Raw genomic sequence first — 144,179 nt, 5'->3', positions numbered from 1 at the left:
TCCTTTAGTGCCACTTTCACCTAACCTCCTTCCAGGCCACGGTTTGGTTCAGGTACTCCTTGTATGAAGGGGCTGTGCAAAATCCTTTCATCTTCTGCCTATGCATGCAGGATGCAAGGACATTCATACCTCATGTACCAATACCAAACGCCACCAAAGTAAATTAAAACAATAAATATGGTATGATGAAAGGGCTAATTTCCAGGCTTCTATTAGAGTGCATGATGATAGCCATGAGTCTTTTTTTTTTTTTAAACCTTTTTACCTCTACCCTACTTCGAGTGCATGGTGTGCCTTACACAGACACAGGAGACATTATTTGACTTCTGCAGACTGCATTGCTAATGAGAAAATTGTTTGGTTTTACTGCAACTCGATGCATGTAAATATTCGAGGAAGGATACAAATCTTCAAAACAAGTCTTGTTTTCAAAGAGTCATGAGACATAGTAGAGAGTAACAAACAAATTAATTAAGAAAAAAACTTGACATTTAGGAAACGTTTTTACAAGAAGGCATCTCTAATAACAATTCCAATCTAACAAAAAAAAAAAAAAATCCCACCAAAATCCTAGATCATGCAGGCATTCCCATTTTAAAGCTGAGGGTGTTAAGGTACAGAAAAAAATACAAGAATATGTGAAGCTCCTTCCAAACACAGAAGGATGGTTCCTGTCGTCAGAATGTTGTATTTTAAGACCAGAGGTTAGGGAAGGGAAAGCGGAAAGAGGAAATGTTTCAAGCAACCAGTACCCTGATGAAATAAGTATGTCCAGAGGTATGACAGATGGGTCCAGGGAGACTGAATCAGGTTTAGGACTTTTCATGGGAAAAGACACAGAGGTGTTGCTTTGGTGAACTGACAAAACAGACCGAGGAATCAAAGCACAGTGAAATGGACAATGGTAGGAAGTGGAGTAGAGGATAAAGAAGAAAAGGCAGAGATATAGACAGCTTTAGTTCTGTATAACAGCAAAGATAAGACTGAATACACTCAGACCATGAGGGTTTTAACAACTGCAAACTATAAGGATCTACCTTATCCAGTTTCAATACACTCTAAATCTGAGAAGTATTTCCCGAGTTAGAATCTTCCATGGGTTTGGTAACTTTAAGAAAGTAGAAATCATGCCATGCACAAATTAGCAGTTTTCCCTCTGAGATTTAGATGCACAGCAGTATGGCTGTGCTCACAGTCTGCGCCACTGCAGTCCCTAAAAGCTTCAGAGGAATTTTGATACTCTTTCACTGGATGTAGCGAAGTGGTGGATTTGGCAAAGGAAATACGCACTAAGTTTAGCTAGTCTAAAAACATACAACAATGCACTTGAACAAAAAATAGTTCAAACTTTCATATAAGTTGATGGATTGCAAGTGAACTTTTATGTTCCATCAAGCGAAAGCCCTCTGAGTCACTACATGTAACTCAACACAGTCAGATGCCCTGAAGCAGGTGAAGTAGCTACAATGTGCACGCATGCTGCAAACCATGCCATCAAAATGATGCTAGGCAACTACGTATTTTCTTCTATGCATATGAAGAACAGTCTGGGGGCAAAGCTCAGAGGCAATCCCCCAGACATTTCCTCCCTTCACAGAGCAATGTAGAGCTTTTTCAGAAGAAGCTGGAGCAGCAGCTGCGGGGTGTTTGTCCCAGCTTGGCTTTTCAGCTCTTAACGTAGAGACAAAGCACCAAAAATTGCAGTAAGCTGCAAGATCAGTTCAAATGCAGTTGCTTTCAGCTAGCCTTCAAAAGCATGGTGGGGAATGGGGGACAAAGGGATCACACTTTTCCCCTCTTCTGAAAGCCTGCATATGACGGGAAAAGGACAAGGCTATGAAACACTGTGGGATCCCTAGTCTGGCATCTTCAATTGCATCTTCAATTGCTCAGACTTTTTGCTGCCCTTCAGTCCTGTCCCCCAGGGCTGAGTTACATGGTAGATGAAATTGAATGGACACAAAGGAATGAGAGATCATATACTGGAGACATGTCCATTCCTGCTCCAAGAGAGATTTGCAAGAGCAAAGCTACAAAGTGGCACTACTCCCAGCACAGGGAACCATGGGAAACACACCCTTTATTAACAGTGCAGCGCACACACCTGTTTCCTTTCCCACCCTGTGCCAGGCACAATGCACTATGTGCTTTATTGTCTGCAGCAATCAGCTTCCCAAGGCATGCCAGATATTTAATTGATCCTGCCCCTCTTCTCTGCTCTTGTGAGACCTCACCTGGAGTGTTGTGTGAAGTTCTGGTGTCCTCAACATAAAAAGGACATGGAATTGTCCAGAGAAGGGCCACAAGGATGATCAGGGGACTGGAGCACCTCCCGTATGAAGAGAGGCTGAGAAAGCTGGGCCTGTTCAGCCTGGAGAAGAGAAGGCTGCGTGGAGACCTCATAGCAGCCTTCCAGTATCTGAAGGGGGGCTATAGGGATGCTGGGGAGGGACTCTTCATTAGGGACTGTAGTTACAGGACAAGGGGTAACGGGTTAAAACTTAAACAGAGGAAGTTTAGATTGGATATAAGAAGGAAATTCTTTCCTGTTAGGGTGGTGAGGCACTGGAATAGGTTGCCAAGGGTGGTTGTGAATGCTCCGTCCCTGGCAGTGTTCAAGACCAGGCTGGATGAAGCCTTGGGTGAGATGGTTTAGTGTGAGGTGTCCCTGCCCATGGCAGGGAGGCTGGAACTAGATGATCTTAAGGTCCTTTCCAACTCTAACTATTCTATGATTCTATGAATGGGGGAGTTGCAGGTGAAACAGAAAGAAAATATGAATTAACAGTCAAATATACAAGTCTTGTGCATACCACAATGCACAACAGATCTAAGCAACATCTTCCAGAAATGCCAGCCCAGAGCTATCCTTCAGCTTGCTCATGCAGTTCTGCCTTTAACACGCAGTTTAGCAGTCTACCTATGCAATTTGTTGTCTTTGTCTCTTCTGATAGCTGAAGTGGTTTTAACACTGCCTCTGGTTTTAAACAAATGAGTTTTGCTGCCGTGTAACACTAATGGCATCTTTCAACTCAGTGAACCCATGTAATTTGTAGGGCACAAACATCCCTTCAATTTGTTTTCCTTGCTTGCTTCCCTCTTGCAGAGTGGTGACTCTAAAGAAGATGCAGCCTGCATGGTCCCAGCTACCTTCAGTTTAAACCTAGCAATTATTTCAGGATTTTTTTTTTTTCTGCCTGTTTGCCTAAGGTGTTAGCAGCGTTTGTAGCCTCACATACCTCAGTTATTAGAGGGCTTTTAAATTTCACATTTCAAGCGCTGTACAAGAGGTAAGGTTTTTCTCCCTCCCTTACAGTTTCCACAGGGTGCTATGTTAAGCACCATGTTTAGTTTCCTAGGTCATGTGCCATCCCAGAGCCTGACCCATGTTAGGAGAATTCCTATTTCATTCTCACAAGGCCCACAGCAGAGCAGAGACTTTTCATTCCTTGAAATATCAAACACCAGCTGCAATCAGAAAGCACAACAGTCTGCCAAGCTCCCAGAAAATCAGGCTAAAGAGGTATCTTGGCAGAAGCGGCTCTACTTGAATGACCAAAACCATGGTCGTGCCCTGTTACTGGAGACACTTCCAATAATGTCATTTTCACACCCTGACAAGCTACATGTAACCCTGTTCAGTACTCAGACATCTAGAAAGTTTTACCTTAAACCTGTGACCACTAATCTTGCCAGCAGACATGAAGGTGGTGAGACACTGGCGCAGGTTGCCCAGGTAAGGTATGGCTGCCCCATTCCTGAAAGTGTTTAAGGCCAGGTTGGCTGGGGCTTTGAGCAACCTGGTCTAGAGGAAAATGGGGTTGGAATTATGTGAGATTTAAAGTCCCTGCCAACCCAAACCATCCTATGATTCTATGACAACAGGTTATTAGTTTTTTTCTGTGGCAATCTTTGCCGCTCATGACACAAATTCCAGTGCCTCTTTGAGACACTTCTCTAAAATACATGAAGATTCCAGCAGACTAATATCAACACATCTTATGGTAGTCAGCCTATCTTTCAGTCTGCGGGCTATGCCAAGGACAAGGTCAGCATGGAAACTGATCCCTGCTCCAATCATTGCACAGACTCAGGCCACAGCTGTGATAAGACCACTTCATTCCCCAAACTTTCTGTGAGCTATTTATCAAAGGCTCTAAATTATATTCCTTTAAAAGCCAGGAAAAAAATCCCCTACCTGCCCTGACACACGCATACTCACACCTAATTCTACATATGTGTAGATTCAGCATTTGTGGAAAAAAAAATTGCAGGAGAAAGGACTGGTGCTAGCACTGCTAAGTGAGAGGATTTTCTGACTTTCAGTGCTGGCTCTTTAGACATCAAAATTCCACATAGTCCTTACTTCAAGAACAGTACAGGTTCAGGAAGAATAGGCCAGTACCAAGGTTGTTTGAAAAGAACATGTTACAAAATCAGTATTAACACATTGGATTTCCTAGTGAGTCTTCAGAGACAAGTGTCTGACATTTGAGTAGTCCTGGGTCAATATTAATTGCACATAACTTCTCATCTGCATTTACTGCTATGTTTCTGCAATTAAATTATAAAAACTAAATAAAATATCTAAGCTAAATCTACATGCTAAGTTAATTAATGGAAACCATAAAAAAACCTAAAGCTTGTCTGATCCAAGGCCCATTAAAATCAGTGACAGGTTGATTATAACCTGAAGCAAATTAACACCCATGCAGCCTTGAAAAACTAGGGAGTGATGAACTGTTTCATGCATGTTAAGAAACTGGTTTGTATGGAGGCCAACTGAAAGATGCTTTTGTGCCAATGTCAGTATTTCTGGTGTCTACTGTGTGTACACATTCTAGTTTTCATGAATAGGGCATGGTATAGACCTCACAATATACACCAGCAGTCTTGCTATTTCCAGCTGTTCTCTAGGAGGCAATATGCCAAGAAATGAGTTAGCTAGAGGACCAAGAGCCACCTTCAAATGCTAGGCTGAGCTGCAAAGGAAGATGCCAATTTTCCTTCACTGGAGACGTGGGTTTCAGGGCACCAGAGGGTGCCTCAATAGGCCACAATATGCCACTCACAAAAAAACTGCATTAGCATCTTTCTCTTATTGCCAAAGTGCATCTGTCTTTCAGTCAATCACCTGTTTTATACAACTTCTTAATGCATGACATTTCAGAGCACTTTCCAACAAGAACAACAAAAGCAACAACAAAATTAATACCAAAAAGAAAAAGTTAGGGGAAGCAGACTTTAAAAAGAATAAAAGCCAAGATTTTGACTGTGTTTAAAGAAGTTTACTTATTTATCATTATTTAAACAAGTTTAAATAAGCAAGGTACCATATGTGGTACTTTGGCCTTTGTCAGACATAGCAGTTTGTAAATGGAACTGAGATGCTATCATTATCATCAGCTCTCCAGAAGTGCAGTGTGAAGAGCACCAGGGATGCACAATGAAGATCCTGTACTCAAAGGGAAGGAGTCCTCCAGGCTGCAAGTTAATTATGCAGCCAACTGAACAACAAACGATTGGATTCAAAGGCACAGTAGTCAAATGAAAAAGGAAACACCTGGAACATGAAGGAGTTTGTATAGCTTGAACTTGAAAACGTGGGTTTGTTAGTCACAAAACCTATTAAAGCCTGCTTCAGAATATGGCAGAAGAAATGTTGCAAAACTTAATATGGTTAATTGGAGCTAATTATACTTAAATATGTGTGTGCCATATTGCAGAGAGTTATCTCAAAACAAGTATGTTTAATAGCTACAAACAGCACATATAATAGAGAACACTATGATAAAGATTTAAATTAAAAAACATACTAGATATGCACAAAAGCAAGAGCAGAAATTGCTAACTGCTGAACAGCAGTGACAGCTCACAACATCCCTCTGAGAGCATGTTTGAGGGGCTGCACTGGATTCCCTTCTCCCCCAGGACTCACTTGCTAAAGACATCCACCACCTTCCTCTTTCCAGCCATGTTCCATGGAGAGCACATGGGCCTGGCCCTCCAGCTGTTCCCCTACAGACACAAACCCTGTCCACAAACAGGTACTCTGGGATCAGCAGATCTCACAGGCTAGCAGAGAATGTCACTGCCAGTGAGATCCAGTGGGCAAAGAGGCCAAGAAACGTTACCCTGTCTCTGACACCTGGTCCTGCTCCAGGTCACCAAGGGAGACATGAGGGATGACCTGGTCAGGCCCATATGCCTCTCAGATATGCTGCATCAGGAAAACAATGTACATGAGCACAGCCACCTGGCCTGGGACTGCCAAGGAAGCTGTCTAGGGCTCAGAGAAGGCAGTAGTAGTTAGGGAGAAAAAGAAAAAATCAAACCCATCATCAAAAACATTGCTTCTCAAAACAGTAATGGTGGGGTACAGAATAAAATTATGATTCAGCAATAGCCTTATCAGGGGAAAAGGGAATCAGCCCACACCCACTGCAAAGAGTTGGAGACAACCAAGGCTTTTCAGGATTTTCAGCCCACCTTGCTGTGCCCTGAGAGCTTGCTTAAGACAAAGTAGTTCAGCACTTCCCCAGGAAGCTGGTAAGGACTGGAGTCTACTTTGGAGGTCCTTACAGCAGTCTATACCAATGTAGTACCAACATCTCCAGTGTTTAAGTGTTCAACCACCTGTGACTCCAACAGGAAATGGGTTTTATGCTGGGTTTCATGTACCTAAAACCATTCCTTCTCCTCCAAGGCAGTCTATGTACATGATGGGCTCTTATAATTTGGTCTTCCCTGGTTGTCAGCTCCAAGAGTGCAGCTGGGTTTTCCCTATCCCAAGAAAAAAAAAAAAGAAAAAAAGAATTATCTGTACAGCATTCCAGTTTTGAAACCTGAAACTTTGTCCAGGGCTATTGCCAACAACGAAGATCACAGCCTACCAAATGATGGCAAGGATAATTCACTTACAACACAGACCCATGATGAAATACAGTAACATCACATCTTGGAAAAGAACTGAAATTCAAGCACACTGGGATATTGCCTAACCAGTTTCTCTCAATCTATAAGAGCTCCTTTCCCCATTCTAGTTCAAAGTTTAATATCACTATATCATCAAGACATATAGACATAAACAGCTTGAACATCCTTAAAGTAATAGGACATAGCAAAACCAAATCTTTCAAGAGTTGACAGCATGTAGATACAAAGCTTTTGCCATAAATTTTGATATCCTGAGCTCTGGCACAAGACAGCCAGTAATAATTAACCCAGCATTAATACAAAAAAAAAACCAGCATGACTTTCACGTGTTTTTCACACTCTTCGGTTCTTTAAAGCAAGCCACAAAAAAGGTTCTGAGGTATGAGATACCGTTATGACATAGCAACTGAAGCAAAAAAAAAAAAAAAAAAGATTGACAACTGAGTGAGGAATTTAAATAGGAATGAAGGGATCCAGCAAATAGAAAGTAGTGAGTTGTAAGTGCAGTGGGAGGCCCTTCCATGCTTTTAACGATGAAGACAGGAAAGAAAAGTCTGAAATGATGACAGTGATGGGAAGACCTGAAAAAATTGTACACATCAGCAGCAGATGAGCAGAAGAAAATGAAGAAAAGGAGCAGATCCATGAAGATATACAGAGCAAGATAGATCTTTAGCTCTGGTCAATGCACAGGGCAAAAAATACGCAGCAAAGAAAGACTTGCACTAGAGGAATGATGTACTCCCACTAAAGTTAAGGTGCTGTTTGGATCCAGATAATCAGGAAAAGAACTAAGCAGGAGAAGGAAATGGGATGGCCAGGAAGAAAGGTTCTTTGAGGAGCAGAAGCACAGTGGTATTATTAACATAAAGGAGGTTCAAAATATCAGAAAGGCAAAAGCTGAATTACCTTGAGGACTGAAATAACAGAACCAGGGAAGGAAAAGATCAGTTAAACAAGAGGAAATGTTGTCAGTGCCACCAATTGGTAGTCCCACAGCTGGGAACAATAATGGAAGCCAAAAAAGGAGGTGCCCTAGGTACAGTTATAGCCTCCTATGGGAATGCCATGGGTAAAAAGCAATCACAGATTCTAGGATAACTAGGCAAGGACTTTCCACTAACTATGAAGAACCTCTAGTACTATCATCCAAGCCCTTAGTAAGATTATCAAAGATGCAGCACACTGCCCTGGTTATGCACTCTTACTACAGTTTTTAACACTACAACAACAACAACAAGATTTGGCCTGTTTAGCTTAGCAAAATGAAAGCTCAGAGGGGGTATGTTTCCTGTCTGTAAATGCATCCAGAAAGTAAACATCAGAGATGGAGAAGAGCCATTTAAATGGAAGTACAGTGTTGGCACAGAATAAATGCATGCAACCTGGCCATGAAATACATTTAGCAGTGAAACAGTCAGGAGGTTTCTAATCATCAGAGCCATCACGCTCAGTGCAGCCTCCCAACAAGCAGCCAAAGACTTAAAAAGAAAAGTGGAAGCTGTTCATGAGTGGCATGATAGGGACATGATGTGTGCAGGATCAGCAGCCTTCATGGGCTGACTTACGCAGTCCTGTGTGTTCCATTATTTGCTAACGATTTCCACCCTTTTTAAATCCTCAAACATTTCCAGAGGTGCTGCAGACTCTAATACAGAGAATTTAAGTCTCCTAACAAAAAGTTACCTTTTACCAATCACTTCGAAGCAGTCAACAAATGCCTCGGGGACTCAAGAAAAGCCCAGAGCTGCCCCCCATAATACTTCTAACACTGACCAGGAAAGTCAGGATCTGAAACACAAGATGGCAGACAGCAATACTGGCTCCTCAAGGGAGTAAGGAATGCAGCTCTGGCAGAAGCACTGTCAAAGACTATACTGAAAACAGCCTTGTGATGCACATGTGGAGGTGCAGAGCTACTGGAGCCATGCTGGTTTTGCCAGCCTACAGCACTTTGCAGGTAGCTCACCCTGAAGACCCTGGCAGGCAGGCAGGGGCTGAGAAGGAGACAATGTACTAGCCAAAAATAAATGCCAATGTCAATGCTGTGTTTTCAATGAGCCTGGCCCTCCTTGGAGAGTCAACTCCCCCCAGCAGCTGCTGCCATGTGTGAAAAGAACAGTGTGTCCCTGCTCTATCAGCTGCTGCTTCTTCAGATCTGTTGGATCCATTGCTCACCACTCGCTAATCTACACCTCCCTAAGTGTTCCCAACTGACATGAAAAAGGATGCATTTTGATGGGCATCACGTGCAATAACAAGCTAGGGAAAGATCAGATAAGCAGCTGAGCTAGGGCCAGAGACCTCTTAGAGGGACATGGCATGACAGGCAGCTAGGACAGCAGTTTTGTCACCAAGACAGAGCAGAAACCAGGGCTCACTGCACCAAGCCTTCAGGCAGCAGGGAGGTACTTCCCAGGCTGCAGATCTGTGTAGGAAAAATCCCCTACCACGAAGGCAGGCTCACCACAGTTTTTGCTTTCAAGGACCAAGCCAGATTATTCCTTCCCAACATGCAGTCAGATGAAGAATTCACAATGCACCTTCTCATCACACCCTTATTACTAAAGGGCAGCCACAGACAGGAGAATGATTCTCATATTATTGGGATCAGAGGGGATCCTAAGGCATATTTTCCCAGTATTGCAATTCTGGTGAGTGGGGTCCTACTCTCCCCTTGCACTCCTGCCTTACAATTTCTTTTTATAGAAAATTCAAGGTTGTTTTGGCTAAAAAAGAGCACACAAAAAGTTTAAGAGGGCGCTCACTAGAAGATGACTTTCAGTCCCTACCACCTTCAAGAGCAGGTTGTGCCCCTGACATGAAACAGTCATTGGATAAAATATACTTAAGATGCATGGGAAACTTTAAAATTCTGAAGTAAAGTATCTTCCGAGAATAGACTCCTCTAAGACAAGGTAGCATCAACATAAGGAATTTTCAAGATCTCTGCATAGGTATATGATTGCTGTTCGGGTCCTGAGCTGAAAGCTTCACTAGAATCTAAGAGATATGTCAGATTTAAGACATTGCACAGCACTGATATCAAGAATAAGGTATGCAGACTAAACTGAAACACACTTCAAAATAATCTGAAAGCCCGAAGAGAAGGATTTTGAGTGTCTTTTAGCTAGCAATGTGTTCAGAAATCTTTTATCATTAATTTAGCAGTTTCCTAGAACCTATTCAATAAAATACTATCCAAGTCCCACCATTAGGACAGTAGTTAGAAAATCATAAAGCGGATTATCTGCAAATCAGTCATAACAGAACAATTTTGTGAAATAAGCAAAGGAAGGATGTCCTTGTTCAAGTAATTTATGAAATAATATCAAATAGCTGATTTACAAATGTCACAGCAAACATCTGGCCTCTCCTCAGAATACCTTGTGTCCTATTCTACAGCTCTGCAAACAAAGAATGCTCCTCACATAATTGCCACTAATTAGGATACTGAAATTATTAAATCCTACTGCACAAGGAAGCCACTCTTTGTCATTCATATCCTGGCACATTTAAACTAAAAGGGTAATAAAGACTCTCCACAAGGGCTTCTCAGATGCCCTAACATCACCTGAAGCCAGAGAAAGGGAGTAGAGCCAAGAAACAAACAAGTTCTAGAAAACTGGTTGAACTGCTCAGATTAACCAAACACTGGCAAATGCTGCTGATACTAGATACATGGGCTGAACAAGGCCACAAGCAACCTTATTTGACCCAAGAGATGCCCCTGCTTTGAGTAGGTAAGACTAGACACCCCTTAAGGTCCTGTCCAACCTAAATTATCCCATGATCTCATAATGTAAATTACCTGTTGTGTCAATACCCCAATTTCTCAAACTCTTCTTCCTTGAATCCAAAACTCATAGGCTAACAGCAGCCAAGGTAGCTACACCTGTCCAGCTTCTACCATAGCGTTTGCTTTTTCTTTCTTAGCTCCTTACATATTCTTTTCAGCCTCTCTGCTTCCTATTTTAGATATTACTCATTGGAGCAGCATCTTTAGACCTTTGGGTTTTCACCAGTGTCTGGCCACTAGTTTGCTCCAGGCTTCTAGCCTGATGTAGGGCCTATCCTAACATGTGTTCCCTAAAGTACTTCCCATAGATTCCCTGCAGAGATGAGTCTTCCACATAAACCACTGTGAAAGTAGGAGAACAGGAGGCCTCGAACACACAGAAACATCTTGTGAACCTTGCAAATGAAAAAGAAAGACCGGAAAGAAACGTGATAGGTTCTACCTTCAGAGTTTCAAATTTCTAATGTATTATTCATAACTATGTGTAAAACCATTTTTGTAAACATTTTATAGTCCATAATGTCCCCTATAAAAACAAACAAAAGCTGCAGTAGTACGCAACAGAGTAGGTTATGGGAGGTTACACAGCCATCATGTCTGAATAGTGAAAGCTATGACTACCATTTATCAAATTGGCACTGAAGTAATCTTAACATAAACTCAGCGTGGGAGGAGAGGCAGACAATAAAATAATACAACGCTTTGCACTTTGGTGGCATAAGCTGAAGATCTCCATCTCTTTTAAAACACACAATTTAGCTTCCAGCCTGGAGAGCAATAATTAATAGTTCTGTCGTCTCTTGTGCCACTGACTCACCACAAAAAGTTGAGGGCGATCTGCACCTTGCTGCAAAGCAAGCTTGTACCACTGGTCATGACAGTGCCCACTTTCAATTAGCACCCAGAAAGCATAGCCACTCAACTCCCTATGACCTAAACAAAACCTTGGACCAAAGCTCCCTAGCCTTCTCTGGAGGCAGGACTTGTCCATAAATGACTAAGGTCACTCTATGGTCATGAGGAGAGTGCTAGGAACACGTGTCCTAGGCTGGTGTTGTCCCACAAAACTTTATACACCTCTTCCAAAGTCCACGAAAATATCCCTTGAAAACAACTTCAATAAATTTTGATTTGGGCATTTAAAAAGGAAAATCTGTCTAACAAAGCTTGAAGGTAAAACTAACACCCAGAGACCCAAAACACATGGCATCTACTATACTTCATAGTCAGCAGCACAGTTCCATCAGGTTCTGGCTTTGCTATTAACTGAGGCTGACAGACCAATTCACCCTCAGTGATTGATTTAAGTGAGGGACTAATGTGGCCAAGTGGCTTGAAGTTCTGTCATCTTTTGTTGCACATGGACATGCTTTTTTTCAGCAGGCAGAACTGGCTGAACAATGAGACACACATGTATCAGCTATGAGCATGAGCGGCTGTCAGCTAGGGCAGAGTTGATCTGCAGTTTACATTGGGATCCAGAGAACCCTCAAGTGACCTTTATTAGGATGATATGTTAGTCATGTTTCACAGTATTTCCAATTCAATCATCAATTAATCATTCATGTAAGAGAAAGATGTGATAGGGTATTTTATAGTCTTCTGTTAAATGTAAAAACATTTTATCCAAAGACAGTTGAAAATCAACATGCAAGATGTGTGCTAATATCATACTCTGCGTGCATGTGTACATGTGTGTTTATAAAGTATCCTCTTACTGAAAATATGCCAGAGTGCAAAGCTGTAAATAACCATATGAAAAGTTGTGCTAATTCAGAGTGACACTGCAACATGGGAGGTTTCTAAGTAATAAAGAACACGTGGGGAAGCATGTTGATAGTGAAACTTCCAGCCTTGCATTTTGAACGTGGTGCTTTGAGGCCAGGGAGTAGTTCTGGGAAGAAACAGGTAAGATCTGGAGATTAAAAGTAGCAAATTGCTTGACAGGAGAAATAAAAAGGTGCAGCAGAATTACTAATTACAAACTTGTGCAGCAGCCTGGCCTCTCACAACGCACAGCTTTCAGGGGTGGTATCCCGTCACAAATACAGGGAAAGGAGGGTCCTTTCCTTAGAAGATGACATTCAAGATGAGGATGACTGAAGAAATGAGACAGATGTAGGAGCATGTGAAGGACCATGCCTGAGAAGCCTTACCTTGCCTTACAGCAGCTGCCAAAACAGGAAACAGCAAAGAAACATCAAGAAACTCTACAATAAAGGAACAATCTGCCCCCAGTGGAAGGTTTGCTTTTCCTAACCTAACCACTGGCAGTTAAAGGCTGATAAATAATTTGATGTATAAAGGCTAAGATATCTTCTTAATTTTGTGTTTGTTCACTGCTAAGTTAATGTTCTAACTATCCATAATAAACAGTTAATCCTTTTTGAAGGATTAACCTCTTGATAGTAACAACGAAATGAATCAAATCACAATACATTTTGCATGCAAGTAAGTTTACATTGTGTGTCAGTTTCAGTGTCACTTTGCACATTCTATATATAATTAGTTCATCAAGTGTTTACCTCCCACTAGCTACACCTTATTTCTGTCCACATCCCCACACACAGTCTTGTCTTTCAGGGCCCTCTGGATTGGCAGCTGGATTGAGAGTTCACATGTACTTGCAAGGCAGCATTTAGAGCCAAACAGAGACTTCAGGAGATGGGTGCTGTATTCTGTAAAATGCTGTGTGCCCTCTACGCATTTACTTGCCCTCTATGCATTTACTTCTTAGGAATCATAAGGACACAGGTCAAGCTCTTTTGAAGATATACCTCACCAGTCTAAGCACTCAGCACACGCACAGACAAAATTTCAGATCCTACAGCAAAATCTTCACAAGGCCACATCAGCAGATGTGCATACCCCAGTCCTCACCAGCCAGGGCCAGCTTGGTAACAGGAAGAGCTGATGATGACTGTGGGTGAAATGCCCATCCATTCCCTCCTGGAGGGCCCTAGCTCACAGCCATAGCTACAGCCTGGCAAAGCAAACAGGTAGCCACTGGTCAGCCAGCTCTGGACTACCAGGATTACCGGCTTTCGTCACACAAAGTGCTCCATGGACACTTTGTGAAATGTGGCAGGGGGCATAATTCCCTTTTCCGTGTGGCCTCAAGGGGCAGGATGGCACTGTTGGAGCCACTGATGCTTCTAGACAGTGTCACTGGGGAGGGCTGGACTCCAGGCAGTATATAGCTTCCCAACAAGGGTCACTGTCCCATACAGGGACCAGAGAACCTCTCTCTCTTACAGCAAAGACCCGTGCTCAGCTGCCAAGCCCAGCCCAGCCCAGGACTGCAGCAGTGCTGGGGCTGGTGAGGGGGGTGCTGACGGGCCTGCCTCACAAGTCCGTGGGAGCAGGGTCACATCCCTGGAGAAAGCCAACCACCAGCTCACTTCCCACACACACCACCTGCCGCCAACACATAGGGGCGCCCTGTGAGGAAGGGAAGAGAAAACGATTTGGAAAACGTCTTCCTTGCTTGCTCCCCTGAATGCTAATCAGCGGCGCCGGCTAAAAATACCAAGCAAGGCTGGCGTGCGCACGGCAGAAGGGAAAAATGGGGGAGCTTGAGGCTCCAGCTTCCCGGAAGGAAAAGGAAAAGGAGAGGAAGAGCCTCCCCTGGTCCCCCTCCCTGCCTGGATCGCGGTTGCCGGCACAGTCACGGATCCTGCTGTTCCTTTCCTAGGCTGAGGTTCCCATCGCTGCTTCGGGAAGCCATCCCGAGTACTCGCCGCTGAGCCACTGGCCACCCCGTGCCGTGCCAGGTTGCAACCACCCCTGTATCACCGGCTCCCCGCTGCCCGGGCTGCAGGCGCTCCCGGATGGGAGGTTCCGGGGGCGCAGTTGCCGCCGACCCCCGCTGCCCGCAGAGGGGAGTGAGTGGCCCTGGCGGAAGCTCCGCAACGGGGCTCGCCGACAGAGCACACAGCAGAGAGGGGTGAGGGGTCCGCCGCAGACGCGGAGGGCTTGCTCCGCTGCATCAGAGCCGCCGGCACATCGCAGCACACTGACAGGGATGCACGATGGCTCTAGCAAGAGCAAGAGCTAAATAAATAAATAGACAAGTAAATTGATTGATCGGAGAGAGATGGAGGGAGGGAGGGCGGGAGGCAGCATTCCGCATCGAAACAAGTGGGAGGTTGCAGACCCTGCCACCCCCCGTCCGAACTGCCTCTGCTTCCCGGAGGGGAGCCGTCCCGGGGGCGGCCTGCGGTACCCCCGTGCCACGAGGGGAGGGGCTGGGATTTCGGCCTTGCCCCCCCCCCCCCCCCCCTTCCCCCCGGACGAGATGGGCTGAGCTGGGGGTCGCCGTGTTGGGCCGACGGGCCGCCCCCTTTCCCCGGCGTCCCCCCGCCCGCCGCGGCTCCATCCATAATTAATCGCCTCCCCGCAGCCGCCGCGATAAGAGAGGGCGGGCGGGGACGAGGAGGCGGCGGCGGCCGGGAGGCGGTGGGGGGAGCGTGTGAGCTCGCCGCGCCCGGCTCACTGCGGCCGGCGGCTGCCTGCCGTGCGGAGCGAAGCGGAGCCCAGCCGCCCCGTCGGGGAGCGCCGCGGTCGCATGGCCGCGCCGCGCCGCGCCGCCGCCGCCGCTGCGGGGCCAGGGGGGGCCGCGGAAGGAGGATGAGGCGGGCGGCGGGGAGGCGGCGGCGGCGGCGGCGCGGAGGATGAAGTGGAGCGTGCGGGGAGCCTGCGCCGCGCTCTCCAGCTGCCTCCTGCTCGCCTGCGCCCTCAGCGCCGCCGCCGTGGGCCTCAAGTGTTTCTCGCTGGGCTCCGAGCTGAAGGGCGAGCCCTTCCGCCTGGGCACCGCCGCCGGAGCCTTCTACTCGGGGCTGCTGCTGGCCGCCGGACTCTCGCTGCTCGCCGCTGCGCTGCTCTGCTGTCGTCCGCCCGACGAGGCACCCGCGGCACCGGCTCCAGCCCCAGCCGCTGCACCGGCCCTGACCCCGGCTCTGGCCTCGGACCCGGCCGGGGACCCGGACCCGGCGGGAGGCGGCACCGGCGGGGGGGAGGCGGCGGCCGCACCGTCGGGGCCAGTGGAGAAGGCGCCGCCCGGGGGGCGGCAGAACTTCCTGCTGCTGGGGGTGCTGGTGTTCATGCTGGGCGTGCTGAGCGCCTTCGCCGGCGCCGTCATCGACGGCGACACCGTGTCGCTGGTGGAGAGGAAGTACTCGCACTACTGTCTGCTTCAGACCGGCGGCGCGGCCCGCCCGCGGAGCGGCCCAGCGGTCCCCGACGGCTCTGCCGTGGCGCTCCGCTGCCAGAAGCTCCGGGACTACCAGCAAGGCTTGGTGCTCTCCACCGTCTTCAACGCGCTGGAGTGCCTCCTGGGCCTGCTTAACCTGCTCCTCGTCAAAAACTATAAGGCCTCGCAGCAGCGCGGACGCCGGAGGCGCCGGCGTCGAGCGGCCCCAGCGGCTGCAGCGGCGGCAAGCGGGAGGCGGCGGCGGCGGCGGGGCGGCCCCTGCGGCGGCGGCGGTGGCGGTGGCGGGCGGCGGGCGCCCCGCCACAGCCAGGGCTCCCTCTTCTCCGGCGGCGAGCCCGAGCTCAGCCCCGGGGATTGCCCCTTCCAGGCCGTGTCGTACATCAACGTGGGCGTCTTCCACGTCTTCGACGAGGCTGGCGTGGAGGTGCACTGCGGCGGGCATCCCTCCGTCGAGCTTCCTGGCTACTCGCCCATGGACCCCGAGCTCAACGCCTCCTACCCCTATTGCTACCCGCTGCCCAGCGAGCAGCCGCCGGCCTACGAGGAGATCTACCCCAGGGAGCCCTGCGCCCACGGCACCTAGCGCCCACCGCCGGCGGGACCCCTTACTGCCAGCCCGGCCCTTGGCTCTCTGTGGCAGCCGGAGCGGGACCGGGCGGCGGAACGGACCGGGAGCGGGTCCGCCAGCTCCTCTCAGACGCGGGGCCCGGGGACGGCCATCGCACCACCGACGGGACGGGTCTTGGGCAGGTGCCGCCGTGCCTCTGGCTCTGCGGAAGCTTCTCCCCTCTCCCTCCCTGCTGTCCTCTTCCTTCTCCCCACTCCGTCCCACCGGCCCCTCCGTCCGCCGGCGGCTGAATTTTCCGAAGGCTGCGCAAGAAGCGCCGAAGGGTTGGTTCCTCCCGCTGCCTCTCCTCCGTAGCCAAGTTTAGTTCCCTTCAAAGTGATTCATCAGTCTCCAGCTTTAGCAGTCCAGAGTTACCCATTTATGATAACCAGCCAGTGTAAGGAAAAGGCGTCATGAAGCTTCTTTACCTCTCAAAAGAGCTAAATTTCTAAACAACGCAGAGACATTTGTGTCACGTTTACTAGAGATGTATTGGGGATCTTTAACGTTTACACTACTCCTTGGGAGAATTGAGTTCTGTTTTAAGATTTAGTGAGTTAAAACATTCATTGGTCTTGTAAGATGCACATTGAGAAAAACCTGCACTTTGAAAAAGAAACAGGAAAAAAAAAATCAACGTTTTTGTACACTAATGTGCCTGCTTTTGTTGATAACTTCTTACTGTAAAAGCTTTCAGAAGTCTATAGTGAAAATGTTTGGTAAATTCACTGCAGTTTAAAATCGATGATTAGTTCCTTTACTAACACAACTGAGATGTTGCTAGGATATGGCAGTTAAAAGGAAGTCCAAATGTCATACACATTCCTTTTTGTAAACAGGTTCTGTGTTTTTAATGCAAGGCAGGATTTATTTTTGTTTTACACAGGTGAAGGGTTTAATTCTATTTTGTACAACTACATGGTTTACCTTGTAATGAGTTCCATTTTACCTGTTACAATTCATCAATCTGGTAAGCTTGAATATTAAAAGTTTTATTTGAAATATATGTATTGTAAAACAGCCTTAACTGGTGCAATGGTCAGTTTTAAAGGAAAAAAAAACAACAACCCAACAACAACAAAAACAACAACAACAACAAAAAGATAAACCATCTTGGAAGACATCTTCCAAATGAGTTTCAAAACAATATTTAATACTCCTATAACAAAGCAAGTATTTTCTTCCTCTTCTTTTTTTTTTTTTTAATGGTCACTTTAATTCCTGAAAGGGAGGGTGGTATGGTGAAATAATGGGATGGTATGCTGTTAACTCTTTCTTAGTTTAGAGGTATTGAAAAAGCTATATGCAAAGGGAAAAACTGCCAAATCCTTTTGGATTCTGCTGTGGAATGCCAGTAACTGCTAGTGCAGGAAAGTGCTACTTAAAGGGAAGAGATACGGCATATTTCATCACATCATTCAAGAATAAGTAAAGGCTTAATTTCATGTTCCACAAAGAACCAAAAGCAAATTTTCAGGTTGCTTTTGGTTCAGTATCCCCTCCCCCAATTACAGCATACTGAAATGAAGTATTACAAAATAACCTTTCCCTTTCTGTTAATCTTGTGTTTGGAGCCTGCTGCATAATGCCAGTGTATCGGTTATCCAGAGGCAGAGAGAGTGAAGGGAGTGAAAAGTTACAGTGTGTTTCTGTGGTCGACGGAAAATCATATTTAAATTTTTAGCTTCAGAGAGACTGACGTAATTTACAGCCTTAGAATTGGATAGAGGAGAGTTTAGCCCAAAAATATTAAAATCTCTGCACTGTTTTGTTTTCTAAAGTGTTTTGACTTGCACACTCTGTATAATCTAAAATGCAGAATGCCTGAGAAGTCTTAAAATTGCAAAGTGAAGTCTGTGAAGCTCACAGTCAAAGCTCTAATCTAGAGGAGACAGTTAAAAGCAGCATTGCCAATTTGCCAAGTAGTTCTAAATAGCAGAAATTTAAGACACAGCTCTTTCTGGCCAACAGATTTCTTGTGCAGAACGTCAGCCTAAAACATATGCCCTAGCTAAGTCCCATTTTAGTACTGAAGATAGGTTTTATGCTGGCTCTCTGCAGATGCATTTCCTTAACCCTTTACAGGGAAGTGACTGGGAAGTCCTGAAGACTTTACCTTTAATACTAACTTAGGCACAAAACTAATCCTGTAACGTACTGTATTGTTCGTACAGGGGAATTTGCAAAATGAATAACTAAAGCAAGGAGGCAAAAGTTCTCATGTAAGTCTCCAATTAGAGGAGTTAATGAGACAGCATAGTACCCTGTACTGAGTTTAACGGAAACTGCTAGGCTGCAGGGTGATTTTGGAAAACAGGCCAGCTGGGTGCCTAAATACAGACACAGAAGTGTAATAATAGTTGTTGGCTTTAAGAAGATTGGCTATATACATTGTAGTTCATGGAAGCTGTATCTTGATTTTACTTAAGGAATTGATTTTTGACATAAAAAGACAGTGTTTTACTTAAGATAACTATTTTAGGAATCATGAACTAGACAGTTCTGAAACTCCAGATGTTCCAAAGATCAGTGCTCAGGGAAATAAATGGAAAGTCAAGAAAGCTACCTATTATACTCAATTGTTTAAATGTAAACAATTTTAAACTATAAATTTTTAAGATTGTTGAATTCATAACTTTTTTTTTTATATATATTTGGTTGTGTATGCACGTGTGTAAGTGTGTGTTTTATTTAAGTCTGCTCAGAATGCTATTGAATTAGGACATTTATTTGTGGTTCACTTTTAGTTCCTGAATTTCTGCTTTTTCTTCATTTGGGCTTTTATGTCCCATAGTAGTTTAATTTAGTGGTGGACAGATTGCCAGAATAATGTTCAAGTTGGACTCCCACAGAAGCCAGTAGGCATCATTTCATTGACTTCAGTGGGTCTGGGTACCTACTCTAAATAATCTTTAAAGTAATGTGGATCTTCTGGCATGACAGGATGCAGCAGTGGCATATTAGTTCTCAGTTATTTATTTGTATGGACAGCAGTATTAAGGGAGGTCACCTATGGTATTATACATATTTAAAAAAAAAAATGGAAAAAAAATATAAATTGACAGCAAATTGACTGAACAAGCCGTGTTTTCTTAAAGATGGTATACAAGTGTTTCAGGTATCTGGTGACTAACTTTTCTGATAAAACACCACACGTATTTATTTCTCAGTGAGAAGAAACTTATAAATACATGATTCAAGATGAAGCTTCACAGGCATAATTGCAGTATTGTGAAGCCATTTTTAGTAAACCTGAATCATCACTCTGTCTTCTGAGCAGTAATGTTAGAGTGTATAAACCGTACTGTGACAAAATTGAAAATAGGCTGGTGTGGGAAGCATTGGAGCTTAGGTTACTTGCCTGAGAGGATTCATACTGTCCCTTTATTTTCCATGCCCCATCACATGATTGTCAAGGCAAATGCAAGCCTGATCGATTCATGTCACTGGACGATGTTAACTGCAAGGCTTATGCCTTAAGTAGCAAAACCAGGGAGCATGGAAGAGAAACATCGTGTATGTGCTATCAAATCTCCATTTTGCTTAGCTGAAATAACAAGACTGCTTTTTGCCCCGTAGCTTGTTGTTTCAGTTTGCTTAGAGCATTACTTGCATCTGTTCAAAGAGAGGAAAGAACAGATGCAATACTGCTGTTTTGGTCACAGCAGAGTACTGATTTGCTAGCAGACTGTTCCCAGCTTTCCCATCCCTTTTGCAGGTAATAGCAGTTAGTCAAGGGATGAAATGGTGGAAAATCAAGTCTGCAGTCTTTGATGCAACATGCTCCCTTCATGTGGAAAAACATATTCCCACCAGCCTATTAGCAATTCACATTAATTATTTTCACACTCAAACATTCTTGCTTAAATCTGTTACTTAGACTTTGCATTGTAATTGACAGACAGAATATATATGAATCTAAAAACAGGGGAAAAAAGGATGTTAGAAGGAAATTGGATTAAAGTAGTACAGATTTTACTCAAAAGTTTGATTTCACTGTAGGACTTCTTTGGTTCACCAAAAAGCGCTATGGTGGCTGGTATAACTTAGATATATTTCAGACATACTGTTTAATCATCAGAAAAGGTTTCTGAATGTTCACATGAGTATGGCAATCTGTTTCTGCTTTTGGACATAGTACATATGAAAACCTTTTCTTCATTTTGGCATTTAATCTGAGATTGATCCTCAAGAAAATGTCAGTAATTGATCTTGTAATTTTAGGATCAATAAAATACATTTTAAAGCACAGCATATCCTATAAGAAAAAGCCTAATGCTCTTCATTTCATATTCTTCATTGTCTTAGATGGATGTTTAATAGTACAACTAAAACTAGGGATTTAATTAGCACTTTTATTATAAAAATGTGTTTTTCAGGAATTTGCAACTTGTACAAGTGGAACCTTGACATAAAATTCCAAGTTTTACTATGAAGTCGAGTCAGTTTCTGTAAGTAAAATATTTCTGAGTTACAGGATTTCCCAATATTTTAGATAAATACAATTAGTAAAAATCTAGCTCTGTTAATTTCGTATTATGGCACTCTTTAAATGTGATAAAAGTTACCCCTCCTTAACTCAGGCTGATATTTCTAATTAAATGCATAAGGGTGAGTAACTCTAACCTTATGGTTACTGTCCAGTTTTTAGATTTCTTCATTACCTCTCAGTACTTAATGGCATATAACCAGTGCTTAGTATATGTTCCAGAATCAGTGTAACACCTGATCTAATAACAGTTCAGCAGGTAAAATGAAGCCCGTAGGCTGATGTCATGCTGGGGAAAAAATCCTCAAGCGCATGTTGCAGCAATTCGGTGTACAGTTTCCTACCCAAAAGGAGGCACTGCCCAAACAAAGTAGCCAGAAGAAATCTGAGAGTTTAAGTTGGGTGCAGGGAGTTTGTATGTTCTATTACAGCAGTTCTTTCTATTATCTCTGGAACTCCTCCCCTGCATAACTTCCTAACAGCGAAATCCATAAATTGGTGTTCTAAAAAATTGATTAAAATCACTGCTTTACTTTCTGCAGGCCAGCTGTGCTATGTACTTTTTACCCAATATTCAGGCACCTGGTGAAGTTCTGCTGAAGTTTATAGGTAGGTCACCATGATGCCATCCTAGATCATCTCAGACTGAAGATCAAGTCATTTAAGAAGCCCATAAGACTGTCCTAAGAAAAGTGTATTTTCCTTTACAGAGGAAAAAAAAACAAACCAGCAACTGATGTCATCTTTCATTCCTTCTTCAGATCCAGCTGCCTTAAACTTCACTGAGTTCGCCCTGAGGCAGGAGTGGAGATGACACTGCAGACTGCTACTCTTTCACTTACTGAGTTTTAGATACCTGGAAGACCTCCATAAGTTTTATGGAAGCAAACACTTCCAGTGAAAACAAAACAAAACAAAACAAACAGCCCACATACAAAATGGCTCTGACTCAAAACCAGGTAAGAAAATTCAATGTCCTGAGTGAAACTATCCAGTCACGATACAATCTAGCAGAAGTCCATAGTGTTTCACTTCTGGATTTCTACTGGCATTGTTCTGTCTACTGGGGATATCAGGAAGTTCATTTCATGGTCTTTGCAAAAGGATAATCTGTTTCACTACAGCACATAAGGATTAAACACCTACTAAAGACTACAAGCATCCTCAGTAGTTGGTCTCCGTGGCCATTGTTAGCAGAGGATAAAAGTGAAGTGTAGGAGGAGAAAAAGCTTACTGTCATACTCTTGGTGGGTTCAGAAGACTACACATTCCAAAACATTCATTGGTTTTATATTAAGACACTGGATCTGGTCATGGGAGGATACCTGTAAGAACTAAAAGGATTATTTTCCAGGCATATATTTTTGGAAATCTAATACTTGGGTTTAGAGAAGGTTCCTTCAGAATTTTCTTTTCCTCGCAGATTCTACATTTTAAATGAAAGCTCATGTCACAAAAATACACAGTGAAATGTCCAGACACTTAAGTTGTTACATTTAAGGAAATTGAGTAGACCTTTCCTACAAATTACAGAGTACCACCAGTTCCTATACACCAATTCCTATTCCCTTGTTCATGTAAGGGATTTGGCATGTGGTGTGGTTGGGGCCTTATATACCATTATCCAAATTCTGCCATTTCCTCATAAATGGAAGAGGCGACAGAATAAAGTTTTACTATAGAAAAGAAACTTCTAGATTATGATATCCGGTCCCAGGCAACCAGACAGTCATGGATATTGGATGAGCTACATACAGTCTTAAGGTGTATGTAACTGCCATGTATTCAAGATAAAAATGAATGTTCTCATTCAAGGGATTGTTAGCTGTGGAACCGAGTAGAGGCTCAACTTTCTAGCTCTAGGCCAAACAGCTCCTAGAAACATGGGAAAGACCTACCTACCAAGAGGTCAGGCTTGCACTAGAAAGGAGAGGGCCACCAAGAAATTTCTACTTTGTTGCATTTTAGAATACCTACCTTTTCCTGAATGACCCAGAAGCTACCAGCTCATACAGATCATCTAAATTGTATGCGAGTGTTGCAAACTACTCAGTCTCCAAATCTTTCCTTTTTTCTCCTTTTTTTTTTTGTGTTGGTATATAAAATCAAGAGCCATGTTAATTCCAGAAGCAGTACCCGCTGACCTGAGCAGTCAAAATTACTAGTAACTGAAAAATTACTACCGCCAAAGAAGACTGCAGCATTGAGAAAATTATATACTGGGGAAAAGATAATAATCAGAAGGAAAGAAATATAGATACACCACTTTGTGAAACTGTTGCTAAGAAATATGGTTTGTTATGCTGAATGGAACAGAAGGGTGCTCCTCTCAACAAACTGGGAGCAGATAGCTGCACAGAAATGCATTTGGCAGGCAGAGAGTGTTCCTCTTCAGTTAAGTCCTTGGAGAGGTACCAAAAAATATTGTAAGGCATCACCATCATCATCCAAGCTTACCTGGACCATTGTTTAATGCATTAAGCTTCATGTTCCCATATGCAGTGGACCATATGCTGTTTTACCTTGCCAGTGGGAACAAGGACCTATCTCTTGTGTCACCACTAAGCCAGCATATGCTGGACACATGGATGCACTGTGGCACTGTTCTGTGTGTGTGTTGAGAGAAGGTAAGGCAAGGTATGCTGCAGCCCAGGTGAAACACTGTCCTGTGTTACAGGATGGGGAAGGCAGGCTGCTGTCATGATGCCAGGGCTCCAGACTTGTTACACAGTGGTCTTGGATGTGGAGAGGCCTAGGCTGCATGTGGGGAGCTGCTCCTGGGTCACTTCTGCAAAAGCAAAATGCCCAAGTGGAATGGGGAGAGAAGGACTGTCTTTATTGCCCCATAAGCGAAAGGAAAGTGATCAAATTGCAGATCTTCCCAACAGATGTGTTAAGTACTGTCTTGTGTTCAATTTTCATCCTTTGCTCCCCCTCACAGTTCTCCAGAGGAGCAATGTGCACACAGGCTTAGGATGGCAAAGTGCATACTCCCTACTGCCTCTGTGCTTAGGGGAAGAGTCTGACAATGGTGTGCTGAATTATTAAATCATATGGTGAAGCAGTAAATAGAAATGAGCAGCAAGGCATGAAAAAACTTTGCCTGTGTCCCATGTTTGGCATATTACAAGGGCTCTATAATGCTCTGGGCTGTTCTTTGCTGAAGACTGTGGCAGTTCTTATCTGCCTAAGGTCTGCAAGATCCAGAGCTCCAAGAATGAGGATTCCTGTTCAAAGTTTTCCTGAACAGATCCGTCCCAAGTCAAAAAGCAACCCTGGCCCTGTTTTAGTAAATGCATCTCAACATTCAAGCATGAAAAGAAAAAGTATAAACAGGGCAGAACTGTTCGTTCATTCATAGATCATTAATTTTTCATCAAGGACAGCAAAAAGACAAACATTAGTGTTAACATCTCCGATCCAGAGAATTGCTTCATTTTAAGAGGATCTGAAGCTGAATGATAAGGAAGCAGCAGAAGGTAGTTACACTAAAGGAAAATGGATATTTCACAAGTCTGCTGTCACACTGTTCATGATGTGCAGCAGAGACTAACAATAGCAGAAATTTCAGCTTGCTTTACATATGCGGCTGGAAATCTCCCGATGACTATTTAAAAACTATTTTATACATGACTAGACTAGACTTGCAGCCCAGTACTTACTGTGTTCATGTGAATCATACTGAGATTTTTTAGTCTGGTGTGTATACACTAAAATGTGCGGTTGTGGATGATGACCATCTTCATTAGCTAGGTCACTGCCACTGATGAGGCAAACTCACCCATTCTCTTTGGTACTGCTGCAGAGCAGGAGAGCACTGCGACTCAGAGACTAAATCTCAGCAGAAGCGCATGCACTTCCAGCACCATGGAGCCTCAGCTGACTCTTCCCCAGTCACACTCCATGTGGGACCCCAGTAAAACCTGCAGGTCCATGGACAAGAAGGTACCACAACACTTGCACAGGTCTCAAGAAGGACCTGTGCAAAGAGAAAGAAGAGGCAAGAGGAGGGCAGCTGAGATCTTCAGCTTCTTGCCTTACCTTCAGGCCAGTGAGACACTTGGTAGCAGAGGCCCTCCGCACGCCACAGGGCACAGCACACCAGGAGGCCAGGTGCCACAAGAAATGCCTTTCTTCTCCAAAGGAGTTAACAGACCACACAGAAGAGAAACTAAAGCACTCATATCCCTAACTTACAGAGCTGCACAGTTTGAAACAGAGGGTCATGGTGCTGTGCTGTCATCCTTGTGATCTGCACCCCCTACAGCTGATCATCTGATGCTCAGCCATACATGGGGTAGTAGGGGTACTGGGATGGAATTCACACATTTAACCACTTAAATTAAGCACAGATGGACTAGCCAAGAAGCAGAGATGGAGTTAAAACACACAGAAGCAACTTTATTCTCACCCTGCCCTGAACACATACCTGGAGAACTTCAATAGGTAGGGAAGTTGGGGTGAGGAAGTTTTAATTGCATCAAGTGGAAAGAAAACCACACTTTACAGTGGAAATGTCCACGTATTCCCCCCCAAAAATGGACATCTTGTTACAACAACACGGAAACCCACAAGAACTTTCCAAGAAAGGTAGCTCAAGTGTAGAAATCCAACTAAAAACCACAGAGTTAAGCTGAGCTCTTAAAATTTCACACCTCTTCCTTCTTTTGGAACAGTCATGTCAATGTGTTCTTTACTTTTTCAGCTCCAGCTCTCAGGCAAGATAGAAGCTGGTAAGAGGCAGACACTGATAAAGGCTGTACTGGCAAAGTGTCAGGTAAAGGAAAACCAATTTTACATTTTTGCTCTGACAAGAGAGGACAATATATTCTAGCCTGGAAGCTTAGATGGCAGAGGCAGCAGTGATTAATTGCTCTAATTAGAGCTCCAAATAGGAGAGAGAGAGTTTCCTGAGCTACTGCATGCTAAATTTCCTCATTTCTATGAATAACTGTATTGCTCAGAGGACATGGGCATCAAAGTGCATTTCCAGAACAAACATTTACCACTTCCACTTAGAAATACCACTAGAACCTCAACACAAATAACTAATGCAAAGAGACAACAGGGTATTCCTGCACCTGGGAGGCAGCATAATAGTCCGCTTCAGCTGCTTCCCAAAGGAGCACCATAAACGCTTGCATGGGCAACTGTACTAAAAATCGGTGTGTGGCTGGGCTACCACACCACCACTTGCTGGTTTCAGTGAACCACCGAGTTCTGCTGGCCACTAACTAGTCTCTCTAACAGGAGAGTTTTTGGCAACAGGGCTGGTATTGTGATCTTTTTGTGCTCTTCACTGAGGCTTGTTCCCTTCCACCCCAACCTCCCTTTCAGACAGCACCAACCTTTTTGCCACCAGTGGGTAAATGTCAAGTCTTGATTCCGACATCTGTGATGAGGACAAATGTAAACAATACCACTGCAGTCAATAGAATTACACTAAAAACTGCCTCTTTCCATCAGAAGGGGAGCAGAGCATGCAAATTGCTGACTGTCAGCTTTGTCAAATACCTTATGGGAAATTCTGAATGCATTTCTTAAAAAAAAAAAAAAAAAGAAAAAAAAAAAGGATGGAAGATGTTAAAAAAAAAAACAGCCAAAAAAACCCCCTAAACATTTTAGTTGGAATATATCCTACACAGTCCGGGAGTCAGCCAACTTTAGCAACGCTCTTCTGTCATATACAGAAAAAGCTTTTGCTTCAGCTGAGTCCAGCTGCCTCTTACTGACAATCAGATGTACTGGCACATCTAATCTGGATTGTGGCCATCTACAAGTAGCTAGAAGCACACAAGTAATAAGGGTTCATCACTGCACACTGATTTATAAGAGGAGGGCAGTGAGGTGCATATGTCTATTATTTTTCTTCTGGTGTTTGTTTGAACTGCCCTAATAAAAAGCACTGATAGAGGCCATCGGGAGAGGAGGTACTTAGCGTAGGTGCATGCCAGCAGCACTTCAGTCTGTAAGTACTAGGCTCCTTTCACTGCCTGTGCATGTCAGAGGAGTCTCTACAGTGCTACATCACCAGAGAGCTGGCCATCTGAGCTGCAGAGGATTGCAGGCTGGTCTTAGAAATGTTCCTGCCAGTGAAGCAAAGCAGAACAGAAATACGCAAAACAAGATCCACTGCTGATTGTACCCTCTCATTTGTATGCTTAATACTCTGTCAGTAATGAATCATCAGCCGAAGTTCTGCTCAGCTCATCATGGCTGCAAATGCTGCATAGTACTGAACTGTGAGGGACATGAATTCATCTCCAAATGACCATGCACAGGGGATGCTGGATGTCCATCAAGCTATCAAAATTTTACCCTGCTGATCTGGGAAGTGGCACAGTATGCAGATACCCATAGAAGAGTTGAATAAAGCAGAGATACTTATACCATGACAAGGTGTCTGCAGTGCAGTGTGCATCTGTGGAAAGCAAATTTTATTCTGCTCTAGTCAGAGTGCTCTAGAAAACAGCAAAATTACCCAGCTAATAGCATACCTCCTTTAGTCAGGAAAACTCTTCTTGTCAAGACATGGAAAGGCAATGCAACCCATGGGGGAAGGGAGTGCTCCATCCTTTTCCAACTGTCAGAACAGTCTATAGGAAAAAACAATGTTTTGGACAAAATGCCTTATATATTCCCCAAGCAGAAAGGCAGGTTCTCTTCCAGGTGTCTTTAGCTCCTGCCTGAACAAGGTGCCTCAAAGTTACATCATGGTGAGCAACAGAAAGGAGCTACCAGTCCCACAGACACCTGCGACTAAATACAAACTCTTTCTCAGCAATCCCATCTCTGGAAGAGGACATGCCTGTGCCTGCCAAGAGCAGAGCTTACATGTGGAGATAACAGTGCAACATGGTGTTTTTCAAAACTTTATGAGGAAAGAGGGGGTTCTTAGCAGTTTGGTTTTGGTTACAGATGTTTATGTGTTAGTCCAGCCAAGCAAAGCAAATTACAGTGCTGGAAGAACTGCAGGGAAACAACCAACTCTCAGAAACTGCCTTCATCTGAAGTTGAACATGAGCAATGTGCACCTTGTCGTGGTGCCTTTTGGGGAAATTGCATCAGGTAAACAAATCTGAGATACAAAGGAAATTAAAGATGCACTGATGGCCTATATAATAAAGTGGGGTTGTACATTTTTGAAATTAAAAATCTAAAATCAAACTTGCAAGGTGACATTTATACATGGAGCTATTTGTCTGCAGTGTCAGTGGTCTTTCAGTTCCTAAAGGACTTTAGTACCTGCTTGTTGCAGAGGGCTGCATGTTGTCTTTGAAAGAGTTGCCATCAAGGAAATTTGGAATCCTTTATAAGCCAATCCTGAGGGAACAGAGAGGGTAGACTTTCCCATTTTCTGATAATGATCTACTAATAGCAGAGCAAAAACAGAAACAATGGAAAGATCAGGTATGGCATCTTCAGAAACAAGGAAACAGATTTGGATGGAGGGATGATTAAATAGAGACAGAAGAGGAGGGAAGGAACTTGAAAAGGTGGATTTTTCTGAGAGCAGGGGGAATGGGGAGGTTTATTTAAGAACAGCTTTATTCTATAAGATATACAGTCTGGCTGTGCATCTCAGCTAATGAGTGGAGAAGAATTTCCTCATGGAGCAAACACTAGGTCCTTTAGACCATGCTGCTCTTTTTCGTATTTCTCAGCTCCAGAAATTGCAGCCTTTGCCATTTTGCTGCTTGGCACTACTGTGGAAGAAGGTTGCATCTCTCAGTTCCATTATAGCCAGGACAGATAGCTCCCATGGGCCAACAGCCCTTCAATAACACACTTGCTCCAGGAATTAAGCCACTTTCTTTTCCTGCTGCATTGTTGCTAAGGAGCTCCTGAGGTTCCCCTGGATACTGTGCAAAGGATAATCAAAAGCTCTCATCTGCCTGAACTGAACAGAAACTGCTATTAGCAGTTTCTCTTGCCTCCTCTCCTTATGCCTTTATTTGCTTTACTGCTGATTTGTTCCAAAAACAAGAGTATTGTTGAGGGTTGTCACAGGCAAAAGAGCATTAAACCCATGTGCATTACGTCTCATTGAACTGAAGCTGTTGTGCACATCAGCAGCTCAGTCTGAGGCTGCTGGGAGAACTAGGATGTGTTCAAGGCTTTAATCAAGAACCTACATCCAGACCAGGTTCTCCATAGTTACATACCACAGCAACATTTCCAGGGTGAATCCACAGCACAATCTTTCCTCTCACTCTTACTTGTTTGCCTGAGGTATCTGCTGCTGTGCACTTCAAAATGTGCATAGTGAATTAGTATTTGAGATAAAGCCAAACAGATAAATCATAGAATCATAGAATAGTTAAGGTTGGAAAAGACCTTAAGATCATCAAGTTCCAAAACCCCTGCCATGGGTAGGGACACCTCACACTTAACCATGTCACCCAAGGCTCTGTCCAACCTGTCTTTGAACACTGCCAGGGATGGAGCATTCACAGCTTCCTCGGGCAACCTATTCCAGTGCCTCACCACCCTAACAGGAAAGAATTTCCTTCTTATATCCAATCTAAACTTCCCCTGGTTAACTTTTAACCCATTACCCCTTGTCCTGTAACTACAGTCCCTAATGAAGAGTCCCTCCCCAGCATCCCTATAGGCCCCCTTCAGATACTGGAAGGCTGCTATGAGGTCTCCACGCAGCCTTCTCTTCTCCAGGCTGAACAGCCCCAACTTTCTCAGCCTGTCTTCATACGGGAGGTGCTCCAGTCCCCTGATCATCCTCGTGGCCCTCCTCTGGACTTGTTCCAACAGTTCCATGTCCTTTTTATGTTGAAGACACAAGAACTGCACACAATACTCCAAGTGAGGTCTGACAAGAGCAGAGTAGAGGGGCAGAATCACCTCCTTCGACCTGCTGGTCACGCTCCTTTTGATGCAGCCCAGGATATGGTTGGCTTTCTGGGCTGCGAGTGCACACTGAAGCCAGCTCACATTCATTTTCTCATTGACCAACACCCCCAAGTCCTTCTCCACAGGGCTGCTCTGAATCTCTTCTCTGCCCAACCTGTAGCTGTGCCTGGGATTGCTCCCACCCAGGTGTAGGACCTTGCACTTGGCATGGTTAAACTTCATAAGGTTGGCATCAGCCCACCTCACAAGCGTGTCAAGGTCCCTCTGGATGGCATTCCTTCCCTCCAGCGTATCAACCGAACCACACAGCTTGGTGTCATCAGCAAACTTGCTGAGCGCGCACTCAATTCCACTGTCCATGTCACTGACAAAGATGTTGAACAAGACCAGTCCCAGCACCGATCCCTGAGGGACACCACTCATTACTGATCTCCAGCTGGACATTGAGCCGTTGACCACAGTCTTTGCATGTGGCCATCCAGCCAGTTCTTTATGCGCCGAGTGGTCCACCTATCAAATTGATGTCTCTTCAATTTAGAGACAATGTCTTCTTGTGAATCCCCATGACTCATGTGCTTGCCTGTGAGGACTCAGGCTGAAATAGGCTCTGAGGAACAGCAGGCCTGAAGCAGAAGAAAGACCAAACTGGCTGGAATTATGAAGTAATGCCAGAAAAGGGAAAGTATTCCAAATATACCTGTGATTCCTCTGAGAGCAAAATTTGAAAAAGATGATTTCATCTGCTGGATTTGCAAATGAGCTAAGATGAGCTAAGAATCAAAACACACAACATCACTGAAGTCTTGTTCATTTATCTTTCAGCTTCCTGGAAACCTTAGTGCTTTTTCTGTACCGCCAATACCCCATGTTCAAATCACACCACAGGTCTTATCTGCAGAAAGTGCACAATGGAAAAAGCTGCAATACTGGAACAGCAGGTGCAGAAATCCACTGTGTCAGATGTAGCTGAGATCAGGTACCAATGGCAATTCATCATGTCAGCTTAAACAATAATAAAATGATGTCTACCCAAGGCTCTCAGTGCCCTAACACATCACAGCTATACTAAAAACTCAGCAATATTAAAACAATTGTACCAGACAGCTCCAAAAACTCCTTTATATCCTTCCATTGCTTCTGGGGCCACCCGTAGCCCTTTCTTGAAGGCAGATAAGCATATATCCAGCCATTCTGTGGGAGGTATACTGCTTACCCCCAAAGCCTAGAATCCCCAGTGAAAATCAATTTCCTGGCTCCTTTCCAAGAGCCGTGAACTTCTTTGGTGTCCCCAAGCTCAGTCTGAGGGTAGATGGGAACCAGGGTGGTGTGACTCCTCACTCAATGCTTTCTTCTAAGCCAGGACAGAGATGCTGAGTGACTGAAAGTTCAGTATGTCTTTCCTCTGGTCAAAACCTGTGAATGGAGTGCATGTGGTTCTCCCTTTGCAGCAACTTACCCTGCAGAAGAACGACAACAGTCAGTCCCACCTTGGTACTGCCCCAGAGCAGAGATAAGACAGAGCAGAGATGGGATGCAGCAGCATGCCAAGGGCCCAGCTTCTCCCTGGACCAAGCAGGCTGTGAGGTACCACCTGAAGCGTATGGTGTCTCAGTGGCAAAAGGCAGCTGCCACAGCAAGGTCATGTTTTGGTGGAGCTCAGCAGGGAGCTGAAACACAAGAGCAGCAACTGGGCTAAATAGCCCAGATCCAGCCCAAGGCAGTTATTCAAAACCTAAGCCTGCCTGAGCTGGCTTTTCCTGTAGCTCCTGTAAAGATTGGGCATAGGCGAAGAAAAGCAATTGGTTTGCTTTCAAGTTTTCTTCTTTTCTTACCAAGCTTTTCATCCAGATCAGCAGCCAGGGCTGCAAGAGTGGCATAACTTGCAGTCCCCTATGCAACTGAGTTGAGAGAAACATACCAAGAAGAGCCCAGAAAGTATCCCCAAAATTGCCCAGGGGTGACTCCTCTCGTTGCATCTTGTCTGCCTGAATTCTGACCTTGCAATCTCCTCAAACGACCCATAGCCCTGCCCAAGCAAACTCAGAGAGAGCCATGCAGCTAATTCAAGTAGGATGAGAGGGTGCCGCCAGCAGCATCCCATCTTGCTGGTATCTGCAGCAGGAGCTGGGGAAAAGCTCATGGTCTTCATACATGCTTTGTCCTGGGACAAGGGCAGGAGAAGCTAAGAGAAACAGAAGCATGAGACTGCACATGATACTTACTACATGCTGGTGACAGCATTCATCAGCCACCCCAGGCCAAGGTAATTATAGGTGAAAAAGCACTATGCCATCAATACCTTGTTTCTGCAAGGCACCTGCAAAGGAAAGGATTCACCAGAGCTACCACATAGTTAGCCAGGCATATCATACAAGTTGCTGCTTCCTACATGTTAGAGAGAAGCTAGCACTGAGTGCTCCTGCACTGTCCCCAATTGCTCAAGATGCTGATCTGAGACTAATCGCCCAAAGACCCTGGCACACAGTATCTGTACTGATTTCAGAACAGAAATGGTTAACGCTAACCTTTGCCAAAGCTTCTCACTTCCACACAGGAGTGGAAGGAAAAATGACGGTTGCTGCTGCCTGTAACTCAGCACCAGCTCATCTTACGTCCCTCCAATCAGCTTCTTCCCAAAGATTTTGCTCTCCTCCCCATAAGCTGTAAGTGTAGAATAAGCAAGGACAGCAGACATGGCAGGACACGGTGGCTTGCTTTGTGGCCATGGATGCCCTGTGATGCTGATAGGGCCCTTTTTAATTAGGATCTGTCCATTTAGGTTATGGCCACCACATATTCATGGGATGAATTAGCTCTGCCTCTTCCTAGGGCACCACCAGCAATGGTGTCACAATTCATGCTGCTGCCTGCATTTGGCAAATCACACAGCCTCAGCAAAAGCCAGCTTTCACCAGCTACAGGCTGAGCTGGAAGGGACTATCTCAATGGATAGACACAAGAACCCCATGCTTTGTGCCCCCCTTCCACCCAACATTTGTGGCTAGTAACTCAAAATCAAAAAAAAAAACCAATAATTAAACCTGATGGCCGTGTTCAGCATAGAAGATATGATCCTGGCAATGGTGAATTACCTGCTATGTTTTGTCTCCTCTTTCTCTCCTGGAGGACAAAAAAATGTAATGTCAGTTCATCCATTTCTTCTTCAAACACTATGTTCAGGGTTATGATGACAGAAAAAAAACAGTTACAGTGAAAATAAAAAATGTTAATTAAAAAGAAAAAATCTGCACAATTAACAGATTTTTTTATACTTCCCCACAAGCCACAGAATACATTACCAGGAATGTAGAGAAGGAAACCCAGACAAATCTTTGTAAGTGTGATTAACACTCATGTCAGTGTGGCCCTGATCCTCTCTCTTCCTTTATTTCCCTCAGCCCTACACATCATCTCCTGTCCTATCTGTTCATCTAGGCACACCCTTGACCTGTATCTCTGAGACAAATACCTTCCCACAAGGGCAGAAATACATGGTCTTAATTCCTGGACAGGGACCAGGGGAAATCACTTAACTTAAGCATGTGAGATGGAAGCATGTACTCTGCAGTTATTAGACAAACACTCTTTCAAAGCACAAAGCAAGGCAGGAATCTAATTTAGCTGCACTGAATTGCCCTCTAGAAGAGTTCAAAGTGCTTGCTGATAAATTAGGAGGATAATCTCCCCAGATAACTCTGTGCTTACCAAAGATACCCAAAATGATGGGCACAGGGAATAGACAAAGCTCTGAAATGGAGGCTGGCTGCTCCACACATGTTGGCCGGGAGCTGACCTGCACGCTGCCCAAGCATAACAGCTGTCTCCCAGCAGTCAAGAGGAAAGGACCACTTGTGGCCACTGACTCCCCGGCACGCACATGCCCATCCATGACCAGGTCTCTCAATGTTTTCATCTTCCTGAACGTCAGCTCAGCGGAGGTCTGCGCCACAGCATGTGCCATCGTGCAGTGCCTGGAAATCAGCCATACCTGCGGGCAAAGCACAGCCCTACTCCTCCTCGGCAGATGCTCAGAGGGTGGCTTCCATTACTGCCTGACCCCCGTGGCCAGGGAAGTGGAGCAGTTCAGCTGCTTGGCTAAAAATAGGATGAAAGACTTCCCTTTCTCCCTTTGGCCTGTTCAATGGAAGCTCTCCACACTGATTCAAGTCACTTTAGCAGCTGCCAGCCTCTTCTGTTCCCCAGCCTTTCCCAGCTCTGACCTGCTATTCCTTGCACCTACTTTACACACGCAGCCTCCCCACTTCTTCTCTGCCATGTCAGCCTTTGCTGTCTTCCTTTGCTTCTGCATCTGCATCCATCCTACCCCTGCAAGCTTGCTTTCCCCATCAGGATTTGTACAGGCATTTTTAAGGCATCACAGATGTAGGCAGAGGGTATATGAAACCATAATTTTGAATACAGCCTCATTGCTACCATGCCTTCTGATGGCAACAACTGGCAGGAGCCTGAGTCTCATATAGGCATCTGGACCAATAACTCTCAACCTCTGCACAGCCACAGAGCAAACACGGTACGAAGGAGCATGTGCCTCCAAGAAGCACCCATGTCGCTGTGGCCAGCACAACATCAGGTTAGCATGCTGCCTGAGAACTGGAGAGGAAAGCTGAGAGGGGTGGACTGAGGCGCATGGTAGCTTGAAGCAAACACAGGTTCAGTTTACAGAGCTGTACATGAACTTATTCTGCTTAAATTCTTGGATTTGCTCCACATGAAATCAGAATCTGGCCCTATTTTCAATTCTTCCTCCTTGTGCTGTTACATCCAAAAGCCTTTTATTGCACTGTGATACTAGAAAACTCCAGTGGTGTATTGAGCTAAAATCCTTTGGTCAGAATCAGCTTCTGCATAGAAAGACATAACATTTTTGGGCACTTGGTTATTACCAAGTCAACCATTTGCAGGATGAAGGCTGGTCTCTACCTGAAAGCATACATACAGCTCTGAATGTGCTCATTACTTTCTTATAACTCCTTTTTGAAATTTGAGATGAATACCCATTTTTGTCCTATTTACACAAGTTGTAGAATAAATGCTAAGGAACATTTTGGATTGCAGTTATCAGTTCAGCATTGTGCCCTGCTCTCCGGCTTTGTGCCAGAGTGGCACGAAGAGTCATCATGGCATTTCATTGTTATTAGAGTTTCCGACATTAAAATTCGTAGGTAAAAGCATACCTGCAAGAGCCATTTGTATTCTGGTACCAAAGCTGCCTCATCATGCTTATGTAAGAAGTGGAGTGCTGACCACTTTTATGGAAATTAATCCACTCTTCTAATGCTTTGCAAAGCACAATACTGTCAGAACTCTGCTACACACATACACACACACACACACACACACACAAAATAATGACAAGTTTATTATAGCAACATCAGCATAATGGAATTATTCTACTGAAAATATGAATCACTGCATATTTATTCTAGACGAAGACACCAGAATCTGTCCCACTCCTCTGCAAAAATTGCAGTGAAAAGCAGAATCTACACTAGCTGAAGCAAAGCATCCCTGGTGTAGGAGATGCATAATTACATTGAAAATGTATCTCCCAAAGGGAAAAAATATCCTACAACTTCTCATTAGGTAATTGCAGATACTGTCATGAGACATGTGTTATCTACCCAGTGACTAAATGGCACTCTCTCTCCTGGAGGTGTGAGAGTAGAGCTGCATCTTAGAGTAGCTTAATATGTTACCACCTCTCAGGAGAAAATAAAAGGCTACCCCTGTGTGGGCTGTACTGTACTGACTCATTAAGGTAGTTTTCTGGAGTCTCCCATACAAACTCTCCCTCAGGCACGGCCTAATGGCCATACACAAACTGGTGCCTGGACTCATCCTAAACACATAACTGTGCAACAGGTTTTTACTGATTTTGGAAGGAAGGCGGGTTTCTGGATGAAGGAAGAGATGTCAACTGGCTTGCTTGCAGTTCTTGTGTGAATGAAGGTAAATGAAAGTAGGAACTGAAGATTTGGCACCCAAATGATTAGTGTTGTTGCAGAGAATGTACGGTCCTGACAGCAACAGATGCTGGTCTGGTACTCTCACAGGGATAGCAGTAGTCACAGCCCATCTCCAGGCTCTGTTTTATCCCTTTTCTCTAATATACTGCATCATGTGCATCATCTGGGACAGCTGGGCAGCACAAGATGCTAGGCAGACAGTCTCTTCTAACTGGGAAATAAGTAAAATCCAACCAAGGCTTCTCTTGGACAATCAGAGTTTTAGCAAGTGTTCAGGTGTCCAGTGGGAGGAGTTACACAGTATCACAGTATGCTAGAGATTGGAAGGGACCTCAAAAGATCATCTAGTCCAATCCCCCTGCCGGAGCAGGAACACCTAGATAATGTTACACAGGAATGTGTCCAGGCGGGTTTTGAATGTCTCCAGGGAAGGAGACTCCACAACCTCCCTGGGCAGCCTCTTCCAGTGCTCTGTCAACCTCACTGAGAAGAAGTTTCTTCTCAAGTTTAAGTGGAACCTCTTGTGTTTCAGTTTGTACCCATTACCCCTTGTCCTATCATTGTTTGCCACTGAGTAGAGCCTGGCTCCATCCTCGTGACACTCCCCCTTTATATATTTATATACACTAATAAGGTCACCCCTCAGTCTCCTCTTCTCCAAACTATAGAGACCCAGCTCCCTCAGTCTTTCCTCATAAGGGAGATGCTCCACTCCCTTCATCATCTTCGTTGCCCTGCGCTGCACTCTCTCCAGCAGCTCCCTGTCCTTCTTGAACTGAGGGGCCCAGAACTGGACACAATATTCCAGATGGGGTCTCACCAGGGCAGAGTAGAGGGGAAGGAGGACCTCTCTCGACCTACTAACCACCCCCCTTCTAATACACCCCAGGATGCCGTTGGCCTTCTTAGCCACAAGGGCACAGTGTTGGCTCATGGTCATCCTTGTCGTCCACTAGGACCCCCAGGTCCCTCTCCCCTACACTGCTCTCTAACAGGTCGTTTCCCAACCTACACTGGAACCTGGGGTTGTTCCTGCCCAGATGCAGGACTCTACACTTTCCCTTGTTATATTTCATCAAGTTACTCCCTGCCCAACTCTCCAGCCTGTCCAGGTCTCCCTGGATGGCAGCACAGCCTTCTGGCGTGTCAGCCACTCCTCCCAGCTTAGTGTCATCAGCAAACTTGTGATAGTACACTCAATTCCCTCATCTAAATCATTGATGAATATATTAAATAATACCAGTCCCAGTACTGACCCTTGAGGCACTCCACTAGTTACAGGCCTCCAACTAGACTCAGCCCCATAGACTACAACACTCTGGCTTCTCTCCTTCAGCCAGTTCACAGTCCACCTCACTACCTGATCATCCAGTCCACACTTCCTCCTTTTAGCCGTGAGGATGCTGTGGGAGACTGTGTCAAATGCTTTGCTGAAGTCAAGGTAGACCACATCCACCGCTCTGCCATCATCCATCCACCGTGTTATTTCCTCATAAAAGGCTAAGAGATTGGTCAAACATGATTTCCCCCTGGTGAAGCCATGTTGACTGCCCCTCATAACACTCTTATCCTTCATATGCCTTAAGATGGCACCAAGGGTAAGGTGTTCCATCACTTTCCCAGGGATGGAGGTGAGGCTGACCGGTCTATAGTTACCCGGGTCCTCCTTCTTGCCCTTTTTGAAGACTGGAGTGACATTTGCTTTCCTCCAGTCCTCAGGCACCTCTCCCGTTTCCCAAGACTTGGTAAAGATGATGGAGAGTGGCCCAGCAATGACTTCCACCAGTTCCCTCAGCACCCGCGGGTGCATCCCATCTGGACCCATGGATTGATGGATGTCCAGATTGCTCAACTGTTCTCTAACCCATTCCTCATCGACTAAGGCAAACCGCTCTGTCGACCTGACTTCATCTAAGGTCTCAGGGGTACAGGGCTCTTCAGGACTGCCTGCAGCAGAGTAGACAGAGACAAGGCATTCAGTAACTCTGCCATCTCTGTATCTTCTGTCACCAGGGCACCCATCCCGTTCATCAGTGGGCCTACAAGTTCCTTCAGCTGGGAAACTACTGCATTAGAAAGCAAAGGAAATAATGAGGAAATGACAACTCCAACCAAGGCAAAGGAGACTGGAACATAGTGGTAATGGAACCACTGGTCTACTACCACCTCACAGGCAGCAAAACCTGCAAAACTTCAGGTCTTTGGCATGTGAAAGCCAGAATTCTGCTTTGGGAAAGCCTTCAAACATCACTCCCAAGCTCCTAGATTAATAACTGGGAGGCTGGGTAAAAAAAAACTAAATTAATGAAGGGTAGGTAATTAACCTGAGGCTTCCTTTAATTTCTTAGTTTAAACTAAACAAACTGTTTTGGGAATTTGTAATATGGTATCTACTGTGAAAAAGAAGCATTTGTACTAATATGCCTATAAATCCTGTGATTTGGACAAGAGATTCAATGTTTCTGAAAATCTGAAAAGCTTCATAAATCTCTTTCCCTGCCCTCTCCCTGTGTTCAACCTCTCACCTCACCAAGAAAAATTAAAAAAAAAAAAAAAAGAAAAAAGAAAAAGAAGCTCACTATGATTTTTAAATCTCTGTCGCAATATTTTGCGTACAACTTTAACAATATTTCCAGATGGAAAATTTAAGATTTGTTGCTACTGCTAAACATACATCCCTTGATAATTATCTAATCTATTAAAAGAGATTTTTCCTTACATGGAAGAGAGTGGAGCATTTAAATTAGCCTTAAAATATTAGATTGAGATAATTTTCTATAATTAACCATTCCAACTTCTTCCTAAATAACTTCCCCCAGTAAGTCAAAGCTGTTTCCCTTATTAATTCTGCTACTACTGTCTCTAAAATGAGTCTATGCCCAGTTTTACATTGCATTTTCTGCTACAGTGGACCTAATAAAGCACATTCAGAACAGAATGTACAACACTTTCTGGCTGCAGGGGGAGGTTGTCCAACCCATTGAATTCAGAGGGTAATTAAAATTTACTCTCTCACCTGCAGCTTATAGTGAATCAGGGAGATCTTGCAAGTCCACTTCCCAAGAAGATGCTTGAGATTCTGTGTTTATGAGGATGTGAGATCAAGAGCTGGGAAAGCGAGTGGGAAGTGGTTGCATTCACAAGAGGCAACCTGCCATCTGGCACTGCAGTGGCGGCCATAACGGGCAGAGGGACCAGAGGCAGAAGGAGGGGCCAGGGAAAGGACAGGTCCCCTGCATGAGGAGAGGTGACATGGACTTCAGCCAAGGAGGGGCAGTTGAGGGAGGTGAGGATAGTCATGGAGCGACAGTAAGGAAATCAGTAGTCTCACATCACAGAACAAAAGGCATCATTCAACTCCACAACAGCCTGCCGCAAAACAGAAAAAATAGTTTTTCTTCACTCAGCTCCCAAGGTGTCAAGAATAGGATTTTAGGAGAATTAGAAACTATCACCAAGTATTATCTCCTGTATTATGCTTGTCCAGTAGCAGAGGTACTACCTGCATGGCTTCACCCCTCCTTCAAGTATCAAGGAGAAAAGGGGGGACCAGGCAGCCAGTTGTGGCCCCTTTCCCTCCCTTGTTGCTCTCACCAGCTAAGCCAAAGCAGGACAGAAACGCCTTGCTCTTGCCAGCCAGGGGAAGTAGCAGAAGGTTATGTTGAGATAAAGGAGTGAAGGGACATGGTGCTCGATCCCCAGTCTGCAGGTAGTCCCTTCCCTAGTACACAAGAGGCTGGACACACTGGGCACCTATCAGAAGAGAGGCAGCACCTTCACCTCAGACCCCTGCCAGAGCAGCCAGGGCAGTGCTTTCTGCAGTGCCAGTGCCACAGAGGTTGCCAGTGGTCCAGCCTGCCCCACGTACCCATGAGCTGAGACAGTGCAGGAGAGGGGTTGCTGCTGCATTCCTGTGCAATTCCTGTGCTTTGGATGATACATCTGCAAGTCATTGTGGGGAAGGAGACTGAGCCCCAGTGGGGCCATCCACAGAGCTGCACAGCCCCGGGGACTAAAGAAAGCCCACACTGCCCTGCCAGCCTTTCTTCCTTAGGTGAAAGCAGGGATTGCTCCTTCACAAAGTTCCCTTCCATCTAGCTGAGGTTCAAGGGCAACCTCTGGAGCTAGACTGAGACCCCACCACAGCCCTCAATTAACCTAGCTGGTAAAAGCTACCCTTCACTTCTGTTTTGGATTTTTTTAATTTAACCTGCAGTATCTGGGTCTTTTTATCCATCTGCCTGCTTGATTGAAGAGCCCTCTGTCATCACATCCCTGTTCCCTGTGGGTACTCAGAGATGTGGGTCAAGTCAGGCTCTGGCCTCTTGGGTGATGTCAAGTAAATTGAACTTTCAAGTCTTTCATCACAAAGGCAGTTTTCTGGTCCCCAGATTGTTCTCACTGCTCTTCTCAGAGCCTCCTCCAGATTAGCAGTGTGTTTCTGAGGCTCAGAGATGCACAGAGCATTTCTGCTGGAGTCACTCCCACAGCAAGCACAGAGGTGACACCAGTGCTCCACTTCCACCCCAGTGTTGCTGTTTGTGTCCCAGCCTTGCTCTGGGACACTCCTCCATGAGAATGTCCAGGACAAACTCTGTCACACTGAATATGGACTGCATTCTTTGCTGCCAGGTGAAAGACTTCTGTTTGTTCAAATGGTTTGTTGCACCCCTAGAAATAGGTTCCAGGTTACTTCACAGAGAAGTGATTGACCTCAGGAATGATTTCCGTTTCACATGTGTTTACCACAGCCTTTGTGTTGTAACTTCTTTTCTGCCTCTTAAAGCCTTTATCCAACCCAGGAGCATGCGGGTGGGGGAGCATGTTATTTGGCTTCCTTACAGTGGACAGCAGGATTCTCTCTTTCTAATCAGATTCTGATTCTCTCTTCCTGACAACAAGGGCAAATTTATCCAGCAATGGGTGATGTCTTGGCATACATCCCAGGCCATGTCAGCAAGCTGTCAGTGTGAGAGAAGCTCCTGGGTGAATGTTACGAGCAAGACCCTGTCATGGTTGGCTGAAATATGCCAGATCTGACAGAAAAACCTCCTGGAGGAGACAAGCTTTCCCAGGTGGAGTGGGGGACCCCACCTCTGCACCTTGTTTAGCAAAAGCCAAAAGCAAGGAAGATGGGCAGCATGCCGTGGCCATGGCCTCACTGACATAGAGGACCAACACTGCAGGCAGGATCCATGCTTCTGGCCACCTGCCATCCCTCTTGTGCCATGCTGCAGCCAGTCAGTGATCAGTGACACAAACCAGCAATTTCACATCATCATGTGAGTGCTGATGTCCACACAAGGACACAGCATCCCCACCTCCCACTTAATTTTATGTTATTGTATCATGGCCAATGTACATTCCTGCTGTCTGTTACTTGAGCATGTGGGCAACCAGGATTTGGTCAAGGTCATCTTCATGGTGCTGGTCTTCAAACCTTCACCAGCATCCACCTGCAGCAATGCCACAATCACTGCTACAAAGTTCAGGGTAGCCTCTTGTAGAGCGGGATAAAAAGGTGGATTATCCTTCCCTCTCCACGGCCAGCTGCTGAAACCAACCTTGAAGGTATTCCCAGGCTTTTGTGAGCTTAATATGTGAAAGGGTCTGCCCCATACTCTGCCCCAGGATTTGTCCATATTTGTATCCTGCAGACAGGAACAGGTGGGTCCCTCAGTGACTCTGTGCTTGGAAAGCTTGGAAAAGAGCCACCTGGCAGTCATCAGGGAGTGTTAGAAAAATAGAACTACTCCATGATCACAACTGGGGCTAAAGCTCCTACTATGCAGCTGCAGACCCCAGAGAGCTTTCCCTGAATGGCTCAAATCCAGTTACTGTCTCACTTCTCTCCTTCATTACATGTTTTCTCCAGAGTACCCATTTAAGCAGTTATTACAGATCTAAATATTTTGATTAGCACAAATGTGAGTCCAAAATGCTCTGAGGCATAGGGGCAGGAAGGGCAATGTTTTCTAGACAAACACTTGTTTACTGTCTTTTCATTTAGAAGACATTTTCATGGAAATTTCCTGGGGGTGTAGCTGAATACCCTCTCAAGGTCAATTTAACACAGGCCAGGTAAGACACGAGCACAACGGGTTTCAATTTGCTCTGAATTAATTTTATTGCCTTTCGAGCAGGTGCCAATAACCAGTGCTCTTTTTTGTTAACAAGTGTCTGCTGTATGAACCTTTAAAATACTCTTCTGTATTTTAACGCCCACCAGAAGCTGTTTGGTTCCTTATTACTCAAGACACTCTGAAAAACCTGGCATTTCCTTTGGTAAATATGGAGGCACGGTTAGAGGGCACTAAACACAACACAAAGGAACTTGAAGGCTAAGGCAATTTTGTGTAAGGAGAAAATCCCAAGTGCAGTTATTACCTTTCAGTTCTAACAGCATAGCTGTTAGCACATTGTGTAAGGAAGAAAAACCATCAATTGAATAGACCAGTGGTCAATTTTTAGAATAAATACAGACCAGACAGTTTTGTGGTTTGGATAAAGAGTCATGCAGGGCTAACAAACTGTGTGTGCACCTGTGTGTGATGTGTGTTCATGCTGAATTCCTTCACTAAGTAGCAGCAACTTCAGCAATATGGTGGACAGCAGAAGAACTGCAGCAGCCCCAGCAATGGATAGAAACCTCTGTCCTTCAGATCTGCGCAGTTACAGAGAGATATGCCTAAACTGTCAGCTTCAAGCAACAGGACAAGTAAAAAGAAAGGACCTGAAATATTTTCCATGCTGTGCCTTAAGCCAAGCTTTCTGTCACACACCAATTTCTGGTTTTGGGGGAGAATTATGATCTTTATAAATTCATTACAAAAACAGTCCCAGAAGTGGGGATGTGCTGACATAAGCAGAGGAAGGTCCATTCTGGATGCTTCAAGCAGAGCTTCAGGGATGGCCCTGTGACTTACAGGGAAAATGAGCACTAGTTTCCTCATGCCTAGAGGTTGTCCTTACCCTGCAATACTTATTTCTTTCCAGAACAGCCCCCAGAAGCTTGCAAAAATACACTGCTGTTGTTAGAGCCTGTAACACAAGGCTGCCTACCTCCTGACACTGCTCCACTCTGCCTTACCATGCTGGTCTGAGGTTTGTGGGTCTCTCTTTTTCCCACCATCCTCTCCCTCCGTGCCATGACTTGGCCCTGGCCCCAGGAGGAGGCAAACAGCTAGTTGTCAGCTGCTTCAGCTGCTGGTCCCAGCATCCTGCTTTCCACGGGGAGATGAAGTTGCCACCTCCTCATGACTGCAGCATGAAAAAGCATCTCAAAGCCTGAAGGTGTTACTGTGGTTGCTACACAGAGCTCCTGCCCCTGATCATCTGGGCATCCCAAAGCTCCCTGGGGTTTACAGAGAGAAGCAATTACTGATGCTCCCAGAATCACAAGGCTCCCGAAGGGCAGCAGGATGGCCAAAGCTGTGCCTGACAGAAGCTCACCCCAGAGCATGCCAGCCTTGGCATCATGTGGCTTACTCTAGCACATGCCTCTCCATCCAAAATTAAGATGCAGGCAAAGGCTGTTCTCTCTGCTGTGGCAGCAATGGTTATTTTCCCATTGAAAAGAAAATTTCTTCTCATATACAAAAAAGGAAACAATGAAACTGGCTGTATAATAACAAATAACAACATTATTTGCTTTAAATTGGCCAAGATTAGTAGCTCCCTGTGAAGTTCTCGGATCACAGAAACTGACCGTTAGAGTGGGTAGCTTTTAAATCAATTATGTATGGATGGATATTAATAATGCTATAGCAATGGGCTGAGAGAGTGCACACATAAACACTTAATCCCAATTCAGCACACACAGATGCTGCCAGCTTTCTGTATTTCCTACTCTATGTCTTTCCACCACATAAGTCACATTATGATCACTTCCAACTCTAGCTATCTTAATTTGGAAATAATCACTTCAAATTATGTTAACATTTTAAGCATCCCACACAGAACTGATTGCTCTGAGATCTCCATTATTCTTTTTAGCATAGTGAATGCACACTTAATATTTCCTAATAGGTACTAAGAAGACCAAGGCAGAAAAGGCTTCTAAAATAAACCATGCTATTTTAAGAGGATCCAATTTAAACAAGTGCCAGCTAAAATATTCCTGGATTGAAAAGTTTTCTATAGTAACTTGCAAATGCAAAATCAGTCACAAGGACAGTTCTTGCTGCCATCTCTTCTTGTCACGGATCTATACTTCTGTCCAGTTAAAAATTCCTAGTTTGAAAATAGGAAGGTGTAGGATGACCAGTCAGTTTTATCTAAATCATTAAAAAACTTATTCATGTTTTTAAGCCACAGCTTGCAGGTAAGGTCAAAGGATTAGTCTATCCAAGACTTAGTACAAGGCTTGCTCCAGCAGCTATTAAGGGAAATGGAGCCATAAATTCTGAACACAGGATTGCTGGTCAGGCTCCTGCCAATGCAAATTTGGGCCTATTGTGGTCAAACACAGCCTTCTTCATGGATCTCACAGACCCCATGACAGGCTGCAACATCTCAGACAAATGCATTTGCAAGATCAAGAGCAGAACACCCAAAGCACCTCCTCTATTTTCATCCTGGCTCTCTTTAAATTCCCACTTTGAAACACACAGAAGATTCTTTGTAGTAGAAAAGGAAGAAAATACAGTCCTGGATATAAATGAAGGTGATAACTAATGTCAGGCACACAGATGACAAATCTGTTGAGTAATTGTGTTGGTTTGTTTCCAAACAGTTCCTATTAAAGCCTGTAGGAAATGTCTGCCCACCCATTTGAAAGGCAGACTGCAGATCTCAGCCTCTACAGTAGTTTCCAAGCACCTGCCTTTCAGCAGGTGGTTTCCAGACTCCAGACTCTTGCCACAGCCTCCTGTTACTCCAGTTGCCCTTACTGTGTCCACCCAAGCCAAACAGCCTATTACAAAAATGTATGGTCGTCCAGGTATGAAAGGTAAGTATCATAATGCTCGGGCAGGCAGGGAAACACGACACATCCTCTTCGGATGTGCTGCTGCCGAGGGCTCACCTGACCACACTGCTGCTGGACTGGGCCATGAAGACTGCAGCCCCCGTCCAACATGCGCAGGACCCTGCCCTTCCTCTGCTCTGAACAGCTGAACAGCTTGGTTCACAGCAGCTCACCATGTCCCCAAACTCCTCTGCCCCTTCTTCATAGCTTGTTCTTTCTATTCAGCTGATTTACTCCCAACATTAAAGATTGGTCCCCGTTAGGCAGAGGGGAATTCTGCAAGTGGAAAAAGCAGATTGAATTGCAGGGAATAACTGCTTAGCCCCAAAGAAGTGGCTGTCAAGCAGTACCAGTCTCTTCCTGGAGAGGCCAAGGATGTGCAGGTCTCCAGTGCAACAATAGAGCAAAGCCCAGCACACAATATCTGAAGGCCTACACCTTGGTGACAAAAAGTCAGTGAGGTCAATCCACCAGTGATGGGGGACCCAAGGCAGAGCAGCAGAGCACTGAATTGCAGGCTTGCAGCCACACACATAACATCTTGCTGTGGCTCAGGTGAACAGACAAAACACAAGACATGAAGTTCATATATTGATGTTCTAAACATCAGTTATTCTCCGAAGTCCACAAACTCAACAGAAATCTGCCTGTGGTAAAACACTGGACAGCTGGAAACCCAAATTAATGCATTCTGGTTACTGCTGCCGAATTATCTCAAGTGGATTGATGGCAGCAGATAGCAGACAAACGAACGCAAAGCTGGGCTTTGGTTTATTGTTCAGCTCACGAGAACACATCTCAGCACAGGCTCCATGTATGGACCTCCAGCTGCTCAGACCCTGAAGCAGCCTTTATAAGACAGGAGGCGAGGGGCTGGATCCCTGATTCAAGCAATGTGTGGGCATGCACCCGCGTTCAAGGACGTCGTGAAAACCAACTGAAACCAGCCTGTGGAGGGACTTCGCTGATGCAGGGCAGAGTTGTACACCCACTCCATTACACACCGCAGTTGCTCACCATCATCTATGCCTCAGCATAAACACCAAAACCAGACCTCGGCCATCCATGTCTGCACCGGCTGGCCTTCTTCCCAAGGACCTCACAACCTGCTTGAAACTTTCAAGTTGAATTGTGCACCGCTGCATGAGGCCCTTGGAGTAGATCATGGTGAGACAGAAGCACCATGACCACCAGGCAGTGTCGGCAGCCAGCATTATAGAGGTGGGGTTTCTGTCTTCCCTCACAACCCACCCATGCTATAACTTCACACTCTGAAAAACAGAACCTCTCAAACCAGCACTTACAGACCTGGTAAAACAGTGGTGCCTTTCAGAAGCCAGCCGCAGATATTAAAAGCTCCCCATCTGCCCTTTCAGTTGGGAAGTCTCATCCTTTGGCACCCTTGCAGCTCTCCAGGCAATGTCCCCAGGGAGCTGCAAGCTTGCCTGTCAGCACCTCGTCGACTGACTTGCTGCTTTCATTGGCTGCACTCCAGAGAGCAGCATGCCCAGCAGCACCCTCTCTGCTTAATTAAATACCAGAGGTCTGTGCACACCTTCAGATTACTCTGTTGTTAACAGGACACAGGCCCAGTATAATTCTGTGTTGCTTTTCTTCCAAGCTGTCCCTCTGGACCACATAACCCTGCTCATTCCACACAGAGAAAAATTCTTGCCTTTTCCTTACAAGTTCTCTTTGAGGCCATGAAAACACTTGATCTTGGGGTCAGGAAAGTGTGGAGATTGATGACACGGACTCTGGCGGAGTATAAGCCAAAGACCTTTATTGTTTCACTAACAGGCTTTTAAACTATTGTTCTATGAGCATGCTCCATCAGAAACACTCTGATAAGGCACTGCCTTGTGTTCACGCACTTCTACTGCTGTACTGATTGGTTCAATGCTGCTGTCTGCACGTTCCTCCAGTCATTAGCCGAGTTCCTTCTTTCCACCACAAGTTCCTTCTTCTCCTGCCCTCCTCCACTTCAAAGACACAAAGCCAGCTCATCGAGGATAGGCTTGCTCCGGCCCTTGTACTGTCCCACAGGAAAGTCTTCAGCACTTGGGAAGAACTTGGAAATTCCAAGTTCCTCCCAGGTTGAAATGTTGCCCCACACACCAGAGCCGCAGATACACCAGAGAAATCACTCCTGTCTAAACACTTACATGAGCATTCACAAGTCTGGATGGGACTGCTGAGCCTTGTCTCCAACGACACCAGTCAAAAGCCCTTCCCTCCTGCATGCCAGCTTGATTCACAAGCCCTTGCAGAAGGCCATATATTAGAAGACATCATTAGTTAGGGTTTCTGGAAGGTTGCCCATAGTTTCCTTTTCCTCCGCCCTGCCTTTACCCCTGGTATTTCCCTCACATGCATGTGCAATGTGTACCTATGCATACAAGAACTTGCCTGATTTTTACCTTAACTTATAAAATTTGCTCCCTCTCCCTGCAAGCCTTGCCTCCTTTCTTTCAGCCACATTACAAAAAAACATGCCCTTTCCAGATCTGACCTTTCCAGAAAGACTGTCCCTGTGCACACAGACATCCTGCTTGGATCCCTGCAGGTCACACTGTGAGCTGTGCTGAGGGCAGCTCTCCTTGATTTCCCACCAAGCTCTTCAGCTTGTGTGAGGCATGTAAATATTCATAGCACACAGAAGACTACGCTCACTAACTGGTGGGGAGGAGCCACAGCTCCAATGGACACTCAGCTGCTTCATACAAAGGAGAACAGAGTCAGAAGAATTGGGTAAAAATACATACCAGTGATATTGGCGCAAGTGCTCCTGACCGTCTGGGAGCTGCAGAAACTCAATCCACTGTCCCCTTGTCTTCCCAATGCTCAGTGCTCTAATCAGAAGGCTCTGGAGAAAGACGTGTCACTGCCCTTTTTCAGCCCCAGCCCCATTTTGTGACTGAACTCCAAGTTCTCCACTTCCCCTCCAATCATAAGATTGATGTGATGAATTCAGTCTGAACTGGGGGAGCTGAGCATGGCTAGAAACTCATTTTCCTGGAAATACATTACTCAGACAGTGCAGAAGAAAGTATGGGATGACTCTTCCTTTTCTGCCCTCATTATGCCTCCTTCTGCAGGACCAGAGCCTGGACCAGCTACATTTGCTGGGCAGTAGCATGCCACTGACCTTAACATTTACCAGTCTTAAATACTTGCTTCTGTCAATGTTGCCCTCACACAACATAGTTATGCAGTTATGAAGCATGCAGAAGAGGATGAGTGTTATCTCTGTCATTTAGGTTACCGAAACAGGATACCAGACACTCCTCCCGCACCCCATGTGTGTGTGTAACAAGAAGACAGTAATTGCCCAGTGGAGGTAGAGACACAAGACTACTATCTTCAAGAGGTTTTCTCCCTCTTAAAGCTAAGGGGGTTTCTTTCAACATAGCTATGTGAAATGCAGGAGGTGGACAAACACAAACACAGAAAGGCATGGACAAAGCTGAAAGATGGACCCTGGAAGAGGTGTATGACTGACAGCAGTCTTCTCACAAGCTGACCTGTGTGCAGCTGAGTAGTACAGGGATGCAGCAGCTGCAGTAGATTGCACCAGAGAGTAGAAGTTGCCTGGGACATTAGAATGGGTGTCAAAGAAATAGGCAAACCAAGAAAATACACATGCTGTCTTTCACTTCTAGTGATCTCACATGTACCTGCGAGAGGGCTTGTCCAGAAAAAAAGGTATTTCCCCGCTGTAGTACCTCTTTGCAGATTGCTGTGGGTTTTCTTTCACCAGAAAACTCTCTCTTTAGAGAAATTCCACTTCAAAGAAAAGCCACTTTCAAGACTTCTGGCTTGATCCTTCCTAAAACAGTCTTCCCTCCTTCATTCACAAGCTGTGGGAGGGCCTTTCCTCAGACATGACTGTCAGTGAGCAGCAACTCAGTGAAGTAAGAGCTGTAAAATGAATGTTTTGCAAAATATTCATGCTTGAAAAGAAAATTGTTCAAAACTACCAACTCTAGCAATTCTCAGAATGTAACATCAGTGGATATTTCTACATTACATTTACAGCTTTCCCACTTCCTCCCTGTTTTTCACAGAATCATAGAATTGTTTGAGTTGGGAGGGACGTTCAAAGTCATCTGATCCAAGCCCCCTGCAATGAGCAAGGAAATCTTCAACTAGATCAGGTGGCTCAGAGCCCCTTCCAGCTTGGCCTTGAATGTCTCCCGTGGTGGGCAGCCACAGCTTCTCTGGAGAATCTGATTCAGAGTTTCACCACCCTCATTAAAAAATTATATCTAGTCTGAACCTACCCTGCTTTAGTTTAAAACCATTACCCTTGTCCTGCTGCTACAGGCCATATTAAAATTAATTCCCACCTTTCTTATAAACCCCCTTTAAATATGGAAAGGCCACAATAAGGTTTCCCCCAGAGCCTTCTCTTTTCTAGGCTGAACATCCCCAGCTATTTCGTCATAGGAGAGATGTTCCATCCTCCTGATCAGAAATTGATCGTTTTTGTTGCCCTACTCTAGACTTCCTTCTACAGGTCCATGTCTTTCTTGTATGTTTTTTTTACCTCCACTACATCAAGACAGGGTGCTCTGAACATGTCTGTAACTGTGTGGGTGGCCATGAAAAGATCTCGTGAAGTGCTGGTGTCGTGGTTTAAACCCAGTCAGGTAACTTGTTCCCTCACTCCCAGTGAGTGGTGCCGACAACAATCGAGGTCCGTGTCCATCTCCCCCCCCCCCCGCACCGGGGCTCTCCCCTTCCCCGCTCCCGGAGGAACGGGGAGGAGGATCGAGAGAGTGCAACTCCTACGGGTTGAGACAAGAACAGTCCAGCAACCAATGTACAACACAAATCACCACCGCTACTGCCAACGACAACAATGATAAGGGAAAATAACAAGGGAAGAGAATACAACACCTCACCACCCGCTGACCGATAACTCGCCCCCCAAGCCCGGCCAAGCTCCAACCGATACCTCCTCCAACCCTGCAGTCTCCCAGCCCTTCCGGCTAACTCCCAGTTACCTCCTGGGCATGACGTGCTGTGGTATGGAATACCTCTTTGGTCAGTTTGGGTCAGGTGTCCTGTCTCTGCTTCCTCCTGGCTTCCCCTCCTCCCTGGCAGAGCATGAGGCTCACAAAGTCCTTGGCCAAACCAAAACATCGCTATCAGCTCTGTTCCCGAGCTGAAAGTCAAAACACTGCACTACACCAGCTACCAAGGAGGAGAAAAATGACTGCTACTGCTGAACCCAGGACAGCTGGATAGTCAATAAAACAGGAAAAAGATGAATAGGCCACACAAACTGCTATGAATTATGAGATCTCAGCATGCTAAGCTTGTAATGTGGGACACTGCTTACAAGGAATCATGCAATGTAGAACAGAATGTGTGTTCCTCAAAATGGAGGGGTAGTCAGTAAAAGCAGGCAGTTTGAATTGGTAACTGTTATAAATGCCACTGGTCTTCAAACTGGCCTCGTTTTTCAGCACTGTTCATTCTGTTCAGCATATCTTTCCAATCCCCACCCCCCTTTATTTTCTTGGTATTTCAGTTCAACGATAGAATGGAGTGAAGCTTGTCACAAGCCCTCTACAACACCTGAAAAAAACAGATTTCAATCTAATTTTTCATGTTAGCACCACTAAGGTGAAGGATCAGTGCCTGAAGCTGGGTTCACACATTTCCTAGTCTTCCTTTCTTCTTCCTTCATGTATTTGTATTCCCGGTGCTTTCTGCGCACCACCTGGCTGCTTCCATCTGATTCCAAACATTCCATCTGCACTGCTCTTTTCCTACCTCCATCAATCCTCACCAGTCCTTCTCCTCTCCTGCCAAACCTCTCTCTCCAATGAGCAGTACTACTCAGAGATGAGACGCTGCGCGCTTCTGCTGGTTTCAGTGCGCTAAATGTGGACCCCAGCCTTGAACACAAGAGTAGCTGGATGTCTGTGTCATCCCTTGAGAGGGCTTTCTACACATGCTTAAGCATTTGGAGGATTTGGATCTTTGATTCCTAGACCCTTGAGTCAGAGAATGCATCATTCTCTTTGCATGATCAACAGCACTTAAGGCAATTACACTCAGAAAATAATGCTCAATATGCATATGCCTACATAAAAGCAGCATGACACTGACATTTGAAATGCAGAATTAAACTGATTTGGCCTTTATTTTCTAAGAGTCCTTAAGACATATCAAACAATACAGCATCAGGCAAGAAAAAGAATTTAATGATGGGAACTGGAAATGGTTCGCAAGTTAGGGCTCTCTTGGCAGGATGAGCAAAAATCCCGATTTCAGTGGGAATGGAGCACGGCTGTTAAACAATAACATCAAAAAGCCCATTTGAGGCAAATATTATCTTTTGGGGGAGGTGTGGGGGTGGAGGTGTGTGTGTGTGTCACATATAAGAATGCAAGAAAATCCTACTGATCTCATTAAAAGAATCCAGCAATTTGGGTTAAGCATCCAACAGCAGGTGAAACTCTTCTGGAGAAGTTACACTTGCTCTGTATTCAGCTAAGACATTTCCAAACCATCACATACAAAAATACGAACTAATTATAATCTTTGCATCAAAGAGGAAAACTGCCCAATCTCTGTGCTTTTGTTTCAGCTAATCTACGTTCACTGCACTCTTCATGCAAATGAGCACATTTGTTGGAAATGGAGTAAAATTACTCTGCTAATCATCCAGTATTTTATCATCAGAATTTCAGGCTTTAAATAGCTTGTTTGTGCTATACCTGTTTGCTAGCCATGGCATGGCACATGGTATACTTTCGGTATCACAGTGTTGTAAAACTCACCCTAGGGCAAGCAAGCAGGCTCTACACAAGTTTCCCAGAGGATGCAGAAGGAAAGACTGACCTTTCTTTAAGTGTGTGCCTCTGTTGATCTGCAAGTGTCCCTTCTGGGAGCAGACATTCCACAGGCATGTCCCCACAACATGCTGTGAAAGGGAAAAGGCTTTCACCCCATCTCACAGTCCAAGCTCAAGGCACTTCTGGTGAGAGTCCATCACAGCCGGTGTCACATACAGTGACAAATGCAACAATGCAGCCAAGGAGGAAAGGATGTCTCATTTCTACCCTGCACCTGTACTCGAAAGCCACAGCAGCTGTCCAGACTACACTGCAAGGATGCTAAGGCAGAGCTGCATGTGTTGACCATGGTCTGAGCTAGGAAGCCTATATCCAAAGCCCAGTAAAATTCTGTTACTGAGACACATTTGTCAGGTCACTCCAGCTCTCTCAAGTAAGAGGAAATTGTAGGAGCCTCTTCAGTATATATTTAAAGAAAGCTGTTGCAGGACCAGGGGAACTAGCAAAGCCTGGTTTCAACATGTATCCTTTGCCCAAAGCATACCTGCTTAGACTGGTCTGACAGCTGCTTTTATGTGGACTGGACAGGAGTTAAATCCTGCCCAGTCTTTAATGGGACCATGCCCTGAGATCCTTGTCCATGACACATTGCTGATGCTTAGCAGAGAGATGCATGGGAACTCAGGTTATCCTAAGACCTCTGCTTTCCTCCAAGTTTGGTTGAGACAGGTCAGTAGCATGAATAACATCACACTGAACACACATTTTATTGTCTTATGTCCCCTTCATCCCCCACCAGTAAAATTCTTCTCTGAGAAGGATGCTGAAATGAAAGCATACTGAAGTCAGCTATTGTGAGCTTATGTGTAGGTGAACCATTACTCCCAGTCAGACACCTGTCTTGAGTTTTTGTTTTGTTTTCTTCCCCCCTCTGGCGTTTTCATAGAATCGTTTCATTTTGGTTTGCTCAGAGATGCTGCATGTGTTAAAAGGGCAGATGTGATTTACAGCACTCTCCCCTCGGCCTGCCCACCCTGCAGAAACTACCCCACAACAGGAAAATTCCTCCCACTTGCCCCCAGTTAACTCTTTGTTTTGTCCCTGTACCACCTTTACCACAGCTCTGCCTTACCTGAAGTGCTCTGCCCATCCCACCTGGGGAGCCCCAGTGCCCTCACAGGACTTCCCCATACTCCCCTCCGTGCACTCAGGCCTGAAGAGCGTGGAAGTCCTTATCACCCATCAGTGCCTGCTTCTAAATACGTGAGTGAGAGGAGAGTGCTTTTCCACATCTTAACATATGCTCTGCACACCAGGCTGTGCTTTGTAAACCAAAGCTGTGCCACATGCTGCTGCTCACCAAGGGAGTTACCACACGCAGACACGAAATGCTGTGCTGTGGTCTCCTGGGTGCTATGTGCATGTTCACCTCCCGTGGCGTATCTCCACAGGCTAGCCCACTAAGTTTATGGGAAAGCAGGAGAGAAGCATAGGATTTCTGTGCTATGGTGTGCTACCTAGCAAGATTAAATGGGCAATGCTGCCTGCTGATACCCACTGCAGAAAGGCATGTCCACATCCCCATAAACATGTCACTGGCAGAGCTGCAGACAACAAAATGCCAGTCATAACTGCATCCCCAGCTGTGGCAGCTCTCTCTAGCAGGCCTCTGCCTTTTCTTAGCAGCTGTGTCTTGTGTCCCAGTTGTGGAAGAGGAGTCCTAAGAACCCTCCTCCATGGACAAGCATGGCTTTTCTGGAGGAATGACGCATTTGGTGCTCCTGCCAAAAGTGCTGATCAGTGACGTGCAGGGGGAGTTCATGTGCAGCCAAAATGCAAGAGGATGCTTTCTTACTCCTAAGCTGCTGCTCTGGGCTGTTGATGCCAGCCAAGAGAGCTGCATCAGTTGTATTGGTCTCTTTTCAAGCTGCTCTTCAAAACAAAAAGCCACCCTCAATACATGCAAATGTATTCTGTCCCCATGCCTTGTGTTTCCCATCAGTCAAGCACCTCTGGGAGTCTACAGCTGACTGTAGGAAGTCCTACATGCAGGGGCTGAGGCAGAATTAGGGCCAGTAGATCTTTGTCACTTTCCATTTTAAAGACAGCTTTTAGAGAATAAGATGTTGATTTCAGTTTTATGATTCAGTGGCATGTTGTCTTTAATTTGATCTTGTGCCCAGCCACCCAAAGGATCTACAGACTAACTCTGCTCAGCAACTGCTGTACACAAATGGTGACAAAATCACTTGTGCCAAGCAAGCAAGCCTAAACAACTACAGATACAATGCCACACACCAGTGCCATTTTCAGGACCACAGGCTCAGCTTTTTCAGAGGACCATCCCAGACAAAAAGCTTTTAGAGCTTTGCAAAAGCTTGGGACCAGATAGGGTTATTTTGATCCACTGGGAAGTCTTACAGCCTTCAATAACAGTGCTCTTCAAGCGGCTTTCATCTTTTGCATCAGGAAGAGTTCATCTCAAGCCTTCCTGTCTCACCGTAACCAACTCTCAGGGTAACAGCTCTAGCAGCTTCTGAGTGTTTTGGACCTCGTGCCTTTCTGCTGGTGACCAATACAGCATCCATCCAGTCCTGTGTGCACATTTGCTGCATGAGTTGTGCTGTGTTGTGTTCTGCACCACCAGTGGTCTTTGCAGCAGATATCACCAAATACAACATGCTGCAGTGTTAAAAATCAGAGGCATAAAATAGGCATAGGTGATTAAAGCTTTACCATATATAGCCTTATCATACATAGCCCATCTTGAGACTGAGCATCATGCTGAAGCCCATCTCTAATGGCTAGCACCCTCATTCTTAAGATGACAACATTGTTATGCTAAAAAAGGTGTGCTTTAAGCTAAGGATTGGACTTGAGTTACACTTTAAGCTAATATCACATGTCCTCAACACCCTCCAGTGGAGAGGACAACTGTGTTACACTGAGTGGGGGAGTCAGCTACTGCTCCTCATCACAACCCAAGCTTTTTATCAGATGTTGAGAGGTTACAGGTCCTTTAGGATGAACCCATGTCTCCATTGGGCAAAATGCAGGAAGTAATGTTTGCAGGCCTAACTCTCCTGGTCTGAAGCCAGGAAAACACCTTCAGAAAGTCAGTCACTGCATGTCCTACAAAATGTATGCAGGGCATGGGCCCACAGAGACCACAGCAAGGCCACAGCTTTGAGTTCAGCCCTCATAGCAAGCTGAACATTTTGAAGAATCACCTGAATCATAACAGAAGCAATGGCAAAACAGGACCCTCTGTCTTTGAATCTAGGAATCCTGAAGCTGCGGAGGCAATGAAGCCTGCATGGCTAAGGCAGATGGCATTAAAGCTCACCTTACAATGACACTCCTTGTATCTAATATATATGGCTACATAAAATAAAACTGGCTGGAAGAGACCTCTGGGGCTCAACAAATACAACCTCCAGCCCACAGCAAGGCCAACTAACTGAGGTTGCTCCAAGATGGGAAGATCTCAAAGGCTGGAGGTCTGGGCTCCATCCCAGACAGTAAGAATCCAGAGGAAAAAAGGCCCCTCTGGCCTTCTGGCAATGCCCTGTCCTGCAGCATGTGCTTGTTGCCTTTGGGGCTGTCCCTGTGCCCTTCTGAGCAGCGTCTACTTCCATCATCTCCATGCCCTCCATCCTGGGAGCTGACTGCAGCTAAAAGAGCTCCCCAATGCTTTCTTATCCCTAGGCTGAAGCAAGGCACTAATCACTGTGAACGCAGGTGATTGAAGACTACTTGCGGTTAACAGAAAGGTCTGGAGAGGGTCAGATGAACAAGGACATGCTGAGGATCTCTATAGCCTAATCACTTAATCAGTAATTTGTAGTAATTTATTTAGATGATAATACTCACTCACTAAACAATAAGTCAGTTGTCCCTGGTGTGAAGCCCACCAGGAGCAGTCAACCATAAAAACTCTTCTTCTGGAGGTCCTTGCAGACTGAAGGATCTTACTGCCTGAAGGAATGTAGAACTCATTCTGAGATGCCCCAAGAGCACATGGGAATTCTGTAAAATTTATGGGGTACTTTTAAGGGGATTGATGGAAAACATCTAACATTATCTAAGGCTTAGGGAATGGACCAAAGGAGGGGAAAAAGAAGGATCAAGATGATCCATCCCTGAGGATTTCCTCAGGGAGGAAAAAACATGGGGAAGTAGAGGAAAAAGTGGATAAAAAGGGCTGGTTATAAACAGGTTGCTAGTCAGTGTACCTCTCTGATGGAGCCCTTCATCACTACTGTGTGCCCCAACCTCTCATTAGTTCCTAATTTATGAGTACAGTCTCTACTCTTAGTCGGTATGTGTGAACACCAGTGCGCTTCAAGCTGGACTCACCAGTAAGGTAAGAGGTCTGCATACCAGCAACAGGACCATGGCTGCAAACCATGGCTTACACACACCCAGGGAAAACTTGGTGTTTTTTTTTCTATGGAGCAGATATACAGATATGTACTATCTGAATATTATTTGTTTGTTTGTTTTTCTTAAAACTGAATTCATTCACAAGGGTCTCTTCTTAGCTCAAACTTCATCACACTCTGGATCTTTAGGATCTTACCAGACGGATGGTACAAGCTTTGAGTGGCAGTGAGCTGCATTGACCGATGGTGATCTAGGAAAAATCTAGCAGATATAATATAGACCACTGTAGCTGTGTGAACCTGGCTCTGACCAGCAGCAAAGAAGTTGCATGGAAAAATAAACCATTTGTCAAAACCTTAGCCAAGCAAGAGGAGTACACAATATCACTGCTCAGAACGTATTTAAGGAGGAGCCTGTGCTGTGCACAGGGTACTCCTGGGGAAGCTGCAGCCCAGGCTAATATTGGAACAGCAGCTACAAAGGACTTGAACAGAAGAAACTGGTATGTTAATAACAGCAGAAATCATCACATGTATCATTCCTGCTTTTCATACCACTTGTTTCCTTGTCTGATGGTTTGGCATACCCAAACATGACAAGAAAAATTGGGATGAGGAGGCAAGGGGAACAGCTAACTAGTGAGATTAGAATTTGCATTCAGGCATTTGCTTTTTCTGTACATTCAGATCAATTGCCAAAATTTTGGGTTGATTTAAAGTAAAATTATCTTTACATAATTCCCCAGTTCAAGTCTGTTTGCCTCTGGCAAGAACCGGCACATTTCTTCACTGTCTGAGCCTTGCACTGCCATAGACCAAAAGCTGATAAATTAAAACAGTATTTAATTTGTCTATGCCCAAAGATAAAAGTGAAAAGGAATAAAAATGGCAATTCTGAAGTTGAAAGCACCATGCTTTCTTGAGGTATCACCCATGTGTAACTCAAGACAGAGATGCAGTCTAAGTTCCTCCTTCCCTTCCTGGTCTTGAAGACCTAAAAGTTTTTCCAAGTGTAGATTCAATCTGGACATCTTTCAACTTCAGAGAACAAAGGGGACACTATGATTATTTAACTAAGTAACATAAAGAAATGCAACCTTAATACACAACAGTTTAGATTCCACTATTTGATAAAACGTCCAAGAGATAAACTAGAAGCAAAAAATATCAGAAAGAAGGAATAAAAGATCTTGTGGATGTCAACTCCCACTACTTTAGGATTCTGTACCCCAGAGCAACTTCCCCTCCACCCTTTGTTTCTCTTTATTATCACCCTTTCCCTCTGAGTTGAATCTTTTGTAAAGATATTTTGTATGAATATTAGGGAGGATTGCTTAGGAATTAGCCAAGTAAGCAGAGATTATGTCAATAATCCCCATATGGTTGCTAGCCAACAGATAACCAGAAAAATACCAAGAATGATGAAAATGGTAAATGTGTACAACACTCACAAATAAAAACTGTTTTAAGTATTCCACAATTTGCAATAAAAAACATTTTATTAAAAGTATTTAATTTTCAAACTCCCAACTGGTCACAGTGAATGACATTAAGATCCTTCAGTCTCTTCTCCAGGCAAACAGCAGTACGTGGCCAGAGTACTGAAAATTCTGTTGTTTTACAGTTGAAAAAAGTTTCATTTTTAGAGATTAAGATGGCTCATTATTAATGTTTATAAACTAAAGGCCTATTTTTTGAGATTTGCACTACTTGAAACATGAGATGAAAAGTTTATCAGTGATCCTAATAAATGCATTGCTGGCTACATAGGGCTTAAAAGCTTTTTATTTTTAGATTTATAACAGAAGTTAAACTTCCCTGTGCGCCTTTCTTCTGCTGCATCTCCAATACATTTAGATTAAATCCTACTGTCTGCTAACATGGACAAAAATATGAGGAAAGAAGAAAAACCCACATAAAGAATACTGACAGGATAGTCATCAATGTTTATCCCCTTGACAGAAACAAAGAAAACATTGTTAGGAATTAATTATAGCACACTCAAATTAGGTGGCCAGACAGGCCACTAAGAGGGAAGGTGATGCAAACACACCTTTTATTCTGCTGGTAACTTAGCCATTAAACTATTTTGTGCTCATGGGTCATAACTCTCTACCCTAGCATGGAAAACATGGCCAAATGTTCAGCACAGCTGCCATGAACCTGGTTAAACATTAGACATTAATAAAAAGAAATGCAATATTTTAGCAGTGGATAGACTCCATGAAAGAATCATTGCTTTGTTAGCCCGTTAGTCCTTCCTATCCAGTAACTGAAGTCACTGGATAGGCAGATTGAAATACATCGCAGACAATGGTTGCACTCATCTTACAAAGAAAATACAGCCTTTAAATAAAAATGCTGCATATGCAAAACAAAAAATATTCCATTTTACCTGGAATATTTGTACAATAATTTAATAACAATTTCAATGCACATGCTAGAAACAAAACAAACAAAAATCTCCCAAGGCTAATGAATGCAAAGTCTTGTGAACAGCACCAAGAAATTCTCTTGGGTATTTTTAAGAATCTGTCATCTAAGAAGGTAAAAAAGGATTGTATGTGCAAAAGATTTTTTTCAGTGCCTGTGGTCTTTACTCAGATTAAGATGTACATTTTGAAATTTTAATCATATAATATTGCCATTCTGTGATTTGGAAAGTGCTATAATGACAGCTATAGAACAAAAGTTATTCATGAAAAAACAGTTTATTTAAATTAAACATTTTTAAAGCAAACTCAAGATTTAAAACAGCACAGGCCCTTCAAATCCTGACTTTGACTAAATTAAACTAGGTTAATCTTCAAATCTTGCACAAAAATTTAAAGCCATTATTATCCTTCTTCCATCTCGGTGTCGCACCAGACATTGCAATCCAGATCTGCACACTGCACACTTCTTTCAATCTTGCACTTTGTGAGAATGGTTGTGATCCATGGCTGTGAAGAACAGGCAGATCGCGGCTGTGATGAACACATGCACTCCCTCATAAAGTAATTTTGGCGAGAAGACGCTCCATATGAACAGGTGGTAACGCAGACCTGTCACCAAAACTATGTATATGGCAACTGGAAGGGAACGCATTAGAGCATAGCAGAAACAGCCATGACCCACTGCTGCTGAATTCCTGGGAACAGAAACAGAGGAGTTCGTTCTCAGGCAAACTCAGTAAAGACTTAACAGTTTCTCTACTTTAGCATTATTTCCCAACCAAAGAACACTCACAGACCTCCACTTTGTGTCAGGATACTGATTACTGATGGAACGATGTAACTAATAAAGTTTGTCCTTATCGTCTCTATATATCCTGTAACACGTAAGTACATTAAGTGTAAGTATAGCAACTGCCTCCGCATTAAAGGCACCCAGTAGTTCACCTCACACTTAGAAGGTTCTGTGCTTTAATATACTTTGTTTTAATTGCTAAAGTCTCCGTTAAGCAGTTTCAAGATAGCTTCATCTCTTGTTGGCCTTCCAGTGCTTTTCACAGTGTGTGGATGGTAAGAGGCAGAGAAGAAAGACTTCAGTACTCTTCACAAAGCTGCCTAACCTGTACAATGGATAACTGCTCCCTTTGTACAGGGCATAAAATTTCTTAGAGTACACTGAAGCCCCCAGCCAGTAACACTGTACAAAGCAATATAACAACTGCTATTACCATACTTTGCAAAGCTAGCTAATATAACATTCTCCAGAGAACACCACATTCTTAGGCTTACATGAGTGATGCATTCCTGTCACAGCAGATTAGCTCAACTGGGTCCATTGTATTGCTAGAAATGTCTGTCCCATATGTAACCTACATGGTCCAAACCTGTCACACTAAGGTATTTGGTGACAGGAGTCAGATGGAAATTAAGTGAAAGGGTTTTCTGCACTTTGATTGTTGTTCCCTCCCAAAGTGCCAACTCACAGCAATGATGCTGGGTTGGCACATGTCCATTCTCCCCAGACCACATCTGCAGAGACTAATTTGCACCAAATTCAGATGCTTACCTGTTCAGAGAGAAGAATAAAGCTTTTTCACTGAAATAATAAGCAGAACATTTTTCTCTCCCCATCAACATATTTTACATCATCAGTCCCAAAAGAATGTATCAGCTGAAGGCAGAAATGATTTACACTGACATCCTGATCCGAAAATCTGTTCTGCTTCTCCCAGATTTTAATTCTGATCTTGCTCCAAGTAATAAAAATTTAAGATGATTAGCACTTCTGTGAGATGTGAATTAGTCACAACTAAGTAAGCCACAGAATGCAGTATTTTACCTAGTAAAACTATTAAACTTGTTATTTATAAATCAAAATACTTGGGATACAGTTCTTTATTCTAGCAAAGTCAAGAGCAAAATTCCCAAGCCTTTCAGTGGAAAGAAAAACAGGTCATGAAAGTGGAGCTAAAAAAATCAGTTAAAAACAGTTAGTGTGAATGATTGCAAAACATATATTCATTTCATAGAAAACTATTTCCCTAGCTGCTTAGCCAAGGAAACTGTGGCTTGGGAGTGAACTAGGTTGCTCCCTGCTTCTGCATAACTATTTTATTCTTCAGTGAGCTTGTGTAAATAACCAGCTTTATGTTTAATAACCGATTTTGTTGATGAGAATTAAACAAACTGCAGTTCACTCATTCTTAGCTGTTTTCATGCTGTATGAGTAAAACAGTATTTGTAGTAGTTGGATGATACAACTGAATAAACAGAGGAAATGGGTTCTGAGTCAGATAGGCAAACAGGTGATTTTTAAATCATTTTCTGGAGTAAAAAAAAAAGCATTTTGTTGACCAGCTAGATGAAGGCTATCAGTGGTAGTGACTTTCACATTTATTAAGCTCATGATGGGATTTTCAAGGAAATCCTAAAAGAAGGAAGTGAGAGTACCCATGAACTTATACATTCAAGTCTTTCAAGAGCCCTGCATTTTAAATTTAAATTTCAGTTCATATCTTTTTCCTTAGTTTGTGTTCACCTAATAACATATTCAGTGCCCTATTGTGAGAAAGCTCCTAGTCTTAAATCAGTGGTGTTGAAAGTGAAAAAAAGAAAAAGAAAAAGAAAAGTACTTTTTTAATTATGAAGAAATTAAATCGAAAGATCATTATATTGGAGTATTATTGGAATATCACTGGAAGATAATAATGAAAGATTGTTTTGAATAGAATTTCTGTGCACTCATTTCTTTGGCTCAAAAATTAGATAGATACGGTATTTTACCTACTAGCATTTTAAACTAGAATGACAGCACAAAGTAATCTTTACTAGCAACATTTAAATTCTGCATTTTCACATTATGATTTCTAGCAAAGAATCCCCAAGTCAGTAAGTAAATGGTACAATTTCTATATTCTGATACAGTAAAGATAATGAACGCTTTTCTGCTTATATAATACCTTTACTTCCAAAAGGTCTCAGAACTCTCTTCATCTCTCAAAAAAACATAGACACCTACCTGCAGAAGGAAATCTTGGGACAGTTCCACTGTAAAATGCAGCAGTGCAATTTAGAGAAGGCAACAAAAGTATACTGTATTCACAAAGTTGAACTGTTAATGGGGTTAACAGAATAATCCCATTTATTTTGGAGCTGGTATAGGACTTCACATGTGTGTTGCTGCAGCAACAGCACCAGAATGACTGAGCCCAAGCAGTTTGACCTACTCAGCTGTTCTGATGCTAAGGCACAGCCCATGCCTTCTTGCTTCTGCCAGGTACCCATTTGCTGAATAGCTAAGAATAATGACTTTATGCACCCTACTCATTCTACACACACAGAGTGCCCACAAGGTACAGGGCATAGGGATCAGGCTGCTGCCGCTAACATGACCAAGGCAATCCAGGCAGCTCAGCTGGCTCTCGAGTATTCCAAAAGAAGCCACGAGGAGAGCACAGAAAGCTAGCTGTAGCATGCCACTTGTACCCTACCTTTTATGGGCTGGAGCAGCCAGTAATGAATAACCTTGCAACCTCTCAGTGCTGCTTCAGTGAAAACAACAGAAGATTACAAGGCACATCTAAAGCATAAACCTGTAACTACTCCATACAGAGCTGTCCCTGCAGCAGTCAATGCCTTTTCTTGTTCAAAGGAGAAGAACATAGAGGGATGTAAACTGTACACATTATCACCATGTTCTGACAGAACCAGACTGCCTAATGCAGGAGTTGAAAAAAAACCAAGTACCTAGCCTCTGATATTGAGCTCACTTAGCTAGTTAGCTTCTTCGGACTTGAATGAGAAATCCAAATGTGTTAAAGATGACAAAGCATATCCAAACTTCAGATGAGACTGATGCTGAAGATCGCTAGGTCCAGAAAAGACAATGCCTTAGAAGAATTCTGAAGCAAAGAACACTGAAGATTCACATCACTGAACACGCTATATTTAGACTGCAAGTAGTCTAGAGCACATACTGGCTTCCAACAAAAATCCTCTCTTTTAATTGAATATTTAATACCTAGAAAAATATGGCCAAGAAAGTGTGCTATTAATAGATTTTTCTGCTGCTTTGCATCTCCTAGATCTAACTGCCAATGGTTTGTCAACAAATCTTTCACCTCCCTATCTGTCTCTAAGGTGCCATTAAAATGGGTAATACAAGGTTTATAAGATGAAAAAACTATGATGCCAAAAGCATGAAAGAAAAAACACTCTTTTCTTGTAAAAGCATGTCTCCCAGTTACGTAGAATGCTAGGCAGATGGTGGCAAAAGTTTTGTAGTTTAAAAATAAAGCAAAAACCCTTTGCAGGCAGCCCTACAAATGCTTCCACAAGGAATTTTAAAATACACTATTTTACATTGTTCCAACATTTGTTCTAATCCACCATATTAAATAAACATTTTAGAAATATGCAAGCAGATGAGTGAAGAATACCCTAGGATTGTAATTTTTCTGGGACTAGGGGAGGGAGGGCCAAGTCTGTAGGGTTTCAGTATGAAGTATGCTGAATCCTTTCAGTAAATGTTATCCTCCAGCATTTCTATCCTTCCAGCTTGCTTTTTCTAGCTGAGTATCACTGCCTAGATTACCTCTTACAGGGATATTGAATTTGTGTATTTGAAGGCAATTTGAGTGGATTAACATTTTTTACTGTATTAATGGCATTTTGCATTCTAGGGTTTCTTGGCCTTCAGTTTGCAAAATCTTCTTGTTTACTGACCTATAAAAATAATTGGCGCTTTGTTAATCTGCCCTGTTTATATACTAATAACGGGTTGCAGTCAGCAACAAATCCTGTAACACTCCCAACTGAGTCTGTGACATCATAGAGTACCTGCAATCTACAAGAATTTTCCCTGATCTAAACAAATACCAATCAGTTTAGCAGCAACAGCAAACTTGCTACGTCTCTCCCACATCCTGTATTCTCACCTAGTATAGTCCTTGCTGTGCTATTTTAGATTGTAGCATACAATCCTGCATTGTCATGGAAAAACACTTTTTAAGCAATTTTTAGCAGATTCAAGGGAACCAAGAGTCCTTTGAAAATTTACAAGATCAACTCTGTTACAGGCTGTCAATCAGAACAACATTAATTCTATAGAGTCACAATTTTTGACACCAAACGGTATCAACAGACAGATGTCAAAAACAGTAGATGGCACCCATCTAAAAGAGTCATTGAGTATATTCTACAGCTTGGGGATGACCACTGTTTTTCCCATGCATCCTCTTTCCCAGTAATAAAGGTGGAGAAGCTACAACTACCTACCTGAGCAAAGTCAAATGTCCATGGCAGTAAGTTACAGCACACTGTACTATGTCTGGAAGGCAGTGTAGAGTTCAGCAGGTTCTCATAAAGATTTAACTGTAAAAGGCTATTACACCTGAATCTTAAATATTCTTCATTTCAGCATTAACAGCAGGAAAAATAAGATTATATCAACAGTTTTGCCTGTTTTCATTGCTGACATAATCATTTGTGCCGGGAGTTTCCTGTCAGGAAAAGAAGTAGCTACAGTCACCCAGCAGAGCTAACTCTTTTTGCTGGCATGTACTACCAGCTAACCTGTTAGAACAGAGCTCTATCTAAAATACAGAGCACATATCAATGAAATTTCAGCCTTCTTTTTCCAGTCTTCAGTCAGGCTTGGCCCCTGAAAACAGTTCCAGTGGAACTCCCTAAACTGGATACCTAACAAAGATCTACATTAGATTGCAAGTAGGAATCCAATTATGCTGACATTGGGCCAGAAGGTCTGAAAAGCCACTCTTAATGGCTACCATCACTATTTAACTGGGTACCTTTAGTAATGGTTTCTAGAAATCTTGGCAACCTAACTGGAAAGATGTTCACTACATCCAATTCACCCCTTGCATCTGCTCATTTCTCCAGATCCTATGGCAATCAACTTACAAAGGACTAGAAATTCTCTGCTTTTCAGCTTTTACTTGATCAGTCCTCACCTTCCCTTACAGAAAAGAGAAAATCTTCACAATCTAGATCATCCATGTTTGTTCCAGGATTGCAGGCAAAGAGATAGCACTCTAGGCAATGTGGCCACGCAATATATAGATTTCTTCACCACAGAGAAGTTTTACTCCTTTTCAGCAGATACCTTTGTCATTTTACATGCTTGTAGTGAAGAAAATTCTTCTACTTTACAGGCATTTTCTTCATTATAGGTATTTTCTTCATTCATGGCAGGCCATGCTGGTATATATGTAGTGACTGTTCCTGCCTGTTACCACTGCTTCAAGCTTTCTCATAAGGCTCTGTTTAGTTTAATACTTAACACACGCTACTCTGCTCAGCTCCAAGAAAACCAAAGAAGTTAAATCAGTCTATTCCTGTTGTCACTGGCCCAGACTTTAAAGCAACAAGATATAAACCAAATTATTAAAATTCCTAACAAGCAAAACACAAATCCTAAGTATTTCAAAGCTCAACATTAGTCAATTTTCTGCAAAGCATTCTTCTAAAATCAAGTTAGCGCTTCTAAAGACTTCCAGTAGAAAAAAATCCTGAAGCATTTTACATCAGCATAATACATGCAGGGAATAAAAGGGAAACTATAGCTTGATTTTCTGGTAAGGTGCATCTACAGGCTTTCCTGCCCACTTTGTAAACAAACAGCTCTTCTTCATCAACTTAGATGAAGATGTAAAGAAAAATAATATATGACAATTTTTCTGGACAGGAAGGCTCTGAAAAGACTTAAATAAACAGTTACCATGTTATTTAATTAAATTCAAACTTAACAGTTTAGAATATATCAGCCTAATGGGACATATGAACAGTGTCACAAGGCACTCCTAGGGAAGGTTCCCCAGGGATTGATACTGAGCCCCAAGCTGTTCAACATTTTTGTAAGTGATCTAGATGATAGCATTGAAAGCATGCTCATCAAATTTGTTGATGACGCTAAACTGGGTGGCGAGGTGGGCATATCAGAAGGGAAAGCCATCTTACAGAGAGACCTGGACATGCTGGAAGAGTGGGCTAGCAAGAACTGTATGAAATTTAACAAAGACAAGTGCAAGATCCTGCACCTGGGATAGAATAACCAAAGGGCCCAGTACAGGATCTGTGTGGTGGGGAAACAGCCTTGCTGGAAGGGACCTGGGGATGCTAGTGGACAGCAAGCTGAACAGAGTCAGCAGAGTGCTGCTGCATCAACAAAGGTAAATCAGGTCCTGGGCTGCATCCACAAGGTCATCACTAGCAGAGAGAGAGATGTGATCATCCCACTCTACTCAGTGCTTGAGAGGCCACACCTCGAATACTGTGTTCAGTTCTGGTCCCCACAATTCAAAAAAGATGCAGACAGACTAGAGAGGGTCCTAAAGATGGCTAGAGATTATCAAAGGGCTGGAGAGCCTGCCCTACATTGTAGGACCTAGGTCTCTTCCTGGAGAAGGCTCAGGAAGATCTTACTATAGTATTCCAGTAGTTAACAGGGTGGCTACAGAGAGGATGAATGTGCTCTCTTCATCAGGTACACCACATGGAGAAGACAAGAGGCCATGGGTACAAGGGAGAGATTTCAGTTCAGTACATGGCAGACATTTTTCACATGAGAAGAATCAGTCACTGAAATAATCTCCCCAAGGACATGACAGAGTCCCCATCACTGGAGGTCTTCAAGATGCAGCTGGATGGGGTGGTAGATGATCCCATCGAGGCTCCCTTTCTCACAAATGGTTGGACTAGATGATCTTGTGAGGTCCCTTCCAATGTGGGCCTTCTATAGTTCAGTGAAGCAGCACTCACTCTTCTGCACTGAAGGCAGAATTTGTTCTTTCTTGTATTTTTCCATTACAGCAACTATTTTAAAACATGTGACTGAACTAGAATAACACCTCTCTCCTCAAATTACTCCTGCCACCCCAATACCATACACATTTGAAAAGAATTTGTGCACTTCAAGAAAAGGTGTGAGAAAAGAAGATAGAAAAATCCTGGATAAATGCAGAAGGACAACATCCCATATCCCATATACAGTCCTACCCACAGCTACCAGAACCAAGCAGTCAGTTTTTTTGGCCACAGAACAAAAAAAAGAAAACAAATAGTGAGAGAGAAAAACCTGCAAGTTAGAACAGTAAGACAAAACCATTAACAGCAAAAAGTACAGGTTATATCTAGAAAATATAAGGTTATATCTAGAAACATTTCTACAAAAATTATAAATAAAAGTCTCAAAATATGGTCCTCTCTTTCCAGAATTGCCCATGAATGGCTCTGCTCCTGCTTGAGCAGTCACATAAGCCACTGACAACCCAGCTTCAATGTGCAGCCCTTACTAATTGTAGAGAAGAAATAAAGTTTGTACTATGCTTCAGTCTGAAGATTACAGTTACAGAATTAAGAGGAAGGAATATTCAAAGTAATTAAGAGAAAAGGGAGAGTATTCCTTTAGTGCACTGTGTATACTTCATGCAGTGTATCAGAGTATTGCCCCCAGCTTTCCTCACAGAATCTTCTGGTGCAATGTGCAGTGGATTCATCTTCAGAGACTCATTATTCCTAGTGGTGCAATGAGATGACTTCTGAGATTATGCAAGAATACTCTTACTGAGCCCAAGTGTTATATATACTTTTTATGTGGACAAGTTTATACGAGTGTTGGACTTAGAAATAACTCGCATGAAGCTGAATAATTAGAAACAATATTCAGCGTTAGCATAAAGACTGCAGAGCCCCACACACTTTCTCTTGGAAGCAAAATGATTCTCTACAAAGGATGAGATAATCCTAATACTATTAAGCACAAAAGGAACAGTAAACAAAAATGGTTTCACTTTGGCAAGAAATTGAGGTCAAGACCAATTGGATTTTTGAGGAAGATACTTTTATAGACTAGCTGCTGACCTTCTGTCCTCACTGGACTCTATCTGAGAAAAATGCAGAAAAATCAACATAAGACTTTTTATGCCATAGCTCTGGTGATATTGTAATGCTAATCTTCGCTGACACAGAAAATGTAAAGTAAACAGACAGAACACAATTTTCAGAGGTCGCTTCCAACTTAAACCATTCTGTGATTCCATGAAGCATGAATGAGAGGAATGGAAAGGGAAAAGGAAAAGGGAGGGGGAGAAGGAGAAGAGCAAAAGGGAAAGTAGTGAGAGCGAAAGGGAAAGGTGGGGAAAAGAGAAAGAGGGGGATATGGCATAGAGGCAGAGGAAATAAGAGTGAAAGAGGCAGAAGTAAAGAGCAAGAATGAAAGGGAGTGTCAAAGGGAGCAACCAAGATTGAAAGACAGGGATAGGAAAAGGTACCTAGAGGGGGGAAGCGTGAGCAAGAGTGGAAGAGAGGAAGAGGAAAGCACAAAGAAGATGGGGAAAGCAACCAAGACATGAAGGAAAAGAGAGCTGGAAAGGGAATGAGAGAGAAGTGTGCCAAAATGCAGGAAAGAGAGCAACTGAAAGGGAAAGAGAAAAATAGACTAAGCAAGTGGGAAGGTGAAAATGGATATGAAAGAAAATCAGTAGGAAAGATGAGAAATGAGATGCATAGGGGATCAGAGACAGAGGAAAGAGTGAGAGATAAAGGAAGCAAGAGGAAATGAGAAGCAGATAGGAGAGATTCTGCAAGCCAGGGCAATCAGGAGGGAAAATGAGACGGGGAGTGAGAGAAGGACACTGGGGAAGAGATGAGCTGAAATAGAGGGAAAAAATAAAAACAACACATGAAAGTAAAAGGGACCAAACAAAGAGAGGCAGAGTGAGAGAGGACAAGATAGCATAACAGAGTGACAGAGAAGAAATAAGGGAAGAGTGAAAGAGATCAAAGAAGAGAGGAAAAGGAAGAGAAATAAAGCAGGAGAGCCAGATGAAAGTAGTGAAAGACTGCGAGTTAAAGAGTGGGCAAGAGAGAAATTACAACAATAACAAAAAGCACATAAAAGTGGGAAAGTGTGCATGAGTGTGGAAAGCCATGCACAGGAGTGGGAAGGGTGAATACAAGAGACAAAACGGTCACACAAAGAGAGGGACAGACCATGAAAACAAGAGGAAAAGCATGTGAGAGAAAAGGTACATAGAAGAAGAGGGCAGCATGCTCATAAGGGAAAGCATGCAAGAGTGGGGAAGCGTAACAGAGAAAAGGAAAACATGTGAGACTGAAAACAACGGAGAATGATTTGTGTGCCCATAAGAGAATGAAAGAATGCTCAAAATAAAGGGAAAAAGGGGAAAGCACCGGGGGGGGGGGGGCGGAGTATATCTGCATATGGGAGAGGGAAAACACATGACGGAGGTAAAGCCACGAGAGAGAGCAACACAGCACATGATAGTGAGAGAAAGCAAGCTTGCACACTAGGAGAAAGTGGACAGAATATGCCAGCGAGAGGGGACACTGAGAACACATGAACACACATACAAGGAAGTGGCAGAAAGAACACACATGCAAGTGGCACAAAGAAACAGAGAAAATCTGTCACTGAGAGACAGAGAGAAACCATAAAATGGGGGCGAGGAACAGCAGCAGCAAGCATGAGAGAGTGCCAGAGAGGGAAGGGGGGTGGGGAGGGAGGGTGGCAGAGACTGCAGGCAAGACAGGAAAGTAAAGCCTGCAAAATAGAGAAAGCATTTGGGGAGTGAGGAGGGAGAAGAGATAGAAAGCACATCAGTGAGAAAGGAAAAGCGTAAGAGACAAAGAAAGGCACAAGACAGTGAGAAGGAAAAAGCATGCAAGAGAGGGAAGGAGCATGGGAGGAAGAGAGAGATGGGAAATGCCTCCAAAAAAAGTAAAAGCGTGCAAAAAAGGTAAACAACACACAAGAAACAGTAAGCAAGGGAAAACATGAATGGGTGAAGTAAGGAAAGCATGCAATGCATAGGGAAACCATCAGAGAGGGACAGCGTAAGCAAGGAAGAGACATCATAAGCGGGAAGCAAAGGCAAAGCACATGAAAGAGGTACAGCTCCACACTGAGAAAGATGGAAAAGCAAGGCAGCAACAAGAAAAGAGTGACAGCATGAAAAGTGCACAAGAAAGCAAGCTTGTGTGAGAAGGAAAACAAAAGAGAGACATACAAAAAAGGCATATGGAAAGTATGCAAGACAAAAAGTGTGGGAGAGGGAAAGGTGCAAGCACAAGAGTGGAAAAGCATGCAAGAGAAAGAAGGAAAGTTTGAGAGACTGAGATGGGGGGAAAGCAAGAGAGAAGGAATGAGACTGTGAGCGTAAAAAAAGTGAAACTGCAACGGAGAGAAAAGTATACGAGAAAGGAAAATCACACACAAGAGAGGATAAGCACACAGTAAGAGAAAAGTGTGAGGGCAGGAATGCATGAAGAAGCATGAGAACATGAATGACTGAAAGAGCAAGCACCAGGGGAGGAGAAAGACCTGAAAAAGCAAAAGTAAATGGATGGAGGCGAACAGGAGAGAAATCACAAGTAAGAAGGAAAGCACAAGTTAGAGAATTAGCATGCATGTGCAGGGAAGAGGAAAAGTGTGCATGAGCGTAAGGGTAAACATTGCCACATACAACAAAAGGAAAGCATATGCAAGGAAGAGGTAAAGCATGTGAGAGATAGAAAGCCTTAAGAACAGCAAAGCACTTCTGAGATGGAAGTACACAGAATGAGCAGAAAAGTGTGTTTGAGAGACAAAGCGTGAGTGACAAAGGGAGAGATGGAAGGTGTGCTCATGACAGGAAAAGGCCATATGCTAGACAGACAGGAAAACAAGCCAAAGAGAAAAGGAGACTGTACGAGAGAGAGGGAAAGCATGAAAGAGAGGTGAAGAATAAAAGAGGGGTGGAGGAAAACAGAGAGAAAACACACCAATATTTTAGTTATTGCTTGCATATCAACAAGATGTTCAAAGCAGCCCTGCGGAGAAGGACTTGGGGGTGTTGGTTGAGGAGAAAACGAATATGAGCTGGCAGCGTGTGCTTGCAGCCCAGAAAGCCAACCATATCCTGGGCTGCATCAAAAGGAGAGTGACCAGCAGGTCGAAGGAGGTGATCCTGCCCCTCTACTCTGCTCTTGCGAGACCTCACCTGGAGTATTGTGTGAAGTTCTGGTGTCCTCAGCATAAAAAGGACATGGAACTGTTGGAACAAGTCCAGAGAAGGGCCACGAGGATGATCAGGGGGCTGGAGCACCTCCCGTATGAAGACAGGCTGAGGAAGTTGGGGCTGTTCAGCCTGGAGAAGAGAAGGCTGCGTGGAGACCTCATAGCAGCCTTCCAGTATCTGAAGGGGGCCTATAGGGATGATGGGGAGGGACTCTTCATCAGGGACTGTAGTGACAGGACAAGGGGTAATGGGTTAAAACTTAAACAGGGGAAGTTTAGATTGGATATAAGAAGGAAATTCTTTCCTGTTAGGGTGGTGAGGCACTGGAATAGGTTGCCCAGGGAGGCTGTGAATGCTCCATCCCTGGCAGTGTTCAAGACCAGGTTGGACGAGGCCTTGGGTGATATGATTTAGCATAAGGTGTCCCTGCCCACGGCAGGGGGGTTGGAACTAGATGATCTTAAGGTCCTTTCCAACCCTAACTATTCTATGATTCTATGAATGCGGGAATGTGCATGATGGAGCAGGAAACTGTGACTGGGAGAAAGTGCATGACAGAAAGACAAAAAGCTTGAAGGCAAGGGAAAGCATGCCAGAGACAGAAAGAGAAAGCAAACAGCACAGTGGGTGGGGATGGCAAGAGTGTGGATATGAGAAGGGGGGACCAAGAAGGAGAGGGAGCATGCACATAAGAGGAGAAAGGTGCAACAGAAAGAGCAAGGAAAAGGTGCCAGAGAGGCAAAGGCACACTAAAAAAGATTAAATATATCAGAGAGGGAACTTATGGAATAAAGAAGAGATGTTCATTACAGACAGAATGGACTGCGCACATGGAAGAGGGAAAGCTGGTGTGCAAGTGAGAGGAAAAGCATGCAACACAGCACAAGGGAGGGAGAGAAAATGTGCCCAGGAGGGGTAGAGTGCAAACAAGAAAGGAAAAAGGAAAAAGGAAAGCACAGCCAATAGAGCAAAGGTGCAAGAGAGTGACAAGGCAACAGCATGCAAAAGAGGAAAAGCACTTGCAAAAGAGGAGAAATACACAGTAGAGAAGGAAAACATTTATGTAGGAGAAGGAAAGCTTGAGAGAAGAGGGAAAAGCAATAAAGTAAATGTACTGACACAAAAGAAAGAAAAGTGTACAAAAAAAGCTAGAAAAACTGCAACAGACAAAAGGGAAAGCACAAGCATGAGCAGGAGGATAAGTGCACAGGGGGTGAGAGAAGTTCACAAGAGGAACAGAGGGAATACATGATAGATACAGAGGAAGAAGCACACGCACAAGGAAGGAATTCATGTGTGAGAAATGGAGGGAGAAGTTCAAGCTGGTGAGAGGGAAAGCACATGCAATTGCGGTGAAGTGCACATAAGAGGAGAAGCACATGCAAGACAAGAAAAGTACATGCAACTAAGAAGGGAAGCACACATGCAAGAGCATGAAAGCACACCTGTGGAAAGGAAAGCACAAGAGAAAAAGCACTGGAGAGAAGGCAGAAGAAAGGGAAATTACATGAAATGGGACACGCAAGTGAGAAGCACAGTATATGAGCATGAAAGACGAAAATGACAAGAGAGGTTGCAGAAGTCTGAGTGTGAGAAAGGGTGTGTTAAGAGAGCTCAAGAATGCCAAGTTGCACATTATGGCATGTTCAAGAAAAGGAAAGCATGAGATACAGAAACTGAGACAGAAAGGATGTAACAGAGTAAGTATGAGTCAAAAAGATTGTAAGGCAGAGAGAGAAAGCTTATTTAAGGGACGCAAAACGTTTGCAAGCAAGGACCATACAGCAGAGGGAATGAGCATGCCAGAGCCACAAAATACGTGCAAGACAGGCACAATACTTGTGGGAGAGGCAAAATGTCCAAGAAAGGAAAATACGCAAAAAAAAAAAAAGGAACAAGAGAGACAGAGAAAAGAATAGTGACAGATGAGAGAGAAAAAGTGTAAATGTGTGGAAATTATGAGAAAGGGAGAGGGAAAGTGAGTGCGACAGAAATGTACGGGTGGTGAGAGAAACATAAAGAGATGTAGGGGCAACAAGACAAAGAAGGGGGCAGGAAGCAAGACAGGGAGAATGAATGGGGGGGGAAGGAGGCAGTACAGGCAGTGAGAGGGAAAGACAGGAAGGTACAGCAGCAGGGGAAGAATCAGGGACAGGGGCAGGGAAAGACCAGAAGGATCAGTGGGGGATGAAGAAATGAGTGTAATAAACAGCAAGAGTAGGGAGGCACAGAAAGTGAGAGAGGGAGGGAAGGACACTGAGCAGGAAAGAGGAAAGGAAGAGAGCAGGGACAGCATTTGAGAGAAAGGAACAGCAAAATCAGGAAGAGAGACAGACAAAGGGACAGGGAGGGGGCAACAGTGAGAAAGATGGCATGAGAGACAGAGGGCCAACAAGAGAGGCAGAGGAGCACCTAGAGAAGTGGGAGGGCAGCACGGGGAGAAAGGGCATTGAGTTATTTGGGAGCAGCAAGAGAGGCAGAGGGACAGGAAGACAGGGATGGGGGAGAGGATGGGGTGAGAGGGAGGACAAGAGAAAACCTGACATTGGGAGTGAGAGAGAGGAAGACTGAGTGCCTGGGAAAGCACGCAAGAAGAAAAGCAAACTAAGAGGGGGTGTGCAAGAGAGCGAAGACACAAGAATGGAGGCACACAAGAGATGCATGGAAAGCAAGAGAGGGGAAAAGCACTAGCAAGACTGAAAGCATGAGCAAGGGAAAAAGCATGCAAGAAAGAGGAAAAGTATGAGAAAGGTGGAAAAAGATGCAAGTGGGTGTTAGCAAGAGGAAGAGATGAAAGAAAAGGGTAAACAGTAAAGGACAAGGCAAAGAAAATGCATGCAAGGGAAGCAAAGCACATGACAGGCAAACTGCATGGCAGCTAGAAGCAAGATGTGTGCGAGTAAGAATGCATGATGTGGAGATGAGGTTAGCGTGTAATAGTGAGTGTGGGAGGGGGGAGATGAGAGGGGTAGGGTACATGACACACAGGAAAAGCACACCACGGAGAGGTACAGTGGGTAAGAGTGGCAAACTGTCATGCTGAGTGAGCACGTGAGTGAGGGAGAGGAGGCAGTGACAGAGATTAGGTGGGTGGGATTTGAAGAAAGAGGAAAGGGGAACCGAGGACAAGAAAGAGGGAATGAGATGAGACATGGGGAAGCAAGAGAGGCATAGCAGGACAGGGAGAGAGAGGGAGGAGTGTCACTAGTAAAAGACAAAGCATGAGTGAGATGGAAAGTGCAAGCAAGAAGAGAAACTGTGAGACAGCAGACAAGAAAGACAAAGAAGGTTAATAAGACACATGAGTTGAGGGGGTGAAAGACAATGACAACAGCAAGCAAGGAAAAGCACACATGAGATATAAAGAAAGCATGAAAGAGAGGCAAAATTCATGTGTGAGGGAAGCACATGAGGGAGAATGCATGCAAGAGAGAGGCTGTTGAGAGACAGACACAGGGTGTACCAGAAGCAGAGGAAAAGGGCATGGGAAGCCTGAGAGAGGGGAAGTGTGTGGGAGAGAGGGAAAGCACCCAGGAGGAAAAGCACGTAAGAGAGAAGGAAAGCATGCAAGAGTGTGAGGAGATGCAAGCAGGAGGAAGAAAGCACAAGAGGGGTAAACCATGTATGCAAGAGGCTCAGGTAAAGTAGGTGGCAGAGACAGAGGCAAGCCATGTGACAGAGGGGCAAAGGTGAAAGATGCAAACCACCTGAGACTTGGGAGTAGGGGAGTATGTGAGGGAGAGAAGGAAAGCAGTATGTGGGGAAGATATGTCTTAGAAGAAAGGAGAGAGAGAGAAATTTGGGGGGGGGGGGGGAGAGGGAAAGAGGCAAAGCAACAGAAAAGCAAACCAAGGCAAGGACAGCAGGAAGCGGAGGGAGGAAAAGCACAAGTAAACATGCAAGCCAGAGGAAAAGTACAATAAAAAGAGAAAAAAGAATTGTGTGAGAGAGGCAGTAAGCGTATGGGGAGGGGGGGTGCAAGATAAAGATGTTAAAAGCAACAGCTTTTGAGAGAGGGAAGCACCTGATAAAGAATAAAGGTACAAGACAAGCAAAAGCACATGAGAGATAGGGAACAAAGACGGAAGCAAAGTGGATGTAAGAAACCAATAAAAAGAGGAAGGTAAAGCATGTCTGGAAGAGAGGAATTACATGGCAGCGAGATGCAGAGACATGCAAATGGAATGATGTAGACATGACATGTGAGAGGGAATGTTAAGGGGGTAAGGAAGGGACAGAATGGGAGGAAGGAGAGGGGAAGGAGGGAGATGGAAAGAGCTGGAATCAGAACTGGAATCAGAGAGAGGGTGGCAAGAGATACAGAGTGGTAGCATAAAGTAAATAAAAGCACAACTAAGAGCCTGAAAACATGAGCAACTAGAAAATCATATCAGAGAGTGAGGAAGTATGCCAGAGAATGCAACAGCATGTGACAGAGGCAAAGCAAATCCACAAGAGCAGGTAAGCATCTGAAAGAGGTGAAGCATATGCACAAGAGAAGCAAAGCACATGCCAGAGATGAGGCATATCAGTCAGATGAGGTGGCCAAGACAAGGGGAAAGCTTAAGAGAGGGAAGAGGGGAGAGCAAGCACATCAGAGAGAGAGGGAAAGCATGCCTGAGGCAATGCTGGGAAGGCAAGAGAGACAAAGAGGGGGTAGCAAGAGAAAGAGAGGGATGCTGAGATGTAGGGCTAGCAAGCAATAGAAAAAGAGATCACAAGTGACAGAAGTAGGGAAAGCATGAGCCAGAGACTGCAACCATGAATGAGCAAGAGAAAAAGTAAATGCAAGAAACTAGAAAAACATACCAGAGATGGAAAAAGACCAAGGGAGGGGAAAACATAAAAGGGCTAGAAAATGAGAGCAAAGAGAAGGAAGTGCAAGGAAAAGTAAAACACACAAGAGAGGCAAAGCATGTGAGAGAGAGACAATGGACATAAGAGGATCTGTGAGAAGCAAAAAATGTAAGACAAAAGGAGGAAATGTGAGTGGGAAAGTGGAAGAAGAAAGTGTGTGAGAAAGAGCAGAAACAAGGAGGGTGAAGAGAGACAGCAAGGGAAGAAATTGGAGGGTGGAAAGACAGACAACAGGTTGAGAAAGAGATGAAAGAAGGCCACTAAGAAAGAAGGATGGTGAGAGATAGGGATAGCACAAAAGGGGAAGGAAAAACTCAAGATGAGCTAGGGAAAGTACAAGCAGGAGAGGAAGGTATTATGTGACACAAAGCATGTGAGGGAGGGGGAAGAGAGGGAAAAATGCAGGAAAAAAAATGAAACATGCAAGACTGAAATGACAGAAAGATAAAAATTGCACATGACAGGGAAAGGGCACCTGTGAGACAGAAGGTCAAGAGAAAAGAAAGCAGGTGACAAATTATGCAAGAGAGCACAAAAATTATACAGAAGAAAGCTGTGCCAGAAAGAGAGAGAGGGCAAATGAGGAGAGTAGTGAGAAGAAGAGGTGAAAACAAAAGGAATGGAGAGGGAAAGCAGAAGTAAATTGAGTGGGAGAAAGAAAGAAGGGGGAGAGGGAGAGAGTGAATAGGAAAGTAAGTGAAAGAGGTGGACAGCAAGGGTTAGAACGGGCTAGAGCAAGAAATGGAGGGAAAATCACAAGGTAAAGGAAGCACAAGCAATAGGAAAGCTACAAGCAGGAGAGATGAAAATTGCTCAACAGGGAGAAAGCATGCAAGATGAGGAAAAAAGGAGAATGGGAAAGCAAGACACAGAAAGGAAAGGCAAAAGAGGTAGTGGAATGCAAGAAGAAAGGCATGCAAGAGAGCTGAAGCACATGAGAAAAGGGAAAGCATGAGAGTGTAAATGTCAGGGATAGTGGGGAGCGTGTTGTGCAATAGAGAGGGATAATGAGCCACAGGCAGGAGAAAGCACAAAAGAGAGACTGAAAGAACAGATGAGGGAAAGTGCCTGCAAGGAAGGAAATGTTTCAGAGAGAGAAAAGCATGCAAGAGGTGGGGAAAAACAAAAGACAGAGTAGCAAAGTAAAAGAAGGAGAGGGAGAATGAGGCAGAACAAGAGAGTGGAAAAGATGGGAAAAGGGGCTGGGTAGAGGGGAGGTTATGTCCAAAAGGGAAGACAAGCAAGGGGCAGAGGGCAAGAGAAGAAAAATGCATTGGAGAGAGGAAATAAACCCCTTTGAGAGGCAAATCACATGAAAGAGGCAAACTGTGTGTGAGGTGAAGCCATACAAAGGAAAGGTGTGTTAGAGAGAGGAACAGTACATGATCAAGAGCAACAGCAAAAGAAAGAGGGAGGGAAAGTACAAGGAGAGGTGGGTCAGCTGTAAGGTATGTGTGGCAGAGAGGAGAGAGCATGCAAGAGAAGGAAAAAGCAAGATAGAATAAACATGCTAGAGGGTATGCAAGGGAGTGTGAGTGCACAAGGGAGGCAAGGAAAGTCTCCCTTGGGAAAAGAGAAGCACATGCAACAGGAAATGTTTACGAGAGAGTGGGAAAGCATGTCCAGGAGAAAGGCAAAGCACATTCAAAAGAGCAGGAAAACATGTCAGACAAATGGAAAGCTCAGGAGAGGGAAAGAAATAGAAGGAAGAAGTGAGCAAGGAAGAGTGAAACGTGAACAGTAGAGTGAGGTTACAAGCAAGAAACCACAAGCATGAGAAGGCAAGCACATACAAGAGGAAATATGTCAGAGATGGAATATCATGTGAGACATAGGCAAAGACAGCCCAAGACACAAGGAAAGCAAGAGAAAAGGAAAATGTGAGAGTGGGACAGCAACAAATATCAAGGAACAACACAAGACTGAGGAAAGAAAAGCACAAGTAGAAGACCAAGCATAAATGCAAGCAAAAGAGGAAAACACAAAAGCAGGAACACATTAGAGAAAGAGAAAACATACACCTGAGATAAGGAAAGCATATCTGAGAAAGCACGGAAGTGGGGGAAGAGAAAAATACATAGGGAAAGTGAGAGCAAGAGAAAAAGAAAACAGGGAGATGGGGCATGTAAAAGTGCAGAGCAGGGAAGAAATAGAAAATGGAAAAGAAACTTGCAAGAGAGTGAATGCTCACAAGAAAATGTAAGGAAACCAAGAGAAAAGCAAAGTCTGTCACAGGCAAAGTACATCAGAAAAAGAAAAAGCATGTTTAAGATTGTGAGAAAAATGGCAGTGGGGGCAGGAAGAGAGAGATGGGGAGTGAGATGGAACCTACAAAGAGGTTGGGGGGGTGACTGAGAGAGGGGTGTGGTGGTGAGAGATTTGTGGCAGGGCAGAGTGGGACAGTGAGTGCAACAGAGGGAGACAGTGAGATTCTGAAAGACTGCAAGTAAGAGAGAAAAGCTGGGAGATGGAAATATGTGAGAGGACAGGACAGAACGTGAGACAGGGAAGCAAGAGAAAATGAGAGAGCAAAGCGCCCAAACTGACACAACAGCAGCAAAGTAAGACAAAGCAGCAAAGTGTGTACCAGAGAGGGAGAGTGGCAAATCGTATTCAAAAGAAGCAAAGCTTGCATGCATGAGGTAATGCATGAGCACAAGAGACTGAGAAGTGAGGGAAAGAGGTGGAAAGTAGATATGCATGCAAGAAAGGGAGAAAAGTAAAGTGCACACACGAGAGGCAAAGTGCAAGCAAGGGAGAGGCAGAGCACATGAAAGTAAAACATGTGGGAGGCAAAGTGTGTGCAAGAGAGGCAACATGTACATGATAAAGAACATACACAAGAGAGAGAAATGCATGTGAGGAAGTGTGCAAGAGGGAAAGCACACAAATGGAAGAAAGCGCAGACAAGAGGCATGGGTGTCGTAATGGACAAAGTGACATAATGAGACAGGGAAGAGGGTAAGTAGAAGACAAAAATCACATCAGACAGGCACAGCGCATAGGACAGGTTAAATGCCAAGAGAGGCAAAACATGCAGCATTAGGGAGTAGGGAAAGCATAACAGAGGGGACATATAGAATCATTTAGGTTGGAAAAGACCCTTAAGATCATCAAGTCCTAATGTTTCCTAATATCCAATGTAAACTTGATGCTATTTCTTCTCGTTCTGTCACTCACTACCTTGGGAAAAGACCAACACTCTCCTTGCTACAACCTCCATTCAAGTAGATGTAGGGAGCCTTAAGGTCTTCCCTGAGCCTCCTTTTCTCCAAACCACCCCAGCTCCCTCAGCCGTTCCTCATCACGCTTGTGCTCCAGACCCTTCACCAGCTCCATTGCCCTTCTCTGGACCTGTTCCAGCACCTCAATGTCTCTCTTGTAGTGAGAGGCCCAGAACTGAACACAGGATTCGAGGTGCAGCCTCACCAGTGCAAGTACAGGGGGATGATCACTGCCCTGGCCCTGCTGGCCACACTATTGTTGATGCAGGCCAGGATGCCATTGGCCTTCTTGGCTGCCTGGGCACAAGCTGCTCATGTTCAGCTCCATCAATCAGCACCCCAGGTCCCTTTCCACAAAGCAGTTTTCCAGCCACTCTTCCCCAAGCCTGGAGTGTTGCATGAGGTTGTTGCAGCCTAAGTATAGAACCTGACACTTTGCCTTGCTGAACCTCATACCACTGACCACAGCTCATGGATCCTGCCTGTCCAGATCCCTCTGCAGAGCCTTCCTACCCTCCAGCAGGTCAACACTCTCAACCAACTTGGTGCTGTGTGAAAATTTACTGAGGTTGCACTTAATTCCCAAGTCCAGATCACTGATAAGGACGTACATAAAGGCAGGCAAAGCACATCAGAGAGAAAGGCAAAAGGCACACAGGAAAAGGGTGTCAGAAAGGGAAATACGGGAGCACAGAGAAAGAGAGGAGAAGCTCAGAGGCAGCGGGACACAGACACCAACAGAGAGAGGGAAGAGAAATGAAGGGAGAAAATGAAGAGCAATGAGAGAAGGTGGAAAGCCAGTGTGTGTGAGAAGGGACTCATAAAGCTTGAAAGACATAAGCAAAGTGCATCCAAGAGACAGGAAATAACCCCAGAGAGGAAAACGCAAAGCTAACAGGGAGGGAAAGCAGGTCCAAGACAAGCAGAAAGTAGGGTCTGTCTGGGGGAAGCTCTACAGATTGAGAGGAAGAACTGTAGATATAGAAGGGACAGAGAGCTAGCAAGAAGGAGAAAGCACAAGGGAGAGACTGCAAGATTAAAAGAGGGAAAGTGCACGCAAGAAAGAAGAAGTCTGTCAGAGACAGGAAAGCATACAAAGGAGAGAGAATGTTAGCAGCAGAGCGTGAATGAGGGAAAGAAGTACAAGATAAAGAAGGCAGGTGAGAGAAAAAAGGTGAGAGAGACATAAGCTATTGAGCATGCAACGGAGAGGGAAAATGCAAGTTATTTAAATTTGTGAGAATCTGAGTGTGTGTGAGAGAGATGGAAAATGAGTGAGACATGGGAAAACATGCAAGATAGGAGAAAATCTATACAGGGAAAGGAAGACAGAAAAAGGAAAAGCAAGAGAGAGAACATGCAAGAAAGACACATGAGAGCAAAAGTGCACAAGAAAGAAAGAAAGCAAGGGAGAGACAAAGCACATGCAAGTAAGAGAGGGAGAGAACGTTTGAGGAGAAGCATGCATGCGCAGGAAGGAGAGTGCATGTGTGAGAGGGCAATCAGCGAGGGAGGGAGATACATGCAAGAGGGGAACACACAAAGGAGAGGAGGAGCACACAAAAGAGATGGAAGCATGTCAGCATGTCAGCCAGGGGAAGAGTACAAAGGAGAGGGAAGCAGGCATGAAGAGAGGGAGAGAGCACATGAAAGAAGATGGAAATGCATTTGAGAAGGGGAGAAGTGTGCAAGAGAAGGTGGATGTGCAAGTGAACAGGGAGAAAGCACAAACAAGGAAGGGAGAGCGTGTGCATGAGAATGAGAAAGCACAATGAAGAGGGAGAAAGTATGCATGAGAAAGGGGAAACGCATGATGTGTGATTGTGAGGGCGGCGAGTGTGAGGAAGGAAGCGTTTGAGGAGGAAAGAGCATGGAGAAGCACAAGACGAGAGAAGAATGCTTGCAAAGGGGCCAAAGCACGAGAGGTACAGAAGCGCATGGAAGAGGAAAGAGCAAAAGTGGGAAAGCCCATGAGAGAGAGTAGAGCACCTCAAGGAGGGGAAGTACATGTGCAAGAGGTGGGAAGCACACATGAGAGGTCAGAAAAGCCTGCAACATGAAAGAGATGGCGAATACCCGTGCATGAGAGAGGATGAAAGTACCTCTACGGAAAGAGCCATAAATCCCCCAAATTAGAGCTTGGGGAGAAATAAAAAAAAAATAAATCTTTCAATTCAAGACTACCCACAAAGTGACAGAAAATTAAAAAACTAAAAAGCATTTCTGATGTGCTTACTTAAAGTGGCCTCTACCTAAACCAGCAGTTCCATCAATGAGAACAAATCTCGTAGTAATGGCAGTACACAGTATCAACAAGATCATTTAAAAGCTGTGTGGCCAACTCTACAATGCATTTGGGTAGTAGCAAGCACACTGGACCACAGATTCTCAATTAGGGTCATCAGTCATTATGAGAAAATAAGCCTCATTGGAACTGGATATGCCAATTCTACCAAAAAATTAGATCATAACTTTCGAAGTTCCAAATCTGTTCAGATGCTTACTTCTATCTACACAAAGCAAAAATAACCTAACCCAGGCCAAATCTGTGCATTTATAAATTTTGTGCACAGAACTTTCCCTAACATTTACATAGAAAGTGTTTCAGCTCCTAAAACACAGCTGCATAGCTGGTTCAGGGAGCAAGAGGATGACATTTATTTTGCAAATGGCTTTGAAGCAATCTGTCATTTGTTTATAGCGTAGAGGCAACTCAGGCAATCCTACTTAGCTGGATCACTTTTCATTAAGAAAATACTCTTCAGTAGTAGGAGCCATGGCTGCCTAAAAGAGACCACATAGGAAAAGTCAGTGTCTCACCTGCATGACAAAGGAATGAATAAAGAGAGAGCACTAACAACATATAAGAGAAATCTCCAGCCATCACTGCAATGACAGCATATCAAGAAATACCTGAGTAAAATACTCTTCAAGCTTGTCAAAATAAAACTCCATTCCAGTTTTATCAAATCACTTCCAGATTTTCATGCACATCAACAAAAGGTAGGTACCTTCTTTTATACCCTTTTTAATTTTGTTTATTTATTTACAGAAAGGGACTACTAGCGAACACAATAGGTAAGAGATATTACCATTCTAGAGAAAGCAGTAGTATATTCATAGCTGCAAACATTTTTGCAGCTTTAATTAACCAAATTAATTAAGAGAGAATGGGTGAAACCAGAATTAAAAACTACTTGGTAAAATACCAAAGGGTTCAGTATTTTCAGACAGGCTATGGCAGAAAGATAAAGGAATTAATGTATAAACATCGACTGTGAATGGGGGACCCTATGAATCAAACACATTAGGTTGAAGATGGCAAAAGCTGATGTTGATTGCTGAAATTCCCTTAGCTAGCTGCCTTCCTAATTCTGTTTAGATCAGCATTATAAAAGAATTCACAGCAAAACTTAAGCTTGCTGTGCCAGCATTCTAAATTAACAAAGTCACAACATAACAAGTCTGTCAACTATTAACATCCTTCTGTTGGGCATAACTCCTGTTTTCAATACCTGAAAGCCATTTGCTAACATCAAAGCACTGTTAAAACTATTGATAGCTAATGAAGAAAATCTAATAAGCATGCAGCCTTCTAATGCTATAGGGATGTCCACCAGTTCATCCTGACACTTGACTCATTAAACCAATTAAAACACAGATTTCAATGTGCTAGAAATCTGAGAACTAGCACAATGCCTAGCTAAAAGAGTGGTAATTACACAACACTGGCACCCACATGACAATTTTGGGTGGGAGCTTGAAAACTGAATCCATCTGGAGTGTACTGCACAGTGAAATCACTAATATAGGTCAGATTATCCAAAAACATGGCCCTTTTCCTAAACATAAGGATCCCAAAATCCAAAATTCTACTTCAGATCAGAGCAACACAGTAGCCACTGTAAAAACTACTCTTCACATGAATCAGGTGCTCTCTGGAATTTATGCAAGTCACACACAGAATACTTGGTTAAGTTCAGACATCCGTTTAATCAGTACTCTCTGTCTCAAAAATAGTTTCAAGAGTTATTGCACAGTTTCCATGGAGACTGAAGCCAGAGAGTTGTTCTTTCTATTTCTGTCTGTGCAAATCCCATCACATTTAAGCTGCCAAGTTTCTCAGGAGAGCCTGAAGGACTAAAAGTGGCAGTAATACCCATGTTACTGTCTATCACAAGCCACTTAATTATTTTAGAAACATATTTACTTTTCCATATGAGAAGAATATTTCATAGTTCCACATGTTTGATCAGATGGAAGCAAATTGTTTAAGGAGTTACAGCTACATTTCCACAGCAAATGCATTATTTCAAAACCGAGTTATCTTCTACTCCATTTTACTATATTGGCCAAAGGTACATTGGCTGCATGCATTTAATGTACTTTAACCTCACAAGCAGGCTTTTAACACCTTCTTCCATAAGAACCTCCCAGGCAAACTAATGCAGTTAAGGCTGGGAAAGTGACAGTGAGGTGGATTGAAACCTGCTCAAATGCCAGGCTCACAGGGCTGTGATCAGCAGGACAAAGTACATCTGAAAGCCAGTCACTAGCAAACAACCGCAGGGCTTGACACTGAGGCTGATACTCTTTAGCATCTTTATTAAAGACCTGGACAATGGGGCAGAGTGCCACCCCAGCAAGTATGCACACTATGCAGAACTGGGAGGAGTGGTTGATAGAGTAGATGGGTCTGCTGCCACTCAGAGGCACCCCAAGAGGCTGCAGAAATCATTTGACAAGAAACTCAGTAAGTTTAGCAAAGGGAGATGCCAAATCCTGTGCCTGGGGAAGAAAAATTCCATTAAGCAGGACAGACTCAGGGCTCTCTGAAAAACAGCTTGGCAGAGAAGGACATAGGTTGTTCCTGGTGGATAGTAAGTTGATCATGAGCAAGCAATGTTCCCCTGAACCAACCCAGCTGTTGTTGGAAAAGAAGAACAAACAGATTGAGGAAGGTGATTTTTCCTGACTGCTGAGCAGTGGTGAGATCACATCTGGGGTTGTGGATCCAGTTCTGGGCTCCTCAGTACAAGACAGACACGGGTGTATGAGCAAGTTCACTGAAAGGCCACAAAGATGAGGAAGAGACTGGAGCATCTGAATAAAATAAGAGGCTGAGAAAGCAGGGATTGTTTAGCCTTGAGAACAGAAGGCCCATCAGGGATCTCACTGGTGTTCATAAACATTTAATGGGCAGAAATAAGACGATGTACTCAGACTCTTCTCAGTGTTGCCCAGTGAAAGAATGAAAGGCAATGGACACAAACTGAAATGTAATAAATTCCCCTTAAACATCAGAAAACAGCTGTTTTGCTGAGGGGGTTGTCATACACTGGAACAGGTTGCCCAAGTTGACCCTGGAGTGTCCATCCTTGGAGATACTCAAAAACCAACTAAACATGGCCCTGATGAACCTGTTCTGGTTGACCCTCCTTTGGACAGGAGGGATGGACTCCAGACTCAATTATTCTGTGATTCCAAAAATGCAAAGTGCAGAGAGAAGGAAGGATACGCACATATATTTGCCCCTAGGAAGATATGTCCCAATAGAACTTAGCTTCTAAAATCTCCAGCAAGAAGCCCTGGTAAGCCAACCCAACTGATGCAGCTGTAAATTACACAAGCTCTGCTAAATGTCTGGAATAAACAAAGGCAGTTAGCAGTGAAGTCAGGCTTCCCTGTCCAGGTCAACTTCCTCAGATGCAACAGTACTAAAACAGGCTGCAGGATGCCAAGGACTTTGTCAAGAATGACACTTCCGAGCAGTTCTGGGCACACCCATTCTGCTAAGACTGTACCAGGATGGCACAGGAATCCTAATGACATCCTGTGGTTATCTAATGAGATCCACTCAGCATATTCTTTGTTGGAGCTGGCATCTGGATTAGACCTTCCTACCTGGAGGAAGACTGGAAAGGACCTTCATCTTGCATTCAGGACCATATTAAAAAGGGGGTTGAATTTCACTGACCAAGGCATATTGTTTATAAATCACTGAATAAGAATCCTTTATGAAGAATATTCAAAAGCTTCCACAACTTTAAAATTTCACTCTCCTATACGTTTAAGAAAACACATGAAGCAGCTGAACCTCTGCCTTCTGCAGTTTCAGCTTTGCCTTCAAGGAATAACAAAGTAATTTGGGCAGCAACAATGAAACAGAAGAGTAAAATAAAAAGTGTACAGACCAAGTTCTGAGCACCATCACATACCAATTTAAAGAAGTTCCAGCAGCTACAGATATTCCAGTCCAGAGTTATGTACTGTTCAATAGAGGAAACAACCTTACCAGTTGTCCCAAATGAACTTTAAAAAGGCTACAGACAAGAGCTGCTTGGTGGAATCTACTTACATAAGTGATGCGGGTATTACAGGTCACAGCTACCCACCTGAGAGCAGTTTAAATGAGCACTGTACCTGGCAACACTACTAGCTGAGCTTTTAGTCTGCAAAAATCCAATCAAGAAAACATCAGAACAACAACCAACATGACTACAGAGGCACATTATTTGAAACAATGCTAAACAAGTACAGACCCTTACAGATTTTGTTAAAGTTCTTTATTATTTTGTTAGTAGAGCACTGAAAAAGCATGCTGTATGGTACCATTTTCTCTTCATTTTATGTTAGTGTTCATCACAGTCTGCAGCCTAAGGTTTAAACAACATTAAAACTTCAGCTCTTAAAAATATTATGGGTGGTCTTATTCTTTCCTTCTCCCTTCCCAGAAATTGGCACTGAGGCAGTTTACTCCTCTGTCCTCAGAGCCCTCTAAGCACAAGTAAAAAATTCCAGTTCCAAAGCATCTTCAGTGTAATAACAAAGAATAGTAAGCGGGACTGCTAAAAAAAAAAAATAGACAACATGGGAACATGGATGTGACCAGTGAAACTGTCTAGCACTATTTTAAACAAAGCATGACAGAGGTATAAAGGAGTTGGAGAAAACAGTAGATTACTAGAATGTAAGTAATACCCTGGGTCATGGGTCACATATTTACTAGAAGACAAGACATGGGGCTTTATACGAGATACATGATAGTTCTCTTCAAAGAGAGTTGAAAGAATGGAGAAAACCTGAAGAGCTTTGATACTGGGAAGATGCATTGATGGAGCAAAGCAGTAACTAAATGTAAACTTAGGAGCACTAGAAACAGGGATTTAATACTGAGTTTGGTGTCAAGTCACCCGACAGGAAAATTCAAGGAAGGGGTTTCTGTGGTTATACAAATCCAGACATCAATATTTAGTGTATTTCACATGTATTCCTCTGAAGCAAAAAAAAATCAGAATGAACAGAGAAAGTGATGGGTTTCAAAGGCATTATAGATAAAGACCAGCACTTAGACAGTACCAATCTATATAAGAGCAAAGATGACTTCAAGGTAGGTGGCCTCAGACTAAGAGCTAATATTCTACAGTTTGTCTTAATCTACATTACGGAATGCATTACTAGAGCAATACAATGACTCACCACTGGGCTGCATAACTCCACTATGATAAAGTAGAGAGAGACGGACATCTTTACAGAGCAATATGGCAGACAGGCAAATTGGTGAATTAAGGTAAACAGTAACTCTACCTGCTAAAAGGTGCCTGCTAATATGGAGCAATGGACACAATGACTATGCAGAAATACAGCCTATTATAATATGTCCTTCCTGGCTCAAAAACCTCCACTAGTCTATCCAGCTTGGTCAGCTGGGGGTCAATTCGCCTTTACATTTTTGATGGACACACACATGCCAACAGAAGTTCACAGTGTAGGTATAGCCCAGAACAAAAAAAGCAAACAGAGAAGAGAAAACAGAAAACAAAAAGCACTAACAGGATGAGACTGGATGACACTCTGAAGATAAAGCTAAGTCAGAGGCTGTCCCCCATTAAAAAAAAAAAAAAAAAAGAAAGAAAAAGAAAAAGTACATTTATATTCCACAGATAACACAGAAAAGACTCTGGGATGGTAAGAACTTAGTCACTGTCAAATGTTATGTCTGTTAAAATACATAAACTTTTTGCATTGCTATCATACAGTAAGGAATTTACAATTCCTCTATTATAACATACTGCATCTCACTTTGAATGTCCTGGAAGATGAGTTAAATGCAATATCAGAGAGTCCAACTAGATTTTACATGCACACTCTAAGTTACATGAGTATATTCCAATTAAAATTTCAAATGCACTTATTAATTTTCCATTAACCAATCCACCACACAAGATACCAAAAAGTATGAATATTTTAGCTACAAATGACTGCAATAACCAGTAACATACAATAAATCTGGTTTATCTATAAAACGTATGTCACTATGCCAAACAAGGACAGACATTCAAAGAACAGCCCATTAGTTAAGTTTGAATTGTGTTCTATTACTTTAAAAAGTCCTTCTCAATTCTCCTACTTAGTAGGTTCCAAGAAGAACGTTTTTAGGCAGCACATGCTGTTACAACAAAACATAGTAAAATTGTAAGTAACTCAGCACAGCAAACTGAGAACTCCTTAGGAAACAAAGTTAGTAAAACACACACTTATAACCCCAGTGCAGAACTTCTGCAGAGAAAAAGGAAGAGCAAGGTGATACAAACTCATACAAAAAAACAAAAACCACAAAACACATGCATTTTCTTACCAGAAAACTAGCTTCCAAGGAAGAAAATTATGTGACTAACACTATTTGTTTGACAAGGAGTACACTATATGGATGCATTTGTATGTGCAGTACATAGAGAGAAGTATTACTTTAATACAAAACATGATTACCTGCTAACTTCAGAACTCAAGTAGCACAGCAGATGAATGGCCCAAAGCAAAGGTCCTGCATATGTTGCAAATGCTGTAAGGAAGATTGCTGGTATTTCCACGTAACTTTCTAGTCCCACAAAACCTGCTGAAACATCCACAGTAGCAATGCCATTTGAATTTCCCTGAAAACAGGAATAAAAAAGTAAGGCTTCAAATACCTCTGAAGAAACATTTAGAATACATTATAATAATATTAATTATTGTACCAGTTGAACACTTACTCTTTAAGCCACTTTACAATACAACCATATTCTTTACATCAGAATTTCAATAAAGCAGCTTACCAAACAAGAGCTTTTATTGAAGATTTACAGACCAATAAGGGCATAAACAGCATGATCCTTTATTTGTCTTATTTTTTATGCAAATTAACATGGCTATTGTTTAATAAATTACATCCAAGAAAAGAGTTTAAAGCAAGCAGCTACTCCTGCTGATTTCAGTCACAGTAATGAAATTAAAAATGCATTTTTTATCATGCATGTTTCAAACCCAAGATTTTAGGCTTGTTGCCCAAAATTATACCAGGAGATTAATATTTCCTGCTGTTAGAGACAGAAGGGCTCCAATTTAGACCGGTAGAGGAACACTACACTGCCCACCTGCCCCATGACACAAGCTGCTGCATGTAACCAGATTAAGGCTTACAAATTCAGAGAGGTTTCTGCTTTCCAAGATTCTATACCACATTTGCATTGAAACAGACCAAAAGTCAGCCTAGATAGACTGAATCATCAATAAAGGAAATTTAAAATGTAGAAAGAGAAAAACAGAAGGAACATACAGTAATGAAAGTATTAAGAGCTGTCCAAGACTTGTATGCTTTACCTAGTTTTCTTTTTCCAGTGACTAAGACCACAAAGTAACAAAGGATAATAAAAAATTGAGGGAAGTATTTTCTATTGAAAATGCCTAAGTATTTAACTTTACTCAAACACCTAAAGCAGAAAACACATCCTGTGATTAAGGCAGAATATTTCTTAGCAGGTCAAAGATAGGTTTCCTCAGACTAGTGTGAAAGCTCTCATATATTCTTGCCATATCTGGAGAAGCTCATCAGTTTCTACAGCACTGGTATTCTAACAGTCATCAAACTCTCCTTTTCCCCCTACAGAATTCCAGACCAACACAAAACTAAGTGCTGTAACCACCAAGACCCTAAATCCAGTCTCAACAAAGCATATAAGGAATGGCAGCTCCCCCTTTCCCTCCAACCTGATCTCCTCTCACCTTAGTGAGCAGTCTTGAGCCACCAAGATATCCCAGCAAGGAAGTCTTCTGATCAAATACATGTCTGGGCTGCCCACAAAACCCAGAGCACACCAGGAAGCACGAAGACCAGATAGCTTTTTCAACTACATAAGTAAATAGCCATGAGGGACAGGAAAAACTGTTTCTGAAATAGCCCTCATAACTAAGAAGAAAAAGACCATCTATGACAACAGAACAATTCAGAGCTCATCACCAGCACTTTCCCTGTGAATCCTACCATGAAGGTCGCCCCAGAATGTAAGAGGAAACTGAAGCTGTAAGAAGGCAGTAGGCTATGGATTTTACCAACACACCATACAGCAGAAAGATCTTGACTTATGAATGTCAGTCTTCCTCATTTTGACCTTCACCATGGACCACTGTAGTGACTGTTACACTGCACCAGTGTAACACATTATTGTTATGCATTTAGTGTAATGTTCAGCAATGACAGGAGCAGAGCAAATAACTATGATGAGCCACTGAAGTAAAAGCTGATCTATGCCCTAGTACTGTAAGTTGAGATTGGAAAAGAAAGCTGTAAAGCAAAGCTCCTCCTCAGGTTGAAGGTGTATAGACGAGGACAAGGCAAGAGCAGAAAGGTCAAGAGCAACCGTCTGAGAGGAGGGCAGGGTGCTCCTCCTCAACAAGTAAGTTTGCCAGGGACAGGTAGGGAGAGAACCTGCTCTCTTTTCCCCCAGTCCTTGTCCAAAGTAACAGGTCTTTCCCCACCACATCTACTTATTTTCTCTTCTCTCCTTCTTCTCTGTATAATGCATGCAGAGCAGGAAAGCTGAGAGACCAGGCAATCCCGCTCATCTTATGAAGAGCTGAAAGGTCTTTTCACACTGTTTGCTCTTCCTGGACATGTACATGGTTGATCCATGGCACCTTGGAGCAGCTCCCCATCCCACTGCATGTGAGAAGAAGCAAGAATAAATACAGCAACTGGGAGTGCATGTCACTGGTCCTGCACAAAAGAGCAAAAAGATGTACTCTCCTCTGGAAGGTACTGAGGACAGAGGAAGGAACCAGAGGAAGGAACAGTGCTTTCCACCTTCTCAACTTCCTTTCACACAGGGCTCACTCCACCTACATTTGACTTTTTTTAATGTGCTATAGCTGTAGAACAAAGAGAAACAAAGATGTGCACACCTGAATCCACACACTTAGAAATCTGACCACACTGTATGTTAAGTGTCCAAACACTTCACTCTCACCCGGCTCCAAAGCCACTATTGAAAAAGCCCTGCTGAGCAGTCAGCAGCATTTTTTCTTCATGTTAGATATGTTTTGCCAAGACCACTTCATACATTTGATCTGAATTTTAGTAGCTTGTAACTTCTAATACTCCACACAATACATAAATGTCAATTCAGAGTGTCTGCTTTTATTTTAAATTATCACTCAAGTATTTGAATGGTCTAATAGCTTATTGTGGTAAGGGCAGGAAGTGACAGGAGACAATGCACTATTGCATAGAAGCTTTCCATGATAATCCATCATCACCTAGATCAATGAAGCACAAATACAGGAACACTGGCTAAAGAAATTGTCCAGCGTATTTGCAACAGTAACAAAGGAAAATCCCTCCATAGACAGTAATGAAACAATCTAAAACCCTCTTCAAAGCTGCAATGATTTTTCTTAAAATGCTGCAGATATCACATCACTCACTGAAAATGAGCAGTGTCTCAATGACTGTCACTGAACTGAGAGGTGCAGAGCTGCAAGACAGAAATGACATACTTCTGGCTTAACAATTGATTTAGCATAGCAGACTGTTATCGCACTTTCACACATAATTTTTTGTCTTTCTAATAACTGGAACCCTATGAACAAGCACAGAATGAGGAATTTAGTCATGTGAAACAAATAATTTAAGGAGAAAAAAAAAAGTGGAATAATTTGAAAAAAATAAAACTGAGACAATTCTGCTGTCTCTACTGTTGGAGGTTTCAAGACCCTGAGCAACCTGGTACGACCCCCGAGAACGGATTGAACTGTGGTCCTGCTGAGGTCCTCTACCATCTAAATTGTCCTACAGCGCTTTGAAATCATAACAAGAGAAAGCTATCAACCACTTCAAAACGTCACTCAGTCTCTCTCTTTACATAAAGGCAAGATGAATTGGATACAAATTTTTCTGAAAATGTAGAAACCTATTCTGTTCTTCTCCAATAATTAAAATTAACAGAGTATAAGCAAGTCTTAAACATTTTGAGACTGTATTTTTTTTCTCCGCTTCTGCAGATATACTGCTCTAAGGATGGAAACAAAACCCTGCAAGACAAATAAATACATGGAATTTTTGTTCATTTGTGAGCTTTCACATAGTAACAAAAGTATTTTAAGACATATTTACATCAACAATTTTTTTTAGGATCTGCTGTAGTTGAGAGAAACAACCAAGATATTTATTTTTATTCTTGTTGTATTTGAAGGGCACATAGCAATGCTAAAGATATAATATACTTCTGGGAAGTGACTGATGAGTTATGAGACGTGGACAACACAGAGCTTAGGATAAAGCAATCCATCATTCAATGTTGTTAAACATTCATCAAGAGGTTCTCAAAGCTTGCAATAACATCCTGACATATAAGTGGCATTCTGACTAAATGTATTAATTTCACAGCTTTTTGACAATAGTCAAATATTTTTAACTTTGCTTCTCTTCATTGAATTAGATAAAACAATAAATAAAGCAAAGATCCTAACTACTAAAACAAGCCTAAAAAAAAGAAGTGATTGTATCCAGCTCCACATAAGTAATACATGACTTTAGCTACTCAAGCTCTGAAAACCTCCAAGTGTGAAGACTGCACAATCAGTGTGAGTAACCTTTTCCACTGCTTAATATTCACAAGTCTTGCTGAAGGGCTGGAAAAACAAATTTATGTCTAGTATTCCCAAGTTAAAAAACTGGTTAATAGATTTGCCTTTTAAGTTCACATTGTCAGAAAGCAGCAAGGGCAAGCTGGTTCTGCATGGGAAGGTTAAGATGGGAAATGAGCGTGAAAACAAAGCAAGTGAGAGCAGTAAGTCAGGAGGACTGGGAATGCTAAGCAACATGCCCAGGTCACACTTGGATCCAGAGACAGTGATCAGGGCCAGACTCAGTCCAAGGGTTACACAGCAAGGTTTGTAGTGACACAGCAGGTCTCACATTAAGCCAGAAAGGCCAGACACCATGTCCAAGTCCAGATCAGGATTAAGAGAGTAAGAGATAGGCACAAACATACCTGCTTACACATCTGTGACACAGCTCAGCCAGTAAAGCATCACATTAAAAGCAGGTCTTACAGAACAGCAGGGCCAGGCCTTTCCTTCTAGCTTTTCCCCCAACAGCTCCTCTCAGTGAAGGAGATCACCTTGAAATCCACTAAACTAAGCTCCTAGACAGGAGATGTTCTCAGGGTCCTAGCAGAGATGAAGCATGGAATGCAAAACTAAGTGTAAGCTCAAGGCACTTGATTTCAACCCATGCTTACTTTGGTTTTCTTTCTACTTCTACTTAAGATCAAAATATTAGATTCCACACCCAGGCACTTGATTCCCCCCCACACACACTTTCATCAGCTATACCAACTGATTAATGAAAAATAGTATTTCTTCCTATGAACCTTGCTTACTCTGTACACAGGATTTTCACAGCTGTACTTCCATAAAGTCTTTAAGGACACTACAATATTTTTTGGCAGAACACTGCCTCATTCATTAAATATGCTATCCTGAGCAAGGCTATTTTTACTCACTATCATATTCAAAAGGCCATCACATTCAACACTTAGCAAGACAGAGTGACTGTTTTGTCATTACATACCCTCTTGCCAACCAAGATTTAATAAAGGCTCAGCAACGCAGGCAAGAAGTCTCATTCTTCTCATAATCGCATCAGGACATGTGCAAAAAGTAGCTCTCTAAATCTCTCATATTTCCAGATGAAAAGGTTTTAGATTTAGTTTATATTTCTCTTTTCCTGGCTCATTTAGCTAGCACAGTTTAAATTTAGTATTCAGTCTCATGTATATCAACAACAAATTTCAGTGCTTTTTCCATTTCTGTACTTCAATCATAGACCTGCTACCATTTTTGTATGCCACATTAGATCTTTATGCCTGTCTGGTGATTAAAAACCTAGCAACACTGTGAACCCAGCCAGTTTAATAGTGGTAGCTCTACCACTCTGCTCAACCATTAAACTTGAGGAAGGAAAGTCAGGGAAGACATTTACATCTATGCTAGCAGTGCACATCATGCCTTATAATACAGTTGTGCTTCCTTCACATCTTTTCCCTAGCACTCTAGCACAGGTATCACTCACTTCAGAAGTAGTAAAAAAATGACTAGCTGGCACCAAGGCAGGCTTAACAGAGGTCAATACTGAAGTTGAGCACTTTCACCTTACAAGGAGGCTTTAACACCTCTCCCGTAACGCCCTCCCTGGCAAACTAATGCAGTCCAGGTTAGGAAAGTGGACAGTGAGGTGGATTGAAACCTGCTCAAATGCCAGGCTCATGGGGTTTTGATCAGCAGGACGAAGTCCACCTGAAGGCCAGCCACTAGCAAATGACCACAGGCCTTGACACTAGGGCTGATACTCTTTAGCATCTTTATTGATGACCTGGATGATGGGGCAGAGTGCTCCCCCCCCAGCAAGTATGCACACTGTACAGAACTGGGAGGAGCGGTATACTGGATACACCGGGGGGTCTGATACCATTCAGAGAAGCTAGAGAGAGGGCTGACAAGAAACTCATGAATTTCAAACAAGATGTCAAATCTGGCACTCGGGGATGAAAAGAAATCCATGCTTTGGGTCAGGCTAGGGGCTGGGCATATGGAAAGCAGCTTGGTAGAGATGCACATGGGGTCTTGGTGGACACCATGCTGTCTATACATGTGCCCTTTGTGCAAAGACACAGTATCTGGGACTGCATGAGTCGACTGAGGGAGATGCTTCATTCCCTCTACTAAGCAACAGTGAGATCACATCTGGGCCGCTGGGTCCAGTTCTGGGCTCCTCCGCACAGAACAGACATGGATGGAGCACAGAAAGTCTACAGAAGCACCACAGAGATCATGATGGGAACAAAGCATATGTCATCGATCTGAACAAGCTGGTCTGTTTACCCTCAAGAGGAGAAGGCTCAGCAGTGATCATAATAATGTGTCTAAATACCTGCTGAGGGGAAGTAAAGAAAACGTAGTCAGACTCCAACCTTCTAAGTCACTCAGTAGGGACTAGTGAAAGCATAAAAAGCAATGCACACAAACTGAAGTACAAGCAGCTCTGTTTAAACACCAGGAAAAGGTTTTTTTTACTGGCTAGGGTGCTCGAGCACTGCTACCAACTGTCTGGAGAGGTTGCACAGTCTTTGTCCTTGTAGGACTGGACACCTGACGTGGCTGACCTGTTAGATGGAGGCTGGACCAAATGCTGTCCAGAGGCACCTTCCAGCCTCAATTTTTCTGTAATCTGGTTGTTCTTTGAAATTCGCAGATAACTGTACCAAGAATTCATCATCACTGAAAATGGGTGCTTTATGAAAACATTCAAGCCATTCTTTATTAGTCCCTTTTTCACAGCCTAGATTTTATTGCTAGCCTACCCACCATGAAACTTGTGGCAGCTACTTTGCTTTGTACCTTACTACTGAGAGGCCCTGCCTTCAGCCTCTTGACAGCCCCACTAAGGCCTGCTCTCAGAATGCCATAATCAGAGCTGACTGCCTAAACAGTAACATTCAAGCCATGCAAAAGCTACTGAACCAGGAAGTGTTATGTCCTCTGAGCAGGAAAACTGGGTAGGAAGGGATGAATCATGATGATCTTAACCTCCACCAGCAATTCCCTGTCCTCACATGTACTCAGGAAAGTCAAGCCAATCCTTGGTCCTTGGAAAAGTGCTAACAGGATCAGAAACAGAGTAGGGAAGTACCCTAAGCTTGACTACACCTTTAACATCCTCTGCCATGCCTTAAAAGTAAAGCCAACACAGGTCTCACCTTGACATTTTGCAACGAATCAGAAAGCCTCTCCTCCTAAACCTTAAACAACCCAATTCCCAGTTTAACAAATGCCCTCCTAAGACAGTCTGCTACAAGAAGTTTTCAGTGCTATTAGAAGTGGAGAGAACCTCTCCAGCTTCAATACTAAGGAAAGTCTGTGGAATTGCAACCTTATTTGCAATGCAGAGACAATGTTATTGAAATTAGTAAGCCTCCTCAGGAATGAAGATACCATTTGATACAATAAGAATGGCAATTAGTTCTGATTCTCGTAAGAGACTTTACCTTGTCACAGAACTTCCCTTCAGTCGTAAACTGTATGCAGATGTATTGTGATGGTACCAAAGGTTTCATAAGCCTCAAGAATCAGGGACAAAAGACATCTGCCCTTTACTGGTATTAATCAACTCAGCTGAAATTCTTATATTTATTGTTACCAGAACAGTACTAAGAAGGCCCACTAACAGACCAAAATTACCCCTGGTATAGGTATCTGATGTTTTTAACACTTTTGGAAACCTGTACTGAGGATAAGTTATCTTTCCCCTATTCTGAAAACCAAACATTAATAATACAGTTAGAAACTAAACCCTTCTGAGAACTCAGTAAATTTGTTGTTTTTTTTTTTTTTTTGAGATTTAGCTGGCATTTTACTCACAATGAACACTGTTTCTTTCAAAAACTGGTCTCCCTCCCACCCCTGTAACAAAGAGTATTCAGCTTACCTGAAAATAGAAGAAAGCTTGGCCAAACCAGTAGTGCATGACAGTAATCTGTGCTGCATCAAATTTCAAAGGTCTCCAGATATATTTTGTCATCATTGTCTGAATCAACAGACAAAACACCAAGACTGGTAAATTGTGAGGTCTAAATAGAAGGGCTGCTAGTAGAACCAATCCACTATATACTTCCCATAATCCTGTACTCTTCACACCAGAGTCTGAAGAAATAACCTGTGACTTCAGCAAGTCTTTGGTACCACTGAAGACTATGCCAAGAACAAAGACATAAACAAAACGAGCTTCAGTAATACCCCTAAACAGGAGGGGGAAAAAAAAGTAATAATAATTAATAAATAAATAAAACAGAAATATTAGCTACTTACTAATGTCTATTTCAGAGGTCAGAAAGTCTTTCAAGAGAGGTGCAGACCAATGCAGTTCTGCCAAACAGGTTAAATTCTAAAGCTAGTAACTGGCAATTTCATGAGACAGCTTTCTCAAATACAAAACTCTAAAAATAGCTTATAATTAAACTGCAAGACATCCAAATCAACTTTAGCAAAGAAAGCAGCTTGTGAGAAAAAAATTAACCTATAAAATAAAATATCATATTAGTGTGACATGTCAATTAATATAACAAAAATATGTTATTACTATTTAAGGTCTCAATCTATAAATATGGTCATATAAATATGCCATTTATATGGCATAATGAATTTCCCCAAAAATACTCCTTAGAGTGATATGGAATCTTCATTTCAGGAATTAAAGTTACTTAAAAATTACTATTCCTTTTAAGCTGCTCAGTAATCTTCCACCGAACATTCACACAAACATATACTTCTTTTTAGCCAACCGAAAAGACAGTGATTGTATTTGAAGATCCTTTTTTTCACTCTGAAATTTCTGCATACTTCAGACATCTTCTCTATATCTGTGCAGCTGTATGAAGTGAGACTTACTGGCTTATACCAGCACATTTTTTCCTTGTAACTGTACACATTTTTCAAATCCCTAAGCAATCCCATTGCAAAAAATTTGAACGCTTTAAGTTGTAAATGTAATTAGAATCTACTGCTATGTTCACTGCACCTATAAATTCATTGGCCTCTTCATTTCCAGTGAAAGCTGGCTTCTGAAAAAAACACAGCATCTCGTCCAAAACAGCTGACAAAGACAAGGACCAGTAAACTTAAAAGCTGTGACCTGCTATTCCAGTAATACAAGGCCAAAGGAACAAAGAAAGTAAATGCAGATATCTGCCAGAATGCACTGATATTCTTATGTTTACTGGAAAAAAAAAGTTACAGATCCTATTAATCTAATCATTAGATTATTAAACTATAATAATAATCCAATGAACTCACCAAATGAGCATATTAAAAAATCTGCTGGTTTTAAAAAAGATAAAAAAACACATTATCTACATATTTTATCCATAAGGTAATACACACCGTCTTTAGGGATTAGCAGTCACTTTATACTTGAGTGGTGAACAAACATGTTCTCCTACAAAGCTAACATAATTCACTCAGAACTGAAGATTGTTGAGTCATCTGGACTTAATAATACATGGAGAATTAGACCATGACACTAAAAATAGTAAAAGCTTAGTTGTACTTGGTGGAACTAATGTAACCAGCTGACAACAGAAAACACCACTAATAAAAATTTCTAAAAATAAATTTCTTTTAATTATTTTTTTCAGACTTTGGAAGGCCACTTCTCAACTACTGCTAACAAATGAGCTTGAATTCAGTATTTATTTTCCACATGCAGGAAAAAGAACCAAAAAGCGTGAAGAGAAATAATAAGCAACAGTATTTATAAATTCAGTTTTCTTTTTGCACTCACAGAACCAAGAAAAAAGATTAAACCACCTCATGACAGTGATGTGGGCTTTCTAAACCTGAATACAGCGCTATGTTCTGTGGTTTAGCTTTCAGAGTTGCAAACTCATACATAATGGTATAAGCAAAGGCACTTTACTGTTTTATTCCCTTAAATATCAAGCCTTTCTAAAATCTTTGTAGGGCAATTGGCTTTTTCCTTTAGGGGGAAAAAAAATGTGAAAAACAACAAACAAACAAACAAACAAAAATAAACAAAAAAAAAAAAACAAACAAACAAACCAAAAACCAACCCAAACCAAAATCCGTAAAGTTTAGACAGTTCTTCCATTTCTGGCGAAGGCAGAAATTCAGTGCCCTTTTTCAGCATCTCTGGAAATTCCGATGTAATTATTACCATAAAACATTAAAATACATTCATGCAACTTAGAAGTAAAACTTTAGGACATAGCTTTGGGTATTTGTCACTATTAAATGAGGTAAGTGAAAACTGAAATTAACCACTTGATAGAAATTCAGACTAAAAAACCAATTTCTCAGCAAATGCACTACTATTATTTGTTTGAGTTAGTACGATACCTATCTTTTTCATTTCACAAATTATCATTTTTAAACAATGAGAAATGGAAAGCCAAATTACTTCCTTGCATATTTTAATTTAGAGGTTATCTTAGTGTAAGCCATAGAAGATGTGATATACTTGAATTGCTTCTTGTCCCTCATTTACCTCCCAGCAACTGTCACATTCAGAGAAAAAAACCCAACACCTTATCTTCAGTAAAGAGTACAGAGACGAGGAGTTTCAGAGCAAAAGTTCTTCATCTTACAGAACAAACATCAGGTATGAAAAATGCTTTGGCTGCCTACAGCTTTTTCTCATGTTACACAAAATTACCTCTTCCTTGCACCTGGATTTGGAGTTATTCCACATCATGAACACACATGAATAAACGTACTTCTAGACATATTTAAAAGAAAGTCCTGGTTTTGCTCCTGGTGGTATTTTAAACAGGCCTTTACCATTTATCACACCAGCAATCTGATGAGCTAGGATTACTATGACAACACATCAGCTAACATCTCAAAACTAAGATGTGTGTACCATGTTTTTTGACATGCTGTATTGGGAGCCTTGACAAAGATAACATGTTTGACAAGTTACTGATCTTGGGCAAATCATGTCTGCTCTATACTGTACTGTCTGGCCTTGTACTTCAGGATCGAGAAACCCACATTATCATGGGCTTCTCGATGTTCTGGCAAGGGACCATGCTGGAGCCCTTGTGATGGCCTGTGTTGTGTGCTGGGGGGGGGGGTGGGGGGTGTTACAACAAAGATAATTCTGACAGGGTAGGAGCAGACACATGGGTTTGGTTTGATTTGGTTGGCTGGGTTGTTTGGTTTGGGTTTTTGGAGAGTTTTATTGTTTTGGGTTTTTGTTTTGGTTTGTTTTTGGTTTTTTTTTAACATAAAATAAAAGGCATCATAGTATGGGAGGGAGGAAGAACCTCTTCACACATGGGACCGGTGTGCCACAGCATGCCATAGGAAGATTCATCTGGGGTTTTTCTGACGCTGAAAAAAAGTAGGTTTACCAACATCTGAAGATACTCACTACCTATATTCCTCTTTTTACTCTATCTTATAAAACAGCTATTTTGTCACACATTTATTGTTGGTCCTTTCTTACTGAAATCTGGAAAGTGACCTTAATCCTGCATGACACTTCCTGCCCCAGGTGCAAAACACGTGTCAACACAAATGTCAGAACCTGCATTTGCTAACCCTACCAGCTTACACTGAGAATCTGAAGGGTACAAAGCTTTGAAACAAAACAGTAATTTTTAGACAAGTCTATAACCCGAGATAAAGACCTAGCGTAATTTAAGCAAATCACCATGTTCACTATTTATTTACAGTGAAGTAACACAAAAAGCCAGTATCTATCTTATTATAATTGCAATCAATATACTGATTATAGAATGAACAGGTTCACAGTAAATTCTCTGCCTTTAGTATGTAAGTACCCCATTTATTTCTCTAATGGCATTTTATTTGTGGATCAATTGCTGTATTTAATGTTCAGTCCCACGCTGCAGTATTTTGCTTCTCACTGCAAGGACAGTATTCTTCTCCAGGGACTATACTCAAACAGAAAGCAAAAAGCAAAACTAGAGGTCACACTCAGAAATCAAGCATTTGCAAATACAGAACCAAATCCTGCAGACTGTGTATAGATAACCCTTACTTTCACATCCAGGAGAAATAGCACACAATGTTAGCTTAACACTAGTATACAACTAGAATTATCATCAATATTTGGAGAGACAGAATGTATGTAAATATATCTAGATATACATACATACACAGTTGTTATAAAACATGCCTTGTTAGCAAATCTGATCTTTTATACGTCCTAAGATCTTCTCCTGTAAGGAGAGGATTTTTCCATCTCTGCATATCTTAAGAATCTCTGGCCCCTGATTAAGAAGTGCCAACAGAAACCGTTTGTATCCATATCAAATTCCATATCAAAATATCAAAAAATAAGTTGAGAGAAAGATTATTAAGTCCAGAAAATGACTGGTTTACTACTTCTCTTTCACAATCCCTTCCTCCTCATCAAATGACCTAACTGATTCTAGAAGTTTTCCACAGCTCTCTGACATGTACAAAAGCTTGAGGCTGCAGAGCCAGACCATCCAACAGTAAAAAGTATCATAATAAAAGTAAGTCCACTTAGCTATACCTATATATATTCCAGAAGCACCTGCTGGTGAAACAGCTAACAGCTTCCTTACCATTACAGACTAGTTCTATAAGAAACTTAATATCCACATAAAAATCCTTAGTATGCATTCTGAAGCACAGCCTAGACCTCAAGAGGGATTTGGTTACATCTTGAAAGGCCAAACAGTACAGAAGAGTCACCAGCAAATGAAAGATACGGAAAAGTAACTCTCCAAATTACTGCCTAAGCATTTATCAAAATTAAGAAGTAGCTAAATGAGCTTGGCACATGCTCTGTTAAATGTGGCAAGTCCATTTAGAACAAGAGGAAATAGTGCATTTGAAGTTTCTTTGCAGCAAAAATACAGGGTATGAATATTTGGGTTTTCCTCATATTAATTCTTATCTGATTAGCTTCTAAACTGTCACAGTCAAAAGACACTTCATGGAGCTCAAAATTATGCACACACTACAAAATCTGAGTGCTGGCCACCTACAAAATAGAGTTTTATTCAAAAGAATGCGATTTTAGACTAGACATAGTGTCCCCTCCCACTTCATTCCTTGATATCCAAAGCATTAACACCTCTCTAGAAATAGAGTTACGTATCTGTTGATTAACTTACTTTGAAATATCTTTGCTACCATGTTGCCATGGAAATATGACATTTCCAATCGCTGCCCTGTAACTGTAGACTCCCAGGAGCCCGAGTGCCATAGCAATTTTTGAAACCAGGGAGCATCTTCTTTGAACCAGAAAGAAGATCATAAGTAGGGATACTGCAGCCAAGAAGGAGAGTTCGGATTTATGTTCAGAACTGTAAAACAAACAAGCAAACAACCCCCTTAAAACCACTGTAATTGCTGTTTAAAACATTTGACACAGCTACAGCACTTTATATCTAAATTAATGACTGCAATGACATCTGTTACGAACTTTCCAAGAGGTACAGTAAAATATTTTAGTATTTTTAGAAAAGCAGTATTTTAAATGAGGTTTTCTATTCAAGCATGCATGTTTAAAAGTATAATTATTGTGTTCTACCATATGCTACTTACTGTGTTAATTATATAAAAACTGAGCTGCATATTGTATAATGGAAAAGGGACTAATGCACTTAAACTAGCATTTTGTTATTTATACATTTTGAAACAGTGCATTTTGCTTATAGTACAGCATTTCAATTTCTAGCATAAGGTATAAAATAATTTTGCACTATAGAATTAGACCTATTCTCTCTTTTTAAATAACTGCTAATTTAATTTTAGACATACAAAACATTACCCAACCAAAATTACCAGAAGTGTACTTACATAGATTAAAATATACACACCCAAATGCATTATCACAGTAAAATTCCTTTACACAACTACAGCACTTGTACTGGATCAATACATACAAGGAATAAAGACACTAAATTTGCATTATGGCCAAGAAGATTGCAGACATGGTTTGTTTGTTCCCCTACATCCTAAATAGCTAACGCTCATTCCAGAATCAAAGGCATTTCATTGAGCATGCTGCCAACATTATGTATTTAAATCTACAGTGATTATCAATTACCACTGCAAAATGTAATGGGGTAAGGTAAAGATCTGAACTCAACCCCTACCACAGCTGGTGATGCAATTCCAGAAAGCCCACTGTAATCCAAGAATTGCTAACATTTGCTTACTGCAAATATCCCCAGTACCCTAAATGACCTAGAACCACTTATTTTGTTAGATTTACTTAAAGAACATTGTGTATAGTGTGAGAGCCAAGGGCTCCATCTTCTGTCTTCCGCACTTCAAAATGCCATGATAAAAGATCACTAACTTCAGCAAACTGACAGTAAGCCCTGGCTGTTACCTGCATTAACACTTATGAAATTCCAGTTTTTACCTATGATTTAATCAAAATTACAGTGCTTCAAACAGGTTTTCTTTCCTGTTCCCCAGTATACGCTTTATCAGGACATTCACCAATAGCTGTCTGACCTATTGTGCTTGGAATTCACAGAGGAGAGGATACGGGGCAGAAAAATTGTCCTGTTAGTCCTCCCTGCAGAATCCTTCCATACAACTTTATAGGACTCCCAAGAGATGCACTGTTCTCTGCAGGCCAGTAAAAGAAAGTGAGAGGAATAAACACTGGAACATTACAGGAGAGAAAAGGTAGTTTTGATGTTTCTCCTAACTACAGGAAGAGCCAGTAAAAGCAGTGAATACACTGCTGCAGCAAGACAGTGCACCTACCATCTCTTATGACCACAGAATAGTAGAATAGTTAAGGTTGGAAAGGCCCTTAAGATCCAGCCCCCATGCCAACACACAGAACTGATTTAGCAGCCACTGCATTTTTCAAATGAGCCTTTGTGGAAAATTTTAAAAGGTTTCAGGCTATATTATCCTTGGCTGCTCATCGTATGAGAGCAAGATAAATCACAGATAAATAACAGCACATCATCATCGTCATCTTTGTATCTTTATCTAAAATAGTCAATCCACTTCTGTTAGGAGACTCTTGCAGGCAAACCCAACATAGCAACACATAAAAATTAAAATAAGCATTCCTAACTGCAAGAAGTAACTGCTATATCAAGCAAGACACTCACTAACAGCTGCAACTTTCTAGAGTGAACACTTGAAATCATACTCTCACCCCCTCAAAAAGAAAGAACATTCTCAGAGAAGGCCCAGTTGGGCAGCAAGGTTCAAAGTCCTTTTGCCATCAGTTAGTAATGGTGTGTTCTTAACTCCTAGCACAGGAGTCTATAACCAACTCATGTACAAATTTTCTGGGAACAGTCCTCTGTGTTTTCTGGTTTAAATTTTTTAGAACCATGTAAATTTGTTGGAAAAAAAAAAGAAGGGGAAAAAAAAAAATCACCAAACCAAAAAAACAAACAAAAAAAAACCCCACAGTGTTTTAGAGTTTGCTGATAAAACTAAATAAAACAAAACAAAAATACAATAAAAGGTTTTATAGTAAGTGAAGTCAGTTCAGTATAAATCAGCTACATTTTCAAGCTTTGCAGCCAGCATTCTTACAGTTATGCCGCTAAATGCATATCAAATTAACACATATTTTGAAAGGGTATTGTTGTTGTTCAACAGAGCCCAGTCACTGAGCAAAGCTCTGAGTGATTTTGATATTCTACGCAGAAATACAAGCATTAACTGATCTCAGCTGAAATGTACTGGGTTTTGCCTAAACCACAAAACTGAAACTGAAGGACCAATGGTTTTCTGAGACAGAACCTGGGGAGGGGGAAAGTAAAAAAAAAAAAAGAGTGCTTCAGCTATAATGTTTTTACAGTAACAGCTTGTGGTCTACACTGTCATACTTCTGCTATCAAAATGAAGGTTGAAAACATTTCCTTCCACTGCTTTGTTTTCACCTCACTATTGGAAATCAAGAATGAAAGAAATTATGTATGCACGAAATTCACATTTTATGCGGATAAAGTCTTTTTTGCTTGTTTACTTTCATTCTACTATGTACAATAGAATGCACAAGAGTCACACGGAATGCTAACTTTGGGGTGAAGGGTATTTGGGGATGATTAAGTACATTATTGAAAGAAAGTACTACCATTTTCCTATGGTGCTGCTTCTCATCAGTTCTATTCAAGCTGATGCTGTCATCGACACCTTTCCCCTTCCACACTGAGCCATGTAGCAGCTCTGACATCTGAGTATCAGTTCTGAGCAAGATTAACAGCCAAATAAAGCTAACTGCATACCAACTAATTAAAAAGAAAACCCAACTTCCAAGAAAATTTAGGAATTGCATGTTCTCTTCCGCTTCATCTACTGTCTGATTTTATTATGCTCTTTTTCCCCAAAGTCTTTTTTTTTTTTTTTCCCCTTTGTACCATGTACCAGGTTTCACAGAGCTCTCTGCAAATAACAAAGAACATTTCCCTTATTTCAGCACTGCTGAATGCATTTCTAGTAACCAAATTCAACACACTATAGCTAGATTGATTTTCTGGGTTTTGCTGCTTACATTTTTCCATGCACAAACCTGCACAATAGTCTCTCTCAAATGCTGAGCCCCTTGAGCACTGTCCAGATAAACAAAATATTAGTCTGAGTGTGATGCCTAAAAGGCATCACTAAAAAATGTGCTATTACGACATAACTATGCAAATTAAACACATACTTAAAATAGAATAACAATCAACCTTACAGACTAGCAATGCATTTTGGGAAGAGGAATAAGTGCTTTATGGAACTTGGCTTATCACCAACTTTTAATTTACACTGTAAGGAAAACACATCATCTCAACCCTGATCAACACACTAGGGAAACAGATATTTCTACCACCCTGTTCTCTTGTGAAGGAGAAGCAACAAAGATGTTAAGACTTCCAACAGAAGAAAATGCAGGCATGCTTGCTGAATAGGAATTCACAGACACTCTACAAACCACAGGATGTGCAAATATTTAGTTGCATTGTTGACCGATCTTTCCAGAGCTTGTACAGTAAATGATTTCATACTAAAAAACTCACCTACATCACATCACTCAAGTTCAAAAACTGTACACTTCAAATGCTGCTATTTTGAGCAATCTTTTAACCCTATACAGCAACTGAAGTATACATCAATATGGTGACATATATTACATTTTCCTCTTAATCTAAAAACTGCTCCATTGATTTAAGTCAGGATGTAGTTCCACAGCAGCCCAAGCCAACCTGTGCCAGAGCTGCCAGGGTTCTGCTCTTTCACCTGCTCCTTAAACATGGCAGCCGTTACACCAATGAAAGAAAGAAAGCGTAACTGTGGCAGCCCAAATGGCACAACTTTTTAGCCTGCCATGGCACTCTGAACTGTTCCATAAACTTCTTAAAGCCCCCAAAAGTAAGTTTGTGAATCATTGTTTCTTTCTCAATCAGATTTGAAAGACAACTGGGTTTGTATAATGAATGCTTGACAGTGGTAGAAATTAAAAACTCTTCATGTCTGTAGCACTTAAAAGGATGCAGATACTTCCAGGTTTGGAGGTTTTTTTCCCTACAGGAATTTCAACACCAGTAGTGCTGGCTTGCACAATCTTCCCTCCCTGCATTTGTATTACTAAGCCAGCCCATTTACTTGTGGAGCTAGATGGTAAATCAGAGTGGGAAGTGGTCCACGTGAAAGCCAATAGTCCCCCACACCATCCTGGGTTATTTTTCCAGCCACATCTATTCAATGACTTAGCTCACCATACTGGCAAAGCAACAGCCATGCTGTTAAAATACAGGGCCAGTGAGGGGAGGAGTAAGACAGCAGGTACAAGGCAAGAGGTCCTTCCATATCGACATATTGGAGGAAGTGCAGTGAAGGATTACGAAAATGATAGTGATGGGATTGGAATATCTGTCTTACAAGGAAAAGCTCAAAGCACCGAGACCATTTAGCCTCAAGAAAAGAAGGCTCAGTATGGATCTTACCAGCCTCACTGGAGGTGGAAGGTGTTAAAAAAAGTTGAAGCCATATTTTTCTTCATGGTACCCAGCAAAAGGACAAGAGGGAGGTAATGGCCACAAACTGAAATAAAGGAAATTCTGTTTAAACAGATGGAAAATTTTGGAGGTAAAAAAAAAAGAAGAAGAAGAAGAGGTTGCCAAGAACAGCTGTGGAGTCTCCATGCTTGGAGATACCAAAGACCCAGCTGGACACAGATTTGAATAATCTGTCCAAGATCACTCCACTCTGAGTAGGGGGACTGAAACAAACCATTTCCAGATATCCCCTCCAACCTCAGCCGTCCTGTGATTCTGTGGTTTTTAAAGATGGATAGGAATTCTGCAAAACACACCGAATCACAGGAAAAGAAGAAAGAAACAACAAAAAAAAAAAAAACCTCCTCCTTCTCTTTCCCCCCTCTCTCCCCAACAACTACAAAAAGACTAAGCCAGAGCAGGTGTTAGGAGCTTTGGGTTACTTGAGTGCATTGCCTGGAAGCTCCTAAGAGGCAATAGTGCTAGAGCTGGGCATACAGAATCTCCCAGCTCTTGTTATAAAATCAGGAAGCCCTAGAAGCACTTGCTCTAGCTGTAGACTACATTCTACCCATGCTGTCTCCCTGAGTCCCTACAGCCCAAGGCTATAAGAGGTTTTGCTGCTCTACAGGCATTCCTAGCACCAAGAAATCAGAGGTGGAGCACACTTAACCAAGACAGATTCTCAGAAGTCCAGGAGCACACGCACAGTTTTTAGAAGGCTGGTAACATTTCCAAGTATCAGTAAACATTCCCAGGGGACCATATGAGCAAAAGTGTACCTCTATAACAATGCAATTTTTCAGCTGAAAGAATGTCAACTCCTTGGTTCTCAGCTCTGTGGCACTACTCCCCTCCAAAGGAAAGGGCTGACATTCTGAAGAAGACATCTGACCCAGGAATAGATCTAGATTAGATCTATGCAACAGATCTTCAGAATAGATCTAGATTAGATCTAAGCAATAGATCTTTGGGAGGTCTCAGGATTAATTAAAAAAATCCTCCCAGTTGCACCAAATCACACTTAATCCTGCTCTCACACTTGCTTAAGCTCATAACAACTTGAGTTCTCTGTGGTGTGGGACTTAATGTTGGAAATGTAGCATTCCCTCCTCAATCCCTTGCCTCATCTGAAGAGGAGGAATGCATAGCAAAAGCTTTGGTATCGAATTGCTATACTGCAATAAATTCCCTCGTAACTCATGTCTCCAGCACCCATGCCTGTCACAGCAATTAGCATTTTATCTGTAAGGCTGACAATAAGTAACAAGTTTCATATTGGTTCATTTGCTCATGTCACTTTTAATGAATGACGAATGACATTCCTTCCATGTGGAATTCTTCCACAAGATACTAGCAAGAAATCTACTTATCTTACATAGCACAGCCCCCTCCCCCATCTGCTATCTGCAAAACCCTGACTAGTCAGCTACCAGGTATTGTATCTCTGTCCGCCAGATGAAGTAGACAGCTCAAATATCAAGTACTCCTTATATCTCAATAATGACCATAGCTCTTCACAATACTAGAAGCTAGTAGAAAAAGTAGAAGCCCTTCTCAATTACACCTGAAGTTTTAAAAAATGCTTTTTTGTTCATCATACTACATTTGAAAAATTTCAGGTTTCCACCCATACGTTTTATGTCTGTGAAAGACAAGGAAGAATTCTATGTGCAGCATCTTCTTCAGCTTCATAAAGTTTGGAACTAAGCAAAACCTTCAGCCTTAATTTCAAGGGTTTAATTCCATTACATGATTTTTAATTTCCAAACCAGACACTGTTGACTTGCACATGGAAAATATTTACTTTTTGCCTTGATAAACCTATCATGTATAATTGGCATTAATTAGATAAGCCATGGTGCAGGGCAGAGATTATTATTGATAGTACACAAGGAATTACTCCTGCGGGAAATAGAAGTGAAAAATGCATTATGTTACTTCACTATTTACCTGCTCTGCATGTTTGCAGCACTTTCTAAAAAGAGACTGTATAGAAATGCATATATATATTTTACCATAGAAAACATATATTAATTTTTAATTAAGACAGAAAGTATGACAATAAATCAAATACCCACCTTGTCAACCAGTGTCCCAAGTCTGGCTGATGAGCCCACTGAACACCTGTCTGATTCAAGGATCGAAGAAGCCGACAGCAAATAAGGATGATCCATGGACTCGCTAAGCTTATCCACTTATCTGATCCTCTACTGAATTCAGCTGAAGTGGTGGTCTTGCCCAATTTTGAATTATCTGCTGCTGGAATGTCTATGTTCTTGTACTCAGAGGCTTTCCCAAAACTTTGTTTTACACTGGTACTATGCTGAGGGTCATATTCTTTCAGAAGAAAATTGTTCCTACAAAGTTCCTGACTCAGCCCCAAACAAAGCGTATTAATTAGAAAATACCAGGTTTGATGCTCCTCTTCGACAAAACTGCTTGCCCCCAAACTCAAAACATGGGCAACTGTTCCAGCCAGAATCAGCACATCAATTTCTGACCAGCTGGAACTGGACAAAACTGAATTCTGAAAAAAAAAAACAAAAAAGAAAAAAAAAAAAAACAACAAACCATTGGTGAAAGTATACACAAATTTCACTTGTTTAAGCATTCATATTATGCTTACAAAAATGTCTTCCAAGAAAACAGCAAGACAAGTTATTTCTATCTTGACAAATACAAAAATTTATAAAAGAATCATTTTGGTGTAGGCTATTTAGCTAGCATTGCAACATAATCATACCTTTTAAGGTGACATTCTTTTTAAAGGAAAAAGCTCTACAAATAATCATCACAACTCTACTGATTAAGATTCCCTACCACCCTGTGACAGTAGGTTTGAAACAAGCTCTCTCCCCGCTGCATATTTGTAGAAATTAAAGTAGAAATCCTCCAGAAATCAAACCTGAGACATAGAAAACAGGTAATTTTCTAATAGTTTCAATCTGTGCTACCCTTAACTCAGTACAGTGACAGCCTTCACTACTAAAATTAACAAAAGTTACTTGCAGATAGCATGATGGCACCTTTTAATCTTGCAGAGCTCAAAACATGCCCTTCATCATAAAATCTACTTTAAACCTTAGCCATCAATTATTTATTTCACATGCTGTGCCTATCCAAACCCACAAAATTCTCTAAAGCCTCCATTAGTTTGATTTTCTGTTCACAGCAGCTACTAGGAATTGCCTCATCATTACTGCCCTTGATGATGCAGCTAAAAAGAGAGCATAAGGGCATGTGGAAGGTGAGAGCATCTGGTCCACTGACACTATCAAGTAAAGGACCTTTTCAGCTCACAGGGAATACAAAGTAACAGGGAAAGCCATAAAAAGATCACACAGAGACACAAACCTGCTAAGTAAGCACTACAGGAGACCATAAAGATGACCAAAACTCTTCAGCCATTAACTGACAGGCCATTAAGAAACCGCAAGCATAGCTGTGAAGAGCATCAGTCTGGACTTTGTAACAGATCAGGAGGAAGTGACAGAACACGAGTATTACAGATGCCTGATGGCACCTGTAGATCTATGCAAGCTCACTAAACAAAGCTTCAGGAAAGTGTCAAAGGTGGGGGAGGAAAAAGCTGGAGGCAGGAGGCAAAGTGAGAGGAGGAAGGGATAAGGAGCCAGAGTCACACATAAGCAGGTGCCATTCAATGCATTTCACTGGCTGAGCTCTGTGCCTGATCACTGTGGTCTATTCTGTGTTATTAAATCCTCTCTTATCTTTCTGTGCAACTCCACTCCTTGTCCCACTTGTGGGTGCTGCAAGTTCTCACTGTAACTCAGGATAAGCCTGCATGCCAGAATTTGAGACAGAGCAAGTAAAAGCAAATGCCTGCAACTGGGGCAGGATCATGGGTCATCGGACCCACATTTCCATAGTGCCAGTGACTGCAGCACATGAGGGTCCATGTGCCTGAGACCTGAGTAGGGACCACAGGCCATAGGACTGTGTGCCCGAGGCATCAGCAGCTGGGTGATCAGAGTACAGGAGAGGTCAGGGTGTCAGCAACAGAAGTGACCATGGATCATCAAGCTTGTAGGGCTGCATCAGCAGCTGGAGGGCTCAGAGTGCACACCTATGTCTGAAAGGTAACATGACACACCTCTGCCTGTTTAGCTTCTCCTCAAAGTCTGATCCAGAGGCAGGGACATGGGTGCAGGCTGACTGCATACAGTTGGGCTCCAGCAGCAGGGCAGGACAAATGTCCCAGCTGTGGAGGGCACTGGAGCCAGCAGGGCTTTCCCAAGATGCCTTAACAAACAGGGTTACATACTTGTGAAGCATTCTGAGAAAGGGAGTGTCAAAAGTCATCCTTTACCATTTTATTTTCTCAATTTTGCTTCTACTAGAAAATGTCACAGACTATCTCAGACCGGTATTTTAAACACCTAATAAACAACTTAAAAGCCACATTAAAACTACTGCATGCCATTTTTTCTTGAAAACAAGGATCTCTGAACCTACTTTCATGTACTTCCTTAACTGCACACTTCAAGTGCATCATCCTCCTACATCTGACCTTATGAACAAGCTTTAAAGGACAGCCTTGAATATTCATAGAGATATATCTCATAGAGAATGTACTCACATTCAAAGATGCACAGTGTATTGCGATTCCTGAACTGTTTAAATAATTTGTTAGAAGAATACAGAAACTCACTAATATTAGAGCAAGTACAAGAAATTGGCTGTAAACAATACAAGTATCTGAGTATCTTAGATGACAGTCTCACTTATGTTTAAGATATACTGACAGCAGTATATGTATTTTTGATCAATAAGCAAAACTACATAACATGGAGAGAACAACAAACATACTTGATGCAAGAAGCTAAGACTATCTGGAATTTTGCTTTGAGGAAAACAAATTTTGCAAAAATCAAGATTTTAAAGATGTGAAAGAACGAAGAAGGTATAGTTAAAGTTATCAAGTACTCAACATCCCCTCCATTTCTTGTGCTGTTAAAGAAATAAAATCATAGAACCACAGAACGGTTTGGATTGGAGAGGACCTTAAGATCACCCAATTCCAGCCCCCTGCCACAGGCAGCAACACTTCACACTCAACCAGGTTGCTCACAGCCCCGTCCAACCCGGCCTTGAACACTGCCACGGATGGGGAAGCCACAGCTTCTCTGGGCAACCTGTGCCAGTACCTCACCAACCTCATAGTAAAGAATTTCTTCATTATAGTCAACCTGAAGAATCGCCCATTTAAATTTGAACCCATTGCCCTTGTCCTATCACTATAGTCCTTGATGAAGAGAAATATATTACAAAGTCATTTCACTTAAAAGAAAAAGCAAAAACAAAAAGAACCCCTCAAAAAAACACTTTAAAAAAAACCAAAACAACCCACCCCACCAACACAAAAAAAAAAAAAAGGACTCCCCATGAGGCTACAGACAACAATAAGGCGGGGGGGGGGGGGGGGGGGGGAACACTCTAAATTTAGCACAAGAACATACATAATCTGAAAAACTGCCCAGACACAATCTAAATGAACATGAGCCAGCTTCAGTGTGCGCTTGCAGCCCAGAAAGCCAACCGTATCCTGGGCTGCAGGTCAAAGGAGGTGATCCTGCCCCTCTACTCTGCTCTTGTGAGACCTCACCTGGAGTACTGTGTGCAGTTCTGGTGTCCTCAACATAAAAAGGACATGGAACTGTTGGAACAAGTCCAGAGAAGGGCCATGAGGATGATCAGGGGACTGGAGCACCTCCCGTATGAAGATAGGCTGAGGAAGTTGGGGCTGTTCAGCCAGGAGAAGAGAAGGCTGCGTGGAGACCTCATAGCAGACTTCCAGTTTCTGAAGGGGGCCTACAGGGATGCTGGAGAGGGACTCTTCATTAGGGACTGTAGTGATAGGACAAGGGGTAACGGGTTAAAACTTAAACAGGGGAAGTTTAGATTGGATATAAGAAGGAAATTCTCTCCTGTTAGGGTGGTGAGGCACTGGAATAGGTTGCCCAGGGAGGTTGTGAATGCTCCATCCCTGGCAGTGTTCAAGACCAGGTTGGATGAGGCCTTGGGTGACATGATTTAGCGTAAGGTGTCCCTGCCCACGGCAGGGGGTTGGAACTAGATGATCTTAAGGTCCTTTCCAACCCTAACGATTCTATGATTCTATGATTCTATGAGTCTAAATTTACTAGCATTTGATTCCTTTGGTGCTCTGAAGACCACTCCTTTTTGTTTAGTACTCTACTCTGAAAAACTAAACACCATAAGCTGGTATTTGGAATAAAAGGACAAGCTAGTCCATGCAAAGACCAAAGACCATGAAATTCACAAAGCTGAGACAAAAATCAGTACATGACTAAACTACAGAAAATTTAAACTCCAATAATTTCATCAGGCTGACCTTAAAGATCTTGGCTAACTAAATAATGAGTGAGCACGAAAGCACCATCTGTTTGCAGAGACAAAGGAATCAGAGATCCTCAACAAATGAGAACAAACCAGACTTCAATACAATTCGTCTTCTTTATAAGACAACATAAAATCCATATAAGTATTCTTCTCTTGTATTTGGTTGCTGTTAGAACTGATAGGAAAACTGAAAAAGTGATGTATTATCAACAGCAAAGATGCAAAAGTCTCAATAAAGAGATGGTATTAGCGTGAATGTCCCAGTGCCAGACAGAAATCCGTATTTCTTGCCTGGTTATCTGACTCTCAAAACTCCAGGAGAGAAAAAACAAAAAAACAAAAAAAAACTACTACTATATTCCCAAAGGATTAAAGTCCAGGGGCATTTATTGATAAAACACATTTCAGATTAGAGTTGCACTGCCACATGCCACATGCAAAATGAAAACTTACCTGAAAATTATAACCTCCTGATCTAAGAATACAGAAAACAACTTCATAAATTTTTTTCTAAATGCATTGGTAACCCCTCATGTATGTACTGTGCCTTATTAGGAATGCCATCAGGTTTTTTATAGCCTGACATCAGATTGCTTATACTAAATTTTTTAGATCTCATTTACACACACAGAAATGTAGCTCCTACTCTGATAGCTGCAGCTCTGTTTTTCTAGCTGCTGAACAACTCCAACCCTCAAGAACTCAGCAGGCACTCCAGATACCAAAAGACTAATATGACTTGCACCAGTATCTTGGCACACAAATTTAATACAGAATCTTTGGTTTAGAAATTTATAAATGCCAGACTTTCAACTTAAGCCTACTATCTCCCAAGCCTAGGTAGCTTTATCATTCAATGTATCAGCATTAGTAACTAAGTAATACAGAAGTGGACCTCTTTGCCCTATCTTTGAACATATCTTGCTAGTTTGCAGAAGTGCCAGAACATAAAAAAATTGAATACATGAATGTCTGCCTATGAAACTTTCATTTTCTTCAGTTTGAAATAAAACCTCCTGTAGTCTATCATCTTGGTCCTCCAGTGCCACTGATGTGGCTTCTGTGTGGTTGAGACTGAAGCTTTTTCACGAATATTAACCATCCAAAGTTAATACCTGAGCAATTTTTCAATCACTTTCGGAAGAGAAACGATTTATTTTTCATGCTCAACCATCACCCACAATTTACATACTCATCATTCTGTTCCCTTCTGAAATTTGAATTCTCTGCACCTTCTTGATTCCCAGTGATCATAACTTTCCTATGACAGAGTAATACAGACCACATTTTCCTGTACTTACTGCTTTTCCCTAAGTCAAAAAAAAAGGAAAACAAAAGAAAAAAAAAAAGAAAAAAGGAGGAAAAAAAGGGAAAAAAAAAAAGGTACAACTGCATAAAAATGTTTCATTGTTCCATTCAACAATAATGCCACAGAGAGGAGGAAAAACAAGAATATTTTAAAATAAAAAGGGCAGTTTAAAATAAACAGAAGAATATTTTGTTTACATAATAAAACAAACACTACAATTATGCATAATGAAAATTCTCAAAAAGCTGTATTTGACAAGCATTAACTTTTATGTTCCATTTTTAAAAAAATATCAGTTTTATTTCTATCAGAAATAGGAAAAATACAATTACTAGTAGTAAATACCATACTTAAAGTCAACTACCAAGCAATTACAATGAAACCATGAACCATGAAGTCAGAATTTTTGTCAATTTTCTGTAATTCATAAAGGGCTGCAGAACTATTTAAAGCCTGAAGTGTCATTAAAAAAAGGGACTGGTGCTGCTAGAAATATAGTAATCAGAACCTATAAACAACAGTCAGGAAGCAGATGCTAACACTGCCTGCACTGGTCTTCAGAAAATTCATGAACTTGGTAATCAGTTTCTATATTCAGCCACAGTGGAAAGAAAGCATTACAAATGAGAAGCACTTCAGAGAAATCTTTAGATGTGAACGGAAACAATTTGTAGAAAAAAAGCTCTGAAGCCATTAACAGGAGAGCTTATCTTAGTTACTTTTAAAATACCTACATTTTATCATATAGCATGAGCTTAGAAAATACTTTTAGTTGTTTTAACTAGCAAAACCCTGAACCAGGATTCTACTCCTGCCATCAGAAAAGAAGGAATTCGCAGCTCAAGGATGAGGGGGGTCATTAAGAGGAGCCAACATGGTTTTACCAAGGGGAAGTCATGTTCGACCAACATTATAGCCTTCTATGAGCAAGTAACTAGGTGGATGGATGATGGTAGGGCGGTAGATGTGGTTTTTCTTGATTTCAGTAAGGCATTTGATACCGTCTCCCACAGCGTCCTCACAGATAAGCTAAGGAAGTGTGGGCTTGATGATCAGGTAGTGAGGTGGATCAAGAACTGGTTGGAAGGAAGAAGGCAGAGAGTTGTGGTCAATGGGGCAGAATCTAGCTGGAGGTCTGTGACTAGTGGAGTCCCTCAGGGGTCGGTGCTGGGACCAGTGCTGTTTAATATTTTCATCAATGACCTGGATGAGGGAACTGAGTGTACCCTCAGCAAGTTCGTTCATGATACTAAACTGGGAGGAGTGGCTGACACACCAGAAGGCTGTGTTGCCATTCAGCGAGACCTGGACAGGCTGGAGAGTTGGGTGGAGAGGAACTTGATGAAATTCAACAAGGACAAGTGTAGAGTCTTGCATCTGGGGAAGAACAACCCCAAGTACCAGTACAGGTTGGGGGCTGACCTGCTGGACAGTAGTGAAGGGGAAAGGGACCTGGGGGTCCTGGTGGGTAGGACGATGACCATGAGTCAGCAATGTGCCCTTGTGGCCAAGAAGGCCAACGGCATCCTAGGGTGCATTAGAAAGGGTGTGGTTAGTAGGTCAAGAGAGGTTCTCCTCCCCCTCTACTCTGCCTTGGTGGGGCCACATCTGGAATATTGTGTCCAGTTCTGGGCCCCTCAATTCAAGAAGGACAGGGAATTGCTTGAAAGAGTCCAGTGCAGAGCTACAAAGATGATTAAGGGAATGGAACATCTCTCTTATGAGGAGAGGCTGAGGGAGCTGGGACTCTTTAGCTTGGAGAAGAGGAGACTGAGGGGTGACCTCATCAGTGTTTACAAATATGTAAAGGGTGAGTGTCAGGATGATGGAGCTAGGTTTTTTTCAGTGATGTCCAGTGACAGGACAAGGGGCAATGGGTGTAAACTGGAGCATAGGAGGTTCCATGTGAACATCAGGAAAAATTTCTTTACTGTGAGAGTGACAGATCACTGGAACAGGTTGCCCAGGGGGGTTGTGGAGTTTCCTACACTGGAGATATTCAAGGCCCGCCTGGACAAGTTCCTGTGTGATGTACTCTAGGTTACCCTGCTCTTGCAGGAGGGTTTGACTAGATGATCTTTTGAGGTCCCTTCCAACCCTTAGGATTCTGTGATTCTGTGACTTTGCACACATACTCCTGTCCATTCTCCCTATGCATAGCTGATGAGGAGGAATCATCAGAAATGGCCAACAGATTATGGGTAATATGGTAAATAGAACTCTCTCCTCTAAAGTTCCTCAGAAAGATTCATTCCAGAAGCACAACAGCTTCCAACAGGTTGTATGGGTGATTCTTTGTATGTGTACCTTGAGGAATTATTTGCCTCCATCAGGGAGCCAGCAATTAATTCCTTTCATAAGAAAAGCCTTTCTACTGAATTCAAGTTTTGAATTCCAGGAGACATTTTTCAGTTGCTGCTGTGATCACTGACAGAGCTGCTGTATTAGCAATATATAAGCCACATACAGGAAGTTGTTCACACCAGCAGCTGTCTCCCACCAAGAATGAAAACATGCCAAGAACAGATTGGAATGAAACCCAAGGACTCAGAACAAACTAAAAAGGCAGACCTCGTACCTGTCAACCAATAGCCTATTCTAAACTTAGTAATAGCCAAGGAATAGCATTATTTTCCCAGATTACATTCTTCGACCTAGTAGGAAAGCATTCTACCTGGGTCATATAAGGTTACTTTAAAGTTAGTCCTACTGCAGTGCGTGTCACAAGGAATTATCTGTGGGTTAATAAATGTTTGGAAACAGCAGAAGTGAACTGAGTCCATTTCAAGACCAACACACAACAATGTACCAGCAGTGCTAATACGCTGTAGAGCTAGTCATCTCATTCAACAGATTTCTCCATTCACATTACCTTCTTCTTTTATCTGCCATATAAAAAACCGAACCCATAAGCATCACTAGCTTTGGCAGCAAAACATTAATATTACTTTGACACAAAAATTTTCAGTACCAAAAGCAAACTGTGATTTACGCTGACAAAGACTGTTCTGTTTGCAGTTATACATCTGAGCTGAAACTTCTTTCCCCGATTTAACTGAGCAGGCACTGTTAACTGACTTGTTCCTCTATTTTAGTCTGCCTAAATACCTGCATTCAGCTCTGGAGCTGAACCTAAGAAGGATGTAGACCTTTAGGAGGCCATGCAGATGCTCAGAGGGCTGGAGCACCTCTCCTATGAAGACAGGCTGAGAGAGCTGAGATTGTTCAGCCTGGAGAAGAAAAGGTTTCAGGAAGGCCTTAGAGCAGCTTCCAGTACTTAAAGGGGCCTACAGGAAAGCTGGAGAGGGACTTTTTACAAGGGCATGTATTGACAGTACAGAGGATAACAGTTTTAAACTGAGAGAGGGGAGATTCAGATCAGGTATTAGGAAGAAGTTCTTCACTATGAGGGTGGTGAGACACTGGCACAGGTTGCCCAGGAAAGCTGTGGCTGCCCCATCCCTGGCAGTGTTCAAGGCCAGGTTGGACGGGGCTCTGAGCAACCTGGTCTAGTGGATGGTATCGCTGCCTGTGGCAGGGGGTTGGAACTGCACGAGCTTTAAGGTCCCTTCCAACCCAAACCATTCTATGATTCTGTGATTCTAAATGATCAACAGACACACCTAAATTTTATGTGGTCAACAAATAAAAACATGGGAATGAAATACCATGTTGTATCAACAACTCCCTTTCTAATAGTTTTCAATATACTGAAACGAACTGCACTGAGTGCAGCATTAATCTCCACTCAGAGGCAGTGAGTTTTCTGAATTATATGAATACAGCAGTTATTAGATGCTTAAGTCAGAAAGTTTGCTTTTTAGCTAGGAGAAATGTCATCATATCGCTAAAGCAATGCACTTTCCACACATTGTCATACACTAAGAAAAGAGATACAAAATCCCAAAAGTGATTCAAAGAAACCCAGATTGACAAAGGACAGTACTGCACAGAGGCTACAGCACTGAATAGAGCACTATGAACATTAAACTTACTGAATTTCATATACCTTTGAAAGATACCACTAACAAATATCAGAAAAAAAACAGCTAGAGACTGATTTTATGATATGAGTAACAGTTCTTAGCACACTAAGTTTAACAATTAAATAAGACATTGCAAATTCTATTTCCTTGATATTACCTGAATACTACTCAACAATACAACAATAAAGCTCATCAACCTATTTTACAGATGGTAACTACTCACACAACTGAGAACATTTCTGAGCATTCCAAAGACTGTAACAAACTCAATTTCATAAACTTAAAAAACTTCTAAAGTTAACTTAAAAAGTAGAAGAGCCAGATTAATTTTGCTTTCTCGGTTACAGTTTCAAAACTATTTTGAAAAAGCATTAAGAATACAAATATAAGAAAGGGTACTAGCAAAATGTTTTCTTATTAGTCTTAGAGTACTAATGTATGTGGTATTTGCAAAAGGATGGATCATCACCACTGCATGTTGTTGCAAAATATCATAGATCCACTTTAATTGCAATTGTGAAATATCACTGTGTAACAGCATAAATTCCCACATTAACTGCAAAATAATTTATGCTAATTAGAACACTTCTTTAAGTAATGTAAAAATAAGCACTTCTGTGATCTTCTTTACAGAAATCAGTATCAGGCCACAGTGAATACAATATCTTTCAATTACACGTTTTAATTATTCAAGTTACATTACAAATAATTATTTAAGTATACACAAAGAAAACCTTCATAAAGCTTACCTGAAAGTATGCCATAATGAGCGAAACATTCTGAACAGTAACTAATGCATGATCTCACCTTCACTGTAAGTCCGGAATTATCGAGGATCTTTGCAATGGCAGACAAAATACCACACATGAGTGCAGATATCAGCACCATCACTCCAATTGCTGTGAACCAGGACATACTGCAGAAATAGCATAAACTTTCTGCCGATGTGCATACAATGACGTGAACTGCACAAAGCATCAGACACATCAAGTAAAACAGCAGGGAGAAGAGTGGAGGGGAAAGCGGCACTTCAAATTCTGCCCTGCTGCTCAGGGCTTTTGGAATGCTAAGCAAAAGCAGCAGCAGAACCTAGAATAAAATAGAGAAATAATACTTAAAGAATCTGGGTTAGCTAAAACATAGAGTGAGAAGTCACACATACACATACCAAAAAAAAAAGAAAAAAAAAAAAAAATCACACTGTTGTGATTCTGCTTATACCATGTCATTCTGCTGATATACACAATTCATAAAAAAAATCTGTGAAGAACTATACTGGATTTTTTTATCCCCAGTAAGATATTACCATATAAATGGAAGAAATAAAAATTGTTTCTATTTATTAAGGGCCTGGACACACAAGTTAGCAGAGTTCCTTATCTGTGGCAACTGATCACATGCATGATTTTTGTTCCCTGCAAAAGTTAAAGGTTTAATACCCGATATCAAAATAGTTCCTAAGTGAACAAATTTGACTTATTATTTGTCACCTATAAATGCCTAAAGCTACATACACACACTGCCAAAGGCCATTTATCTCACAATGTGAGAGATACACATACACAGAGATACTGAGAGTTACTTTCCGAGATCAGGGAAAGTTCTTACACTATCACACAAGTGTATGTTGTATTTCAAGCTTATTAATTCTCCTGGTATTAATTTTTTTGTACCTCTTCTCATCTTCATTTGATTGACTGGTTTTACATTCACTTTGACCTAACCTGCACACAGATCAGGAAGAATTCAAAGTTTCCTCTCAAGTAACTGTAGCAGTAGAGATTAATAATATCATGAATAATTTCTGCTACCCATGTACAAACCTTTACAGGTAAAAGGAAAATTCAACCACATGCTAAAATGCTTTGCAAGGGGCACAGGTGGAGCTAGGACTAGACTGAGTTCGATCAGTTTGAGCTAGCGCAAAATGAAAACAAATCAAGATAAAAACCATGTCAGACCATTGCCAACCTGTGATTTTCACTAGCACTTAGAAGACCTCTGCCTAAACTTCTTCCCATAATACAGAGAGGTAAAGCAGACCAAAAAAAAATGCAAAGCAGTGCCGCAGTCTTCCTTCTTCTTCATATTCTACTTCATACAGTTCATTTGTTTACGAAAAGGTTAAGTTATCATAGCACCAAACTGGCTTAGGTCTTAACCTTTAACACAACACATAAAACATAAACAGCAGACATGATAGGAAAACACTTGAATTGTAGCTATCTACAAACCTAAATTGAGCTCTTTTGAGCAAATGCACTGCTAGCAATTCATGTCCTAGAGGTATTATCCTCATCTGAAATGCAGGATAAATTACATTTATGGGATGGTGTAGTTTGAAGCCACCTGTGAGATTCCCTACCCTTATTTATTCAGTAAAGGTTGGAAAATACATATCAAGGCAAAAAGATTTTGGAAAGCAAGGCAGTTTCTGGAGCACTGCACTGGAGAAAGGAAGACATTGTCGCAGTTTTGCACCAAGTCTTACAGTGATGGTGAGCAAGCTCTTCTCAATGAAAATTTCCATGGTTAGTAGCTGCACATTTCTTTTGATGAAGGCCCATTGAGTAAAATACCTCGTATCTGTTTTGTAGAAGCAGTAAATGCCTACAACTACACTCCAGGAAAAAAAAAATAAAATTTAAACCAATATTTCAGGTCCAAAGTAACAGTCAAGAGCTTGAACGTATAGGTTCTCAAAGCAAAGGAACAAACTATGAGCACTTAAGCTTTACACTGAGGTTTGTATACCTCTGCAGAGTGGGAACTGAACCTACCATCCATTTTCTAAGGACACTGTGGAACTAATTCCTGTGAAGTGGTTAGCAGTGTGATAAACCGCACAGAGCAGTCTACCAGAAAACCATTTCAGACATACTCTAAACAGAACAGTGTATACAGAAAGCATAAAGTCTTGCCAGGACAAAAGAGGCTCAAATACTAAATAGCTGTTTATGTACTGTTATTTGTTCCAGGCACTGAAGAGGACCAGTGCTATAGCAATTAAGGTCTTGGACAGCACTATATACACGCAATTACTAAATTAAGCTTAAAGTAGGTATTTCCATGGAACAATGGAACAGTGCTTACCCTTACAAAAGTTGAAACTCTAGAAGGTCAGTGCAAGCTCTGATACATAGAAGTTCAGTGTCCATGCCTGTTTTCCCTTAAGCATGATTCTCAAAGGATTCCCACAGAGCATATTTCTAGCATTTGAGATTTGACCAAATTATCAATTGCAGACAACCACTTAAAATTCCAGACATGTGATATCTTATCTTTATTCTTACATGAGATATGAAGTGGTAATCCAGCACCTTACAGCATTTATTTCTGGGCTCTACACCTATCAGTACGAAGAACAACTCTGAGAATTGTGGAAATTGACCATACAAGGTATTGTTTGCTCTCAGCAGCTATGCCCACTATTAGATAAAGAGGAACGGGTAGGAACTTACTTGACAGATGCTGGGGTTTTTTTTAATACAGTAAGGATACTCAAAAGGTAGAAGGCTAACTGATGTGACTAGTTTAAGTCGTAGCACATCTGCATATTTACTATAAGCAGCTTCTATCAAAAGCTTTCTTGAATCATTTTAGAGACCAGGTCATACAAGAATACTAACCTCATCCAGAAAGTCAGCCAACTCTAAGAGTTCATACTCAGTAATTCTAAAGACCAATAGAAGGATATACAAAATAGTAAAAACCAAAAAACTTTTACATTAGTGCACTTAGCTTTTTCACAGAAATATACATTTTCCTACCTCCATAATGATGACAATCCCAACCATCATCGAATACATGTCATATTGTGCCACTTGCTTGCTTAGTGAAGAACTCAGAGTCTTCAGGGCCTCCAAATATTGCTTCAGGACTTTTTTGCCAAGATTCAAGAGTATTTCTGAATTATTCCCCTCTAAATACAGTTTGATCCAATTAGCATGAGACTTTTCTGCTATCTTAAAATGTTCATATCCAGGATCTAAGGAGAAGGGGAAAAAATAAAACAGAAAAAAAAAAGAAAGGTAAGAGGATCCACAAACAAAGGAAGATTAATTAGAGATGTGGTATTTTGGTTTGTATAGTATTTTAAAAGAAATTGCTACGGGGATTGAAATGTTTTTCGCACCTAGAACGTTACATTATCCTTCTGCAGCAAGACCGTAATGAGCCAGTTCCTCAAAATAAAAGCAATTAATCTCTCACCCAATAAAATGTCAAGACTTCTAAAAGTGATAAATTTATTAAAACACCCATTTACTCTTACAAAAGGTTTCCAGGACAAACTTACTCAAATACTTTAAATCCTGAAAAAAAAAAAAAGGTAATATTTTCCACTGGAGCCACTCTTATCCAGGCCAAATTGTACAAGTCAAATGGGAAATTATCAAATAGGTGATCTCAGGACAAAACACCAAAGAACATACACATCATATTAGAGGCCTTGATTCTGCAGCAAAACTAGGGAGAATCTGTTGCTAACATGAAGTTAAACACGTGGGATGCAAGATTCTGAAGCAGTAATAGAAAAGTTAACAGCTGAAGTGCAGAGTTTGGCTTCAGGCATTTGTACTATGAAGCTAGAAAAGCAATCCTCAGCCGTGAAACTTAGTAATTATGCCATAGTATAAGTATGGCCCACAGTTTAACTTCATTAAAAATGAGAAAACCTGATGGCTGCTACCAACCTGTGAAAGCAAGACCCTTGTGGTGGAAAGTGATTTCATAGTGACCTATCTGGAAAAAAAAAAAAAAAACCTGACCTGAAGAAAAACAAAGAAACCAGCCAAATAAGCAAACAAACAAACAAAAAAAAAAAAAAAAACAACAAACCAAACAATAGAGGAAAAATAAAACAAAGAGGGGAAAAAAAACCCTCCAGGCCGTGTATCTGTTGTCTATACCTAGGTAATATTTTCTTTAGAAATGTAGTTTTAATTAAGTCTTCTGATACAGATACATGTAAATGCATTGAAGCTGAACACTCACAACACACGCCAAGACTCTGATCTGCTTTCAGAACCACAGATGAGAACATGACTAGCCCTAGACTATGTCCCTGAAGGAAATAATTTTAAATCAACCATTGAATTCTGAGGGTTCAGGTTTCAATGCAAGTATGCTTTTTAATATAGGTACAGAGACGATACAGTTTCTTTTCTTTCTCGTACTGTTGAAACATGTCTGCATTACTCTTTTCTCTCTAAATGTATTTTAAAAGCTTAAGCAAGGACAACAGGAAAGAAGCAAACAGCCAAATCCTACATTTTAGAAGTCCTTCCCAAGTACAACTGTAGTACCTTTCTTCCTACATATATTCCCCTCCCTAGTTATTCCAAAGAATCCTTACTTTACGTAATTTTTCCTGTTCATACATACCAAAGGGTGATTTGAACCAATTCAAAGACACATGAAAGTAGTCTACCACTTTGTTCTCCCACCAACTAATGTTGATTTTCATCAACTTTCCCATTACAAAACACTTAAACAAAAAGCTGCAGCACAAAAAGCTGAGTCTCAATAGACTGCTTACTTCCCCAAAAGATATATTCAGCAGTGACAATAACCAGATTCTGCAGATGAAAATAGAAGAGCATCGCTATATTCACATATTCAAAAAAAATTGTAGAGTGCTCATTACAAGCGTATAAGTAAATAAAATGAAAACGATTTCTGCCAGAATTATTACTGTGGATCCCACACGCACCTAAAAAGCATTCTATTCACTACACGCCAGATTAATTTCAAGATTTTTTTTTTTTTTAATAGAACAATTAGGTTAGTTCTATGTATTACTGTAAATGAAAAATGGTGTTGTTCCTGAAAGCACTTAAGACATGTTTTCCCTCTTCATTTTACAAAGGCATCACCCCATAGTCCAACATGCCATACAGTGTTTAAAATGTCAGTCATTTGTATATAGTATGCAATCAGATTCATTCAGCATGCATTTAGTCAACAACACAAAGACAACATGAGCATAACTTTCAGAAACTTGTATCTCACTGGACATTATGCTATGTGTGAACATCCACATACATCTTCATTATTTGCAAGAAACATATGTTTGGTTTCACTTCACATTAATAATCCATGCTATTTCCCTGCAATTTCACTTGTAAGCTAATGACAAAGGCAAAAAAAAGGACAATTTGGAAATTTCAGATTTAGATAGATACCGTCTTCCCATCTTGAAACCCTTACCTTCTTAACTAAAAGTAGGGCAACACATTTGCTGTGTAGCTTCAGATGACAAGGGTTAATGCAATGACTGAAGTAAGGTTTGGTGTCAAAAGAACTTAAGTTACAGTTAATTTTTACTCCTGGTAGATCAACAGTATATCAGACTTGGGAAAAACATACCATGTTCTTTGCTAAGCCTCTTCAGCAAAAGTGCATTCCCAAACCCAGAAATTTTAAATTTTATTTCAAGTGAATGAAAATGAAGTATTTCTATTCACGATTCTAGTACAGTTACGAAAGAACTGTGCTTACCATTTGTAAGCCTCTTATCATTGCAAGACAATTTGTGGTCTACTACAGCCTGAATTCAAAGTTAGAATTTTAGAAAGTAATGTTTAACTGAATGTCCAAGCTATCTTTAGTCTCCCAAGCTATCGCAAAGCATGCAGATTCTGCTATGACAGAGGGTATCTGCTAAAATGTACAATTCAGCCGGCAGCAAACATTTGTATACTGAGATAGTTGTCAGTGCTCATGGGGCCTTTCACTGTCCTAGAGTAGTTCTTTGAACAGTGAATTCCACAGAAAGTTCCTCTTCCAGTATATCTGAAGTGAGATAAATATTCATACTTTTGATGAAATCCAGAAATCCAGACAGAATCTTCTAAAATGAGCTTCAAACAAATGGACCGGAAGATTTGAAATGACACTATTCAAACTGAGATTTGAGTTGACACTATTTCATTAAACAGAACATTGAAATGAGTTCAAGTTACATTTTGATTCTCTCCAGATATTCTGCTCCTGTTCTGCTCCCTCTTCATGCTCAGTTTACCTCTTTGTTCCTTTTAACATTTTTATTTCATTCTCATCTACCTTAGCAGTTCAGAGAATCATGGAATGATTTGGGCTGGAAGGGACCTTAAAGATCACCTAGTTCCAACCCCCTGCCATGGGCAGACACCTTCCACTAGACCAGGTTGGTCAAAGCTCCATCTAACCTACCTTGAAACCAACCTTAAACCAACCTCTTTCCATAAAACTGTCCACCAGACCCACACTGTCTACATTAAGAAAGAGGACTGCTTTAGTCAGATCCACATTTATATCTTTGAGATACATTAAGTGAATGATTTAAAGATCCTACAGAAAGAAATAAAGGACCATGACTACCAAACTTCCTTTGAGAACTCCAATGATAATCTCTTCAATGGTACATTTGTTTGCAGTAAGTATAAAATGAGACAGGTCATAGACTCTGTTGAAGAAGTAGTCAGGTATCTGCTGAGAAACATTTGCAAGTCATTTCTGCATGGGATATTCACAAGTTAAACTTGGAGCAAAATCCAAAGCAAGCTTATGAGTTACATGATTCCCAAAGCACTGGCAATGGTTTATTTGCATAGTATTTCACTAGCAATTTCTACTTCAGCAGTGTTATCACAAGCAAATGGCTCTGCTTCTCAAGCATCTGTTTGGCAGTAATTTCACTTAGTTCTACTCACAGGCAGCAATCAATTTAAAAGAAAGTTATATTTGTAAGAAAAGAATGAATAACATACAAGTGATTCCTCCAGTTTCAATATATAAATCTTCCAGTAACAATCAATTTATTCCAATTGACACAAGTTCAGAATTAGTTCCAAATTGAAGAGATTCATTTTAATAACAACATCCAACTACCCCTCAAGCATGACTCTTCATTCCACTACAAAGTGCCTTTCAAAGAAACAATCCTGTAACAATCCTACTTCAGGTGTCATGTTCAGAAGTTCAGAATAAGGGAAACACTACTACCTACAGCTGCCTACCCTACAGGGAGCTATGAACTCTCTCAGAGTTTCTAGATACTTCCTCTTTCAGCTGCTTTATTTCTGTCAGCTGTTTTTATCCTCCTTTTCAGATTTTTTTAGCTGCATGTGTCCATCTCTATCAAAAGAAAAGCTAATGTCTCACATTAGCATTTATTAGTATGTTTCAAAAAAATCATTCTCAAGATAATGATGCCTTTGGTAGAGCTTCAAGTTTCTCATTAAAAATTTACCTAAAAATAGGTTTAACCGTGAAGATTCCTCTGTACTTCAAAATCCAAGTCCCATGAAATGCTGTACGAGCTCTTGGTTTGAAAATGTGTTTGCATGAACAAACACTGGGGGGAGAGGAGAGAAGTTACTGAGCTGCCTCCATTCGGCTCTTTATTAAACAGATACACTGAAAGCACACTTGAACAATACGATATTTTTGTGTACTGCTCTGGTTTGTACTTAATATTGGAGTGGCTGAATCCAGAGCACTCTATGTCTTCTTCATAAAAGAGCATGTAAAGGTCATTCTGCCTTTCCAGCTGACTGTGAGTCATCTTAATCAACATCCAACTTAATCTTTTTCCATTTAAAAGGAATGAACATTGCTCGGAGAATGAATGTATACATTATGCTATAGCTTAAATTGTGCGATTTTTTTTTTCTTACTATGATTCAGTCATCATATTCAAGGTACTGGTAGCTGGTGCCCTATCTTTGTGCTGCAAATTACAATAGCCTTTGCAGGAATTCCATGTTTTCCCCTTACAGAAGAACCTACTCTTTTTGTGCTGAGGAGTTGAAAAATAATAACAACTAGGAAAAAAACAAAACAAATCAGCAACAAAGTTTAGGCTATCCCTGCAAGTATCTCTCACTTTAAAACAAAGCTCCGGTCATAGGCATTTCTCTTAGCATTTATCATTTATGTTATGATCCTTCAGTTGTTTCTAGCCAAGAACCAGCATTGGAAAGCTTGAACCCGCAGCAGCAAATGTGAGATGTCTAACTAGGTTACCTTCTGGAGTTTCTTTCCCTCAAAGAAAGTGGCAGACACCTTGTCTGTGGAAGGTGGTTGGTTTGGCCATCTCTCAGCACAACTCTAAAGAGTGTCCCGATGGTGCACAAATAAAACCCAAATGTTCAGAGTAGGATATGCTAGTGCAGTTTCCTTGGAGCTGTGTCCAATCAGGTCTTGAATATCTCCAGGTATGGATACTCCACAACCTCTCTGAGCATCAGATTCTACTGCTTGACAACCCTTACATAAAAAAGATTTTTTCTTCCATTTAAACAAGATTTCATGTGTATCAGTTTATGTGCACTGTCTCTTGCCTACTCACTGGCCACCACCAAGTAGACCCTGGTTCAATCTTCTTTATTCCCTCCCATCACATACTACCTACACTGATACAATCCCTGCCGAGCCTTCCTTCCACATGGGTATACTGCTGGCTGATGTTCAGTTGGTGTCTCTAAGAGTCCTTTGTCCTTCTCCATCAGGCTGCTTTTCGGCCAGTCAGTGCCACATCATCACTGAATCTTAAAGAGGTTCCTCTCAGCCCTCTTCTCCAGCCTGAGGTGCCTCTGTGTGGCAGCAGACCCATCTACTGTACCAACCACTCCTCCCAGTTCTGAACTGTGTGTAGGCTTGCTGAAAAGGTACTCTGCCCTGTGAGCCCAGCAGCTGAGTCAGTCCTCAATCCATCTCACTATCCCATTACCCAACCTAAATTGCAAGAGGATGGTTGAAGCATTATATGAGCAATACAGACAGTGAACATGGGGCTTCCTCAAGTTGTCTGAAGAGCTACTACTTCTTCCCATCAAGCTGTCTGTAGCAGACACCCACAAAAATATTGCCCTGTGTTCGTCTGTCCACTAATCCTGAGTTGCTACTAATACTCTCCATTACTGAAGAAAGAGAAGCTCATGAGGGGTGCTTTGGCTCCCAACCCCTTTCAAGTACAGTAGCACTTCTCATAGCACTTTGCAAAGCAAGAGCAGCATAAAAATTTATCACATTTCCATCCTCAGCAATTTTGATTAAATTTCTCAGATTAAAGCTGCAAGTTGAAATTAAGCTGCTCCTGGGCAAAAATAAAATGAAAGTGAAGATGTAAATCAGAAGCTACTAGAAACCTGTCTGTTTCACCAGCGCTTGCAGAAATACTGTGAGATGGAGCTTTGTGTTGGAATTTTCAGTAACACAGCCATATCCTAAACTCCATCCACAGTTTAATTTTCCTCACTTGACACAAACAGGTTAGGAGAGAAAATCTGTGCAGAAGAAAACCAACTCAGAATTGATGGAACATGGGTCCTGCTACTGACATGTTGCTACCATGAGCGGCATTTGTTTTGTTTCTGGACAGAGTTTAATTATGATTAGAAGCTGTGATGTTGAAAGATAATTAATTCTTGACCTACACTAATCATCTTGCTAAACTTTATGTTATCTACTTTAATTATTCATAGCTGTAACACAGCTCTGCATTCTCATTCAGTTATTTTAATGATTCAACATTATAAATCGTGACAAGGACTTCAAGCTTCACTGTCACTTAAAGACAACTTCTTCTAATGTCCATGGTAAAATATTCTTCCTTCATCCTCCAACTCGATTTTATTCCACATAATTACCATACTAGCTTCCCCACTTATACTGCAGTTTGTAACATGCTTCATTACAATATATTCCATTTTGCTAGATTTGGCTTATTTTTTTCCACTGTTTTTTTATTCTTTCCTTCAAATACACACACACACGTATTTTTAATAAGCAACTCTGCAGTCTTCTGCATTTTCACTCCAAATAAATTCATACATAAGAATGAATAAAAACATAACTCACTCTAAATTATTTCCTAACTTTACTTGAAGCATGCTTTTATTTAAACTAGAAAATTCAGCTTCATTGTGCTATTATTCCAAACAGCTCAAAATCAGTGCCCTGTGTAGGATACCTTAGAGATAGCAAGTATGGAACCCCTACAATTTCACAACACTGGGAGTTTCAATTTAATCTTATTCTCTCGGCATTATTTCTGCTCTTTTGCCTAACAGGAGTAGTACTAGTCATTGAAAAAACCTTTGTTTAGAGACAGTGTGCCAGAGTAGGTTACGGTAAAGATTGAACTCAGTATTATTTCTCCAAACACTACTCTCAACTGAATAGCTACTTTGCAGTCCCATGCTATGCTCTTGACTGTAAATGCCCACATAATGTTGTGAACAATTTCCTTTTGTACATGTAACATTTTTTTTTGCCAATTTACCTTTTTCATACGCAGGTGTATTCTCTTGCAGCAGTCTACTAAGCTGGAACCCATTCAAGTGCACAAAACGCAGTTGTTCTCTCATTGTCCTGCCTCTCACAACTGGCAATATAAGATTCCCAACACTGTTTCTTGAAATCGGTAGACCAAGGCCTACTGCCAGAGTGCTAGCTAAATCAGTTTGTTGCACAAGTTCAGGTTGTGTTAGACGACCTAGAATCAACCAGAAAAAGGAAAAAGAAAGATGGTGTTTCAGTAATAGGTCCATTCTATTTCTCCAGAGACAGCTGGCATCTTGTTAGCTTCAAAGTTTTTTCCATTGGTGTTAGATCAGCTGTTTCGAGTAACCTACAAAGAGCTGAGTGATCTTTTTCAGCTGCTGTCCTCTGCTATTGCAAAAACAAAATTTATTCAATTCTCAGCAACTGCTATAAACACAACATTAATATTGTGGTGGTGGTCCAGGAGATCACCTTAATACCAAGTTGCAGTCCACATCATAAAAGGGTTAGGTAACTTTTACATTAGAAAAATAGAAAGCACTACAGTAGACTAATTTAATGCATGGACAAAGAATGAGAATTAAAACAATCTTGACAGCATTCTGGAATGTTCCTGATAATGACAACAGCTCAAGATATAACTAATATCAGGTTGCTAGGCAAACAGAATTAGAGGTCAGATAAAGAATGCTGAAGCCCAAATCCATGGCTCTCTACAGGCAAACCTAGTGATTTTTAAAGAGTTCTGTGCAGGATGCCATTACCTTCCTGCAGTTATATGGATTAGCCTTCAGTCCCACAGACATCTACACACATGAATGATTTCACGAATGTAAGTAATCTTTTGTTTAAGATTGTCTTGTCAATTGTTTCTTTGTGTGCTTTAGTAGTTACATAACACTGTTTTTCTATTATGCTTTTTCTTTGTTCTCTTTGTAACTCCAGGCACTGAAGTGTTTTGACTTAAGTATGGTACAGAAATAATTTTCTATGCAGTCTTTATAACTCTCAAGAGTCCCTTTAAGAGCATTAGAACTTCCCTCATTTCTCGTGTAGCTCTGATTAATCCCATACTTGTACAGAATGCCATCTATAATCCCTAAAGCCTCTTTGCACGAGTGCCTGTACATCAGCAGTTTTCAGATTTCATCTTTAAAGGCAAGCTCTTCACTGGTTAAAGAAAGACAAACTACTAAATGCATTTAACCAATCATGGGTGACACATTCCTATAGAAGGCTACACAAGTAATATTCTGACAGCATACTAAATGCAAAAGCCCACAGGATTACTATTTTGAGATCTACCAAATTAACCACAGTACATTTTGTTTACAATAGGATCATAAAGAGCAGTCACTAGAATTCTGATTAGTGTAGCAATGAGAAAGCTGCTGTGTATTTACATGAGCATCATTAGAAATCACAAACCTGATCCCAAAGACTATCCCCGAGGTGAAAAGAGGTATTTCACTGTATTGTAAAACCTGCATGTTTGGTTTAAACCTAATAGAAACTAATCCAAATGAATAGGCGATTGCATTTACAGAATCTACACTCTCATGGCCCGATTCCTAACACATAATAATGAAATTTGTAAAGCAAAAACTTCCCTGAACACTATGGTCAGCTCTTGACTTTGTTTTGGGTTTATATCTGAAAAGAGTTCAATGACTCCTCAAGCAAAGCTTTCTATTGTAGCTGAGTAACAGCTTTATAAATGACAGAGATAAATGTACTTCCACCATGCTGCAGAAACCTCTAGCAAGATAAACAAAACAAGGTTCTGCAAACAAGATTTGGCTTTAAAAACAAGGAAATCAGACTGACATGAGCAAAAGGCAGAATGAAAGGAAGAGGGAGGTAATATTTTGAAGAAAATATTCAGTCCTGGTATAACTACATTTCACCTATTCACTCAAGGAGTTTATTTAAATAAAACTACATATTAGATTAAAGATTCTCTACCACACCATTCCCTTCTTGCCTCTTACCTCAAGCTGTACTACACAAGTAGAAAATAAGTTTCAGAAACAGATAAACTCAGAGATAAATTCAGAGAGGAAAAGCAATTCTTCCTCTTTCCTGTTACACTCAGAATGAGAAATTGTCATTCATTCCTCTATGCTGGCTCTCTGAGATGGAAGAATGGAGGCCAGGGAAATATTCTAGCCAGGACAGACAAAACTCAGTCTAAACAGAATATTATTTCTAATCCTATCCATTTACCACTATCCCAGGATCCTGACAACAGATCACATTAGCTCTCAACACTCAAGTAGGACAGTGCTGCAAAAGGTTACCATCTGAGAATTACCCAATACTCTCAGTGAGAGAGAAGCCTACATCATGGTTTCAAAACGATACAGGTGCAAACTCGGCCTAAAACCAGAGTTCTACGTCACACATAATGACTTTGCCAGATATCTCTGGAACTTTTCAGGAAGAATTGCAGATCTAATATAGAGATGGCAACGTGTTCTAAAAAAGGTCAAAGATTTTTTGATCCTTACCACTTCTCTTTTCAAAAGTAGAGCTGATAAACAGTAGTGGTGTGTGCACTTCTCCAGCTGAAGAACCACCATGACTACCTGTTTCAGACATCCCATGATCCCCACAAACAACTAGCAAATTGGGAAGAGAGGCTTCTTCCTGCAAGTCACATTAAAAAATTAAAGATATTGCACAAACAAGTTGCGCATACATAATGCCTCACTATCTTTGTTATTTTCACATATGAATATTTCTCAAAATAATTTCCATTTTTTAAATTAGCTCACAACACTTGGGGCAGATTACAAGAGTCATCTGCAACTGCTATACAATAAAATTAATTTTTAACAGTTAAGGCACACATATGTATGCTACACACTTTTCAGCACATTACAAAAAAAAAAAAAAAACCCACAAAAAAAGCTTAAAAAAAAACCCACAAAGCCACACAGAGAGTCACAAGAAACTAACTGAAGGATTAAATAATCGTACGGGGGGAGGAGGGGGGGAAATCAGGAGTCCAGGAGCAGTAGCTTTATCAGAGAAGTATTTGGCCCTCCATTTCTTCAACTTCATGAAGTTTTTAATATAAATGCAAAATTATTAGTATTGTAAATATAAGTATTATAGAAGCAATATAAAAAAATATCCTATTTCTAAGAATCTCTAGTCTCTCAAGTGCCTTTGGGGTAGAAATATGACATGACTGCACTCAAATCATGTTTATTTTTCTGAAGAAAAAGAAACATAAGCATAAATGAAGCCTCTCCAACAATTTCAAGCTAACAAAGACAGCAGAAAATAAATATTGTCATTCCATAACAAAGCAGCTCTTTGTCATCTCATTATTACCAGTATTACTTGTTTCCAAAAGTAATGATTTTATTATTTCTGTATTCTAAAACAGAGATAAAGGTTTGCATATGTTCGGCAAAAGCAAAACATACCAACAGACTGCAGCAAAACCACTGCAATGTTCATTAAATCACAGCTTCCACAAGCATGATTTAACCTCTCTTGTCATACAATACTATCCAACTAAAAATACTATTGAAATTTTGTGAGCAGCTACTGTGAACTGCTGTTGCCAGAAGCAAACAAGAAAAAAAGCTTCAGGCCACATCAAATTAGGACTTAGTATTTCAAAATCCAGACTATTCAGTTGACATCCTGTATTTCCATATCTAAAACCAGATTCAGCTTTAGTATTTTGTGCTACATTTAGCATAAGAAAAATGCTGCTTACAACCACCATTTCCATATTAATGTTTTCAATATCTAAGAATTAGGTATGACTTCACAACTGTAGAAATCAGAGCCAATAGCTATACATGCCCACTAGTCCTTCTGCTGAATTTCAGTACCAGAAAGCACACCAACTACCGTTTTAATTTATGAGTGATAAGGGAATTTTGGCATGCATTCCTCTCCTCTTCCTGCACACCAAGGGGGAGTACTTCCCACAGCTATTCAGAAGAGACTGCTAACAGATGTTACTAAGGTCAGTCAGTAAATCCTTAAAAATAATACTATATACCATTAACTGGGGAATGGCCAGGGAAGGAAAAGAATACCCATTTTGGTCTCGGAATAAACAAGCCACAACCCACAACCAAGCAAGCATTTTAAAGTTAGTCCACAACTAACAGAAATTGATTCAAGAAGGAGCTATATTACCTTTGAAAGAAGAGAAGTATGAATCTTCTTCAGGATGTTATCCATTTCCCGCAGTTTTGTTCCCACTAATGGGCTGTTTGGCCCAGTCACGTGTCCAATATGGTCCAAGCCCAGGTAATGCAGTATTAGGAGATCCCAGTCTTCTCTCTTTAATACTCTGTCCAAATGCCTGGTAACATTATCATCAACCTCAGAAATAAAAGGAAAACAATTAAAAGGTAAGAATTGTTTCAGTTTTGTATACAGCACAGAAAAATGAGATCACACTACCCATGAAAATTCTGTAAAAGCTGATAAGACTTAGAGTCACTCACAATGTTAACAGAGAAAACAAAAATAAAAAGAAAAAGAAAATCAGATCGATTATTTCAATGTCAAGCAGTCAAAAAATCTGTCCTACAACACAGACTCTTTAACCCATTTCACTTTTTTTCTGGTCCTGAGGCACCAGATTACATGGAAACAGAGAAAATAGGTTGCCATGCTTCGACAGATACTTTTAATAACTGCTTTAAGAAATATTCAGTCACTTCTATCCTTCACACTCTAGATTTATCATTTCAGAAGTAGGTATAGGGAAAAGCCTCTCTTTGGTGCTTGGAAGAACAAGGGAAAAACCCACTCCCCTTCTTTCCACTCAATTTTTGCTACTGTGCAAACACAAAAAGATTGTACTTGCTGTAGGTAAAAGAACTGACAACACAGCAAAAAATAAGAGTTATTCAGAAAGTGTTATTTGGGGCCTAATTCATATGTCCTCCTGCTTAGTTCACAACCTATTTTTAGTTGTATATGTTTCTCCCTGGATATTAAGAAGCCTTACAAAATTTCACATGCAACAGCATTTTGATGACTCTGGATATAACTACCTAAAAAAAAAATAAAAATAAAAAGCTTTCTGTTTAATGGACTATAGGCAATCTTTATGCTTTCTGAATAATGAGCTTGAGAGACATGTAACTGCAACCAACTAAAAGTGTCTTCCAGTGCACATTAGACCTATCTAACTTCCTTAAACACGGTAATAAGAATACTTAATGTCAGTAGCAGCAGATTGATAGCCTCAGGTTTTACAAAACGTAAAGGTTCAAAATACAAACTAGAATTGCCAAACCATTTACTCTTCTAGTGTGCTCAGAATAAGAAATTCCTTCATTTTTGTTTCATTTACTTTCTATGCTCCCTGTTTGATAACATACTGAAACACTACTCATATGGCAACTACGAAAGCAAAACAATGCTATAGAAAGTATGGCTCTAAGAATCATAGAATTGTTTAGGTGGGGAGGGACCTTAGAGCTCATCTACTTCCAAGCCCCCTGCCATTGGCAGGGACACCTTCCAGTAGACAAGGTTGCTCAAAGGTTGCCCCATGCAACCTGGCCTTGAACAGTGTCAGGGATGGGACAGCCACAAATTCTCTGGTCAACTTCTTTCAGTGCCTCACCTCTCTCACAGTAAAGAATTTCTTCCTAATATATAATCTAAATCTACCCTCTTTCAGTTTAAAGCCATTACCCTTTGCTCTAGCACTGTTCGCTCTTAAGAAACATCCCTCTCCAGCATTCTTGTAGGCTAACTTCAGATAGTGGAAGGCTGTTCTAAGGCCTCCCCAAAGCCTTCTCTTCTTCAGGCTGAACAAGCCCAGCTCTCTCAGCTTGTCTTCACAGGAGAGGTGCTCCAGCCCTCTAAGTATCTTCATGGCCCTCCTCTGGACTTGGGATTGTCCTGACACAGGTGCAGGGCCTTGCACTTGGCCTTGTTGAACTTCATGACATTGGCACTGGCCCACCTCTCAAGCCTGTCAAGGTCCCTCTGGATGGCATCCCTTCCCTCCAGTACGTTGACCACACCACACAGGTTGGTGTTGTCAGACCACAGGAGTGAGATTATATATTAACTGGCCCTTTAAAGATGGCATACACTAATATAAATGTGATGGCAAACCGGAAACACGGAGAGTGGAAGCAGTGTAACTTCTTAACACAAGTTTTGTGAAGCTACTACACGTTAGGAAAGTTATACAGTAGCACAATATTTGTTACTGTATCATCCAAACACTTCCCACAGCATATGCACAAGTGACTGAAATGGTTATCTCCGCATTGCCAATACTGAAAACACATATAAATGCCATTTTGTATTTAATTGTCAGGTTTGTATTACACAAGGATAGTTGTACTCATTCATTCTTAGAAGTTGCAACTATGTTTGTACTCATTTAACTTGGGATTATACAAAGCCTCTCACCTCTGTGAAGTCTGACACAAAAAAGGATGTTGTTCCATCATACTCCACAAAATGCTTTGGAAACAATTTAACCCAAGTATCATCACCATAAAAGATTATTCTTTTCCCTGCTGTTTTTGCCTGCCATATCAGGTTGTCATCCAAAAGAGCTGGAGAGTTGAGATTCACAATAACATCAATGAAACCAGGTATGCTACCTGTCATCAAAGCCTACATAAAAGAAGAACATAAAAGAGACATATGAACAGAAACCAAAAGAAATTATAACTTCTTTGCAAAAAAAAAAAAGGTGAAAACTGTATTTTCTTAATTAACATACAGCAAAAAGACTTTGTATGCCAGATGAAATTCACTTCATTTACTAGTCAGTAAACCACGAAAAAGAAGACCCAAGTAAGCTGACTTAAGATAACAATGGAAGCACATTCAAAATAGTAGTTAAGCATCTTCTGGAAAAAATAAAAAACTCCCCCTATCAAGAGCTACCAGGCTATCTCCCCTTCACTCTCTCACTGACCTTCCAGCTGACCTACCAAAGCTCATTCCCTCAGCTTCTTCAGTGCAAGAAATGTCACTCAGATCCATCACTGAGAAGCCTGGATGATCAAGTATTTTGATGACACAGTCACAATACATATTTTAGTTACCTGGAATTTTGCAAAGTTTCATTTTTAAGCTCTGCATAAACACCCCTATGTCAAAACAAATTTACACCAAACTGGATTTCCTGTCAGAAGTTATAAGAACACAAATGGCAATGAACATGCTCTTGAATAGAAGACAACTGGAAAATGCGATAACTGAGAAGCTATTGCCTTCACATGATTATAAATAGAAGGATTATACCAATCACTTATGCCAACACAAGGGCCTTAACTGCCCTTGACTGATTCTCACAGACCTGCCCACCACAGAGCTACCAACTAAGGAAAAAAAAAGTCAATGTGACTTGAGTTGAAGCTGCCACTTCTTCCTCTTGCTCAGCCCCCTCCACATTCCTTTGACCTCTGACCTGACCCTTTCTTCAGGAAAAACCTCTGGGCCAGAGCAAATCAGGACTCTATCCCATACACCACTACAGCAAAGCGAGTTCCAGCCACAAAGTGCAGTAACACAGCAAACCTACCCTTTATGCCAACTTCGAGCATATGAAATAACCCAGCCTTAAAAACTTTCTCAGTTTTTAAGAGAGAAACTACCCTAAGTGGAAAAAACACCCACTTACCTTAATTCGAGGCATAGTCACAGTGGGTGGCTTTGCTTCAGCAATGAAACTGTAGGATGTCCCTTTTTCAATAATTTGTTTAGTATACGGCATGAACTGTTCACCTTTGGACCCAAACACAAAGTCATCTCTCAAAGCATCTATCAGCACAATGACAACTTTTTTGAAAAGTGGTGGTGGAATTCTGGTCCAGTTAGAAACCATTCCTAAACAGCAACAAAAAAAAAAAGGACATTAAAAGTCATTAACAAATTTTAACAATGGCTAAACAGATGTTAAAGGACAACTTCTGTACTAAATTTATATTCATAACTGAGAAGTTGCAAACAATAGCAAACATGAGAAGTAATCAGAGGAAGCAGAGTTTTCAGGCCATCCAGCACAGGAATGACACAACAAAAAATACAGTACACCATCCAGGAAGTGAAACAAAACATGAATGGAGTGCACAATGGGAAGCATCATGATGGAAAAGCTGTGAAATGGAGAATGCTCAAAGGAATAAGAAGGAATAGTTGCTACCTTCTCTCTGGCGAATTTAGTAAAACTGAACTAAATGTATCTGAAATACAACTTTTATTAGTAAAAAAGATGCAGCACTCACCTGTGCTAATATCCACTTCTCCATTTCCATCAAGGCCTCTCAATTAAATCCCACCATAAGAGAACATGAGAATTACAAACAGACAGATCTATTGAAATTTAAAGGGAAAAGATCTGTGCACACTGGCACCCTTCAAGGTAGAAGCCTGTATGCCAGGACTGTTCAGTGATGGCAGCTTCAGGGTGAAAATCCAATTCCAAAATCCCCTGAACATGCTACATGACCAAGCACAGCAAAATGCTGCTGTGCATCAGGCAATAGGCACTGTCTTGCCTTCAAACCCACCTCTTTCTCTTTTATGGACTTAATACTGGCTACAGCAGCTCCTCATTTGCATTGAGCCTGGGCCACACACTGACATTTAGCTTTTACAGCAGTAGTTTTTGGCCCAACCTCTAAAGGTCCCATATCTCTACCAGAAAAACACACAGAAGGATAAAATGGAAGCAGAATGGATCTTACCCACCGATCTCTACTTAAACAATATTGTGGTGAATCAGCTTCTCAGTACATGCATTATATAAAGTTAGCAGGTTTACACTCCTTCACAGTAAAATGTGCTTCTGTGTAAGTGGTTGAAAAGTTGGAAAGGTCACAGATAATGTTGTGTCTAACAAACAAACCTTAAAAAAATCAACCTCTGAAACTGTGGTTTTGGGTAGATAGACAAACATCAATAAATTTACATTCGCAGACTCATTACTGCTAGCAATTCTATCCAGATAAGGAAACTGGGGAAGGGGGCACAACAAGGGAAAGAAGGAAGTCTCAACAACAACAAATCACTAAGTGCCAGCAACCCTGATTAAAATTATAATGTTGTTTTTCCAGGACTTGATTTATCAACTTAGAAGACATGCTTTAGCTCTCAGTGAAGGCACAACTGGTGGTACTATACTGTTAGTTAAATCTTTCTTGGCATTTACTCCTATCTACTTGACTAGGGAAACAAAACTTGTTGGACATCAAAAATGTTCATATCACATACACATCCTTCTCACAACTCCCTCTTACAGCGTTATTCCTCAGTGAGTCAAAGTATTGAAAAGTGGAAAGGAAATAGGATTCGACAACAAGCCACCTTAAAATACTTATTGTAAGACAGTTAAAGCAATACATTGTGCAACTCTTGGCATGCGACATGCTTATTCATTCCTGCTACGGTTATTTAGAAAACAGTCAATTTAAACCAATCTGAACTTCTGTAAGGCACAAAGAAAACCAGAGGCTCTACCAAAAACTTACCACAATGAGGTAAGGTTTCACTGTCATACAGTCTTTCCACAGGCAAGACAGCATGGATCCAGTGGCAGTCAGGACTCACAAAGTGAATCATTCAAGAAATTTAGAGCACTGAAGAAATACTATTTTCTGAACAGCTCTAAAGTACACTGAAAGCCTTCTGTGTAATGGTTTTGTAAGCAATCTTCTGCCTTCAAAGTTTATAATCCAGACCAAGAGATAACTCTGCAAGCAAACTGTCATGCATGAACTACAGGAAGGAAGTTTTCTTCCACTGTCACTCCATTTCTGCCTACATCTACCTAGAGTACTAGTGACATGCCTAAATTTAAACTGCTTGTAGAACCCTGGGGCACACATTCATAATCTTCAGTTCAAAGCAGTCTTTTCAAAACCCAATTGTCTGACACCTCCCTCTCAGCCAAACAGTCCCCTGCTATGGTAGTCTCCTGATAATAATCACATGTGAATGGAACATTTCACTCACAGCAGCCTATCAAGCATCTCTGACAGTCTTGGTAACCTCCAGCTAAACAGCAACCTGCCATTTGGTAGCATCCACACACTGTTACCAGATTAGATTCTTTCAGTGTTCCTGCTGAACTGGTATCAGCACACCATGCTCTAAATTACACAACCTTCTCTTCCCTCCACTCTTTCTCACAATAACATGCAGATAAAGGCCCAGTTTGTCAGTTACAGTTCTGTCCACCAAGTTAACCATAAGTGGTGGTACTGAGCAAGTTTTGTATGTGCAAAATGCTACTCAACTCAGCTGTCCACTGATCCTTAAGTTCCACCCAAGCCCCAAACACTGGTAAAGAACACTCCTTCAAGTACACATTCCTCTTTTTCACATTATTTTAATGTAACTTGTGACTGGACACACGAGACAGCTATGTATCAGCACATCCTCTACCGACCTTTCATTAAGAAGATGCCTGAAGACTTTGATTTCACAGTTTCAGCTAAGAAATACTAAGCAGGACCTGTAGTGACCATGATTTCAGAGAAACAGTAATGGACAGCAACACTGTGCATTTCACAATCTGACCAGACTGTGATGCAAACCTTTGTTACTGCAGTTGCTTTCCTCACTACTGAAGTGTCAAAGTGTCACTAAAGTGGCATTAAGACACCCACACACCACAGAAACAACGATTCTCCACCACAATGCAACCAGTAAATTAACGCAGCAAGCACGTGAAACATTGTAACTGAAATGGCATTATTTAATGTGAACAGCTTGCCATTAAAGAGCATCGGGATTGGGGAAGGGACTAAAGGACAGAAAAGCACACCCTCAAAAAATGTGGCAGCTGATGCTCAGGCCCTTTTTGCGAGCAAGCTCTGCTGTCAGTGACCGACAGCTACGTGCAAAATCAGTGAAGTTCTAATCGTCTTCGGAAGCAGGTGTGGGAACACGCTACAGACAGTTGTCCCGCTTGCTCTCACCGGCTGCTCCCGCCTCTGCACCCCACAACCCGGTGACCCAGCACACACCGACGGCGCACACGCGACGGTGAGCAGCACGACACCCAGCCCCGCCGGGGCTCTCTGCCCGACCCTGACCCCGCCGCGCCGGGCCAGGGTTACCTCGGAGGAAGGTGACAGCCGTAAGCATTGCCTAGGGTAAGGCGAGGCGGGGCGGGGCGGCCCGGCCCGGCCAGCTGCCCCGCCGAGCAGGAGCCACAGAGGAGAGGAGGAGCAGGCTGCTCGGATTACCTGGGCCGGGCGGGGCCGGTTCGGCGGGAAGGTCCCCGCTAGACTCTCTGCGGGGCAGGGACCTGACAGGCACCGGGAAGAAGCCACGGAAGAACAGCGCGACCCCCAGCACCTCCAGCAGGAGGCAGGAGGAGGCGAACACACCCGAACGCAGCCGCATCCTGCTCCCGCGGATCGGAGCCGACGGCCACCAACCCCGTTCCGCCGGCTTTCGGGGGAGCACACCAACCACCCCACCCCTGCCCCCGCGGACCAATTAGAGCCCGCAGTACCTGCCCGCCGAGCACTACTATTGGCTAGCGGCCAGCCAACCCCTCCACGGGAGGCGTGGTCCCAAGGCGGAAGTAGACTCCTCACTCGCAGCTGCGCGTTGAGGTTGTCTCGTTGCGGAAGGAGGAGGGAGGTCCCGGGGGTTAAGGTTCGTGCTGGTGCTGGTGCTGGTGCTGGTGCTGGTGCTGGTGCTGGTGCTGGTGCTGGTGCTGGTGCTGGTGCTGGTGCTGGTGCTGGTGCTGGTGCTGGTGCTGGTGCTGGTGCTGGTGCTGGTGCTTGCTCCAAGGACAAGTGGCGCTGAGAGCTGCTTGCCCTGAAACGCAGGTTGGAAAACAGGGCTGTGATGGCAGGGAGATTTAATGTGAAGTTGCAGTACCGGCGTGGCAGGAGAGAAAAGGAACAAGTTGGTGACTGTTGGAGGAGAAAAGAAACAAGTGGTGACTTGCAGGTGTGTGGCAAGCAGGACCTCCCCACATGCATACGCATTTCTTTTTACTGAGTAGTATTAAACCTTTTAACCTTTTCATTGATAGGAAACAGACTAGCGGGCGTGCCATGGCAGGTGGAAGAGGAGACATAAATTTGTAGAAAACTTTAATTCTGTGAAAAAGGAAACAAAGGACATTCTGCAGATTGAAGCAGAGTTGATACTGATCTCGCTATGATCATTGATAATGACAGCGTCGAAACTCAGAAATTTCTTTCTGCTAACAAAACTGCTTTTCATCTCTACCCAAGCAGTTTGTGTCCTGACTCTTTGCTAGAAAGATGTGGAATAGATTATTTGCAGCACACGTAACTCCTTAGCTTGCCCTGTGAGCAGCATGTTTTGCCTGAGAAGCGCTCCAGCAGCCACAGGCTGCCTGTCTGGCAGTCACCATCCTGGCCTAAGTTGTATTTTGTTACCAGATAAAGCTGCTGTGCGACAGCTTGATGCCACTGTGACACCTCACCTGTTCACAGCCACCATCCTACAGCTATGTGCCTAGTGATGTGACTCTACAAGAACTATGTAATTGGGGTCCAGAGCAGTTTTTCTGCTGGGTCATTTCCTTTGACACAAAATAAGATCTGTTTTGCATAAGGACAAGCCAAATGCATTGTACATACTTCTGAGAGTGTTTTCCCACTTAAACTCATCAGTTTGTGCTTTTACTGCCAGTTTTTGCTGGCCAACTGCTCATACTGGACTTTGCAACAGCTGTCACTAGGCAAAGCTCCCTTGATGTGAAAGACAGGTGAGTGGTTTGGGATGAAAGCTTTGTATAACTTCATATCCCTCCAAGGCTTTCCTAGGGTGTCCTAATGAGCCTGTGTCTTTTGGGCTCACACTGCTTATGTGGCAGATTGGGGATACATTTCTGGCTAGTGTGCTACATTTAGGCCATCTAGTAAGTGCTTTTTTTGATCCCCTTTACCACATTATGATGCTGCTCAGACTGTTTCTAACATTTCCATCTCCTAAGAAGAAGCAAAGCCATTATGTAAAAAAGAAGCTGCATTTTGTTAGATACAGTTTGGTTCTTTCTTTACAGAAACATGGCTTGCAAGGCTCATGAAAGTTAGTATTCAGTAATTGACTGCAGCTGACTAGAGACAGCACAGTGAAATTCAGAGAGAATGTGCAAGGCTTTAAATCATTAGTAAGGGCAAAAGCAAACTTCTGGCTTTTACTGGCAGCCACTTTGTCTGTGCTTCGAGTTCTAAGATGTCTTTATGTAACACACCTCAAACTTACGTTATTTCTATGTCCAGAAAACTGAGCTGGTTTTGTTACTTTTAATGAGCATTTTGTGTTTTACTTTGAACTAGTAAGATTCTCTGAGCAGAAAATAAGAAAAGTTAACTCTACTAACACATACAAAACACCCTAATGATGCAGTGTTTATAAATCACAAAACAACAACTAAGAAATACCTGCTTTTTATTTTCTGGACAAATACAGCACATTCCCTTTCAGGAGTAAGGTGGAAATTCCCCAAACACTGCATCTTTCTTCACGCTCCACACCTTAAAATTCCCACATAAGATCCCAATTTCTGTGTTCATGCAAAAAGATTCCTCTAAAGACATGAATACACTAGCTGGCATGTGGTTCACACTCCTTAGTACCTATCTGGCTATTCAATCAGGAGCATCACCATTCCACTCACTCAGCATTTGGCAAGTTCTTGTAGCAACATGCTTTCAAGGTCATTATTATTGCACTCACTGCAGGCATCAAATAGCTAAGAAAAAAACTGAGTGCTGCCCAAAACTTTAGATTTGACTGAGTAACTGCCTGTGAATCTGTGAGGATATTATGGCATAATGTACTCAAAATTGCTGATATGCATTTCTTTACCCATTTTACAAGGTTTTGGGTGTAACCTCTTCCATTGTGCATGACAGATTTATGCCTTGTGAGAGCTGCTCATTTGATGAGAATTCAGAGTAAATGTTTGTGCGCTCCCCAGTTTCTAAGCACATGAACAGCGTTGTGTGCACCAGTTTATGCCAATGGGTGTTTACTAATTTAAATAGCCTTCAGAAGGTAAAACGTTCATGTCAGAGTGTCAGGAAAGGTCTTGCAGTAAAGTGCAATCCATGCCGTTCAGGAGGCTGTCACTTCATCAGCACCAGCAAGCCTCTAAAGCACAGCGCAACTCACTCATGTGGAAGATGAATCTATGTATTTCTATGCATGAGCAGCATGTTGCTAATGCTGTTTTTGTGAAGAGCCACTCAAGCAAACTTGAGTGTCTCGGGGAAGAAGAAGGGATTTAATACTCCCTGCCAAATCCTCATGGGAAGCATTGCCCCAAAGTATGCTGAGAAGTGGGCAGATAAAAGGCCTATCAAGCTTTGCCTTCACCAGGCATACCGTGGGTTCCACTAAACCAGTAGGAACACATTTTGGTAAAGCTCTTTGCAACCAACACTTAAAGCAGCCAAGGGATACTGTTAATCTCTCTGGCATCCCTAAGGGTACGGCAACAATTAAAACACAGGTTAAGACAAAAAGTTTGGTGTGTCCCATGAGGGAAGAGCACACCACCTTCCAACACTCTCCACAGTTAATGAAATGCTGCATGTTAGCTCCATTTCTCCTGACTGTTTCACTTTTTGTATTTCACATTTTAACTGGGGGAAAATTAAAAAAAAAAAACAACCAGCCCAAACAAACCTGATTTTCCTCTCTTCTCTAGTTTCCAATACAGCCAATGTGCAGCCAGTTTCTTCAGTCTTTTTTTCTTCTTTCCCGTGCTCTCAATCTTATAGAATCATAAAACCATAGAATCGTTAGGGTTGGAAAGGACCTTGAGATCATCCAGTTCCAACCTCCCTGGGCAACTCATTCCAGTGCCTCACCACCCTAACAGGAAACAATGTCCTTCTTATATCCAAACTAAACTTCCCCTGTTTAAGTTTTAACCCGTTACCCCTTGTCCTGTCACTACAGTCCCGAGTGAAGAGTCAATCCACATCATCCCTATAGGCCCCTTCAGATACTGGAAGGCTGCTATGAGGTCTCCACGCAGCCTTCTCTTCTCCTGGCTGAACAGCCCCAACTTCCTCAGCCTGTCTTCATACGGGAGGTGCTCCAGTCCCCTGATCATCCTCGTGGCCCTTCTCTGAACTTGTGACAACAGTTCCATGTCCTTTTAATGTTGAGGACACCAGAACTGCACACAATACTCCAGGTGAGGTCTCACAAGAGCAGAGTAGAGGGGCAGGATCACCTCCTTCAACCTGCTGGTCATGCTCCTCTTGATGCAGCCCAGGATACGGTTGGCTTTCTGGGCTGCGAGCGCACACTGAAGCCGGCTCATGTTCATTTTCTCATCGACCAACACCCCCAAGTCCTTCTCCGCAGGGCTGCTCTGAATTTCTTCTCTGCCCAACCTGTAGCTGTGCCTGGGATTGCTCCAACCCAGGTGTAGGACCTTGCACTTGACATGGTTAAACTTCATGAGGTTGGCATCAGCCCACCTCACAAGTGTGTTGAGGTCCCTCTGGATGGCATTCCTTCCCTCCAGTGTATCAACCGAACCACACAGCTTGGTGTCATCGGCAAACTTGAGGGTGCACTCAATCCCACTGTCCATGTCACCAACGAAGATGTTGAACAAGACCAGTCCCAACACTGATCCCTGACGGACACCACTCTTTACTGGCCTCCAGCCAGACATTGAGCCATTGACCACGACTCTTTGCATGCAGCCATCCAGCCAGTTCTTTATCCACCGAGTGGTCCATCCATCAAATTGATGTCTCTCCAATTTAGAGAC

At 42.2% G+C, this 144,179-nt stretch overlaps 2 protein-coding genes across 3 annotated transcripts; one reads left to right on the top strand and one right to left on the bottom strand.

Annotated features, from left to right (window-relative positions):
* The first annotated feature begins 15,350 nt into the window (after nucleotides 1-15,350).
* Nucleotides 15,351-17,621, top strand: TMEM271 (transmembrane protein 271). The gene has a single exon (XM_057426481.1). It carries the CDS (start codon nucleotides 15,409-15,411, stop codon nucleotides 16,528-16,530), a length of 1,122 nt encoding a protein of 373 aa, XP_057282464.1. The 5' UTR covers nucleotides 15,351-15,408; the 3' UTR covers nucleotides 16,531-17,621.
* A 39,922-nt stretch (nucleotides 17,622-57,543) lies between these two features.
* On the bottom strand, nucleotides 57,544-139,805 carry PIGG (phosphatidylinositol glycan anchor biosynthesis class G). Of its 2 annotated transcripts, none has more exons than XM_057426503.1 (13): nucleotides 139,639-139,805; nucleotides 136,068-136,273; nucleotides 134,843-135,052; nucleotides 132,593-132,781; nucleotides 130,936-131,074; nucleotides 128,424-128,636; nucleotides 120,925-121,142; nucleotides 117,962-118,243; nucleotides 107,554-108,002; nucleotides 100,619-100,810; nucleotides 95,416-95,725; nucleotides 87,384-87,547; nucleotides 57,544-59,193 (listed from the first exon to the last, which is right to left on the bottom strand). In XM_057426503.1, exons 1-13 carry the CDS (start codon nucleotides 139,796-139,798, stop codon nucleotides 58,968-58,970), a joined length of 2,958 nt encoding a protein of 985 aa, XP_057282486.1. In that variant the 5' UTR covers nucleotides 139,799-139,805; the 3' UTR covers nucleotides 57,544-58,967. The 2 variants fall into 2 exon arrangements, with proteins under 2 accessions (XP_057282486.1, XP_057282487.1); XM_057426504.1 differs by lacking the exon at nucleotides 57,544-59,193 and adding an exon at nucleotides 86,864-87,063.
* Between the last annotated feature and the right edge of the window lie 4,374 nt (nucleotides 139,806-144,179).

This window comes from Pezoporus wallicus, unplaced genomic scaffold (assembly GCF_028554395.1).
Source record: "Pezoporus wallicus isolate ANWC-B61680 ecotype Strahan unplaced genomic scaffold, APGP_CSIRO_Pwel_v1 contig_5116, whole genome shotgun sequence".
NCBI lineage: Eukaryota > Metazoa > Chordata > Aves > Psittaciformes > Psittacidae > Pezoporus > Pezoporus wallicus.
The sequence above is the reverse complement of the archived record's forward strand: the minus strand, read 5'-3'. Positions and strand labels throughout refer to the sequence as shown.

Coding starts and splice junctions, on each gene's coding strand:
- TMEM271 (XM_057426481.1), top strand. CDS start 15,409: ATGAAGTGGAGCGTGCGGGGAGCCTGCGCCGCGCTCTCCAGCTGCCTC.
- PIGG (XM_057426503.1), bottom strand. CDS start 139,798: ATGCGGCTGCGTTCGGGTGTGTTCGCCTCCTCCTGCCTCCTGCTGGAG. Junction 132,782..134,842: donor TTGTGTCAGACTTCACAGAG/GTGAGAGGCTTT, acceptor TTTATTTCTGAG/GTTGATGATAATGTTACCAG. Junction 131,075..132,592: donor ATACTTCTCTTCTTTCAAAG/GTAATATAGCTC, acceptor TGTGACTTGCAG/GAAGAAGCCTCTCTTCCCAA.